Here is a 135,813-nt window from a genome sequence, read left to right on the forward strand (position 1 = left end):
AACTACTCAAGAGGCAGAGGCAGGTAGATTGCCAAGTTCAAGGCCAGCCTGGACAATTTATGGAGAGCCTAACGCAAAACAAAAAGTTTTTTTTTTTCTCTCTCTCTCTCTTTCAGGCCTGGGGCTGTAGCTCAATGGTAGAACACTTGTCAAGCATTCACGGGCCCTAGGTTCGGTCCTTAGCACAGCAAAAGAAAGGAAAGAGACCTTGAGCTAATTGTAGGGGTGCATGCTTGTAACCCCAATAACTGGGAGACTAAGACAGGAAGAAAGCATCCTGGGTGACATAGGAAGTTGCAGACTGGCTTGGACGCTATCTCAAAACAAACGAACTACCAAGATTCAGGCTTTGGAGAGGTTCCCATCACAGCTTCAGCTTCCTGTCTGTTGAGGTGTGGGTTCAGCCTTTCTGGGGATACCCACCAGACATGGGGATGCTGTACCACTCCCACCTATCCCACAGCAGGACCAAGTCCCACATACCTGGAGAGCCTCCTGCCCCAAGGTGAGGCTGCTGAGCCCAAAGGCAGAGAGAATCTCCCCCAGGACAAGGCTCCAAGATGCCCCTGGATTCTGAGAGTCTTCATGGGCCTCAGAACAGCACTAGAGATCTAGAGAAGAAGGCTGGAGCTGCTGCGGACCATGCCAGACAGGTCCACAGAGGGAGAGAACGGCATGTCTCCAAACCCTTGGCTAGAGCTGACACTGGGAGTTGAGAAAAATCACCAGACAGACAAACCCAATGGTGAGCTCGATTTTGTGAGCAGTGACGGTCATCTTAACTTCGGTCAACAGATGCCCAGAGAGCAGGGGACATGCTTCCTCTGCCATTCCTGTGTCCTTCTCAGACCAGCAAGCCATGAGCTGCCCACAAGGCCAAGGATTTTCTTGCTTTTTCTTCTGTTCCCCCAGATCCCCCCTGAGGACCAGAGCCCAAGTCAGGTAGGGAGCCTGGTGCCCTTCCACACCCAAAGAACTGCTCCATTTTCAGGTGAATCTGAAGAGACTAGAGTTGCTTGAGAAATAAGATTCAAGGGCCTGAACAAGCAAGGCCCAGCTTTGGGTCTAGCTGTCTGATTCTACCAGAATGAGACCAGGAACTTGGAATTCTGGACTAGGGTTTGCAGTCAATGGCAGAGATCTAGTCAGTATAGGCCAGGCTGTAGCCTCCTGTACACCCACCCCAGCCCCAACACTGCCCCGGATACAGGTCATGGGGTGAGGGCTGAGAAATCACCAGGGCTCCCGAGGCTTCACCAAGTCAATACAGCAGGCAGGCAGTACTTGGGCTTAGAGCCTCTGAAACAACAGCCTCCCTGCAGGCCTCCATCCTGCATGCCACAGGAGGGTGCTACTTGGTCCTGGTAGGGTGCTGTATGGGGCAGGTTTTCAGTTTCTGCCAGGGCACTCAGAAGCGGGCTCAGCCAGACTCCATGACAGCTCCCTGGGGTTATGTGCAAGCAGGGCCTGGATCCTCACCACCACAGCTATCCATTTCATGAGCTCAGAAGCAACCCCTGGCTGACATCCTGTCATGGAAAGATGTCCCCAGCTCCTTGGAACCCCCTCAGCATTGGGACCTTCTTCATACCTGTATCCACCGAAGTGTTCGCTATCACAAGCCTCTTGCCCTCCCAACCCCTGCATACGTGTCCAGTCCTCTCTGTTCTCTAACCTGAGCACAGGCGGCTGCCCAGGGTGGACATCCAGACACACTGCTTCAAATGCTGCTGGCTGCTTGGGTGAACGTGCCTGGTGGCCTCTGTTGGGATAATAGGGGACATCCTTCCAGCTGGGGGCAATGTGTTAGGATTAGGCATCTTGAATTGCCATCTCCATCACCTGGGAGGTGTGTCTAGGCCCTGAGACTCCGGAGAGGAGTCAGAAAGGACAGGAAAAGCAATTGTACAAGGAGGCGGCCACTACTCATCTAAACGGGCAAGCTCCCTGGGACCTGCTGGCGCCTGCGGTGCTGATTTCTCTATATCCTGGAGTTCTGGTGCCTGTCCCCACCCAACTTTATGAACCCAACATGGTATGACAGGTGGCTTGAGAGGCCTGGCCTAGCTGCCCAGCTGTCTAGATCATCTCTACTGAGACCCAGGAGCAGGAAAAGGACATGCTAGGCTCCTATCTGAAACATGATAGGGACTCCACACAGACACTTTTTTTTTTTTTTAAACAGGACACCAGACACTAAAAGAGCTGTTCTTCTGGACTTTGCTCAGAGGCCTCAGCCTGAGAGCCCTTACGGGATAGTGATACCTCTGAAGACACTCCCCATGCATGACTGAAGGGCTCCATAGAAGGTTTATTCCCTACCTTTAGATGAACATGGCGGCGGCGGCGGCGGCGGCGGCGGCGGCGGTGGCAGCGGGGTGGGGGCGGGGAACTTATGAGTTTCCCTGTCTGTGTTCCTCATCTCCCATTCTTAGTTCAGCTTCAATCCTACAGGTCAAAAGAAGGTTCCTGAGGATTACTTGTCATGTCTACACACCAGACAGGAAGAAAAAGAAACTTCCCTCCAGCTGTATGGGGTAAGGGAACCCCCCCCCCCTCAGCGTATAACCTGGCAGGGCTGATAAAAATTCAGTGAGTTCAGAGGTCAGTATTCAGATGGAACTGGTCCTGGGGATCCCCAGACCACTACATTGCTAGCAAAGGTCCTGCATGGCTTATCAGGGCAGCCTGACTGGTGAAGGAGACCGGAAACAACTCACACAGACACCAGCGGGACTCATTAGGAGCCATGCTTCTCCAGGCAGTGGTTGGCACACACCTGTATTCCCAGAGTTTGGGAAGCAGAAGCAGGTGGATCTCTGAGTTCGAGGCCAGCCTGGTCTATAGAGTGAGTTCCAGGACAGCCAGGGCTACGCAGAGAAACCCTGTCTCAAAAAAAAAAAAGGAGGAGGAGGAGGAGAGGAGGAGAAAAAGAAGAGGAGGAAGATGAAGAAGGAGGAGAAAAAGAAGAGGAGGAGGAAGAAGAGGAGGAGGAGGAGGAGGAGGAGGAGGAGGAGGAAGAGCAGCAGCCATGGTTCATCCACATAGCCAAACTTTAGGCAGCTGCCGGAGGGAGAAAGGGATCTTAAAAACAGCTTAAGAAGGGTGGCCAGGTTCTGGAACCTTAAAGAAAAAGAACACAGAATTGTCATGGTGTGCTACATTTATGGGGAAGGAAATGTACTGTGGATGCTAAAAAGCCATAACCTTGGTGCCTAAAATAACAGAAATACATTCCTTCATGGCTCTGGAAACCAGCAGCTCAAAATCAAGGCGTCCTTGGTTATATTCCCTTCAAATCTCTGAGTGGGGGGACACTTCTTTGCCTTTTTCTGGTTCCTAGTGGATCCAAAAGTTCCTCGGCTATGAGATCCCTCCAGTCCCTGCTCCACATCCTCAGGACAATTCTCTCCACCAGTGTCCTCGAGTAAGCCATGGTTTTCCACACGGTATCTAATTATTGCTACAACCTGCACCACTTAAGCATTGCCCTGATTGGGCAGGGAGAATGAAAGAGGGCAGACAGACACACATACAGAAAAGCTGGGATCCAGTGGGCTGTGAGGCTCTGATCGAGATGTGCCAGCAAACTCAGCGAATTGATTATAGACAGCATGAACAAGGAGGAGCTGGGTTAGCTCATCGCAGCAGGGGGGCTGTGTAGGGGTGCAGTCTCAGGATGCTGTTCTCTAGGAGGAGGAAGCTGCAGTTGATAGTTCCTATGTACCTGTCAACATTCACAGTCAGGCCAGCGCAAGGCCTTGTTCCCATGGGGCTAAGGTGCTGGGGTCCTTAATATGGTCCCAGTCATGTCAATAACACACATTCACTCAGGACTTCATCTGCTCCCTGGAGTCAACATTCAGACCACTGCAAGGAGGAAATACAAACAAGTGTTCATTTAAAAAGTTCCAGAAGGTATATAGTTGTCATTTTCATTTGGATTCAACACTCAGATTTGCAGAAGACAAGGTAACTGAACGTTGATTGTTCAGTGAAGTCGCTGGACTCATCTGAAGTACCCTGGCCCAGCTGCAGTGCCCTGGCCAAACTCCAGTGTGCTGGCTCACAGTGCCCTGGTTGACCTACAGTGTCCTGGTTGACCTACAGTGCCCTGGTTGACCTACAGTGTCCTGGTTGACCTACAATGTCCTGGTTGACCTACAGTGCCCTGGCTCAGTTGCAGTGGCCTGGCTCAGCTGCAGTTCCCTGGCCCAGCTGCAGTGCCCTTGCTCAACTGAAGTACCCTGGCCCACCTACAGTGCCCTAGTTAACCTACAGTGCCCTGGCCCAGCTGCAGTTCCCTGGCCCAGCTGCAGTGCCCTGGTCCAGCTCCAGTGTCTGGGATCACCTCCAGTGCCCTGGCCAGGTGCAGTGCCTAGGCTCATCCTCAGTGCCTGAATTTCACCTGCAGGGCCCTGGCTCACCTGTAGTGCTCCTGGTTAGACCTCCGACAGTCTCTGATCACTCTCCACACTGAGTTGGTAAAGACAGTTGTCACAGCTTACCCAGCCCACACATCTCAGGTCAATAGTATGGCATGGACATTACACCCATGGTTAAACCAGAGTCATAGCCCAGTTTGGCTCATAACCCGCCCCCTCCCGGGCCACAAAAGGGGGGGATCTGGACTAAACTCCATTTGTCACCTGTTGGTGATAAATGGGTTAGATTTAGAAACCACTCCCCCCAAAGATATGCAGTCCCTAACCTTCAGGTCAGAGTGTGACCTTATTTGGAAACAGGGTCATTGTAACTAGCTGAAATGAGGTCGCGGTCATGAAGAACATGTCACTAATCCAACATGACCGGTGTCCTTATAAAAATACTGCTGTGTGCAGGTGGTGACCCAGAGGTGAAGGCATCATGTGACGGCATCCCAAGCCAAGGGCTGCCCAGGATCACAGCGCCACCGGAAGCTGGAGAGGCTGGGGACAGATTCCCCTCTCAGCCTCACCATGGCCAGCCACGTCTGACCTCCATCTCGATGTGGTTCAGGTGTGTGAGATCATGTTTCCGCTGTGTGAAGCCTCCTAGCTTTGGGTGGTGGAGGCCTCTCCAGGCTCTACTGCACCACCAGCTCCAGGCCCGACAGGTGACTATGCCATGGGTTCAGCCGTGGAGTATGGGTGGGACTCTCCAGAGTGCCCCGGGAAGACGAACAGAAGAAACGTTGGAGGACGTGTGTGGCACCTCCTCCTCTTAACACAGAGCTGGGACTGTGTCTGATGAAGCCTGAGTATGTGACCCATCTCTAGCAAGTCCTCAGCTCTTGGAGAAATTCACTCAGGCCCCCAGGTATGCTCATTTGTTTTGGCTGTTGGGCCCACAACTGATGAGTCCCGTGGGTTCCGATGCCCCTGATAGCCCCTCTTCTCCTGGTGGTCACTGCTGTCATACAAGTAAGTCTGTAACATCCAGGCTGCTGTCAGCCTGGTGGGCGGAGCCTCCCACCGAGATCCCTCAGCCAAGATGGCTGTGCACCTGACCCTGCAGAGTTTCTGCTGCCTGGTGTTGGGCTCTCCACTCCCTCCACTTTGTCCCCAGGCCATCCACTCTGCAAAGCCCGAGAAAGCCGTCAGTGTTTCCAGATGTGGCACCAAGTCCCCCCCGGAGCACTTATCCTGAGCACCTCATCCTCCATCACACACCTGAGCCCACATGACCACCCACCAATGCACCCACCAAGCAACTCTAGCAGCCAGAGGGGCCTGTGGATCCAGGGACCTCCTAATGGGACCCAGGGAAGTAGTTTCGGGGAGGGAAGTGGTTAAGGAGATGAGCATCTCGAAAAGCCTTCGCCTCCGTGCTCACCGTCCCCTTGCCTGGCCTGAGGACTGTCCTTGAGGTATGTTGCTGCCACAGTCTGCGGTGACTTGGAAGAAGATCATGACCATAGAAACACTCAGGTGAGTGCCCAACTGTGACAACAGGTGTGGGCTGACTGTCCACCCCGGCCCCTACCCGCTAAGTTCCAGGGCACCCCTTTATTTCTGCCTGAGTATGCCCACAAGGGATCTAGGAGCCCTGATAATCTGTGCTCACCTCTTTGACCCAGGCACCCTCAGGCCATGCCTGACCAGCAGTGTTCCCTGCCCCGCCAGACACAGGGCAGAGAGGTACCACAGAGAGAAAGGGACTTACTACCGTGAGCGACACAGACCTAAAGCCAAGACACTGGCACAGACAGCCAGCTTCCAAGAACGGAACACCGGAGAAAGAATTGATGCATGAGATGTGGAGAGGCCAGGCACAAGGGACCTAGTGAGCCTGGAGATCAGACCAGACAGAAGAGACAAAGCAGAGAAAAGCCAGGGCCATCGAGACGGCTCAGCAGGTAAAAGCATTTGTCCTGCAAGCCTGACAATGCAAATTCCATTCCTGGAGCCAACTTGTGCTATAGGACACGTGTGTGTGCGAGCACACACACACACACACACACACACACACACACACACACACACACACACCAGCAACAACAATAACACAAAATTAAAAAAAAAAGATAAATATAAGTTTTTAAAAAGAAGAGCAGAGTAAGAAGCCCATGCCCAGTGAGAGGAATCTCAGAGGTGAGGATACATCGCCCCAGGGAGTAGCGGAGGATGGAATCCTGCTTCCCAGCCCTGGAGGAAGGAGAGATCACAGGACAAGGTTTGGGGGGGGGGTGCGGGTCAGGGAAGATGGAGCTGCACCCTGAGCCCATGGTGAAGCTGAAAAGCATCGGAGACAAGAGGGAAATTGTATGGGCACTGACGGCGAGGGAAGAAAGCCGGGGCGGGCTCCATGGAGGTTTCACAGCAGCGGTACGGAGCGTGGGAGACAATAGAGCGCTGTTCTGAGGCACACAGGAAAGAACTCCAGCCTTGGCCGGCTACACACAGCCATTCAGACATCATTCAATGCAAGGTCAGGATAATGACAATACCCCAGACTCCAAGCCCTCCCAGGGTGCGAGCATTGTGGGGGTGACAGGAGGAGGAGAAAAAGGCAGACATGGGGGACTCTGGGGGTGGGTCCCCGTGAGACTGGAGGGAAAAGAGACAGGAGGACTGAACTTCAGAGAAGAGTGTTCACACAGACCAGCCTCGGAAGAGCCTTGGGTTTGGTGGCCATCTTTCTCTCTAGGGGAACATGAGATGTTAACACGGGTGAAAAGGGAAGGTGGAGAAACAGACAGGAACACGCGTGAGCCTTAGGGGCAGCCAAGCTACCCACAGAAGGCCAGCCATTACTAAGTTAGCAAGAGAAAATACGATAAATCCACAGGGGAGGAAACGGCGTGGAAGTAAGATCGCACAGTGAGGTTGCAGAGTCGAGTCACAGAGGAGACACGCATCGAATTAGACTAAAGTCTCCCAAGGGAAATGACTTATCATATCCACCAACATGTCGCCTACCTCTATTTATTTGTTTATTTTGAGACAATGTCACTTGTAGCCCAGGCTAGCGTCAAGGGTGACCTTAATTTTTTTTGTTGTTGTTTGTTGCGCCTTTTCCTGGAACTCACTTGGTAGCCCAGGCTGGTCTCGAACTCACAGAGATCCGCCTGCCTCTGCCTCCCGAGTGCTGGGATTAAAGGCGTGTGCCACCACTGCCCGGCAATGACCTTAATTTTTATTCTCCGGCCTCTGCTTCCCAAGTGCTTGTTTATTATGTGTGTGTGTGTGTGTGTGTGTGTGTGTGTGTGTGTAGGTTTTGTCTTCACCTCCTACCTTACCTGACACAGGGTCCTTTGCTGTTTTGGTACTGCGCACACCTAGCCAGCTGGCACCAAACCTCCCCCTGGCACTGCTTCCCATCTTGCTGGAGGACCACTGGGGCTCTAGAGACCCTCCAGCAGCCTGGAGGTTGGTGTTGGTTCCGGGGATGTGAACTCAGGTGTGTGTGGCAAGAGCTTTACGCTTGTATCGCCTTCCTAACCGCACGCCTGCAAGATGTGGTGCTGGGAATCCAACTCAGGCCTGTGCGTAGTAAGCAAGGACTCTTCCAGCTGGGCTGCATCTCCAGCCCCAAGAACACTTTCAAATGAAAAAAAGGCATATGAACAGAAAGAAAATGGCCTTACTTCTTTTTTAATGTATTTTTGAAGATTTATTTATTTATTTATTTATTTATTGAGTTTTCAATATAAGGTTTCACTGTATAACAGCCTTGGCTGTCCTGGATCTTGCTCTGTAGACCAGGCTGGCCTCAAACTCACAGAGATCCGCCTGCCTCTGCCTCCTGAGTGCTGGGATTAAAGGCATGTGCCACCGCCACCCGACGATTTATTTATTTTGTATGTATGAGTGTTTTGCTCACATGTGTACCATGTGCATGCCTAGTACTCAAGGAGGTCAGAAGAGGGCCTCATACCCCTTGAGCTGGAGTTACAAATAATTGTGAACCACCATGTGGGTGCTGGGAACTGAACCCAGGTCCTCTGGAAGAGCAACAAGTGCTCCTAACTGCTGAGCCATCTCTCCAGCCCCCTTAGTTAATTTTGATGAATTAGATTAGAGAGTTGTTGGAATCAAACTTAAAAAATGGTCATGGTGGTTCACACATTTAACCACAGCACTCAAGAGGCAGAAGCAGAGGGATCTCTGTAAGTTCTGGGCCAGCCTAGACTATATAATGAGTTCTAGTGAGACCCAGACCCGAAATAAATACAAAGGTAAACAAAGAAAAATCACAGAGTTGGAGAGATGACTCACTCAACAAACTCCTTGCACAGTAAGCAAGGGTTTTGATCCTCAGCTCCCACAGAGAAAGCCAGGGGTGGGAGGTATGCAGCAGTGATAAGTCCAGCTCTGGGAGGCAGGGACAGGGGATCCCAGGAGGGGAGAAGGGCTTGCTGGGCAGAGAGAGTGAGACAGAGACAGAGAGACAGACAGAGAGAGACAGAGACAGACAGAGACAGAGACAGACAGAGAGAACAGCTATCCAAAGTTGACCTCTGGCCTTCAAGGGTACATATACAGTCCTGTTCACCCACACACATGCATGTACCTACACATGCGTAAGAGAGAGGTGGGGGGATCCACAAGACCGAGAGAGGAGGCTCACACTTTTGGCTGCTGACAAGAAAGACAGTCACAGACTCTGAGTCCTGAGGCGTCTGTGCTCTGCTGAGAGCTACTACACAAATGGAAAACATGAGAAATTCCAGCCAGGCGGCTCCCTGGAGACAGCTCCCAGCAACAGGCTGTCAGTGATGAGTGGCCCCGGGGTCCTGCAACGGACTAAGGAGCTTTGTTTCCAAGCTGTGACTTTAAACGCATCTCCTTGCCCCAGCCTCCTCCTACGCTCTGCGATCCGTCACGGGGCTCATCCTGGATGTGCAGGTACTGCCCTCCAACTACCCTCATTTTCTCCAGAGACTGTTACGCAGTGGATGCAGGGGTCTTAAAGGAAAGGAGAGCTGTCAGGCTGCTGAAAAAGTACAGTCCTTCCAGCCCTGCCCTCTCCTTCCCGGGCTCCGAGGAAAAACAAACAGCACACAACTCAGGATGTAAAAGCAGAGCTACGTTGAGCCCCTGAGCTTTGGGGAAGCCATGTGATTTCCCAGATGCTGATGGACCAACGAGACATGCCACAGGCAAGACACACATGCTGCTGCCTCTGCACATTTATCAGGCCACAAGGACATTTCAGTCACATAGGTCAATATCAACTCGGGGGAGGGGGCGGGGGAACGATACATCTCATCCTAGCACTTAGACAGATCTCTGTGAGTTTGAGGCCAGCCTGCTTTACACAGTGAGTTCCAGGCCAGCCAGAACTGCATGCTGAGGCCCTGGCGCGCGCGCACACACACACACACACACACACACACACACACACACACACACACACCACTGACTGACCTCCAACAAAAAGGCAATTAATATTAGTATTAATAACCTCTCACAAGGAAACCTGTAGAGCAATGGCTGTAACTTGCATCCACACCTCCCTCATCCCCCATTAGCAGGAATGCCAGCCTGAGTGTGTGGGCACACACTTCCCATGGCAAGCTGGAGAAATACAACTAGGTGTGAGTCAGAGTGGTTTGCCGCCCACTACCTCAGACTCCTTCTCACCAGCCCTTCAGTTAAGACACTAGCCCAGCAGTGGCCGGCGCTTTGACTGTGGCAGGAGGAAAGCAACTCGGTGAGGGAGGGGCGACAGAACAGAGGCCCGGTTTTGAGGCACTCCAGGGGCAGCCCCACTTCCCTGTACACCTCTTCTGGAGGCGCCGTGATAGAGGAGTAGACGTTCTTCTTTTTAAGCTCCTACACTCAGGGGTCTCTTTGTAGCGTCAGCCCAGCCCAGTCCCCACTTCACAGATCACACACTAGACACCATCAGGGTAGTGGTGGTACACACCTTTAATCCCACCAGTCAGGAGGCAGAGGCAGGCAGATGAATCTCTGTGAGTTCAAGGACAGCCTGGTCTATACATCAAGTTCCAGGACAGTCAGGGCTACACAGCGAGACCCTGTCTAAAAAATTAAAAATTAAAAAAAATTCTTGCATAAGAATCATAGGAATTATAAAGCAAATTTTTAAATACTGAGGACCGAATAATGAAAGTACCACATGTATTTTGTGAAGTGCAGGTAAAGTCTTTTGAACGAATGTGGTGATTAAGAAACGTGTTATCAGGACAAGAGAAATTAAAAGCAAAACAGTTAAGAAGTGATGACTGACCTCAGCGGCACGGAGCAAACCAAAGAAACATGAAACAAGGATAAGAGAGGAAACCAGAGAAACATGACCTCAAAGACAACGTGAATAACTAAACCAAAAGCTAAGTCTTTAGAGGTTAATCGGTAAATGGTTGGTAAGAAGGATTATACAAATTAGAAGGGCTACAGAGGTGGTCCAGCAGTTGAGGGCACCGGCTGCTCTTCCAGGGGCCCCGGTTCAATTCCCAGCACCCACACGGCAGCTGACAATGTCTGTAGCTCCAGTTCCAGGGGATCCGACACCCTCACACAGACATACATGCAGGCCAAACACCAATGCACATAAAATAAAAAATAAATAAATAAATTATAAAAATGAGAGAAAAAAGTGTAAAGCAAATCTAAGAACGGTAAAATTGGGAAGTAGGTATGAGTATAAACAAGACTTTTTTTTAGGTAAGACACTCAAACATCATTCTAGATGCAATGGACACATTTAGAGATATGCAAAAAACAAATTATGAAAAAGAGCTAGAGGGCTTAAAATAATAAAGCATTTCCCTCTGTGAAGACTCCAGGCTCAGCTCATATAAGGTTTTTGTGGTAAGATGCCTCTCTCTGCTAAGTTACCCCCAACCCTGCAACTAGAAGTTTAATATAGTCAAGATTCCTGCAAGGTCATGTGTCTAATAAGCTTTACAATAAATAGGATGTAGAACCCAGAGATGATGGACTAGAGGGATGGGTCAGAGGTTAAAAGCACATACAGCCCTTGCGGGGGCGGGGGGGGGGGACGACCTGAGTTTTTCTTTTTCTTTTCTTTTCTCTCTCTTTTTTTTTTTTTTTTTTTTTTTTTTTGACCTGAGTTTTTGTACACGGGGCAACTCACAACCACTTGTAGCTCTAGATCCAGGGGAACTGATACCTCCGGCCTCTGCAGGTACTTGCCATCATGTGCACGTACCCGTAAGCAGATACACAGATATATGTAATTAAAAATAAAATAAATCTTAGAACATGAAGGTGCCTGGAGGGATGAATCAGAGGTTAAAAGCATTGTCTGCTCTTGCAAAGGACCTGGGTTCGATTCCCAACACCCACATGGTGGCTATTAACTGTATGGAACTCCAGTCCCAGAGGACCGAACACCCCCTTCTGGCCTCTAAGGGCACCAGGCACACAAGTGGTACCCAGACACACATGCAGACAGAATACCCACACACATAAACTTAGCACACAGAGGAGAATCCCTGTATGGTTTTTGCTGAGAAAAGGACAAACGCATCTAGGACCCAGGTGGCATGTGAGACTATACCCTCCTGACTGCATGGGAAAGAGAGGAAGGGTCGTGTGCTCAGGGCTTTATAAAGACGGCTCTCGGCTCAACCAGCAAACCTGCCCTTGTAGGCTGGTGCCCGGCTTTGCAAGCCTAGAAGACAGACGGCCTCAATTTCACTTCTTTGGGTCTTTAGTGCTTTTACAAAGTGAGAACTGTTTATTATTGGGGATAACTCATGACCTAGACAAGACAGGGCTGAGATTTCAACCTGTTATTCAGAATACTGTACAATTTAAAACCTATGAGATTTTCATTTCTGGAATTTCCCACTAAATATTTTCAGTCTGCAGTAAAATATAAGCGACAGAAACCCCCAATCATGAAGCTGCTGGCCAGGGAGAATTCTGTATTAATTTCTTAAATTCTCACTTAATTATTTCTATTCTGACTTATTTATTTCTTTTTATTTGTATGAATGTTTTGCCTGCATATATGTGCACCACATGCATGCAGTGCCCAGGAGACCAGAAGAACGTGTCGGATCCCCTGGAACTGTAGTTACAGATGGTTGGGAGCGAGTCCTGGGAACTGAACTCCAGTTCTCTGGGGGAGCAGCCAGTGCTCTTAACTGCTGAGCCATCTCTCCAACCCCTATAGTCTTTGCTTCTGCCTGTGTTTCAGTTTTCCCCTAGAAAACCTTCAAAGAAATAACAAAATACTTGGCTTCTTATCCATCTGTTCCAATGGAGCTCAGCGTGCCAAGAGCCATGTCTCAGCTCTTTTTCAGAGAGAACTTACAGATTTGGTCTTAGCACAGTCACGGCTCTTTTTCTTGACTTAATCCTAAGTACTTCAGTCACTCGGGGACCTTCGGTCTCCTTTGCTTGAGCCATTTTGGTTCTTGGAAGGATTAACCAGGTGCCTCCCTAATCCACCAGAGAAGGCCTGCGGAGACTTAGGCATGGGTGTGCTGCCCGCTCTGGCTTGATCTTGATTTAGGGCTAGGATACAACAGGCTGCCGTCACTCAACACATCCGTGCCTGGGAAGGAGACGCGGTTGTCTCTTCCAAGTTTATGCCACTGACGTTAAGTACTGGCTCCCTTCCTGTGTCAGCGTCCAACCAGCCCATTCTCGCCTGAGGGCCCTCGGGCTTTCTCTTTTTCCCTCCCCCGCTCTCCATACATCGTGCAATTCACCCTTTTAAAGTGCACCGCTTCCGTGGTTTTCTGTACAATCACACGGTTGTGCAACCACCACCACCACCACTATCTAATTTCAAAACATTTCCATTGCCCCAAAAAGAAACCCTATACCTTTGTTTTTTGAAATGGGTCTTGCTAAGCTGCCCAGGCTGGCCTCAACTGAGCCTCCCACCTCAGCCACCAGAGACTGTCAGTGGGGCCGCTGTGCCCAGCCCCTCCAGACCTTTTAACAATAATCCTCTACCCCCTGAAAAGCAGAGATCTATGTCCGGTTCCCACAGCTCTGCCTTCTCTGAGCATTCCATATTAATGGCATCATATAACACAGGCCATTTATGTTTGGTTTCTTGTTTGTTTGTTTGTTTGTTTGGGTGGATGATTGGTTGGTTGGGCAGGTGGTTAGTTTTTTGAGACAAGGTCTCATGTAGCCCAGGCTGACCTCAAACTCATTATACATCCAAGAATAACCCTGGACTCTTGATCTTCTTGCCTCTACCTCCAAGGTTTGGATTACAGGTATGTGCCACCAAGCATAGTGTGTGCATGTGCATGCCTGCCTGTGTGTGTGTATGTGTGTGTGTGTGTGTGTGTGTGTGTGTGTGTGTGGTCTGGAGGATGGATCCCAGGGCCTTGCATGGTCTAGGCAAGAGCTCTAACATCAAGCTACAGCCCAGGCCTCCTTTTTTAATAGTTATTTTCTTATTAGTTGCCATGGGATTTACAATTAGCATCTTAACTGATAAAGTTTACTTCAGATTATTATTTGAACCAACTGTACTTAAGTAATAAACAAAAATGTCACTCATATGCAGCTCCATTTCTACCTCTTCTATGTTAGTATTGTCACAAATCCTACGCACACTGTATTACCAGCAACATAGTTTTATAATTACTGTTTATGCAACTGTCATTTAAATCAAATAGGCAGTAGACGCCTTGACCTCAGCTAGGTAAACATCATGATCATGCAAAGATATGATACTGTAGATAAAGAGTCAAAGCATGGAGGCTCATTCCTGTAATCCCAGCACTCAGAGGGTAGGGACAAGACACACAGAAATTCAAGATCATCTTGGGCTACAATACCAGTTTGTGTCCAGCCTAGGATACACAGGAGTTCATTTTAGAATAACAAGAGGGTTGAGGAGATGGTTCAGCAGGTAAAGGCATTTACCACAAAAGTCTGAGGACCTGAATTCAATCCCCAGAACTCAAACAAAGCCATCCTCTGACCCCCACACACATGGAACGGCTCATGTGTACCTCCCCACAATAATAATTAGCGTTTTTGGTTTTTGTTTGTTTGTTTGAGATAGTGTTTCTGTGGTGATTTTTGTGTACCCTAATAAACTTGCCTTAGGATCAGAGGACAGAGCCAGCCACTAGATTAGACACAGAGGTCAGGCAGTGGTGACATACACCTTTAATCCCAGCATTTGAAATCTCATGCCTTTGTTTGGGAAGCACACACGCCTTTAATCCCAGGAAGTAATATGGCAGGGCAGAGAAAGGTATATAAGGCATGAGGAATTCACTCTCTTTATGCTGAGGATGTCGTAGAGATAAGAACTAGTGGCTGGCTGCTCTGCTTCTCTGATCTTTCAGTTTTCACCCTGATATCTGGCTCTGGGTTTTTTATTAAAAGACCATCTAAGACTTGAACAACAGGTTTCTCTGTGTAGCTTTGGCAATCCTAGAACTTGCTCTGTCGGTCAGGCTGTCCTTAAATTCGGAGATCTGCTTGTCTCTGCTTCCTGAGTGCTGGGATTAAAGGCGTGCCACATGACCACCACCCAGCTATAATTAACATTTTTAAATAGCAAAAGCAAACAAAAAAGGATGAGCTGTTTTATTTTATTTCTGTTTGCTTGTTTGCTTTACTTTGTGTATAAGACAGGGTCTCACTATGTTACTCAGGCTGACCTGACCTGGATGGAACTCACTATGTAGAGCAGGCTGGCCTGGAACTCACAAATGAGCTCTGCTTACCTCTGCCTCCCCAGTACCAGGACTAAAGATGTGTGCCACATGTCTAACCTATTTTTTAAAATCAAGTAGGGAAAGGGGAGGTTATAAGAAAAAAGAAAAAAAACCTCACACTTTTTTAGTGTCTTTAAGATTTATTTTTATTTGTGTGTGTGTGTGTGTGTGTGTGTGTGTATACACCCATGCACGTCTGTGAATGCCACACGTGTGTGGATGCCTACGGAAGCCAGAAGAGTGCACAGCAGATGTTGGATTCCTTGGAGCTGGAGTTACAGATGGTTGTAAGACATCAGACATGGATGCTGGGAACCAAACTCAGGTCCTCTGGTAGATCAGCAAGTACTCTTAGCTATCAGTCATCTCTAGTCCCATTGCCTGATATTCACTTATACACTTTACTGGGAAGTACGTAAGTCAACATAAAAGACAACTCTCTATTTCTTCATGTGCATTTGAATTGTTTTCTAATATTCAGCCTGAAAGATTCCTTTTAGCATTTCTTAGAGGTCAGAAGCAAACCCTAACGTGCTGTCCTAGCCAGGGTTATTACTACTCTGGTGAAACACCACAACCAAAACCAAGCCGGGGAGGAAAGGCATTTGGCTTACACTTCCAGATCACAGTCCGTCATCAAAGGAAGTCAAGCAGGGCAGAAACCTGGAGGCAGGAGCTCATACAGAGGCCATGGAGGGGAGCTGCTTCTGGCTTGTCCCGCATGGCTTGCTCAGTCTGCTTTCTTATAGAAACCAGGACCACCAGCTCAGGGATGGCACCACCACACTGGGCTGGGCCCTCTCCCATCAATCACTTAATCTGTGACTCAAGACCCCCTTGAGGGTCAAACAACCCTTTCACAGGGGTCGCTAAAGACCATCACAAAACACAGATATTCACATTACAATTCATAACAGCGACAAAATTACAGTTATGAAGTAGCAACGGAAATAATTTTATGGTTGGGGGTCATCACAATGTAAGGAACTCTATTAAAGTGTCACAGCATTAGGAAGAACCACTGATAGATACAGAGGCATTTTTTCTCAACTGATGCTCCCTCCTCTCAGATGACTCTAACTTGTGTCAAGTTGACACAAAACTAGCCAGCATACATATTTTTATCAAGAAACTCTTCATTTTCACTATCTAAGAATAACTGAAAGTTTTCTTTGTTTTTTTGGAAGATTATTTTTGCTGCGTACAGAATCCTTGGCTGCCTGTTTCCCCCCACCCTCTTTCCATATTTTAAGAATGTTACCTCATGCTACCTCTGGCCAATTTGGTGTCTGATGGGAAACCAGTTGCTAACCTCATTGATGACTCCTTGCATTGGAGTAGCTTCTAGCTGGCTGCCTTTAAGACAGAGGATCTACGTGATTAAGATGTATTTACTGATGATTACCTTCGTCGCAACGGTCTTTGAATTTATCCTATTTGGAGTTGAGCTTCTTGGATGTGTGGATTAACGTACTATATCAAATCTGAGATTTTTCTGTCTATTACCTCGTCCAGTACCTTTCCCACTCTTGTCTTTCTTCTTCTATGACACTCACTATGAACACGTCGTACTTACAGGTGCATCACAGGTTTTGGAGGCTCCGTTCACTTAATTTTTTTCTTTTCCTCATATTGAATATTTCAGTATTTTTCTTGCCAATGGTATGAGATTTTCCCAAAAGGTGCAAGAGGTGATCCCCAAATCAAGCTAAAATGGGGCCAAGTGGGATTCGAAGCGTTGAGTCCAGGCATATACTGAAGATGCTCAACAGTTTAGCAGCTTACCCTTGTAATGACGACCCAAGGGCAAAGATCTCCTACCAGGTACATCCCCAGCAAGGGATGGGGCAGGGATGGCATTTATATAAAGGCTTAAGAACCTGACTCGGGACAGAGCTGGTTCTTTCAGTGCCCTGGGCAATGGCTTAGATAATTTTGTTAGTGCCTAGAAATGTTCAAGGCCCGGGCTCGGCCCCAAACCTGCTAAGAAAAGCCTGCAGCTGTCCATTCACAGAAGGCTCAAGGCACTATGATTTTCAGTCAGGTCACAGAGAGCTGGAGGGTGGGGAACAGGGACAAGGGAAAGGGCTTATTTCGCTTACAGTTGCACAGCACAGTCCATCATCAAAAGAAATTAGGGCAGGAATTTAAGCATTCCGAGAATCTGGAGGCAGGAGCTGATGCAGAGGCCATGGAGGAGTGCTGCTTACTGGCTTGCTCCTCATGATTTGCTCAGTCTGCTTCCTGTAACACCCAGGACCATCAGCCAATTGGTGGCACCACCCACAGAGAGCTGGACCCTTCTATTCAATCATCAATCAAGAAAATGCCCTACAGGCTTACCTACAAGCCAATTCTATGGAGGCATTTTTCTCAGTTAAGTTTCTTTCTACCTCTATGATCCTAGCTTAAGTCAAGTTGACATAAAAACTGAGCAGCATGCTAGGTAATCACATAGTAAGACCCTGTTCCAAAAAACAATAAAGGAAACCTAGGTATTTTTTATGTGTATGTTTGTGGTATGCATGTATGTGTGTATGTGTGTATATATGTGTGTATGCCTGTATGTGTATATATGTGTGTATGTGTGCTTCCATGTATGTGGGTACATGTGCACGTGTGGAGGCCAGACATTGATGGCGGGTATCTTCCTGACGCTCTACCTAATATATCTTATACACTTACATCTCTCACCAGAACTCACAGATATGGCTAGTCAATCCAGCCAGCTTGTTCTGGGGATCCCCACGTCTACCTCCTAAGCAACTGGGATTGCAGGTGAGCTGAGACACCATCCTGGTGTTTACACAGGTGCCAGGGTCTGAACGCAAGTCATAATGCAAGTACTCTGACCAGTGAGCCATCTCCCTAGCCCCAAATCTAGATGTTTAAGGTAATAGGCCGGGCGGTGGTAGCTCACGCCTTTAATCCCAGTACTCGGGAGGCAGAGGCAGGCGGATCTCTGTGAGTTCGAGGCCAGCCTGGGCTACCAAGTGAGTTCCAGGAAAGATGCAAAGCTACACAGAGAAACCCTGTCTCGAAAAACCAAATAATAATAATAATAATAGTAATAATAATAATATAACACAGCGACTTTAACAATGACACTGCGCTGTCCCGAGGCATGTCCCTGCTGGCACGTCTGCAGCTGAGCACAGCTCTCCCTGGAAGTGCCCAGCAAATAAACACAGACTCTTTTTGTGCCCTCCTTCCTGGATCACAAGGTCACGAGATATTCAGTCTGCTTCCTTGCTATCTTGCCAAGTGTTTTGCATAACACGGATCCCTTCCTTCTATCCTCTGGAGACAGGTGCCTGGCTGGGAGTCCTGATGCCAAAGTCATGTGGGGCTGCTTGTTGTGATGCCACACGTCTGGCACCGGTCTCCATCACACTGGGACAGGCTTGACTGCACCATACTTGCCAACAACCCCAGTATTGTGGTTTCATCTCTGTTGCCATTATAAAAAAAAAAAAAACCTTAGGGGAGAGCAGGTTAACATTTAGCTCCTGGTTCCAGGTCACAAAATCCATGACTGCGGGGGGAAATCAAGATGGCGGGCGCTCGGAGCAGGTAGTCCCATTACATTCATAGTCGAAAGCAGAGAGAAACGAACACACGCATGCTTGTTAGCGCTCAGGTCACTGCACTTTGTATAGTTCAGCATCCCCTGCCTAAGGAATAGTGCTGCTCGCAGTGGGCTGGGTCCTCCCACACCAATTACGAATCCAGGCGATTTTCCACAGGCATGCAACCAGGCCAACCGGATAGAGACAGTCCCCTCAATGAGGCTTTCTTTCCAGGTGATTCTACAGTGTGTCAAGCTGACAGGAGATTGAAGAGTTGCACCTTCTCACTCCTGTTGCCCTCAAGGGTTGGTTGAAGCTCAGCTCTGTCTCCAGGACCTAGCCAACCACCTAGGACATCGTGGTTCTTCCTGGCTGAGCGTGGGGTGGGGGAGCTTAGCCTGGCAATGACATTCTGGCACTAAATGTCACTTCCTTTGTACCTCACTGGCTAATACTGGTCACACAGCCTAGTGGATCACGGGAGGACAAGGCGATGTTTCCCTCTGCCATGGTCTTGGGGGTGCAGGGGCATTGGTGAGTAGCCCCAGTGACCGCCCCTCACCTCATGCCAGGTCAAGGGTCAAGTATCGGTCTTGTGAGGTGCGCTCGAAGTAGGAAGAATAAGATGTGGTGTGGACAGGAGTTCTGCTTATGTGACATGGTAGCATGTTGTTGAATTGTACTATATTTCTGCCAAGTAAAAAGTACCCCCCCACGCCATGACTTTGGTTGTGTGGGTAGTTCTGAGTCCCGGATATCCACCCTCTGAAAGCTGATGCAGGCACCAGCCACAGAGCACCTTCAGGAGAGTTTTCCTGAACTGAAACTTCAGGACATGTGTGCATCTCTCAGTACATGTCTCAGCAGAATTTCTATAGGGACATTTTATTTCTATATTCCCACAGATCAATAAAATAATTTTAATAAGACCACGCGGGACCTTCTGTTTCCTTCAAAAAACAATGAATACACCATCCTAACAGCACAAGGCAGCTTTGCACAGCCAGAGGACAAGGAAGAAGGGCTGGGTGAGCAGGACAGGACTGAGGCCGGAGCTCAGAGGCAGCACACGTTCAGTTTTACAGTTCACAGTCAAGCATTCTTCCTGGGCTTAGTCCCATGAATTCCCTCATCTGAAATATTCTCAACAGATGATGGCGTACGGCAGCGGTTCTCCACCTGTGGATCCAGACCTCTTTGGGCACTGAACGACCCTTTCACAGGGGTCACCTAAGACCATCAGAAAACACAGATGTTTACATTACAATTCATAACAGTAACAAAATTACAGTTATGAAGTGGCAACAAAATAATTTTTTTTTTGTTTTTTCGAGACAGGGTTTCTCTGCGTAGTTTTGGTGCCTGTCCTGGATCTCCCTCTGTAGACCAGGCTGGCCTCGAACTCACAGAGATCCGCCTGGCTCTGCCTCCCGAGTGCTGGGCAACAAAATAATTTTATGGTTGAGGGTCACCACAACATGAGGAACTGTATTAAAGGGCCGCAAGATTAGGAAGGTTGGGAACCACTGGCCTAGGGAAACATCTGATTCTTAAGAGGCAGATCCTGGCACTAAGGGGTCAGGCGTGAGAAGGATGCAGAGCAGGGAGGTACCAACCCAGCTTCGAGTGTGGTCTACACTGCAGGCTGCCATCTCTCCCTGATGTTTTTCCACTTCCTGTTCAGTCTTGCTGTGACATGCAAATCTGGCCTGCAGGTTCTTTGGCTGAGACTTGGGCCACCCATTGATGCTGCCGGGGGGGGGGGGGGATATTTTCACTCATCTTCTCTCACCATTTGGTTCCCCACCCCCACCCCACTCCCGTGTCCAAAGAGACTGGAACAAAAACAAAATCCATAATCCTTTCTTCTATATATTACATAAAGTAACCTGGATCTTACGATTTGAAAAATCCTCAGTGTGGGAGAGATGGCTCAGTGGTTAAGAGCACCAACTGCTCTTCCAGAGGACCCAGGCTTGATTTCTAGCACCCACATGGAGGCTTACACCATCTGAAACTCCAGTTCCAGACCCAACAACCCTCCTCTGGCCTCCACAGACACCGGGTTCACACTGATGCACATGCATGCTGGCAAAACACTCACACACAGAAAGTAAAAATAAATCTAAAAAAGTATTTTAAAAGCCAGTGTCTGCGGCAGTGGGGTGTGGTGGCGCATGCCTTTGATCCCAGCACTCAAGAGGCAGAGTGAATTGGAGGCCCGTCTGGTCTCCATAGTGAGATCCTGTTTTAAAAAAAGGAAAATCTTCAACTAGAAGAACTCATATTCAATGAGTTTCCTAAAGCGTTCTCTCTGTGGCCCCAGTTTTGGAGATTAGGAATCTGTATTTGAGGGGTGTAAGTTCCAGGATCCACTGTCTGTTTGTTGTCCACAGACAGTGCTATCTCTTCAGAGGCCCTGGTCAGCTGTGTGCTCAAGTGTCCAGGGCACGGGTTGTTTCAGATGATGTCAGGCTGCCCAGGCCTTTGATCCCGCAGGGGGTGAGGTGGCTCCTCTCAGATCCAACACAATACCCCCTTTCTTCCTTCACAACAGGAACGAGCGCCGATTCGTGTCGGAACGAGACCCTCTGCTGCCACCTGCTGGAAGTATCTCCTAACAGCTCCGTCTAAGAGAGAAGGCGAAGGGAGAAGTCGACCTCACAGCAGCGCCTCTTAGAAGTGGCCCTGCCTAGACAGTCGATTGGCTTGATCTGTTTGGGAGGCATCTAGGCAGTGGTACCAGGTCCTGGGCTCGTTGCATGAGTTAGCTGTTTGAAACCTGGGACTTATGCAGGGACGCTTGGCTCAGTCTGGGAGGAAGGGACTGGATCTGCCTGGACTGAGTCTATCAGGTCGATCCCAGTCCTCGGGGGAGACCTTGATCTGAAGGAGGTGAGAATGGGGGGTCAGTTAGGGGGAAGGGGAGGGGGGCAGGAAGGGAGAGAACAAGGGAATCTGTGGCTGTTATGTAGAACTGAATAGTATTGTAAAATAAAATAATAAAAAATAAAAAATAGAAAGAAGAAGAAGAAGAAGAAGAAGAAGAAGAAGAAGAAGAAGAAGAAGAAGAAGAAGAAGAAGAAGCAGAAGAAGCAGCAGCGGCCCTGCAGCCCAGCGCTCCTTGCGGGAGGGGCTGGCCTCCGAGGCAGAAGGAAATTGGATCGGGGTAAAATCTGAAGAGCTTCTAGCATAGCTCCCGGCCTGCCCCGTGCATCCCTGTCCTCAGGAAGGGCCAGGGGTGCCTCAGCTGGGGAGAGGGAGGGTGAAGCCGCAGGGGCACAGACAGCAGCCCTGGCCATCTACTGACTCCCACTGCCCCATGGCCCAGCATCCTCTGATTAAGTCTGAAAGAGGAGCCCAGAGAAGGGAAGAAGGGCCGAGGGTCCTTAATGGCTCCCATCCATGATTCTCTGACCGTGTCTGGCTCAAGTCCTTTAAACTGTGGTCCCATCACCATCCCTACAGCAAATGTCCTCTCTTGATGCTGTTCCACCGTCTTGGACATTCTATTGACTCTTGTCATGGTGGGCGGGGTTCAGACCCCCCCCCTGCCCCCGACAGCCTTTGGAATGTGTGAGAATCAGGGTTGGTGAATTCAGCAGGCAGGGATCCCATGGGGGCAGGGATCATCCGCTGTATCTGTAGTATATGCTTGACATTCCCAATCTGTTACCTTCTCACGGGCAGAAATGTCCTTGTCAGAGCATGTGGGTACCTGGAGGCCCAGTTAGTGAAGGGAAAATGGAGTACGAACCAGGCGTGGTGACAAATGCCTGTAATCCCTGGAAATCACCTGGAAAGCTGACGTAGGAGGATCAAGTTCAAAGCCAGCCTGGGCTACACAGTGAGTTCGAGGCCGGCTCATATGTACTAAAACCTTCTCAGAAAGAAAGAAGAAAAGAAAAGAAGGATAAACGATTCACTCCTTTCCTGTCTACCAGCTTGCAGATTCAGGTTGGCTCCTGAAGATGAGCAGTCGTCTCTGTAACTCATTGATGTAAGGAGTTGGGTTGAGGGACGTTCAAGTCCCATCCTGCAGGAGCATTTCCACACCATAAAGCTTCCATTCTAAAGGAATACGGGAGCAAGGAACCCCATCCTCCTGAGGAGATGTCCATGGAAACTATCCCCCGACTGGACATGATGCATGCCTTTAATTCCAGCACTCCAGATGCAGAGGCGGGCAGATCTCTATGAGTTTGAAGTCAGCCTGGTCTACATAGTGAGTTCCAGGACAGCCAGGGCTGTATAGTGAGAGAGACCGGGTCTCAAAAAGGAAAAAAAAAAAAGTAGAAATTAGCTATTGATTGACACTCCAATGAGGCTCTAGACATACCTTGAATTGGGGAGCTCCCTGAGTCACACTGCAGGAGCTGGGGGACCTTCAGGACTCCCTGTGTGTCAGACCCTGAGACGTGTCGAGGCCGAGAGGCTCCGTTACCTCAGAACTTTCTCTAGTGGATGGCCTGACATCTCCCAGTCCTACCCTGGCAGGCCAGCTCTTCTCTACTCCATCCCTCTGTCTGGGGCCTACAACTGCAGCTGACTCTGGAGAAGCATGGTTCCAGTAAGGCTTCCAGAGCTGTGGGATGGGCAGCCAGGGTCCAACAAGGCACCAGGAGATCAAGGTCACGCCATCCATGTGGAGCCCGAGGAGGGACTGTGAGCTTGCTTGCCTTCGTGTGAACCAGCAGCGCTGTAGTGTCGTGTGCTAAGCCAGGCCTCCAAGGGCTGGCCTGGTGCTCAGCAGACAAGGAAGCTGTCTCCTACCCACAGTAGACACGGAGCGGAACAGGCCTCAGACCAGGACAGGAGGGCTCAGTTGCCCACCAGCGGACTGTCCCTGAACATGGACACTTACCTACCCCGGAGCACGGTGCGTCGATCTGCAACACTGAGCATCACCTTCCTCCACAGCCCAGACAGTGCAAAATCCCTGGAGCTATGGCATGAGGAAGACAGCCAAGGGCCTCCAGAACTTCAGGCACCACACGTCCCCAGGTTGGGGCTCGTCGTTTGGGCGATCAGGTTTAAAATATTAAGTCGTCACCTGAGGCCTTTATAGAAGCAGAAAAATAAACAGCAGATAAAACACCCTTGGAAACCGAGAAAAGCGAGAGGTGCCCCACCCTGGCAGGGATGGGCATTTCCCACTCCATCAGCCTGATGTAGCAGTTACAAGTGCTGGCAGGTCTGTCCGCCACCCTGCCCAGAGCTTGCCTTCCCTGCCCACGGCTTTATAATGCCGCCTTTGTTTGAGCCCAGCTAGCTGCCTCCTGGCTTGACGGGCCTAATGTCCCTTCATTCTTTTAAAGGTTACTTTCATATTTTCCGCATGAACATTTCACAAAGTCCAGAGTCCACCAGAAACTCTCTGTCCCTGAAAAAAAAAAAAAAATACACAAGCATTCAGGCCAGACCCGATCTTCCGCTCAGAGGTTTCCCTCCTTCTGTCTTGCCTCAGAACTTCGGCCTAGTCCTGCAGGAACAGCTCGCCTGCTGGAAACCACCGGGCTGCATGGGTTCTAGCAGTCCGTTCCAGCTTTACTCCACGTCCCAGGAATGTGGCAAGTGCAGGCACATCTCGCGTGTCTCTGTAAGGCTTCTCTGAAGGAGCCACAGCTGTGCCAAAGCCAGCTCACAGGGCTGTGTTTAAATACGGGCTTGTTGGGGATTTTCTTCAGTAAGTTTTGTCTGTTCACAAAATGTCACTTCAAACAAATGAAGCTCAGATGGTATAAGGCGTACTTAGCAAAGGTCAGCTACACAGTTTCTTGGTATTTCCACAGGAACAAGGACATTTTCAGAAGCATTTCCATCCTACCCACCTCCCACCTTAAAAAAAAAAAAATCGGGTTGGGGATTTAGCTCAGTGGTAGAACACTTGCCTAGCAAGCGCCAGGCCCTGGGTTCGATCCTCAGCTCCAAAAAAAAAAAAAAATCAACCTTTTATACTCTACAGTTTTTAGCACTAGATTCTCAAAATACATATGTAATAAAATCTAATGTAATCCAAGCAATTCAGGGTCTGTGACATCTAAATCAATATGTATAAATATGTATACAATTCTCTATCCCATTAAAATAAGATATATTTAAGATATAAATTAATATACAATGATCATGCCATGTGTTTTTCCTCTCTCTCTTTTTAAACTTTTATTTATTTATTTTTATTTTCATTGGTTGCTGTCCATTGTTATTGTTTTCAAACCAAGTTTCATGTGACCTAGGCTGCTCTCAAAGTCCCTGTGAAGCCGGGGATGACCTTGAACATACTTGTTTATTTCTGATCCCACCTTCCAAGTGGTAGGACTACAGGAGTCTTTCACCATGCATGGCTTGTACCTTGCTAGGGTCAAACCTGGGGCTTCCTGGATGTTAGGCAAGTCCCCTACCGACTGAGCTACATCTCCAGACCCATGAGTTTTCTTTTTCTTTTTTTCTGGGCATAGGGATGGGTGTGTTTCAAGACAGGGTCTCACTATGTACCCCTGGCTGTCCTGGAACTCACTATGTAGACCAAGCTGGCCTCAAACTCAAAGAGACCTGCCAGCCTCGGTCTCCCAGGGGCTAGGATTAAAGGCGTGTGCTACCCCACCTGGCCTCCAAGAACTTTTTAAAAAGACAACAAAGCTCTAATATCTTGACAATGTTACAAAGGAGAAAGATCCATGTCAAGCTACCAGTGGCCAAATTCAGTTAATTTACACCTACTTGTTTCACAACAGCAATGTCTGAGCAATAAGGACAATTCAAGTATATTTGTTTTACTAAAATTAACCTCCAGGGTGAAGCCTAAAGAGCTTTGCAAATACTTTCTTTCCTGTGCTCGAGACTGAACCAGGGCTTTGTACACGTGAGGTAATCTCTCAACCACTGAACTGCAATCCCTGATATTTCTTTTTTTTTTTTTTTTTTTGAGACAGGATCTTGCTAGGTTGCCCAGGTTGGCCTTGAACTTGAGATCTTCTTGCCTCGGCCTCTCAATTAGCTGGGATTATAGGCCTGAACCACCATGACTGGCTCAATTAAATATTCTTTTCCTTAATATTTATTTATGAGTGTACATATGGATGAGCACACACAGGCCACACCTGCAAATAGATACATATCTATCACCTCAAGTCCAAGTGGATCAAAGGCCTCAACGTAAAACCAGTTACACTGAACCTGATAAAGGAGGAGGTGGGGAACAACCTTGAACTCATTGGCACAGGAGACCACTTCCTGAGTAGAACACCACCACAAGCACAGACACTGAGATTGACAATTAGTAAATGGGACCTCATGAAACTGAGAAGCTTCTGTAAGGCAAAGAGCATGCTCAATAAGACAAAACGGCAGCCTACGGAATGAGAAAAGATCTTCATCAATCCCACATCTGATAGAAGGCCAAACTACAAAATATATAAAGAAACTAGATATCAAAAAATTCAATTAAAAAATGGGAAGCAAGCTGGGCAGTGGTGGTGCACGCCTTTAATCTCAGCACTTGGGAGGCAGAGGCAGGCGGATCTCTGTGAGTTCGAGGCCAGCCTGGTGTACAGAGTGAGTTCTAGGACAGTCAGGGCTAGACAGAGAAACCCTGTCTCAAAAAAAATTGGGGTATAGATCTAAACAGAGAATTCTCCACAGAAGAATCTCAAATGGCCAAGATAAACTTAGAGAAATGTTCAACATCCTTAGCCATCAGGGAAATGCAAATAAAAATGATCCTGAGATTCCATCTTACATCAATCAGAATGGCTAAGATTAAAAAACACAAATGACAGCTTATGTTGGAGAGGATGTGGAGTAAGGGGAACACTCCTCCACTGCTGGAGGGAGTGCAAACTTGTACAGCCATTTTGGAAATCAATATGGTAGTTTCTCAAGAAATTGGAATCAATCTACCTCAAGACCCAGCTATATCACTTTTGGGCATATACCCAAAGGAAGCTCAATCATTCTACAAGGACACTCATTCATAGCAGCATTATTCATAATAGCCAGAACCTAGAAACAACCTCGATGCCCCTCAACCAAAGAATGGGTAAAGAAAATGTGACACATTTACACAATGAAGTATTACTTAGCTGTTAAGAATGACATCATTTGAAGGCAAATGGATGGAACTAGGAAAAAATCATCCTAAGTGAGGTTACCCAGACCCAGAAAGATACACATGGTATGTACTCATTCATAAGTGCATATTAGCTGTAAAGCAAAGGATAATATGCAAGTACCAGGGAGGCAGAGGTAGGTGGATCTCTGTGAATTTGAGACCAACCTGGTCTACAGAGTGAGTTTCTGGATAGCCCAGGCTACACAGAGAAACCCTGCCTCAAAAAACCAAAAACTGAGAACGGATCCGAAAACTCTGCCTGAAGACAGCCCAGGGCCCAGCTGCCGATCCTGCAAAACCCAACAACTTGGAGGTGATGGTGAGATTGCCCTACTGAACAACCTGCTCCGCTGAGATCCATTCAAGAGAGGATTCAGAATCCTACAGTCTGCAGTCTGAGGAAACAAGATCAGCTGAGGAACTGATGAATGAACAAAATGTGACCTGAGAACACAAAAGAAGGTGCCGCCCAGCCACTGAACCAGATCAGCAGAATCATGAGCTGGGAACAGGTAAGCCCCCATCTTCGGACCTGCAGATCAGATCTCTAGCCCCTAGGCCCTACCCATTAGAATCCCAGGGACCAGACAGCTACCTTTCCCTGCTCCCCCACCAAAAAACAACAACAACAAAAAAAAGCAACCCCTAAGAACCTAACAACCACTGGAGCCATTAGCACACCCTGCACCAACTGGGAACAACTGCTCCCTGAGACAGAACCCACTAACACTGATTGGACTAAGCTGCTCCTGGAGAACCCCTAGTGGACCAAGACTATCAATTAGAACAAGAGAGGCACCTTCAGACACAAACACCACCTACATCGAGTAGAGGAAGAGATGAGCAGACGCTAGTGCAAAAATACAGGCAACAACATAAAGACCTATATGACAACATCAGAACCTAGTGATTCTACACCTGCAAGACCTGAACATACCAAAACAGAAGAAACAGAAGAAATCAATCCTAAAAATGACTTTAAGAAGATGATAGAGACCCTTAAAGAGGAAATAAAAAACTCCATTAAAGAGGAAATGAAAAACTCCCTTAAAGAGGAAATAAAAAATGCCCTTAAAGAAATGGAAGGAAAAAACAAACAAAAAATTGGAAGAAATCAAAGAAAGCCAAGAAAAAGTATTTAAACAGATGAAGGAAACAGTTTAAGATTTGAAAATGGAAATTGAGACAATAAAGAAAACACAAACTGAGGGAATGCTGGAAATAGAAATCCTGACTAGATGAACAGGAACTACAGAAGCAAGCATAACCAACCGATTGCAAGAGATGGAACAGAGAATCTCTGACATTGAAGACATAATAGAGAAAATAGATTCGTCAGTCAAAGAAAACACTAAAGAAAAAAAAGTCGTAACACAAAACATCCAAGAAATTTGGGACACCATGAAAAGACCAAACCTAAGAATAATAGGAATAGAAGAAAGAGATTACCAACTCAAAGGCACAGAAAATATATTAACACAAACATAGAAGAAAACTTTCCTAACCTAAAAAAATAAGTCCCCTGGCCACATAATAATCAAAACACTAAACATACAGAACAAAGAAAAAATATTAAGAGCCGCAAAGGAAAAAGACCAAGTAACATATAAAGGCAGACCCATCAGAATAACCAGACTTCTCAATAGAGACTATGAAAGCTAGAAGATCATGGACAAATCTTATGCAGACACTAAGAGACCACGGATGCCAACCCAGACTATTATACCCAGCAAAACTCTCAATCACCATAGGCGAAGTAAACAAAATATTCCATGATAAAACCAGATTTAAACAATACCTATCCATAAATCCAGCCCTACAGAAAGCACTAGAAGGAAAAATCCAACCTAAAGAAGCTAAACACACCCATGAAAACTCAGGTAATAGATAATCCCACACCAATAAATATCAAAGAATGGAAACACAACACTACCACAAAAAAAAAAAAAAACTAGGAATTAACAATCACTGGTCATTAATATCCATCAATATCAATGGTCTCAACTCACCTATAAAAAGACACAGACTAGGGGCTAGAGAGATGGCTCAGAGGTTAAGAGCACTGACTGCTCTCCCAGAGGTCCTGAGTTCAATTCCCAGCAACCACATGGTGGCTCACAGCCATCTGTAATGAGATCTGGTGCCCTCTTCTGGCCTGCAGTCATTCATTCTGTACACATAATAATAAATAAATAAATCCAAAAAAAAAAAAAAAGACACAGACTAACAGAATGGATAAGAAAGTAGGGTCCATCCTTCTGCTGCATACAAGAAACACACCTTAACTTCAAAGACAGACACTACCTCAGAGTAAAGGACTGGGAAAAGGCTTTCCAAGCAAATGGACCTAAGAAGCAAGCTGGTGTAGCTATCCTAATATCTAATAAAATAGACTTCAAACTAAAATCAATCGAAAGTGATCAGGATGGACATTACATATTTATCACAGGAAAAAATCCACCAAGATGAAGTCTTGATTCTGAACATTTATGCCCCAAATACAAAGGCACCCACATTTATAAAAGAAACATTACTAAAGCTTAAATCGCACATTAAACCCCACACATTAGTAGTGGGAGATTTCAACACACCACTCTCACTAAAAGACAGATCCACCAGACTGAAACTTAACAAAGAAATAAAGTACCTAACAGATGTTATGACTCAAATGAACTTAATAGATATCTACAGAACATTCCATCCTAACACAAAAGAATATACCTTCTTCTCAGCACCCCATGAAACCTTCTCAAAAATTGACCACATGCTTGGTCACAAAGGAAATCTCAACAGATACAAAAACATTGGAATAACCTCCTGTATCTTAAAGTTAGATTTCAACAGTAACAAAAATTATAGAAAGCCTGCAATCTCATGGAAACTGAATAATGTCCACCTGAAACACCAATGGGTCAAGGAAGAAATAAAGAAAGAAATCAAAGATTTCCTAGAATTCAATGAAAATGAAAGTACAACATACCCAAACTTATGGGACACTATGAAAGCAGTGCTAAGAGGAAAACTCATAGCTCTAAATGCACACATAAAGAAGATGGAGCAATCCCATACCAATGAATTAATAGTACAACTGAAAGCTCTAGAACAAAAAGAAACAAACTCACCCAGGAGAAATAGGCGCCAGGAAATAATCAAATTGAGGGCTGAAATCAATGAAATAGAAACCAAGAGAACAATACAAAGAATCAATGAAACAAAGAGTTGGTTCTTTGAAAAAATCAACAGAATAGACAAAACCCTAGTCAAATTAACCAAAAGACAAAGAGAGAGCACCCAAATTAACAAAATCAGAAATGAAAAGGGAAACATAACAATAGACAATGAGGAAATCCAGAGAATCATCAGATCATACTTCAAAAACCACAAAATTGGAAAATCTGGAAGAAATGGACAATTTTCTGGATAGACACCACATACCAAAGTTAAATCAAGACCAGATAAACTATTTAAATAGACCAATAACCCATAAAGAAATAGAAACAGTCATCAAAAGTCTCCCAACCAAAAAAAAAAAAAAAAAAAAAAAAAAAAACCCAGGACCAGATGGTTTCAGTGCAGAATTCTACCAGATTTTCAAAGAAGAACTAATTCCAACACTCTTCAAATTGTTCCACACACTAGAAACAGAAGGAACATTACCAAACTCTTTTTATGAGGCTACAATTTCCTTGATATCCAAACCACAAAGGTGCAACAAAGAAAGAGAACTACAGACCAATCTCCCTCATGAACATTGATGCAAAAATACTCAACAAAATATTGGCAAACCAAATCCAAGAACACATCAAAAAATTATGACCAAAATTATGACACCATGACCAAGTAGGTTTCATCCCAAGGATGCAAGGTTGGTTCAACATATGAAAATATGTCAATGTAACCCACCATATAAACAAACTGAAAGAAAAAAAAAACACATGATCATCTCATTAGATGCTGAAAAAGCCTTTGACAAAATCCAACACCCCTTCATGATAAAGGTCTTAGAGAGATCAGGAATACAAAGAGCATTCCTAAACATAATAAAGGCAATTTACAGCAAGCCAACAGCCACCATCAAATTAAATGGAGAGAAACTCAAAGCAATTCCACTAAAATCAGGAACAAGACAAGGCTGTCCGCTCTCCCCATATCTATTCAATATAGTACTGGAAGTCCTAGCTAGAACAATAAGACAACAAATTGGAAAGGATACAAATTGAAAAGGAAGAAGTCAAACCTTCACTATTTGCAGATGATATGATAGTATACACAAGTGACTCCAAAAATTTTACCTTGGAACTCCTACAACTGATAAATTCCTTCAGTAAAGTGGCAGGATACAAGATCAACTCAAAAAAATCAGTAGCCCTCCTATACACAAATGATAAAAGGGCTGAGAAAGAAGTCAGAGAAACATCACCCTTTTTTTTTTGTTTTGTTTTGTGATATATATTTTTTATTTTACAATATCATTCAGTTCTACATATCAGCCATGGGTTCCCCTATTCTCCCCCCTCCCACACCCTCCCCTTACCCCCAGCCCACCCTCCATTCCCACCTCCTCCAGGACAAGTCCTCCCCCGAGGACTGTGATCAACTTGGTAGACTCAGTCCAGGGAGGTCCAGTCCCTTCCTCCCAGACTAAGCCAAGTGTCCCTGCATAAGAAACATCACCCTTTACAATAGCCACAAATAATATAAAATACCTTGGGATAACACTTACTAAACAAGTGAAGGACCTGTTTGATAAGAACTTTAAATCTCTAAAGAAAGAAATTGAAGAAGATATCAGAAAATGGAAGGATCTCCCATGCTCATGGATAGGTAGGATTAACATAGTAAAAATGGCAATCTTACCAAAAGCAATCTATAGATTCAATGCAATCCCCATCAAATTCTTCACAGACTTGGAAAGAAAAATATTCAACTTCATATAGAAAAACAAAAGACCCAGGATAGCTAAAAGAATCCTGTATAATAAAGCAACCTCCAGAGGCATCACTATCCCTGACCTCAAGCTCTACTATAGAGCTATAGTAATAAAAACAGCTTGGTAATGGTATAAAAACCAACATACAGACCAATGGAATCAAATTGAAGACCCTGACATTAATCCAGCATCTCTGGGGAACTGTGCTCCTAATTGCAAAAGGACTTGAGGTCTCCAATGGAATCAAATTGAAGACCCTGACATTAATCCACACACATATGAACACCTGATTTTTTACAAAGAAGCCAAAACTATACAATAGAAAAAAGAAAGTATCTTCAACAAATGGTGCTGGCATAACTGGATGTCAATATGTAAAAGATTACAAATAGATCCATATCTGTCACCATGCACAAAACTCAAGTCCAAGTGGATCAAAGACCTCAACATAAATCCAGTTACACTGAACTTAATAGAAGAGAAAGTAGGAAGTACTCTTGAATGCATTGGCACAGGAGATCACTTCCTACCTATAACACCAGCAGCACAGACACTGAGCACAACAATTAATAAATGGGACCTCTTGAAACTGAGAAGCTTTTGTAGGGCAAAAGACATGTTCGATAAAACAAAAAGACAGCCTATAGAATAGAAAAAGACCTTCACCAACCCCACATCTGACAGAGGACTGATCTCCAAAGTATATAAAGAACTCAAGAAACTAGACATCAAAATACTGAATAATGCAATTAAAAAATGGGCTAAAGAACTAAACAGAGAATTCTCAAAAGAATCATAAATGGCTAAAAGACAGTTAAAGAAATGCTTGCCGGGCGGTGGTGGCGCACGCCTTTAATCCCTGCACTCGGGAGGCAGAGCCAGGCGGATCTCTGTGAGTTCAAGGCCAGCCTGGGCTACCAAGTGAGTTCCAGGAAAAGGCGCAAAGCTACACAGAGAAACCCTGTCTCGGGGGAAAAAAAAAAGAAATGCTGAACATCCTTAATCATCAGAGAAATGCAAATCAAAACGACTCTGAGATACCACCTTACACCTGTTAGAATGGCTACGATCAAAAACACTAATGACAGTCTATGTTGGAGATCATGTGGAACAAAGGGAACACTCCTTCACTATTAGTGGGAATCCAAACTTGTACAACCACTGTGGAAATCAGTATGGCAGTTTCTCAGAAAATTGGGAATCAAGCTACCTCAAGACCCAGCCATACCACTCTTGAGCATATACCCAAGGAATGCTCAATCATACCACAAAGATACATGGTCAACCATGTTCATAGCAGCACTCTTTGTAATAGCCAGAACCTGGAAACAACCTAGATGCCCATCAACTTAAGAATGGATCAAGAAAATGTGGTACATATACACAATGGAGTACTACTCAGCAGAGAAAAACAATGAAAGCATGAAATTTGCAGGCAAATGGATGGAACTAGAAAATATCATCCTGAGTGAGGTAACCCAGACTCATAAGGACAAACATGGTATGTACTCACTCATAAGTGGATACTAGATGTAAAGCAAAGGACAATCAGACCGCAACCCACAGAACCAGGGAGGCTACATAGCAGGGGGGACCCTAGGATGACTGTGGCTTATAATAAATTTTGGTTTTACCAAATTACTGGGGAAGCCTCAATGAAACATTTCACTATTAGGATAAGAATTTATACTGTATCAAGTTGATAATAGAAAAATAAATAAATAAATAAAAATGGGGGGAGGAAGGAAAAAAAGAACTTGAGGTCTTTAAAACACAAGGTGGCTTTTTGTTTGGTTTCATTTTTGTTGTTGTTGTTGTTTGTTTCAGATCTAAAAGTTTCCCTCAATTTCAAAGCCAATTTAAAATTAAGGGATAAATATATTATTAAAATTCTGTGAAGGAGCCAGGAGGTGGTGGCACATGCCTTTAATCTCAGCACTTAGGAGGCAGAGGCAGGCTGATCTCTGTGAGTTCGAGGCCAGCCTGGTCTACAGAGCGAGATCCAGGACATGCAAAACTACACAGAGAAACCCTGTCTCAAAAAAACAAAACAAAAATTCTGTGAGCAAAGATGGTTAAACTACAGAGCAGTTTCCTAAATGAGAGGTCATCAGGAAGTCTCCAATGAGAAGCCAGTAATCCAATAGTGTGTGTCTCCAGGAGTAAGGTCACACAATGAAAGGTATCGTCCCTGGGTACAAGTCCCAACTCTGGAGGTCTCACTTTGTGATCATTTAGAAATCCAGATGAACGTGGAGTGTGGATTGAAGCTGAGTGGACCCCCTTCCCAGTGGTGGCTTTTGCTGTTGTTTTTAAAATAGTTTTTGAGAAGGGGGTGGTCTCCCTCTGTAGCCCAGGCTGGCCTCACACCAGCAGAGATCCTTCTACCTTCCCTTCCCAAGGGGTTACACATGTGAGCCACCATTCCCACCCCTCTTTATTTCTAAGTCTGCAGAAAGCCTACCCATCAAGAAGAGCATTCTCATAGCAGAAATGCCACCTGCAAGCAGCCGGGGCACCCGCCAGGTCCCACAGCCACGCAGTGTATCACACACCACCCTGCAGATGTTCCCTGAGCACATGAGCACCTCATGAGTCTTCCTTCTTCAGAGGATACCCTGTTGTTCCTTTAGGTTCCTCGAAGCATGATGGTGACACGTGCTGGATTAACGATTTTGCTCTCAAGATGCAAATTCTTCCAACAGGTCCTTCTTGGTCTCATCGCAGGGCCTTGAGTCATCCAATCTGATAGCGACACCATCGGTTCTTGAGAAGGCTCGAAGGTGTGGCTTGTTTCACCCTCACACTTGAAGCTTTGTAAATTCGTCCTCCGAGAGAGCTTTGAAAACCTTAATCCGCCGCTGTCCGGCTTTCGGCTTCTCTGTATCCCCTGTGAAGTGAAAGATCCCTGGATGTCATTCCCTGAGCGTCTGTGCGGCCTCCCCTGGGAAGGATCACTATGCTCAGGCTACCTGGCGCGTTCCTGATAGTGTTGCACTCAGTCCCAAAGCTACAGTGAAATGTTATCTCCAAACGTGTGGCAGGGAGCCGGGACCTGCAGCTCACTGGCTAACCAGATCTGTTGGTTTCTTTGTGGGCCTTGGCCACTGCCCACTCCCGAGTCAGAAGGAAGCATCTTTGTGACTGGAGAGGTGGTGGTAGCCACAGGGGCCTCCCTAGGGTCCTTAAATATGCTGGCACACACAGAGACCTTAAAGCTATGCTCAATTAATTAATTAACTAATCCTTTAATGTGTCCCTCTATGTGTCCCATCTTCAATAACTACTGACTGGCCCCCAGGACCCAAAGACTTGTTCACATTCTTCCAAACTCTCAATATAAATGGAACCAGGCAGAAATGATGTTGTTTGTCTGTCTGTGTACATGTGCGTGGGTGCATGCTTGGGTCTGTGTGTTTTAGGTTTTGCTTTTTGGCTTTAGATTGGGGTCTCTCACTGTCCTGGAGCTTGCTGATTGGTCTAGACGGACTGGCCAGTGAGCCTCGGGGATGTCTGTCTCCATCTCCCCATGCTGGGATTAGAAGAGTACCCTACCATGCCCTTCTTTTTCCATGGGTTCTGGGACTCCGACGCCGGCCCTCATGCTTTCTCAGCAGGCACTTTTCCAATGAAGCCGTCCCTCATCCATTTTGTTATCTGGCTAGTAGACGGGTAACAGGATGCAGTCTGGGTGGTCCAGCAGCGGCTGTCTCACGCTGGAGAGTCCCGGAACCTAACCCAGGCTAAACGTGATGTTTCACTGAATTGTGATTTCTGTAGGCTTCAGCTCCACGTTTCATATCCACTGAAGGACTTAAAAGTGTGTTCCCCAGTCTGTGGTTTGTCTTTTTGTTTTCTTTGCATACTTTTTAAAGAGCATTAAGTCTCTAATTTCGATGAAGTGTGATTTAGCCAGATTTTCCCTGTGGACTACACTTTTCAATGTTAATCTCAAGAACTGTGGGCTAGCTCAAAAGCAGAGCACTTCTGTCTTCCTTCATATGCTTTGGATTTAGATTCTGATGGTGATTCAGTCTGAGATCCTCTGTGCACTGCACAAGACTCGTTTTTTCACATATTCATAGCCAGCCACCAAAGCATCGTCTGTTGAAATGACCACCGTTACTCCTCTGTAGCTTTAACCGGAACCAAAGAAAGTGATGCACAGTCTGTCCCTGTCTGCCTTATGTTAGAGCCGGCACCTCTCTGTCCCGTTGCTATAGATTTATACTGACTCTTCAGCTCAGGCATAAGGCCTCTAAATTTATTTTCTTCTTCAAGGTTGTTTTGGTGGTTTTTTTTTGTTTTGTTTTGTTTTTGTTTTGTGTGTGTGTGTGTATGTGTGTGTGTTTGGTTTTTTATTTATTTATTTATTGTTTGTTTTGTTTTGTTTTTTTAAGACAGGGTTTCTCTGTGTAGTTTTGGTGCCTGTCCTGGATCTCACTCTGTAGCCCACACTGGCCTCAAACTCACAGAGATCCGCCTGCCTCTGCCTCCCAAGTGCTGGGATTAAAGGCGTGTGCCACTGCCGCCCCGGCTCTGTTTTGGTGTTCTTAATCCATTTCCATGTTAGTTTTTAAAAATCAGCTTTAAAATTTTAAATTTAAAATCTATCCACTCCCCTTCCTTTAAAAAAAAATCAAACAAAATTTCAAGGATTGCATGGAACTGAAATCTCAATTTGAACAATATACCTTTTTTAAAGATATAAAGATATAGCCGGGCGGTGGTGGTGGCGCACGTCTTTAATCCCAGCACTCGGGAGGCAGAGGCAGGCGGATCTCTGTGAGTTGGAGGCCAGTCTGGTCTACAGAGTGAGTTCCAGGAAAGGAACAAAGCTACACAGAGAAACCCTGTCTCAAAAAACAAAAACAAACAAAAAAAAGATATAAAGATGTAATTGTGTGTGCAAGTGGTGTGCATGTGCCATGGTGTGCATGTGGCAGTCTGCCAATAACCATTAGGGCTGGTCCTCTCCTTCCACCTCCTTTTTGAGACCGTGGCCACTTGTTCCAGCTCTTGCTTCATTAATTTTATCATATGCTGCAAAGTTACTCTCTAAGCACTGCCCCAGCCACATCTCCCAACTTTGATTTGATTATATTTTAATTTGGTGTGAAACACTCTTCAGTTTCTCTTTTGATTTCTTCTTTGGCCCAGGACCACACAGAAACATGGTATTTAGTTTCTAAATAACTTGAAGATTTCCCAGATATTTTCTATTCATCTCTAAATTTGTTTTGTTACTTACTTATTGGTTTGTTGTTTTTTTGTTTGGCTTTTTGGAGATAGGGTCTCACTATGTAGCTCTGGCTGTCCTGGAACTCACTACGTAGACTAAGGTGGCCTCAGAACTCAGAGAGATCTGCCTGCCTCTGCCCAAGTGCTGGGATTAAAGTCGTGCACCATTAACACCTAGCCACTCATTTCTAATTTAATTCCAATGTGTCGGATACCATGTTTTCTTTTTACATTCATTTCTTTTTCCATGAGTGTGTGTGTGGGGGGGGGTTGGATATTATATATGCATGTGTGTAGACACATCTGTGTAAGGTGCACATGCACATGTGTGGAGGCTTCACGTTGACATCTGGAACCACCCTCCACTGCTCTCCCACCTTATACATTGAGATAGCATTTCTCAGTCAAAGCTGGAGCTCACCAATATGGCTAGTCTTGCTAGCCAGTTTGCTTGGAGGATCTTCTGTCTCCAGCTTCCAAGGTTAGAATTACAATGGGCCACTACAACAATCTGGTATTTACATTTGTTCTGAGGACCTGAACTCAGGCTCTCAGGCCTGCACTGCAAGCCCTTTAATAATTACTCAGCAATCCAGCTCCCTGGCACCAGCATGAAATATTTTTGTGGCTTGAATCTTTTCAAGTTGTCGGTCTGCTTTGGAAGTGTTCTTTGAGCTTTCAAGTTGTATATTCTGCAGTCACTATAAACACAAGAATCCACAGCTTGCTGGGTGGTGGAGGTGGCACACACCTGTAATCCCAGCACTTGGGAGGCAGAGGCAGGAGGGTTTCTGTGCATTCCAGGCCAGCCAGAGCTGTTATTACACAGAAAAATCCTGTCTCAGGGATAAGAAAAAAAAAAAAATCCACAGCAAACATTAAAGACTTTGACATCCCTCCTGTGTTTTGTTTTTGTTTTAAGATAGGGCTGCCCTATCAGGAACTCTATGTAGACCAGGCTGGCTTCCAACTCAGAGGTTCACCGCCTCTGACTCCTGAGTGCTGGGATTAAAGAGGTGCATGTCGTCTATCGGTTTATCAGTGATTGAAGGGTGTGGACACCTTCCACTGGGTTGTCGTCTATTTCCTCTTGCACTTATATTGCTTTTGGCTCGTCTCTGGCTTCCTGAAGCATTGTTTTAAATGAAGAAAAAAAAAAAAAAAAAGAACATTTAGTTTATTGGCTGGTCACCGAGCTCCAAGGATCCACCTGTCTCCACTTCTCAATGACAGGGCGGCACACTTAGCCACACCTATGTGGGCACTAGAGGTTTGAACCTGGGTTCTCTTGTTTTCCTAGGAAGTGCTCTTACCCCTGAGCCGTCTTCCCATCTCACCCCTAGCACTTTATAAATGGTGGTTGTTTTTTTTTTTTTGTTTGTTTGCTTTGTTTTGTTTTTGTTTTTTGAGACAGGTTTTCTGCAGTCACTATAAACAGAGAACAAGAATCCTGTAGCTCAGGCTGACCTGAGTCTCACTCTGTGGTGGTTCGGTTCTGAGCTGATCTTCCTGCCTCTGCTTCCCAGGTACCGTGATTACAGACATGTGCTATAGTAGCCAGTGTGCTTACACTTACTGGAACATCTCCGTTGTCTGTGTAACGCTAATCCTACCGCACCAGGAACCAGCTGACTCATGGCACGGATGCCGGGGGCAGCAGTAGGCATGGGTGGGGGGAGAGGGGAAGGATATTAGGGTTGGTATCTTGGACACTCCACAACATGGAAAGGGCACCTATCTGGAGAGGAAGCTCGATTCTCCTGAAGCAGTGGACCCAGGGTCCAGGCTGATGGGTGGCTAGGCAGGATTTTATACACACACATATATATCGTGTGTGTGTGTGTGTGTGTGTGTGTGTGTGTGTGTGAATATATCTTATTGTATATGTATATATCTTATTGTGTGTATTAGGATGAAAATCAGAGGACAACTTCTGGAGTCAGTTCACTCTGCCCACCTTGTCTCAAGGCAGGGTCTCTCTTATGTCTGCAGTTATGATGTGCATTACCAACTGGCTGGTCCACCAGCTTCTGGCTGATTCATGTCTCCGCCTCTGATCTCACTGTAGGAGTGCTGTGGTCACAGATGCACACGGGGGCATTAGGATTCTTATGGGTGATGGGAGAGCAGATTCAGGGCATGGAGCTCACACAAGCACTTTTACCTGTGAAGGCATCTCCCCAGGCCCTACTGTGCATTTACTGAATAATCCTGACATCTTAAACCTTCGGGTTCTGGTTCTGCTTTTCCAAATAGTTCTCAAGGTGTGCTTTCCTGGGTGTGGTAATCTTGGGTTGTGGGATTGTTCTAGAAAGCCTGGGTTTTATCTGAGGAGCCTGTGGAGCCTTGGCTGGGAGCGAGACCTCCAGATCACATGACGTAGACTTACGATGAGTACGGCACCAGAGCCAGTTCAGGACCGTGTGGATTTAACCTCTCTGAACGGGGTGTTCCAGGCTGTCCCTGAAGTGGGTCAAGTGACATCTCATCACCCAGATGAGACGGGCTGCCACAGGCGCGCCTCAGCGTAGCCTGCTTCCTTCTCCACTCTGCCTTCTGTGCGTGGCAGCCTCGATACCACGTGGGGTTTCCTGGTTGTGATGCCCAGCCCCAGCCTCATGTCTTTACTGTGCCGGGACACATATGCTGGGCCCCGGAGTCTGGAACCACAGCCTCTACCCTCCCACTCATAGGCCGAAGGACGAGGCGAGACCCGAAGGAAGGTTGGAATTGCTTTTATTGAGGGGCGGACACCGCAGGGCCCCGCCCATGGTCAGGTTAGTGTTCTGCCTGGCATCTCCACCTGCCACCAGCTCGAGGTTAGTGGAACATGCAAAGCTCACTCAGAGGGTGGAGGCAGGGGCAGCAGCCACCAAGGCCAGGGGCTGGCTGGGCAGGAAGGGAGGGTGGCACTGGCCAGGTGCTTATGTGAGCACAGATGGGCCAGCCAGTGTCTCTGGGCCATGGAGAGGCCAGGGCTCCCCGGGAAAGAGATGGGCAGCAGCACCCAGAGAGGGTTTCCACAGGCTGGAGGAGTCACCGGGCCTCTGGGGTAGGAGAAGTCTCAGATCTGGAGAACCCTCCAGCCCTGCCCAGCCAGAAAGTCCATCTCCTACCCTGTGTCTGGGTCTTGAGGGCCTGGGTACAAGAAGAACACAGAAGGCACTTACAAGGGGAGCTGAGGCTGGAAGGCTGAAGCAGAGGCTCGGGTCTTGGGGGGGAGGAAGTCTGGGGTGGTGTGCTACAAAGCACAGCTCCAATGGCAGCTGAAGGAGCCAGGCGGGGGAGGCTGGGGCCGGGACCAGGCCTTATCTTCCCATGGGGAAGGGGCTTCTCTGGGCAGGCTGGAAGAGATGTTCGGCCTGGCACCTTTCCTTTGCCAGCAGGACCCACTGAATAGGCAGGTGATTCTGAGACACGCTGAGGAGACGCAGCTGGCTCAGGCCAGAGGCCGCCAGAGGCCCGAGAGCTGTCTGCTCATAGGGATCGCCCCCGGCTCCCCCTCAGCAGGTAGGACCAGCAGGCAGACATCCAGTAGGGTTGGCTTAGAGGTCTGGGGACCTTTCCCAGTTAGAAACCTCCCAGGAGAGACAGGAGTGGTAGGCTGAGTGCCCAGCTCTGGGTTCTCCAAGGCACCTAGCTGTGATGAGTGAGTGGCAGGTAGAAAGGATTAGGGAGACCCGAAGAGAGTGAAGTGGTCACTGGGCCTGGGCCAGCCCCGTTTCCCAAGACACAGGCTGTCTGGACTTCAGATACATATAGAGAGAGATATATATTAATGTGTTAGTCTGGTCTTTTTGGTTAAATTTTAGGCACCGCTTGGGAGGAAGACACCTTTACATGTTAAAGACCCCAGCGCCTCCACAGGGAGCCTGGCCACATGCAGAGCGGGAGGGCAGGGTGCAGGCAGGGGGGGTCAGGCCACCGCGGACTCAGGACCCCCTAGAGAGGCTGAAGGCCCCGAGGCGTAGCGGCGGCCATAACCCGAGGAAGAGTAAGAGGAAGAAGAGAAGGTCATGGAGAAGCCGGAGCCAGTGGCGTCAAAGCTGCCCCGGCGGGAGCCGGCCCTGGAGCCGGTGCGTGAACCAGTGCGTGAGCCCGTCGTGGAGCCCGAGCCACTGACGCTGTAGGGGCTGTAGTAGCCCTTGCTGGACTGCGCCGCGGCCTCCAGCAGCCTCAGCCCGGTGCCCTCCTCCACCATGCTGCGGTCCAGAGCGTCCTTGTAGGAGATCTTGAGCTTGGTCTTGGGGCACGTGAGGTACTTGGAGTAGGCACTGACATCGCGCAGCTTCTGGGCTGTGCGGGCATCCACGGTGCCACGTTGCAGGGCCTCGTCGAGGGGCACGCGGCCGGGGGTGTCGGGCTCAATCAGACCTCCCGTCAGGTACTGCACCTCCAGGAAGCGCTGGCCAGCCTCGTAGTAGAGCCAGCCCTTCTTCAGGGCCTGGGCAGCCGACATCTTGGTCTTGGTGCGTGGGTCCTCAAACCCACAGAAGGCCTTCTGGGCCAGATTGATACGGTCGACCATGATCTTGTCCACCAGGCCCTTGTTGACGGCCTCGGTGACGGGGAAGCGCTCCCCGGTGCTGGGGTCAATGATACCCCCGGTGCAGGCCTGTGCCTCCAGCAGCCGCTGACCAGTGATGTTGTCTACCAGGTTGCGGTGCATGGCCTCCGTGATGGACACCTTCTCCAGCGTCTCCGTGTCCAGGATGCCGGCCACGGGGCCGGTCTCCTCAGTAGGATCAGACCAGGAGGCTAACTGAGTCCGAGAGACGGCGGGGCTGATGGGGTAGGAGGAAGAGGAGCCCACCGAGGAGGAGCGGGAGCGGAAGCCGCCTGCGTTGCCCGAGAGCATGTCAGCAAACTCGGTGATGGAGAGTGTGCCGGCACGGTACTGGTCCAGTGCCGAGCGGTCAATGAGGTTCTTGGTGATGGCGTCGTCGATGTCGTACTGTCGGCCAGAGCGTCGGTCGATGATCATGGACTTGACCACGCCGTCTGAGGAGGAGATGGTGATTTCTTCCCACTCACATTCCTGCTCTGACAGCTCCAGGTAGGTCTGGTGGTCAATGAGGCCCTTGCGGTAGGCCTCATAGACTGACATCTCCTTGCCTGTCTCAGGGTCCACGATCACCACTCGGCGCTTGCGCACCGAGGACTTGGAGGACGTCTTCCGCTCCCGCTTCTTCTCCTTCAGCGGCAGGAGACACAGGCCAGTCTGGGGGTCAGTGATGCAGCGCTCCATCAGCTGCAGGTAAGTGAGGTTCTCCTCTGTGTTGGGGTCAAAGAAACCCTTGGTGTCGTCTGAGGGGTCCGTCAGGATCTCATTCATCTCCTCGTCAAAGAGGCCGCGCTTATAGGCCACTTCCACAGGCAGGCGGTGGCTCTCCTCGGGGTCGATGATGCCGCCCGTGGCGATCTGGGCCTCCAGCAGGCGGATGCCATGGTCCTTCAGGATCAGGCCCTTCTTCATGGCCTGGAAGAGGGAGATGAGTTTCCCCGAGTAGGGATCCTTGTAGCCAGTGACGGCACGCTCAGCGGACAGCAGCTTGTCTTTGAACTCGGGGCCCACGATACCCATACGCACAGCCTCTTCCACAGTCAGCTTGAGCCCCTTGATAGGGTCGATGACATAGCCCGTGGCCGCCTGTGCTTCCAGGAGCTCAAAGGCTGTGCCGGGGCGGATAATGCCCTTCTTCATGGCCTGGTACACCGAGAGCCGCTCCTTGGTGGCATCAACGAAGACCCCGGCAATGCAGCTGGTACCCTCAAGGAACTTCTGCAGGTTCTTAGTGACCTCCTCGATGGAGGTCAGGCCTTCCTGCAGCTGGAGCGCGGTGGCCTCGTCCATGACCTGAGAGCGCACCAGCTCCTCCACGGTGATCTGTTTGCGCAGGCCACGGAAGGTCAGCTTGCGGGCATCGGAGGAGAGCGGCAGGAGCATCTGGCCGCTGCTGTCGTCACGGCGGCACCGCTTGAGCAGCTGCGTGTAGCTGAGGCGCTCATCCGTGGAGGGATCCACGTAGCTGCGCACCTCGCTGGGCTCCGACAGCTGGTCGTGCGTGTCCTTATTGAGGTAGCCGCGTTGGTAAGCCACCTCCAGAGGGAGGTGGAAACCCAGGCGAGGGTCCACAATGCCTCCTGTGGCTAGCTGGGCATCCAGCAGCCTCAGTGCCTCCTCGGCAGGGATGAGCTCCTTCTTCATGGCCTGGAAGAGTGAGATGGTCTGCTCTGTATAGGGGTCCCGGTAGCCGGTAACGGCCCGCTCGGCGGAGAGCAGCCGATCATGCAGCTCGGGGCCTACCAGACCCTTCCGCACAGCCTCATCCACAGTCAGCCGCTCGCCCTTCACTGGGTCCAGCAGGAAGCCTGTGGCTGCCTGCGCTTCCAACAATAAGCGGGCCACCTCGGCACTCAGCAACCCCTTCTTAAGGGCCTGGTAGATGGTTAGCGTCTGCCTGGAGCCAGGCAGGTAGACACCGGCCACTGACCCGGTGCCATAGAGGTAGCGCCAGGCAGACTCCATCTCGAGAATCTCACGGAGGTTCTTGGTGCCTTCCCGGAAGAGGTTGTAGGTCTCGAGGGAGATGATCCGGGCCTCGTACAGGTCTTCGGCAGTGAGGCGGCGGCGCACGTAGTCGTAGGAGGCCAGGTTCTGCTGGCGGATGATTTCGGTCTTCTCGATGATTTCAATGATGATGATGATCATACGCTCCTTGGTCACTCGGCCAGCCTGAAAGTCAGCCATGAGCCGGGCTCGCTGATCCTCGGGGATCATGTCTGACTGCATCACCTCCCACAGGGACATGGAGGAGCCGCCGCGGCTGCCACCACCTGGGATGTCAATCTGCGTCTCCTCGAACGCCCTCCTGGTCTCCTCCTCAGTGTACACCTGTGTAGTTTCCACCACCTCTGTCTTCTCTGCCCCTCTGAGCGGCAGGAGGCGCAGGCCCGTCTCGGGGTCCTCCACACAGCGCTCCAGCAGCTGCAGGTAGGTGAGGTTCTCGTGCGTGTTGGGGTCGAAGAAGCCCTTGGTGTCGTCACTCGGGTCAGCCAAGATGCGGTTCATCTCCTCGTCGAAGTAGCCACGCTGGTAGGCCACGTCCACGGGCAGGCGGTGGCTGTGCACAGGGTCGATGATACCACCCGTGGCGATCTGGGCCTCCAGCAGGCGGATGGCATGCTCCCTGAGGACCAAGCCCTTCTTCATGGCCTGGAACAGTGAGATGGTGGTGCCTGAGTAAGGATCCTTATAGCCAGTGACGGCCTTCTCGGCTGACAGGAGCTTCTCATGGAGCTCGGGGCCCACTACCCCTGCCTTGACAGCCTCGTGGACGTACAGCCGTTGGTTCCGCACAGGGTCCAGTAGAAAGCCAGTGGCTGCCTGGGCCTCCAGCAGGAGTGTGGCTGTGCTGGGTCTGAGGAGGCCCCGGCGCATGGCCTCATAGATGGTTACTTTCTCCTTGGAGTCCTCCAGGTAGATACCAGCTAGGCAGCCACTGCCTTGCAGCAGCGTCCGCACGGAGTCCACCTCTGACAGATCTTTGACTGACGTCTTGCCTTCCTTGAGCTGGTCAAACTGAGCTCGGCTGAGGATCTTGGCAGCCAGGAGCTCGCTGGCTGGCACAGGGGCACGGAGGCCGCTAAAGGACAGCCGCTCCTGCCGCTGGGTCTCCACCTCCTCCACGATGGTGATGAGGATCTTGATGACCTTCTCTACGGTGACCTTGCCCGTGCGGAACTGCCGGAGGAGCTCCCGCCGCTGCTCCTCGGTGAAGTACTCAGAGCTGATGAGCTCCCACACCGTCACTGTCCTGCCCTTAAAGCTGCCCACGGGCACCTCCACCGTGGCCTTCTCCAGGGTCTCACGGGCCTGGAGCTCGGAGTAGACCTCCTCCTGCCGGGCCCGGACGGCCTTCTCGGAGAGGGGCAGCAGGCTCAACCCGGTCAGCTGGTCAGACCGGCACCGCTGCTGGAGCTGGCTGTAGGTGACCGGCTCGCGGGTGCCGGGGTCAAGGTAGACTCTGGCATCATCCCTGGGTGACAACAGGGCCCTGTTGGTCTCTTTGTCCAGGTAGCCCCGGGCATAGGCCACATCCAGTGGCACGCGGTGGCTCTTGCTGGGGTCTACAATGCCACCAGTGGATAGCTGGGCATCCAGCAGGCGCAGGCCCTGTTCCCGGGGGATGAGCCCTTTCTTCAGGGCCTGGAACAGTGAGACGCTCTGTCCTGAGTAGGGATCCCGATAGCCTGTCACAGCCTTCTCGGCCGACAGGAGCTTCTCGTGCAGCTCGGGACCCACGAGGCCAGCGCGCACGGCCTCATCCACAGTCAGCCGGGCGCTGGTGGCAGGGTCGATGATGTGCCCGGTGCCAGCCTGGGCCTCCAGCAAGGCCACGGCCACGTCTGGCTGCAGCAAGTCTTTCTTCAAGGCCTCATAGATGCTCAGCTTCTGGCCCGCTTCTTCCAGCCACACCCCGGCGATGACGTGGGCGCCCCGCAGGGCCCGTCTCACGCTGTCTGCCTCCGCCACCTCGCGCACGGAACGCTCGCCCCGTTGCAGCTGCTGGAAGAGCTCCTGGCTGATGACCCCGCTCTCCAGGAGCTCCGCAGCGGGCACGAGGGCACGGAGCCCCTCGAAGCAGAGCTGGCCCTTCCGCTCATGCTCCTCCACCACCGTGATGACAATCTTGATGATCTTCTCCACAGTGATGCGGCCGGTGCGGAACTGCCGCAGCAGATCCCGCCGCTGCTCCGCGGTGAAGTACTCCGAGTTGATGATCTCCCAGATGGTCACAGTCTTGCCCTGGAACTTGCCAAACGGTGCCGACACGGTGGCCTTCTCAAAGACGTCACGGGCCTCGGTGTCGGTGTACACCAGCTCACCACCCTTGGCGGCCTTGTCTGTGAGCGGCAGGAGGCGCAGGCCCGTCTCGGGGTCCTCCACACAGCGCTCCAGCAGCTGCAGGTAGGTGAGGTTCTCGTGCGTGTTGGGGTCGAAGAAACCCTTGGTGTCGTCACTCGGGTCAGCCAGGATGCGGTTCATCTCCTCATCGAAGTAGCCACGCTGGTAGGCCACCTCCACGGGCACACGGTGGCTGTGCACGGGGTCGATGATGCCACCCGTGGCGATCTGGGCCTCCAGCAGGCGGATGCCGTGGTCCCTGACGATGAGGTCCTTCTTCATGGCCTGGAAGAGGGAGATCTGCTCCCCAGTGTAGGGGTCCTTGTAGCCGGTGACAGCGCGCTCGGCTGACAGCAACTTGTGGTGCAGCTCGGGACCCACGACACCCTCCTTCACAGCCTCGTTGACAGTCAGCCGCCGGTTCCGCACAGGGTCCAGCAGGAAGCCTGAGGCCGCCTGGGCCTCAAGGAGGATAAGAGCTGTGCCAGGGCTAAGCAGCTGCCTCTGGAGGGCCGCGTAGACACTCAGTTTCTCGTTGGTGGGCTTCAGCAGCAGTCCTGCAATGCTGCTGCGTCCCTTCAGGTACCGACGCACGCCTTCCCGCTGCATGAGCTCAGCCACCGTGGTGTGGCCCTGTTCCAGCCGCTGCAGTTCCTCCGCGCTCAGGATGCCCGCTTCCCGGAGCTGCTGAGCGGGCACCTTCTGACGCAACCCCTCGAAGGTGTGCTCGGGTCCCACCTCCACGGATGGGCCATCGAGCGCGTCGCGGCCGTTGGGCAGGGCCTTGGCGGCAGCGGCCTGAGTGGTGGCGGCGATCTCCTCCGAGTGTGCCAGCGCAGCCCGGTGCTCCTCCTCCAGGCGCTGCAGCCGCTCGCGCAGCCGCTGGTTCTCCTCAGCCAGCAGCTTCTCCTGCTGCTGCCGCTGCTGCTCCAGATGCTGCAGCTCCTCCTGCTTCCGCCGCACACCCTCCTCGGCCTCGCGCTGCCGCCTCCTGGCCTCCTCCATGCTGGCCACCAACTCCTGCTTCTCCTGCTCCATCTGCCGCTGCTGCCGCTGCTGCTCCTCCCGCAGCTGCTGCGCTTTGGCCACCTCGTCCTGGAAAAGCTGCTCCAGCTTGGCCTTCTCCTGCTCGATGAAGCGTTCCCGCTGCAGCAGGCTGTCCTTCTCAGAGAGGAAGCTCTTCTGCAGGGCCTGTGTCTCCTGCAGTATCTGCTCCTGCTGCACAGTCTGCATCTGTTGGGGGATGGGGAAAGGGGGGGGGGTCAGCTCTCAGAGAGGAGGGAGACCCAAGAAGCACTCACCACCACCAAAGGCAGACCCTCCCGGCCACCCGGCCCGCCCGGCCGCCTGTGAGGAGGGCCTGTGAGGAGGGAGGGTGGTACCTCCTCAGACTTGAGCTGCAGCAGCTTGGCCTCTTGTTTGAGCTTCTCCTTCTCACGCTCCAGCTCCGCAATGGCCTCCCGCAGACGCTCGGCATCATGGTCACTCTGCTGCCGCTGGATCTCCAGCGTCTGCACCAGCGTCACCTTCTCCTGCGTAGCAAGCTCAGTGCGGTGCAGCTTCTCGCCAATCTCTTCAGCCTGCTTCCGGAAGCGCTGGGCATCCTCCTCGGCCCGGGCCTGAGCCCGGCTCATCTCAGCCATGCGCAGCTTGAGGCGCTCGGCCTCGGCACTCATCTCCAGCTGCCGCTGCCGCTCGGCCTCCAGAGTCCGCTGGAAACCCTGCGTCTCCTCGACCAGCTGCTGCGCCATCTGCTCCTTGTCCTCTTGCAGCCGCCGGGCCTGCTCCTGGGCAAGCTCCTTCTGCTGCTGCAGCAGCTCGGCCTCAGCCTTCAGCCTCGTGGCTTCCTGTACTGCCTGCATCTTTTCCTTGAGCATCTTCTCTGCCAGGGCCCGCTGCTGGGCCAGGTCCTCCTCGGCGAGCTGCCGCAGCCGTGCGGCCTCCTGGGCCGCCACGCTCAACCGCGCGGCCTCTTCGGCCACCTGCTTCATCTTCTCAGCCTCCTCCTCCAGGAAGCGCTGGGTGTTGTCCTTGTCCCGCAGGATGAGCGCCCGGTTTTCGGCTTCGATGCGGGCCTTGAGCTTGCCCAGCTCCTCCATCTGCACGCGGACGGAGAAGAGCTCCTCCTCCACCTGGCTGCGCTGCCGGGCTGCCTCGGTGACCTCGGCCTTCAGCCGCTGCAGCTCCTCATCCAGGATGCTCTTCTGGTGGTCGGTCTCCTCCAGCTGCAGCCGGAGCGTTGTCAGCTCCTGCTCTACCTGGGCCTTCTGCCGCAGCGTCTGCTCGGCAAACTTCTTGTGCTTCTCCATCTCGGCGTCGGCGGCCTGCTTCTGTTTCAACGCGGCCTGCTCGGCCTGGGCCCGACGCGCGGCCTCTTGCTCGGCTTCCTTGCGCAGCTTCTCTGCAGCTGCCTGTGCCTGAGCCCGGGCCTGTGCCTGCTCCTCCGCCGACTGTTTCAGCCGCTCGGCCTCTTCCACTTGTTTCCGGGACTGGGCGGCCTCCCGTTCGGCCTGCTCCCGGGCCTCCTCCGCCTCCTCCGCCGCGCGCCGGGCTGCCTCTGCCTCGCTCCGCAGCCGTTCCAGCATGCTCTGCTCTTGCTGAAGTGTCTGCTGCAGCTCCTCCTCTCGCTGCTGCACCACAAAGGCATGCGCCTTCTCCTCCGCCTGCAGGCGCTTCTGGGCCGCCTCCTGGGCCAGCTGCAGCTGCCTGGCGGACTCCTGCTCCGCGCGTTCGCGCAGGCGCCGGGCTTCCTCCACCTTGGCCTTGAGCCGCTCCACTTCCTCCAGCGCAACCTTGCGCTGCCGGGCAGCTTCCTCCTCGGCTGCCAGGCTCTTCTGCACGCGCTCCTCGGCTTCCCGGCGCCTCTGCTCCTCCTCGGCGGCCAGCTGCCGCTGCCGAGCCGCCTCCAGTTCGGCCTGCTCCTTGCTGCGCATGGTGTCCTCGGCGTTGCTGCGGATGCGCCCGAGCTCCAGCTCGAGCTCTGCCTTGCCGGCGGCGGCTTTCTCAAAGCTCGCCTTCAGCGCCATGATCTCCTCCTCTACCTGCCGCCGCTGCCGCAGCGTGTCCTCCACCAACCCCTTCTGCCGCTCCAGCTCACTCTCGGACGCCTTGCGCAGCTGGGCCAGGCGCTCCTCTATGTCAGCCTTGTGCAGCGCCGCCTGCTCCTCCAGCCGCCGCCGCTGGAAGGCCTCATCCTCAGCCAGGCGCCGCAGGCGCTCGTTCTCGGCCTCCTTCTCCTTGAGCGCAATCTCCGCCTCTGTCTTGAGCCTGGTGGCCTCACTGATGGCAGCCAGCTTCTCAGTAAGCACTCGCTCGGCCTCGGCCCGCTGGCGCGCCGCATCCTCCTCGGCCAGCTGCCGCTGCCGCTTGGCCTCCTCGGCCAGGGCCCGCAGCCGGGCAGCCTCCTCAGCCAGCTCCCGAAACCGGTCGGCCTCGGCCTCTAGCCTCTGCTTCGACTTCTCGCTGGTAGAACGAGACTCTTCCTCGGCTCGTGCCTTGCTGGCCAGCAGCACCTCCATCTCTGCCCGCACCTTGGCCAGCTCGGCCTCCAGCTCCTGGCGCTTCTGCGTGGCTGCAGTCGCTTCCCGCTGCAGCCGGGCCAGCTCCTCCTCCAGCAGCTGCCGCTGCTGTTCACCCTGCTCTGTCTCAGCCCGCAGGCGGATCAGCTCCTGCTCGGCAGCCAGGCGCTGCTGGGCAGTGCCCTCCGCCAGCTGCCGCTGCTTCTCCAGCTCCTGTTCGGCCAGCTCTCGCTGCCGCACGGCCTGTTCCTCGGCCTTGCCACGCCGCCGTGCCTCGCGCTCGGCCTCTTCCTTCTGCTTCTCGGCATCGGCCTGGGCCAGACTCTTCTGCTGGGCCACCTCTTCTGCTTGCAGCCGCAGCCGCAGCGCCTCGTTGGCCTTCAGCTGCCAGCGCTCCAGCTCGCGCTCGGCCTCCTCGCGGGCTCGTTCGGCCTCGGCTTGCTGCTGTGCCCGCCGCTCGGCCTCCTCCCGCAGCTGGGTCACCGTCACGTGCTCCTCCTGCAGCGTGCGCTCCAGCTGTGCTGTCTTCTCGGCAAAGGAGGCGCGCTTGCTCTGCAGCTCCACCTCCGCGCTGCGCTGCGCTGTCTCCAGAGCGACCTGCACTTGGCGTGCCCTCTCGGCCTCCGCCTGGCGCAGCCGCCGTTCGGCCTCCTCCGCCTGCAGTCGCAGTTCCTCCAGGGCCTGCAGGGCCCGCTGCTTCTCCCGAGCTGCCTCGGCTTCAGCCTTCACACGCAGGGCCAGCTCTGCCTCTGCCTGCCGTTTGCGCTGGCTCTCATCTTGCACCTGCCTGCGCAAGCGTTCAGCCTCCTCCTGAGCCTGCCGCTTCTGCGCTTCGGCCTCCTCGGCCCGGGCGCGCAGAGCCTGCAGCTCGCCCTCCGCCCCTCCACGCTGACGCTCCGTGGTCTCCAGCTGCAGGCGCACGACCCGGATCTCTTCCTCAATGCGCATCCGGCTGCGTTCCGCGGCCTCCACCTGTTGGGCCTTGGCCTGGATCTCTGCCTCTGAGCTCTGCCGAAGATGCTGCAGCTCCTCCTGGATGCTGCGCTTCTGCTGCTGTGCATCCACCGCTGCCTCCTCGCGCCGCGCCACCTCCTCCTTCATGCGCCGCTGCAGCTCCTGTGCTTCCAGCTCCGCCTGCGCCTTAGCCTGGGCGTGCGCCTCGGCGAGCTGCCGCTGCTTCTCCAGCGCGGCCTCCACCTCGGCCAGTCGCTCCCGCTCCTCGGCCCGCTGTTGCTCAGCCAGCCTCTGCGCGGGCAGGCGCGCGGCCGCAGAGAGAGGAAGAGAACCAGAGACAGCATGAGCGTAGGCAGGGTGCCGGGCGCTCACGTGACGTGGACGGTACCACCACAGTTCACTCGGACAGCGCGATTCGGGGGATCAGGGAGGACAGAGGTCCCAACCCAGTCGAGGAGACAGCGTGCACCCGCCCGGGGTACTTGGGCAGCGAGCATAGCGGCCCCACCATGCTCACCAGCCTGGGGAAGGAGGCCCAGGCGTCCTCCCCTCTTCCCGCAGACAGGCGACGGAGACAGACGGATACGGGGAGGGAGAGAGAGAGAGAGAGAGAGCAAAAAGCAGGAGGCTCGCAGGGCCTGCAAGCCATACCCACCATACCACAGCCCTGCCCGAATTCTACCAGACCCCCTCGGGCCTGGTTCCCACCACAAAGACCCTCTCTCCACACAGGGAGAGGGGGGGCTGTCCCCAAAGCCCATTGGGGTGAGGGCATGGTGAGGCAGCCCAAGTACAGACAGCCGTGCAGACCAGAGCCAGCACAGAAGGCCTCTCAAGCCGGCAAACAGGAGCAAAGAGGAGGCAGGGATGAAGGCAGGCCAACCAGGCCACCTAGGATGTAAGGAGTTAGACAGGTGGCACCATGCCCGGCCAAATTCCTCGGAGACACCACTCTCCAAACCCTACAGCCACATACACCAACTCTTCCTAAGGCAAGAGACCCAGTAACACCAACACAGACTCTCTGGGAAGAGCACACAGGAGAACCAGAAGGATGCAACCGAGGAACACCAGCCAATGAGAAAGGGCGCACTAGCCGCCAGGCAGAGAGCAGAGCCGAGCCAGATCAAGGTGGGGGGGGCCACAAGGAAGGGCGACCTGGGGAGCCGTGCTGGGGTGGGGTGCTATGGGCTATGGGCTGCATGTGAAATGAGGAGAAGGGGCTTCCCCCGCCCGGTCCACATGGCCCCTGGCATACCTCTTCCTCCTCCATGCGGCGTAGTGTCTCACTGATGAACTTGATGTACTGACTTGTGAGTGTGGTCAGCTCACTGTAGCGTGTCCTCAGATCCACATACTGGGAGGAAGGAGAAGGCCAATCAGTGACCAGGAGACCCCTGAGGTCCATCTAGCCCCCTGCCCAGCTGAGGCTTGGCCCGCCTCCATCCTACCTCTTGGATGACGCTCTCCGATCCAGACTGAACCTTGGCCTTCTTGGCTGGGGAGGCCACGGGCTCAAGCTGCGCCTTGTAGGTGACCAGCTGGAGCTCATAGTCCTACAGACAGACAACGCAGTCAGCTGCCAGCTCTCCACTCTGGTTGCCTGGGCCTGATCCCCAGGCGGCTGCCTCACGGGCCTGTTGCTCGGGCACAGTCCAGGCTTGGGAGGGCCACTCGAGAGTCCGGTGCCCGCTCAACTGGCAAGCGTGCCCCCGTTTTGAGTTTTAGAGCTGGCAAGCTGGGAGGCCTCACCTTGATTGCGTTGATGTACTGCTTGGCGAACCTCTGACACTCCTCGACCTTCTCGCCGTGACGCTCGATCTCTTCCAGCAGGGCCTGAGGGAGGCAGGGGTTAGCCTCGAGCTACAGGCTGCGCCCTACCACGTGCCAAGCCTGTCCGGGGGCCCCACCTTCTCCTGGCGCAGCTGTTCCCGTGCATCCTGGCTGTTGGCTATCGGCACGGCCTGGATCTGCTCTTGCCGCCTCTTGGCATCCTGCAGCCAGGCGCTCAGGGGGTCCGCGCTCTCCCGGTAGTAGCGGAGTTGGCGACCCAGCTGTTCGAGCTCGCGCTGTCGCACGTCGGTCTGGGCCAGCACAGCCTGCCAGCGCTCCAGCAACTGGGTGACGCGCTCTCGCCACCGTTCCACTTCCACGTCCCGTTCGCCATGCCGCTGCTGTAGCCGTTCGCCGACTTCCTGTGCCCCCCGCAACTCATCTCTCAGGGTGTCGAATACGGGCTGCTGCGCCTCCGCCTGGGCCCGCAGTTTCTGTTGGGCGAGGCAGGGTTGGCACCAGTTCAACACGGACTCCTACTGACCCTGTCCCCCGGTGAAGCACGGGTTCCCGGATGGTACCTTTAGTGAGGCCTTGGTAGCTTCGAGCTCTTGGAGGGTGGCAGGCACAGCCTGGGCCTCCTTAAGCTGCTCCTCGTGGGCTTTAAGCACCTCCTCAGCCCCCTGGGTACTGCGAATCACCAAGCTGATGGTCTTGAGTCTAGGTAGGAGATGGCAAGACTCAGAGCCAGGAGATAACATGGGCTCAAGCCACACACCCTAGATGAAGGAACTGTGGCCCCTAGGCGCCTCCTGCTATGCCCAGACCCTACCCGGCCACAGCAGTGGTCACTTAAGCTGGAAGACCCGGAGGGAGGATGCTCCAGCTAGGAGCAGCAGATTCTGAAGTCCTGGGGCAGGTGATAGTACCTGTAGTGTAGTCCTCAAGACTACACTCAAGACCGGCTGAGCAAACAGGAAGTAGGAAGGGGACCATGTGTCCGACCGACGGTCCTCTCTAACACTGTATTTGTTAACAAAGGGTGGATGCAGGGGCTGGAGAGATGGCTCAGTGGTTAAGAGCACTGACTGCTCTTCCAGAGGACCCGGGTTCAATTCCCAGCACCCACATGGCAGCTGACATGTCTGTAACTTCAGTTCCAGGAGATCTGACACCCTCACACAGACATGCATGCAGGTAAAACACCAGTGCACAATAAATAAAAGTAAATTATTTAAAAATAAAAAATAATAAAGTGTGAATGCACTGTGTAATCCAGGAACCAATACATGAATACATGCTGGAAGTAAATGCTGAGGGCACAAGGCTTCCGAAAGACAGGACCTATGAATGTACCTGCTGTGCCTCTGAATCAAAATATGCTGAGATAAACAGAAAGAAAGATGTAGAAACTCTGCAGCTAGGCACAGGAGGATAGGCAGAAGGGGCTGGGCTCTGCAAGGAGGACCCTGAGAGGATGAGGTTAAGAGGTCTGGGGAGCATCTTGCTCTCCTGTGCCTCTAATGTCTCAAGCGTTGCTACAGCCTTACTCGCTCCTCTCAGGTCTCCGTTTTTCTCCACCAAGAAGCTCATCTGTCTCTCAAACTCACTGATGCCCTCCACGTGGAAAAATCAGTCCTTCCTCCTGAACCCACCAGTCTGGCCACATCTCATGGCATCTCTCCCTCCCTCCCTCCCTCTTTCCCTCCCATCTGTGCTCCCTTCTACTCACAACTGGAAGCAACCTTGCTCCAACCCACCCTGTCCCCTCACTCTTCACTGGGCTGCTTCCTGGTTGGCCCCAAGTCTACGGCTTCTCAGTGAGCAGCACCAACGTCCCTTTACCCCACACCTCACATCCCGTTATCTAGAAGATCCGTGGACATGATCTTCAAAATGCACCGGACTCCGAGCATTTCTTACCACCTCACACTGTGCGCAGGTCCAAACCCACGCCCTCCATCCCACAGCCAGACTGCTCAACGGGCCCCACTGCCACTTCACACCCCCACCCCCCATCTTTCCTCTGCTCAGAACACGTCTGCAATCACTGCCCTCACCGGAGGAGCCCCACTGGACCCCGGAACCTGCACAGGAACACTCACTTCTCCAGGTAGATGGCAGATAAGCTTCGGACCTGCTCCAGCTTGCCCAGGGTCAGTTCCAACTCTGAGCGCAGAGTCGGAGCGGCAGGAGACGGCTCTGGCAAGGCTAGAACCTTCTCAGCCTCGGCAGAGAGGCGGGCAACTCCCTTGCCAAGCCCCTCCACCTCAGCCTGCGCTTTCTGTGGAGAGAGACCAGGGAGAGGCACGCTGACCATCAGAGCCTAACAACCGGCTTCCCTGGAAGGGAAGGGGAGGGAAGTTGGGGTGGGTAGGGGGAGTGAGACAGGAACGGGGGGGGGGGGGGGGGCTGCGCCTGCCTGTTGCTCGGCGATGCGCTGGGCGCACTCCCGCGCAGGTTCTTTGTCCAGGGGTAGCCGCAGACGGTGCACGGTCCGCGTCTCACAGGCCTCCAGCTGCAGCCGGATGTCCTTGAGCTCCGAGATGCATCGCTGGCAGCGAGACTCCTCTTGCTCGCCTGGGGAAAACAACGGGGGGGGGACGGGGGGGGGGGACGGGGACTCAGCCACGGCCTGCACACAGCCTGCCCGCCGGCCACCCCACAGGGCCTCGCCCCCCACGCCATACCCTGCTCCAGGCTTTGCAGCAGCTGCTGGTAGTGGCGGCTGCAAGCCCCATACTCGCGCTCGGCCACCAGCCGGTCCTCGGGCCCGAAGCCACCAGCGTCCTGGCTGTCCCGGAGGAAGGCCTGGTAGTGCAGCTCCAGGTTGCGCAGGGCTTGGCGCTGCTCCTCCGGCTTCAGCGTGCGGAACTGGAGGCGGCACGCGGCGTTGAGAATGGGGTCGGGCCGGCCGGCGCCCGCCCCCCCCCGAGACGCCATCCTCCCGTCCCTCCCAGGACCCACGGCCCGTGCGCCGCCGTCCTACCGTGACGAGGGACCAGGACCGGATGAGCTGTATGTCACGGCTGAGGCTCTGCCAGGCCAGGAGGCTCTTCATGTCCACGTGCAGCTGGTGCCACAGCGTCACCAGGGCCTGATGCTGGGCCTCCAGTCTAGTAGGCAAGGACCGTGTCCGTGTTCAGGGGTGTCCGGGACCCTCCTCACTGTCCACAAGCCCCCTCCTGCAGCTGGGAACCCTCGGGGAACCCACCTGGTGACCGCTTCCTGGGCCTCCTGGTTGGGCGGTGGCACAAGAAAGCACACCGAAGGCACAGCAGCCTCACTGCTGGGACCGCTGAGTACCTTCCAGTGGGATGGCTGGGCAGGACCCAGTAGCTGGCACTGGTCACCCTTGTGCACAGTCACCTGGGACAGTCAGAGTAGCAGACGGTGGAGCTATGCCTATGCCCTGGCCGGCCCGTCGTTGTCCCCTCGGGCCTGGGCACAGCCTAGCTCAGCCCTTACCTCCACCTGCTTGTAGTCACACACAGCCAGCAGGGGCACGTGGCCCCGCACAGGGTAGGCAGGGTTGCGTGGCTTCAACTGCACAATGGCCTTGGCCCGCTTGGCCAGGCCCGAAAGGTGCCCCTTGTACTCGTTCAGTTGTTCCTTCTCGTCCTGTGGGGAGGGGAGGTTCAGGGTCGACCCATCTAGCTCCGGGTGCAGAGATACCTGACCCAGAAGCCTGTCTGGGGAGGTTTTTGATGCTAGGAATGAGGGCCTTTAAAGGCAGGTACAGCTGCGAGAGGGTATAGGCCTCCGCCAGTTGATTCCACTGGGCTCCTTCCTTCCAACCGAGACTAGGTACCCACCCCTACCCTGGACCGCTCCTACATAAAGAAGGGGTAGGGCCTACTTACAAACCTACCCCTGCAATGACCTCGCCCCTGCTCCCTCCCCTTCTGGCTGTAGAAGAGGGGCACCCTCCTCCCCTGTCCAGCCCCAGCTGGAGGGGAGCGAGAACAAACCTCGCCAAGAGCAGTTCAAGGACAGAGTCCATGCTGGAGCCGCTGACCCCTCTCCCACCTTCTCAGGTAAGCACTGAAGCCGGTCCAGTCTTTTCAGACTACAGAACCAGCTTCCTCCTCTCCCCTCTGCCTCTAGGACTCCCTATCCAGAGCACTGAGACTCTTGTGGGTACCCCCCAGCCACGCCCCAGTGTACATGGGCACCACATCCAGCTGCCCAGCTGCCATTCACGGCCCTGCAGCTAGGCCCTGCTCCAGCTGTCAGGCCACGACGTCGATTATTCACCGTAGGGCTGAGGACGCTCCACTCAGGTAGGCTCTAAGGTTGGGGCTCACGCCAGCCCACCTGCTGGTCACCCGTGTTTTTTTTTTTTTTTTTCTGTTTGCCGCACACCTGCACCCTGCCTTGTCTCCTCAGCCCTGTTGGCCCACGCTCCATCCAGCCTGGCCCCTCTGGTCCTTGCTCGTGTCTGCCTCACCTGGGCATCCTGCAGCAGGTCCTCAAGCCTGGTGACGGTGATGGAGCGGTCACAGCTGTACTTCCTGCGCAACGTCTCCTGCAGTTTCTGCAGCTGTTCCTCGGCCTCCCGAACGTCTGAGAAGAACTACCAGAGCGGGAGGGGTCACACGGGGGGGCTGACCCGGGACAAACAGCCAGACCTGAGGGAAGAGGTGCCGGGACCGACCCCCCCCACACTCCCCCAGGGGGACTGGCAGTCAGGGCTACACATATGTCAGGTCCGATGGGGGCCCTTCCAGGGCAGGGCAGCCGGGCCACAGGAGCAAGAGGGGCTCTGGTCCTCACCTGGAAGTAGGCTGTGTTCTCCTTCAAGTGCGCTTCGATGCAGCAACAGAGCTGCAGCATCCAGCTCCACTGCGTCTGCAAGGCAGCCTGGAAGGACTGTAGACAGCAGGGTCCTCAGGCCCCGCCCCCACGCCATCGGTCCCACGGCCCCGCCCCCACGCCGTCGGTCCCACGGCCCCACCCCCACGGAGGCTCCCAAGGCTCCCTGCGGCCCTGGCCCACCCCCCCCCCACCTCCACCGTGGGCCGGGCAGGGTGGTCCTCCCGCAGCAGCCGGTCCCCGGTGTTCTGGATCTCCTTGATTTTCTTTTCCTTCATTTCCAGTTCCCGCATCAGGGCCTGGCAGAGAGGGAGAGGGTCTCAGGGACAATTTCAGGAAGGCTGTGAAGGCGACGGCGACGACGCAAGTCCCACGCCCATCTTCACAGAGCCTGGAAGCCGAACTCAAGGGGCTCCCAACAGTGGGCGACAGTGTGGATGCGAGTGGGAAGGGAGGGGGTGGGTGGGGGGTGTGCATGGGGGGCGGGGGCGTGCTGTGAAGAAAAAGCCGCCTCACCGAGTAGCTCTCCTTCTTGGCGGCCATGTTGGTGTTGCGGTCACTCCAATCAAAGCCCACTTCCTCCTCTTCCTTCTCATTCAGCCACATCAGCTCCTTGGTAGCTGCCGCCACAAACCCGTGCAAGCTCTCCAGGCACCGGAGGCGGGCCTTGGAGGAGTTCTTTAAGTAGGAAAGAATGAGTCAGCTGACTGACTGACTGACTGGGGCTGCCTACCCCTCCCAGGGACTGCCCCGCAACTCACCAGCAGCTTTGCATACTGCAGGTCCAGGCGGCCCAGGCATTCTCGGTAGGCACCCCGGGTGGCGGGGGAGAGCTGGTTCTGCAAAAGACAGGTGGGAGCGGGTAAGGTCTGCAGTGGCCGGGGCATGGCCCACAACCGTGGCCCACCCCAAGGGTACCGCCTACCTCGTCATTCCGTGCCCGCTCGATCTTGGCCCGAAACTCCTCGATAGACTGATGCATGCCCCGGTGGCTGCCCAGCTGCGCCTCCACGCTGGGCAAGTCCACGCCCCACTCGGCCCCGTCCATCCGACGCTGGTTCTCCTCTACCCACGCCAGCAGGTCCTGCAGGTAGCGGAGCGTAGAGTCCTCTAGCTCCGGGCGCCTCTGTGTACTCTGCAGGGTCACCTGGGTCACCTGGGTCTGTACCGGGGCAGCCACGCCGGCCTTCAGCCGGAGGTTGTACTCGGTGCGGATGGCCACCAGGCGCTCGTGCAGACGATAGACCCTGAGAGGGCGCAGGAGTCGGGAAGAGGGTCAGGCGGGTCCCAGGCCCCCGGACCCGCCCTGCCTAGGCATGGCACATACCTCCGGTACATCTGTTCACCCTGTGGGTGCCGCCCATCTTTCAGGGTCTGCACGTCATTGAACAACAGCCGGATCATGCCATCGGCCTTGTCCAGGTCTCGCTCCACTTCCCCGGCCCGCTGAGCCACCTTGCCTGAGGCCAGCAGCCGAATATCCTGCAAGATGGTCCTGTGTGACTTGGTCTGGCTGACTCTCCTGCTCACTGCCCACGGTTTGTCAACCAAGGCCGCCCCTCCACCCACTTCCGCAGCCTAAGATCAAGGTCCTGTCTTTCCTTTCTCTCCTGGCAATCCCACATATCTTCCTAGCACGCTTCTAGGCAAATCTGTATCAGTTCTCTGGGGAATCAGGATCCGTCCGAAAGATTCCCACTGGGTCCAAGGACAGAGACCTGAAAGGCTTTGTCCACAGAGTCTCTCCGCCTCACCCTCCATCATCTACCACACAGTTTCTCCCACCCAGGCCCACAGCCCTGTGCCTTCTGGGCCCCATGGCACTTAGCCAGCAGAGGCTGGGGTCTCCCCGCCACCCAATTCCTGGAGAGGGAGGGGATGCAGGAGAGGGGGACACTCTGGAATGAGGCAGGGAGGCAGAGAGTCCTGCCTGGTGGCCAGAGGCCAGTTCTGCTCTCCAAAGGAGGTCAGAGTTGGCGGAAAACCAGGAGGGCCTGGTTTGCCCCGCCCTAGCACCACACCCTGTGCCTGTAGCCCAGCAGGCCACAGCCCTGGCTGCAGAGTAGGCAGCTCGGGGCTCCTCCCTCGGGCCTGGACGGGTGCCCGCTCCACCACCCTCACCCTGCCACCCCGCCCCTCGGCCCCGCCTCTCCTCTCCCCCTCACCGACTGCAGCAGGGAGTCGGCCTGGTTCAACTGCTCCTCACACAGCCCGGCTTCCATCTGCAGCTTGCTCACGATGCGCTGAAGGCACTCCAGCCTAGGAACCAGATCACCCCAGAACCCCCGAGTGAGTGAGTGAGTCACCGGGCCCACCACACTCCGGGGCCAGGGAGCGGCTCCCCTCCGCTCTGGCCTCACTGCCTGCCCGGGGCGTACTGTCCTGCTGGCCCTAGAGCGCTGGAGCTCGGTCGGGCTCCCCAGCCTGGTGTGGCGGGGGTTTCCTCCTCGGGCAATGACTCACCCTGGGGTGGCTCTCCTGCCACCGCAGGGCCCCACCCGCCTGCCGCCTCCCACACCGCCTGCCGCCCTCCACGCGGCCCACCTCTCGAACTCGCTCCGGAGCTGCTTCTCCCGCTCCAGGATGGCCACGTGCAGCTTGCCCCATTCTTTTTCCACGTCCAGCGGGTGGTAGCCAGGCGGGATCTTGAGCTGGCCCGCTTGTACTGCCCCCTGTGAACAGGGGCACACTCAGGCCCGAACCGGACACGGGGACTCCTGGACGCTTGTCCCCTCCACAACCTGGTACGACTTTAGTCCCGAAGCACCAGGCGAGGTCAAGCCATGCTTGAGAGGCACTGAGTTCTGGGCCTCACGTTATCTACCCAGGGGAATACACCGACTCTCACACCCCTGGGTAGCCCCCCAAAAACAGGAGACACCCCACTCACTTCCCTTAGGGGCGTCTCCCTTTACCTCCAAAGACTGATAGATGCCTTTGGACCGGTTCTTGTCTGCCTCCTTGGCAGGAAGATCCGTCTCCTTGAACTTCAAAAACTGGCACCACAAGATCTAGGGAGACCAAGGGGTGTCAGCAGCTACACCAAGACAAACCCCAGGACACCAGCCCAGGTCGGCGGCGGGGCCCACCTCAATCTCTTCGAAGCTGGAAGGGAACTTGCGCTCCTCAAAGGCCGCGGTGTGGTGCCGGATCCACTGCAGAAGCAGCAACACCAGCTCCCGGTATTCCTGCCAGCGGAGCTGCAGCTCCTGTGAGAGCACAGGAGAGTGAGCAAGCGAGCGGCCCTCAGGGTCCCGGGTCCCGGGCTGAGGTGCCCACCTTCCACCCATCGTGGGCTACCCACTCACATTGGCCCTCACCCCGTCCTGTGCGCCGGGCACACGGGGCATGGCGTCGTACAGGGATGAGACGTAGGTGATGATGGACTTCTCGTCAGGCTGAGGCACATCCACGTCTGCAGGGGGGAGGCTGGTTCAGTGGGGCCCACACACCAGGGGGAAGATGGGGAGAGCCAGTGGGTGGTTCCTACCTTCTGGGTCCAGGAGCCTTGTGACCCCCAGGTCCCGCTCTGCCACCGAGAAGGCCTGGTCTAGGTTCTCCAGGTTGGTCTGACGATACACTTTATTCATGTCAATGAGCATGGGCCTGTGGACGAGGGGAGAAGGGATGGGACAGAGACACCCACTGAGCAGGGCTACACAGACACAGACAGTCCTTCAAGCATCCTAGCAAACAGAGTCCGGCCCCATACCCTCTTAAAACATACTAGCTACTTCACTAACATCTCCAACCCTGCCACGGGGACGTTGATTTTTGTTTGGGGTTGGAGGGTTGTTGTTGTTGTGAGGCAGGATCTCACTGTGTAACCCTGCCTGACTGGCCTCTAACTCCTATGTAGACCAGATTCACAGAACCACCTGCCTCTGTGTCTGCCTCCAGAGGGCTGGGATTAAAGGCGTGCACCACCACACCCAGCAATGGGGCCCAAGGAGCCTATGGTGGTCACCAGCACAGTGCACTGGCTAGACATCATCAGCTGGGTTCCTACAGCCTCCCTGCCCATCAGGTTCCTTCTGAGGGTCCATGTGGACCTGAGCAGCCCAGAAGAACAGAGGTGCTTCGCGAGGGCCCTGGAGGAGACAGCAGGGCCCTGCCCCAGGCACCTCCCAGAGGAAGCAGCAGGAATTCAATACACCCTGCAGGCACCAGGTTCCAACAGCGGAAGATAACACATGCCTCCTGCCGCCTCTCTGCCCTGACTTGTTTTGAAGTCACAGGGTTGAAGCGCTCCCAACCTCCAGCCTCCTTCTGTCCCAGGGAAACCACGTACTTGTGCCGGTGGATGATAGCATTGAAGAGCCGGCCGTCACGCCAGCTGGTGGTAAAGTTGTCACAGCGCAGGCCTTGGTAACCCTCCACCATACGCTGGGACCACAGCAGCAGCTTTTCCTTAGCAGTCATGTCCTCTGACTGCCCGCTCACCTGAATGTCTGAGATCTGCCACACACACAGCAGACAGGGGCAGGAGCTCAGTCCTGGCCAGCTGGCCTGCCTGACCCACCACCCACACCACCACATGCCCTGACCACCTGCACGAAAGCAGAGCAGCTCAGCATGCAACTGTAATGCCCAGGGCTCCCAGGCCACACTGGGGTTCTTGGGGCGAAAGCCCACCACGTTTATCTCAAGACCAGGCTACTCCAGGCCGCAGCTCCACAGAAGACTACGGAGGCCCTAACTTCTACTGCCAAATGATGGGTGCTCTGGGCTCCCCTTAGCTGGGGGAGGCTGGAGTATACCCCCGACCCCCCCAGAGGCTGGCACGCAACACAGATGATGGGCAATGGGCACAGATGGGCAACCCTCAAAGTAGGTCCAGCTGTTGGGGGTGAGGGGCAGATCAAGGCCCCTCTCTAGCTGCAGGCTCAGGGGGAGGGAGTAGTCGCTGGGAACTGGACATGATGTGTGGGGCTGGCATCCTGACCCTAAACCCAATGGCCGGCCTGGGTCTACCAGCCTGCCTGCTGTCCACAGGCGTGGCAGCCTGTCCCCTAGCGATCTATCTGTTGGCCAGCCCATGTGACTCAGCTACCATGCCAGTCTGGCTTTTAGGCCCAAGATCTTAGATTTGTGGCTTCCTGTGAGGCTAACACAGGCAATGGATGAGTCACCCAGGGCATCCCTGCAGCTCCAGAAACTTCTCTAGGCAGCCAGCAGAAAATGCATTCCTCTACAAGGAGGTTCCACCAGCCCTATCTAGCCAGGGCCCGAGGGCACAGGATAGGCAGGTCTTGGTCTTGGAGAGAGGATTACGCCCTGGAGCCACGGAGCTAGCTAGCATATGTCGAGACTGGCAAGAAGGCCCGAAGGCACCACCTCCCGGGGCCACACCCTAGCCAGGAATAGGGCCAGCCAACTAGCCATGGAACCCATTGAAACCCTAGGGGAAGGTGGATGGCAGGCGGGTGGCCACCGACCTGGAAGTGCAGGATGATGGTCCAGATGAGGCCAAGGGTCAGCTTGGGGTTCCCGTCGGCAATGTCATCGTTTCTGATGTTCACTAACTTCACCTGAGAACAAATGGCTTGGTCAGGACCCAGAGAGCGGAGGGAGGGCGGCCAGGTTTGGGGTTTATGACCTAGAGCCTGGGGCCAGGTAGACAACAGCCTTACTTACCTGGCGATGTCGGAGATAGTCCAGGGCAATCTGCACGTTCTGCAGTTTGTGGAAACGCATCCTGCCCTTCTCTCGGGGCTGAGAGGAGGCAAGACCCGGCTTAGAGTCCACTGGGCGGCAGCCTCTTCAGGACCCCCACCCCTCCGTCACCCCCAAAGCAGCAGCAGCAGCAGCAGCAGCAGCAACTAAACCAAGGGTCTCCCCCAGCGCACCGACAGCCCCTCCAGGAGCCCAGGTTCACCCTCCTCAGCTGGGTGACCGACCACCAGCCCACCAGGGGCAGGCTTGGAAAGCCGGCAACCCCAGCTGTGGGAAGGAAGGAAGGGAGTGGGGAGGAGACAATGGCCAGGAAGCTACGGGCGGAGGGCAGTGGCATTGAAGGGGGGGGGGTCCTCAGTGGTGCCCACTGCAGCTTCTGGTGAGTCTCTGGCCCAGCCCCAGGCAGGCAGCAGGCAGCTTGTCACACAGCCATCAGCCCGCCCGGGAGCCAGATGTGGGCCAGGCTGGATCGGCTGCCATCCATCCCCAGGTGAGGTGGGTGGGCTCCACAGTCTTGGGAAGCCCAGGTGCCGCCAGGCCAGCAGGCACAACCACTCACCAGGCGCACACTCCTGATTACGTCCCGCTCCCTCGGCTGCCCAGCCAGAGCAGGGCAGAGGGTAAAGGGCAGAGGTCAAGATTCAGAGTCCAAGCAGCAGAGAAACCAAAGCAGAGCAGAGCATGAGGTTACTGTGTTAGGGCTCAAATGCAGAGAACAGCGGGGGGCCGCGGCCATTCGTAGGCCTGGCCTTGGGGCTATAATGCCCACATCCTGGCCAGGGGGGAGCAGTCGGGGTTGGAGGAGGCTGGAGAAGGTGAGAGACCAAGCTGGACACTGAGTGGGTAGTGGGAAAGGCCCCGAGGGAGAAGGCAGGCAGGCAGGCAGGGGCACACATACCAGGCTGTCCCCTGAGAGGACTTCCAGCAGGGAGATGAGGTTGTGGCCATCCCGGAGGTCTTCATACAGGTCACTGATGTGCCTCTGAGCCTGTGGGAACAGCGGGGGGCCAAGAGGGCCACAGATGAGAATCCCCACAGTCACTCAGGCATGGGGCACTCACTGCCCAGGGTGTGAAGAAGCAAGGGCCTGGAGCACACCCCTGCCCCATGCAGGCACCTACCTCTGCCCTCCAGTGCTACAGCAGAGACCAGGAGAGACCAGAAGGGAGAGGAAGAAAGAGACAGAGTAAGTGTGGGAGGAAAAACAGAAAATAACAGGTTTCAGAGATGAAAGGGGAGCGGAGGAAGTGTGAGAACCCCCGGGGTGTGGGTGTGGGCTGGGGAACCCTCCCGGCTCACAAAGCGGGCTCCACTCACCTTGATGAGATGCTTGTTGACCCACTTGGTGAAAGTTTTCTTCTGTACACGGTCCCGTTCATCTAGAGGGGACAAGACCGGTTTACCTGGAGCCTGGGAGAAGCCCAGAAAGGCCCCCAGAGGTGAGCACCACGCAGACACACAGCGGCCGGCTGGGCCACACCTTGCCTGACAAGGTTCCACCAGGGCCACCCCAGGCCTTGCCTTGCCCAGATCAGAAAGCCCCAGGTCTCCCCAGAAACCTCCCCACACCGACACCAGAGACCAAGGAACCCAGGTCTAGCTTGCCCTAGTCCTGCGACAGGACCAGTCCCGGCAGGGTGTTGCTGTTCAAAACTTCCTTTGTTTCTACAAGAGAGGAGGTCTGGAGCCACTGTACCCGGGGCCCACAGCACACAAGTCCCAGCCTGCCCCACCCCACATGCTGCCTCCCAGGCTGAGCAAGAACATGGCAGCCCTGGGACCGGCAGGGCTTTTGGAGGGAAAGTCAAGTCTCCCTGACAGGGCAGCAGGCCTTCCCAGAGACACAGAGAGCCCGAGACACCCTGGCCCCTGGCTTAAAGGTCAAGGGCCAATCAATGGTGGGCATGGATCACTGGCCCCCATCTTGGAGCCCGTCCCCGAAATCCATACCCTTGTAACAGGGCCCCACCCCCCACTCTGTGCCAAGGCTTCCTGACACAGGAAGGACCCCTTCCTGTCACCAGGCCCCCCGCTCAGAAGGAATGCCAGCTACCTTTCTTGCCCTCCGAGGCCCTGAGCACAGCCAGGTAGAGGTTGTCCTCTGAGCTGGTTCTCTTGCCACCCAGGCCCTCAGGCTCGGGCACACGGAGCCGGTGCTGAGACATGGTGCTGCCCCCGCCCCTTCGTCACCCTGTCCCTGGGCTCTCAGGTGCCGGGCTCCCTCTAGGCAGCCTCCTGTGTGGTACGCCTGCTGAAGGCTGAAGCCGCCGCCGCCACCGGCTGCTCTGGGCACTAACTCGACCGAGACTCAGCTCAGACTGGAGTCCTTGTGACCACTCCCTTGCCTGCCCGTACTCCTAGCAAGGCCGTCCCGCCCCAGGAGCCTTACCCCGCCTGGCCCGCCCCCCAGAGGGGAGTGTCCCTGCGGGGAAAGGAGGAAGGCGGCCCCTCCCCCATGGCCACACCCTCAGCCCACCAGAAACAGGAAACCCCGGGTTTCCTCACCCACCCTACCCACAGCAGTGGGACCTGGGTAGAGAGATGGGGGAGGGAGGGCTGGCCCCAAGATCACAAGGGAACACCTATCGTCCCCGTGGCCATCAGGAAGGATCCTGTAGCATAGGCAGTGAGCATTAGTACCCTACCACACGGGGGTATTAATTAATGTGTGGATATAAGCAGCCTATTTCCCTGCACAGTGACTGGAGGTGGAGACCAGCTGCCTGTCTACTCCTTGAAGTTCCCCTAAACCACAGCTCCTGGATCCTGCACTGAGCAGGGACCATGCCCTATCCAGCAGCCCCCGCAGCGGCCAGGTTTCCAGGCCCTCCTGCAGGACTTCCTGGCTTCGGCAGAGTCTCCCACAGGATCCCCTACAGTCCAGCCCCAGCCAGCCCAGCCAGGCAAAGCACACCTCAGGCAAGAAGGGCTCATAGCTCAGCGGTGACTCATCCCAGCAGAGCAGACCAGCCCAAGCTGCAGGGACACCTCCCCGGCTGGGGTGGGAGAAAGGGCTGCTGGGGCAGCGGGCAGCGCACCAAGGGGGCACAGCCGGTGAGTCAGACCTGGGGAGGGGGCCGGGGTGCCGCCGTGACTCACCAGAAAGGAAGCTGTACCTTGGGACAGGAGGGGAGCTGTTTGCAGCGGGGCCGGGCAGGGAGATAGCAGCTGTTACCGGTTGTAAAGGTACAAGACCTGGGCAAAGGGCACAAGGGCCCCTGTGACTAGACCTGGCTTCTTGTAACCTCTGGCTCCCTTGGGTCAGAAGATGGAGCCACCTATGGCCGGCATCTGGAACTGCCCAACCTACCCGACCCACTCTAGGAAAAAAAATGTACCACCCAGACCACAAGAATTTTCCAGCCCAGGCATCAGCCTTGATGTGATCCAGCTGTGGACGGCTGAGGAACAGCCCCCTCCCAGTGTCTAAGGCCTCTCCGTTCTGTTCCGGGAAAAGTTTGCCCTCTGCTGCCCTTACTGCTGCCCTTATGGCCACAAGGGGGCACCAAAACTCTGTAGGGCGGAGTGGGTGCGAGTGCCCGCGTGATTCACCACGCTCTGCTGAGTGGCATACACTGCCCCTCACTTGAGGGTTCTCCTCGGACTCCAACCCAAGACCATCTACCTCTTTCCCCTCTCGCCCAACGACCACCACAACCCACCAGAGATGACTCCTCCCACTCCAAAGGCCTTCCGAACCTCAAATCTGACTCTACGCTGGTCAGGGCTCCGAGAGCTTCTCAGAGACCAGGCCAGCAATCTCCCAGTCAGAAAGCAAACCCTTCAGAGAAGTGGAGGTGTGCCGGGGCTGGAGAGATGGCTCAGCAGTTAAGGGCACTGGCTGCTCTTCCAGAGGTCCTGAGTTCAATTCCCAGCAACCACATGGTGGCTCACAGCCATCTACAACGGGATCAGATGCCCTCCTCCTCTCTCTGAGGCTCTCTTCTCCCATGCAGGCACTACACCTCAGTAGAGCACTCATATACGTGAAGAAATAAACCTTTTTTAAAATTAGTGGCGGTGTGTAACATTGCTGAAGTGAGTTGCCACTCTGCCGAGGACACAGACAGGCTCCTGGAAATGGGCCAGCAATTGAGCACAGGAACCCAAGAAGCCACTAGATTGTGGGGGAGACAGGATCTGGCATCCAGATAGACACGGACCCTAACCCAGACCGTTCTAAGGATGCTGTCTGGGAAGTGGGTACAGCTCCAGGTAGGGGTTTCCACCTCGCCAGGGGACCTCTGAGCACCCGTTTCCCTGAACACCAGTCTGTCTCTAGGGGCCTCCTTCCTTAAAAGTCTTTCAGGGCCTCAGAGCTTATGCTTGCTCTCACCTCTCCCAACTCCGCCTCGCCACTCACCCCTCGCCCCTCGCCCCTGGCTGGAGATGTCCCCTCTCCTGCTCATCCTACTCAGACTCTCAAGCCCACAGGTTCCCAAGCTGCCCAGCCCCCCACCTGGCCAGGGCCCAAGCCATGCCCTCAAACGCTGCTGTACATCTATCTCATGGGGCTCTCCCACCTGTCCAGTCAGCCCCAGGGACACCCCCGCGTCAATACTGTGTTGCACATCCGGGGAACGTGGCTGACTCTCAGCACCAAGTCAGTCTCCCTAGGAAGGGAGGTCATTATGTTCCCACAAGGAAATGTCTTTTTCTGCTCCCAGCGAAGTGGTAACAAGCTAGCCAAAGCAAAGAATCCCTCCCCACCTCAGACACAGACACAGAGACACAGACAGACACACACACACACACATGCACACGCACACGCACACTGGAAGAGAACTTGAAGGCCAATGATAGCTTAAGGGGGAGGACCCAGAGCTCCACTCTAACGTCGGCTCCGCTCCGGGATCATCCCCCGCCACCCCCGCCCCAGCTAGAGCACCAAGCCCGGAAAACCCCCTGGCCCGCCCACTTACCATCCCCCTCCTCCAGAGGCAAACCTATCCCTGAGCGAGCCTAGGCTGCCTTCCTCCCCAGGTGTTTCCGGAGCTTGGAGGCGGGGCTGTACCTGGGCCAAGTACCACCCCCATCACAAATTCGAGACCTGCCCACCGACCTGAGCGGCCGCACCCACCTACGCAACACAGTTGCCCGTAGAGGTAGCCGCGGCGGACCCGCTCACAGCCCCCATCCAGCCAGCAGGGCCGCTCCAGCAGGACCTCCCTCTGCGAAGCGAAGGCGCCCTCCATCGCCCACGTCCCTGCCATGGCCGGGAACCCCGGGCGCCCCGGGTTGCTCTCGGAAGGCACGGGAGCTGTTCAAGGCTGATGGCCCTGGCTTGGCTTTCCACGTTCGCCCCCGCCCACCGGACGCAGTGCCCGGACCCGGAGAACCTGCCCCTGCTGCCAGCGCCCCGCCCCGCCCAGTGTGGGCCAGGAAGCCGCGCCCCAACCCATAGGGAGCAGCAGACCAGCTCGCGGGAAGTCGAGGGGGACAGGGGTGCAGGTGCCCTCTAGTCAAAAGGGTCTGGGAACTCTCCAGTGATCGGAGTTTTCCGGGGTTCCTCCCACGCCCACGGTAACTCTCAAGACGCCTGGCGACTGCGGGAGGGCCACTCCCAGCAGGATGTCCAAGTGTCACCCGCTCCAAGAGGCCGGATCAGCTGAGGCGATGGGCAGAGTACAGAACTGCGGGCGGCCACGCCCACACCTTGCACACTGCAAGGCGTCTAAGTGAACCAAGAGGGGACACAGGGAGCCCCTCGTGAGGTGACCAAAAACAAAACTGCACTCAGGGAGGAGGGGCCAGCGTCTGGTCCCAAAGTGTGTGTGCGTGGGGGGGGGGGGAATCTCCGAGGGGAAGGAGCCCTCGGGCCTGTGCATCCTGTTGGATGCCACTGTTTACAGCTGACTCACCGGCTTCTGGGAACCCTAGAGGCACGCCTGGAAAACCCGTTCTGAGACCCACGTCCTGGCGCTCTTCCACTGGACGCTAAGACCCAGCAGGCCCGCTAGGGGGCACAAGGCCACACACACACACTCCCATCGGTCCCATGCCTAAGAGGGCAGTCCCTCTGGCCAGAAGCCCTGGTGCAGAACTGCCAATCCCCAGGGACTGTCCCGGGCCCCATTCACTTCAGCCCCACCCCATTCTGCGGTGAGCATGGCCACCTCGGACTATAGCCCAAGAGCTGGTGACTTTGAGGAGAGGGCGGAACTTAAGACGAACGCCTTGCCCCCACGACTGGTTCTGGGTCCTATGCCATGCTGGAGGACACTCAGACAAACTGCCTTTGTGCACCTCGGCCTACACTCTTGTGGGCAGGAAGGCCACTAGGCAGGCTCTGTGCCCTGCCCAGCTCAGCCTGTGAACCTGCCACTCTGGTTTCTCACTGCTGTGGCAAGGGAGAGGGTCCTTTCTTTAGAAGGCAGGCATGCCCACAGGCCTGTGCCTTCCATCCAGAGTTCACCCCAGCCTCTCTCCATTCACCTCCCCAGGCCCTGCTGCAGGCTAGACAGCCGCAAAGCTCTACCCCCAGCACACCCAAGGAAGCGGAAGGGTCCTCGAGGCAGAGGAGGCCCGCGATGGACGCTTTCACAAACTCCAGTGTTTCCACTGGGGAACAGGAAGAGGAGGGCTCGGGAGAAGACAGGGGGCGGGAGGAGGGCGGACCCTCCACCCCCTGCCCCGCCCCAGTCTCCTGGCCGGGGTGGTGGCCCATGACAGTGGCAGAGGCGAGGGCGCTTACCTTGCTCATCCTGTGCCCGCCGGTGCCCTCTGCGCCAGTGCCACACGGCAGCCAGGGTGACAACATGACCCACGACTACCAGGGAGGGGAACAGGCTGCCCGACGGCTCCATGGCTGCCACTCGGAATGGGCAGAGCCGTCCTCACCCGGGACCCAGCCGCTGCCAAGTCAGACGGCCCCCTCCGTGCGTGGAGGGTGAGCCAGCCAAGGGGTCCGTCCGTCCCCCCCCTCCCGGGAGCCAGAGCCCACCCTGCCCGCTGCCGTCCCGCCCTCAGAGGCAGCCCTGCTGTGCCATCTGCACTCAGCCCCGGGGGGACGGTGTACGGTCCCCTCGGCACCGGCACCAGCCGCGCTCTGACCCAGCCTCCTCCCAGCCTCCTCCCTCCCCGTGGCTCTTGGCCGCTCCCCACCCGCGCTCCCCACAGGGCCCGGCTCAGCTGTCTCTGCGCAGAGCCATCGACGCTCAAGGTTAACTGGAGCCTTAACCCTTGCCTACCCGCAGCCACACCCGCCGGGAGGAGGGGCCTGCAGCTCTTCTCCGCAGGCCTCGGCCCCCCAAGCCTAGCCTGGGCAGACTCAACACGGATCCTCCCTCCCGAGCCAAGCCTAACCAGCGCTCCTTGTCCCCATCAGGAGGAGAACCCAAACAAACCCTCAGTCTACTTCCAAGGGTGCCCTCTGGGAAGGGCCACCAAGCCCAGGGGGTGAACGGATGTCAGTGTCCAGTCCCTCACTGCCCTTCCCCAGGCCTACAACGGACCCCACCGCGCTGAAAGATGGGGGTGGGGTCCTCATAAGCCCCAAGCTCCCACGCGGAGGCCTTGGACAGACAGGGTCTGAGGGAGAGGCCAGTGAGGTCAGGCAGCCGGGTGTATACAGGGGAAGCCAGGGGCCACGGCCTCCAGCCTAGCTGGGTTCCCAAAAGACTCTGAAGGGTTGCCCCACCTACCGGGCACGATCTTCATTGGGGACAGCGACGGGAGCCCACGGGGCGGACGGGGAGCGGGCAAGGGGCGTGGGGAGGGTCACGGGCCCCTCTGAGGCAGCAAAGCCTGCAGCGGCAGTGATGAGGCCGGAGGAGGGCACAGCTTTCCAGCCCTGTCAGCAGGAGCTGGGGGAGGGGAGGGGAGCGGTGGGCAGGGGGCCCAGGGGGATATAAATATCCAAGGAGGGCAAGCAAGGGCCGTCACTTGTCCAGACTTAGTACATGACGTATGGAGCCCAGGGCTCACTGCAGTCCCATCTGGCTGGGCGGCCCCACGACTCTCAGCCCCCCCCCCCAGTGCAGCGCCCTCCCCTCCCCAGCTCCCATGCTTGATGCTATAATAAGGAGGTGCCTGGCATCGGGACCTACCATGGATGGAGGCAGAAGTGGACTTAGGCTCATGTTCCCTTGGGAGAGGGTGCTGCCCATGCCCTGCCCAACTTCTAGGGCGCTCTTGGGAAATGCCACATGGGCCAAGGAGGCGCCAGTCCCTTCTCCCCACTCAACATAACACCTGGCCCCAGGGCAGACAGGACTGCTTCTCCAAGGTCACACTACCAGCCAGAGACCCGGGCAGCCCAGAGCTGGGGCCTAAGGCAGATGAACCTTCACTCACCTGCCCCCATCAGGCTACACCGCCCAGCCCAGGCCTCTCTCCCTGGTATCCCAGGAATTACAGAATAGGGAACCTTCCCCCCAGACTCCCCAGCATTCCTCATCTGTGGAGGCACAGTGTCCCCACGGGTCAGCAAGCAGGCCCAGAATACATCCGCCATATGCAATACTGACCTGGACCCCAGTGCTTCCTGAGAAACAAGCTGTGTGTGTGCATGCATCTGGGTGGAGGGGAGACACCACCCCATCTCTCTCCTCCCAGGAGCCCTGAGCATACTGGGCCAGGTCCTCGGGTCCTGACTGACAAATGGCTGAGGATCTAGAGTCTGCCCTCCATCCTGCAACACTTTCTGTGTCGAGCACCGCTCTACTATAATCTTGAGGGCACCCTATGAAGTCTTGGGCTGTGGGCACGTTCTTCAGATGAGAAAACGGAGCCACGGTAACAGGGACGAGCCTGGGGGTCCACAAGGTCAAGGGCCTCAACTGACTGTCAACACAGCAGAGCCAACCAGCCTTGGACCCTGACTGCTGAGGTGGGGCCCCCTGCTCACACTGGGCGGATAAGTGCTTGAGAAGGCCGGGCCTATCACATTTTAGAAACGTATTTCCCAAGAAAACTACCCTGTGGCGGTCAGCTCTGGGCAGCCAGGGATTGGACTGACTGGTGGAGGGGGAGGACCACAGAAGTCCCAAGGGCAGGCCAAAGAGACCCCTGCTGGCCAGCAGTGGGCAGGGACAGAGACAGGCAGGCAGGCAGCGTTCTGCAGCCCCCCCCCCCCGGAAGCCTCAGCAGAACCTGTGTTTCCATGGCCTCAGTGATGGCCCCCAACGCGGAGTGCCCTGGCTCTGGGCAGCCCCTCTACCACTTATCTTGCCCTGGGCCCCCATCCCACATTCCACACCCTCTGCGCCAGCTGTGAGGAGTCATGCCGCCCATAAATCCTGGTACCTGAGGTCATGAGAACTACCAGGAGGGGACACCCAGTCCATCCCCTCTCCCCCCCCACACACACACCTCCCTGCCCCCTGCCATCGAGGGCCCAACCTCGGCTGCAGCTTTGGCCCCTCCTTGCTTTCTGTCCTCCACCTAAAGCCACCACTACCTCTGTGCCCTACCTTGGCCCAGCTGGATCAGCTCCTCCATGCTGTACCTATCCATAGCTGCTGGCCAGGATAGGCCGCTCCCAGGGCCAGCAGAGAGGAAGGGAAGGCAGGAAGGAGGGGAGGGGTGGGAAGCAAAGGGAGGGCTTGCTCATGCCCCGGCCTCCACACCCAGCAGTAGCTCCTCCTCGTGACTGACTAAAGGGTCCCCATAGTCAGCCAGACCAACAGAGCCCAGGCCTGCGGACCGCTATCAGTGGGTGGCCTAGGCAGACCAACCCTGGGGTCCAGAAGAAAGACCTGCCTTAGTCCCTAAACGTTGGGGTCCCAGTCCACTGGTCTCCCTGTCGACTTTGCCAGACACAACTCAATTCATCCCACAGCCTCTCATCTCCTCCATACCCCCTCCCTCCCACAGCTGAGCCCTGCCACCCCACCCACTCACATTTCACACATGCGTACACTGGGGCACATTCCATGGAGACATCATGGATACAGAGCCCTGCACACTCGTGCACACACACACTCCATTTTGATGGTATTAGCGGTCAAACTCAGTCCTTGACCACTCTGGACAAACAGTTTTTCTCCACTCAACTTTTTTTTTCTTCTAGTTACATTTATATATATATTTACTTACTTACTTAGTGTGCGTGTGAGCATGCGTGCATGCGTGTGTGTGTGTGTGTGCGCGCGCGCGTGCGCAAGCGCGCGCGCGCCAGCCACAGCATGAATGTAGCGATCAGAAGACAACTATGAGAAGTGAGTCCCTCCCTTCCACCTTGTAGGTCCGGGGATCAAATTCAGACCATTATCGGACTTATCAGCAAGCATCTTTATTTGCTGAGCCATCTTGCTGGCCCCCCTCTACTCCTCCTTGACATTCACATTCCCTCAGATCCCAAATTTGGCCCCTCCCTTGCCCAAGTCCTCCACCACTAGCTCAGTCCTCTAGTCTGAGCAAATAGGACATCTCCAAGCGATCCACATTTCCTTCTACCCAGCTGCAGATAACCTGGGAAATGCAAACCTGATTTGTCTACAACCTGGGTAAAAAAAAATTAAAAAAAAAAGCCTCCCAGAGTTCTTCAGATTCCTTCCTGCATCCTGGTACCAACTAGCACCTGCCAAGAGTCACGGCCCACATGAACAGGGGCTGGGTAGCCGTGAGGAGGGCAGGGCAGCATCCTCTATGCATGCCTCACACTGTGGAGGCTCACGGGGAATGGCAGGGTGCATTAGCCACGTGTGGGCACGAAAAGAGGGGAGGTGATTCACATGTGGATTGTGACGTGGCATCTCTTTGAGAGCCTCAAAGTGCTCAGACTGCTTTTCTCCAAACACTTCTGGATCGATTCTGAATTCTGAGCCAGGCAAAACACTATCTTTTGGAGTCAAAATGAATACGTATACACAAAGCAATCCAGCAGCTTTATACCACAAGGAAATCTCTGGCTGCCTCCCTCCTCACAGCAACTCTCCTCGCTGACCAGCCCCTCCTCACCTGTCAGGGTTAGCTCTCTGATTGCTCCTCAAGTCACCTCCTACCACATTCTCCTCACCTAGTATGGGGGTGTGGGGGGGAGGCATGGGCTTCATCTAAAACTGCAAGATAGTGAGTGATACCCTCCACATAAATGTGCTGATTAGAGATGGGGGGCACTCCCAATTCACCCTGCCATGCCTCTGGCTCCCTGGCCAGGGTTATATGGACAGAGGTGGCCCATCTAACTGAGGCCATGCTGGTGACCAGCACTGCTGCCCACAGACTTCATATATAACCCACTGGAGGGGCCGTGCTATGGAAAGTGACAGGCTTTGTGGCCCGCTGCTTGCTCATTTTTAACCCTAAGAAGCCAACAGTTGTAGGTGGAGCATCAGAGCTGCCCCAGCCTGTATGTGGAGCTATAATGCCTCTGCCACCAGCCACACCCGGCACCTAAGGCCCCAAGCTCAGTCCTGAGGGTGTGGGGGAGAATCCGCCTGGGGCCCTGACTCAGTCTGAAGCTGGAGCTGATTTCCTGTTGGAAACTCTGAATTGCCACAAGCGGTTGTGGCTGGGAAGACTGAGTCACCTCCATCAGAGACAGGGGAGGGAGGGTTGCCCCCCTCTTTGCCCACTGCAGCCACACCCAAACCCCCTTCCTAGTCTGCTGCCAACTGCTGGCCCCGTCCACACAAGGACGAGGAAGCAAGGCATGAAAGGCAGGCGGAGGCTCCCCTCCCACTCACCACACCCAAAAGGAAAAGGACTGAGACATAGTCATGGTTACAGGGAAGCTGGAGAGGCTACCAACTTGCCTAAGGCCATGGAGAGCGCTCAGGGGCCATTCTCCACTTTCCACTTCCCTGACCCTTCCAGGTACGCTCCTTCCCAACAAAGCCACAGGAGTCCAACCCAGAAAGGCCTGAACTGAGGCTTCTGCCCAGGCAGCGGTGCCCACTGGAAGTTCCACCCTTCGCTCCAGATTCCCTTCCCGACTCCTGGAGAACAAGCTCCTCCCCGCACACGAAGCCACAAAGAGGGGGGTGGATACCAGGCCCTTCTGGTGCCTGCCTACATCATTACATGGATAATGCTGGGGGGGTCCTGGGGTACCCTCCGCGGGCACAAAGGACAGTGTGTCTCAGGAGAGCCTGCACCAGCCTCATGCACGGGACACATAGGTCTATCCATGTCCTGATGGCATAAGGGCACAGCAGGAGTGGTTTCTGGTAGGCCCTGGGCTAATGGGGTCTTGTCCCATCCTCTAAGATCTGGTTCCCAACTGGAGGGGAAAAAAAAAAAAACTCACCTAGACCACAGACCGAGCCATGCCCTGGCCTCTGCCCTCCTAGGCAAATGCTCCTGTCTGGCCTCTGCCCTTCTTCCCATCTTACCTAGACCCGCCCAGACCTCCAGATCATGGCCAACTCCTAGCAGGCCACGCACCCAGTCACGGGGGTCCTCTGTTTTACTCCTATAATACGAATCTGAGCCGCTTGGCCACAGAAGACAGACTCAAGCCTCAATGGACCAGCGGTTTGCCTGGGCCAGCTCCATGCCAGCGGCTCTTCTACACACGCCCACCTCTGAAAAGAGGGACCTCCAACGGCCACTGCGGCGGGGAGAGGAAGAGGTGGGGGTGAGGGCAAGGACAGTGCCGGAGAGGGGTACAAACAGGACTATGCCAACAGCTGGTCCTGCCAATCTTGGGGCCTGCAGGCCCCGCCCCCACCAGGATTTGCCTGGAGGAGTACAAGCCACGTGGGTCCATTGGCTACAACACCCAGCACCCTCGGGGGCGGAAAGGGCGCCACCTGCTGATACAGGAACAGAACCCATACACACACCTTTAGCTGCCCACCAGAAGCCCACCAGACTTAAGCCCGGGCACCAGAAACACCCACAGTCCCTTCCCACCCGTCCCGGCCTGGAGCCGGAATGCAGCTGACCTGTGGCTGGGGCAGGCTCCGGGCCTGGCCTGGCCAGGGTCCCCACGGTGGTGGCGGACACCATAGGGGTTTCAGGCGCCCCCTCCTCAGGCTCCTTCCTGCGATAGACCTTCCGCTCCTCACGGACAGGGTCCTCAGCTGGCGGAGGACCCCGCTTTGGCGGGCAGCTCAGGGGACCTTGCATGGTCTGCACATGGGGGGAGCGACGTCGTGCCGGCATCACCATGGCGACGGGGCGGCGCACCCGCTGCAGAGAGGCAGGCACGATCTCTGGCGGCAGGTGTAGGTACTGGCGCAGGTGGTCAATGCCCTCGTTGGTCAGGTACCAGTAGAAGTGGCGCCAGGCAAAGGTCTCCCGCACCAGGCCCCGGGCTCGCAGGGAGGCCATGGCACGCATGACCTGTAGGTTAGTGACGCCGGGCACATGGGGATGCAGGCTGCGGGGCCGCCGGTCCTTCTTGGCCACCATAACCCCCTCACGAAAGAGCACCTCATAGATGGCCCGCAGTTGGTCCAACGGCATGAGCATGCCTGCCACCATGGCTGCTGGAAGCCTGCCGGTCAGCACAGTGGGAAGGCAGCAGGTGGGGCACAGCCAGGAGGCCGATGAGGCTCTCTTTGGCACAGGACGTGGCAGGGGCCACTGGCAAGCAGGCAAGCAGGCTCCGGTTCTAAGCACAAGGGCGCAGGCTCAGGGGCAGTGTGGCTCCAGTGCCCGGCTCTGTGAATTCCTGCCGGCAAGGCTGCCTGTCTGAGCCTCCCGCCTGCCCGCCCTCCAGGACGCCTAGGCCGGCCCCCTCTGACTCAGCAGCAGGGCCGGCCCCTCCCACCCACAACTGGCAGGGCCCCCTCCAAGAGTGAGGGGCACCAATAAGCTGCCCCTCCCCTCACGGGTCACATATAGCTCCAATGTCAGGGATGACATCAGTTTCTAAAGCACTTCTTCAAGCTTCCCAAGACTGGGAAGGGCAGGGTGGGGTCTCACATGGACCAAGAATCATCCCCCAAAGATGACAGAATGGACAGAAAAAGGGGAGCAGAGAGAGCAGGGGGGTCCCTCATGGCAAGGACACCCCCCCCAAGACTGTGATCTCTGGGGATCATCGGTTCACAGCTATCTGAAAGGAGGGGTTGCCTGAACTGGAAAACCGGAAGAGTCCAAGGGGAGAGGAACCTGGGGGGTGTGGGGGGGGGGCGGGGTGGGGGGGGGTCAGAGACCTAAAGAAGAGCAGGGGCAGGAGCCAGAACACACAGACAGCTGGCTGCGGGCACCCCCCCTGCTGTCATCAGAAAAAAGAAGGGACAGTGCTCCGATCTCCAAATGACCACAGAATTTAACACTCCCATGCCAGGACGGAAACAAAGCCACTTTCCAGGCCAGGACCTCTGAAGAGAGAGCTCAGGGTGGAGCGCCCTGGGTGAGGCCTCCATCCACCCACACCTCCAGCACAGCTGTTAAAGGCCAGGGACTCCCAGCTGCCATAGGAAATCAAAGTCACCAAGTCCCTGACACCCCAGGCTCGGTGGCCTTGTCATCCTAAAAGCTCCCTACCCCCCGGGCAGCCTGAGCGTCCACTTGTGGCCAGGGGGGCAGGTGCTGGGGAGAGGACGCGAGGACACCACCAGGGACGAAGTGAAAGGGAGAGGAACTCTCTCGCATGTCTTAAGGGCTGCCAACTGAGGGTCCAGCATGGATAGGGTCTGTGCCGGGTGCCGCCCAGTACCCCGGCTCTCCAGGTTGTGCCCCACCAAACCCCGGATCCATTAAGGCTCTGCCTCAGCGGACACACCCATTCCCACCAAGCCCTGCAAACTCAGGAACTGATTATAAATAGGGCGGGGGTGGGGGATCCTGCGGTGGGAGGTGCTGGCCAGCGGCAGGCAGGCAGCCAACAAAGCCGTGTGTGGGGCGGGCGGCGGACGGGCGGGTTTATGGGCTGTCACCATGGCGCCCCGGCAGACTCCAAACACACAGACGCAGGGCCGGTGGCGGGTGGAAACTCTGAAGGCTCGGCCAACAGTTCCCCAAGCCCTCCCCGAGGGCCAACGCAGCCAGCACGCTGCCGCAGGGCTTCTCCCGGTGCCACGCCCCTAGCCAGGCCAAGGCAGGAAGGGGGCCAGGCCCTCGGAGCCCAGCCCTGGGAGGGCGGGGCAGCACTAAATCATGTCCGCAGGACTGAGAATGTGTAGCCGACACACACCGCCATCCCCGCAGCACCTAGGGACTCTCTACACCAGCGTTTTAGTTTCCGGACCAGTGCCAACCCGGCTCTATGTCCAAACAAGTTCCTAGCCGCTTGGCTTGTCCCTCAGACACCTCTCCCCAGAACCCTATACTTACCCCCATCCCCACTCAACACTGCCCCCCCCATCTTCCTGACATGATTCCCTAATCCCATCAAATCCCCAATCCCAATATATAGCCCACCACCGTCCCCAAATGCTCTCCAGCCAGGTCTAAAGTCCGCAGGGCCCTCGGACCTGAAGTCTCTTCTGTCCGGGCCCACGTGGGTGGCCCTTACAGTACCTAACTCAGCCCAGCCACCATCCCCATCCCACCCCTAGGCAGGAGAGGGCAGCAGCTCCCAGCACCGGGGCGAGGGGTGAGGGAATGTCTCCTCCCTCCCGCCCGCCCAGCCAGAGCACCTGCAGGCGTGAGACCGCAGGGAGGAGCCTAGAACAACATGTCCTCCCACGTCTGCTCCCACGTGCACAGGCGTACACACAACCCCGGCCTGGGTCTGCTTGTCTTCAGGGTCCCTGGGCTGAGCGGGACTCCCTGTGCCCGACCCTATCTTGCAGAAACGCTGTGAGAAGTTGCTGATTCAGCACTGAAAGAGACCAGCCACGCTCCCTGGCTGGCCCCTTTGGGTTTCCAGAGCAACCAGACAGCGCCCTTGGGCAGTCCCTAGCCCCCCAACCCCGGACAAAGAGCCACAGTGTGGCCTTTCCCAGGGCCGGCCCGTCTGGCGCCTAATGCCTTGGGCATGAAGGTCCCCACAGGCCTCCAACTGCCCGCTCAAACCCCAATCTGTGAGGCATCTGGCCAAGGCGGGGAAGCGCAGGCTGACTGCTGACTCGCTCCCGATGGTACTGCCGCTGCAGTCAGCACTGCAGGGCTGCTGCAGGGCTGCAGGGCTGCTGCAGGAGCTCCTCTCACCCAGCCCTGGGAGGAAACCCGGACGGGCACGAGCCTAGGGTCCTCCATCTCCAGCGCCGCACCTTTCGATGTGTTACCAGCTGACCCTGACCCGGGGGATGGTGCACCCCGGCAGAGGTCACTGAGTGTCTGGGAGCCAGGCTCCTCCAGACTGTACCTTTGAGGGAGCTGATCTCATGCTGGATGGCTCTCGAGGGGTCCATGTCCTCACTGAGGGGCTGAGGACGGTGTGCTGCAGCCACTGTGTCCGGGACCGCACCGCACCGCACTGCTCAAGGCCGGCACTGCAGCCTGAAGGAGGAGCTGGGAGGTGCGGGGCCGGGCTTGCTGGCCAGAGGCGGGGCTTCTGATAATCAATGTTCAGGACACTACTACTGCCCAAAGCGCATGCTCCAGGCCATGCACCGCACTGCCCCTGCCCCCTCCCCTTCTACACAGCCAGCATGAGCTTCCTTCCTAACCAAGAAAGTCCAGCCCGACTACCCAGACAACAGACAACAGCCAAGTATGGATGCACGGCCAGCTCCATAGTCCGGGGCCTCTGCTACCTGAGAATCCTATGACTGGCCTGAAGGTTGCACCTGCACAGGGCCTGTCCCTCACACTGGGGCCTCGGCCACCTATCTGCTTCCTGCGGGGGACACACGGTCTAGACCTCCAGCTTTGCCCCACAGATGGAACTGGAGGGCAACCAGCAGTGCGCCCCTTCCCTAGGTCCTGTCCCATCCAATCTCTTCAAGTGTGGTACTTTGGTCACTCCACCATCCGAGGCTCAAGATGCTTTCTATGTCGCAGCCTTGGACTGTTTTGTCATGCCCTGTCTGCCCAGCTCTATGGTATCCCACCCCCCACCAGCCCTGTGGCTCAGGGGTCACTATCCCTCATAGCCAGCTCCACCAAGTCTTCGGACTCTGCCCTTCAGTGTGCCCACTTGCCGCCACGTCTGCTGCCACCCAGCACGACATGCAACGCCTAGCAGGGTCCAGTCCTCTGCTCCTGCACCGCTGCCATCGCCAAGAAGCAGGCAACAGCTGATCTGGTCCAACCACCACAGAGGTCAGCAATGCACTGGTGCTAACGGCCTGCATCCTGGACCGGATGCCGTGCCAGCAGGGAATCAGTTCTACCTCCTTCCATGTCCCGCAGGAAGTACCAAGAGAACAGGTGGAGCCTAGGTCTTCTGTGCTGTGTAAACAATGAGGGTCAGAGGTGACCTCCACAGGATGTTTCCAGCCTCCCTCAGTCTCCTGTCCTACTCAAGTCTACCCTCTTCCTTGGTCCTCTCCCAAGACCCTCTGCTGGCCTCTCAGGTTCAGAGTACCCATCTTTCTGAAGACAGGACTACTGCTCTGGGTCAAGTCGGAGCCAGGGAGGCCATGAAAACGGCACAGGAGAAATGGTGGCCACAGACACAGGTGCCGGTCCCCTTGGGCTCTCGAGCCCCTCAGCCCCCATTCCTGCCATCTTTGGGACTCAGCCAGTCTACTAATTTCTAAACGTGGGGAAAACAGTAAGGAATTAAAACACGATTTTCACCATGCATGGTAGTGCACGCCTTTAATCCCAGCACTCAGGAGGCAGAGGCGGGTGGATCTCTGAGTTTGAGGCCAGCCTGGTGTACAAAGAGAGTTCCGGGACAGCCAGAGCTACACAGAGAAACCCTGTCTGAAAGAAAAAAAAAATTGCCAGGCGGTGGTGGGGCACGCCTTTAATCCCAGCACTCGGGAAAAGGCAGAGCCAGGCTACCAAGTGAGTTCCAGGAAAGGCGCAAAGCTACACAGAGAAACCCTGTCTCGAAAACCAAAAAAAAAAAAAAAAAAAAAAAAAAAGAAAAAAAAAAGAAAAGAAGAAAAAATTCTAAATACTCCCACCTAAATTTCTACTTTTTTTAAGTTGTACTTGGACAAGCAGAGATTCAGCTTACATGTAAACAGTTCTCGTGTGTGTGTGTGTGTGTGTGTGTGTGTGTGTGTGTGTGTGTGTGTCTGTGTCTGTGTGTCTGTGTCTGTGTGTCTGTGTGTCTGTGTCTTGTGTCTGTGTGTGTGGAGTGTATGCAGACTACAGGCAAACTCAGGTGTTTTTCAGAAGCTGTCCACCTTGTTTTGAAGCCGGGTCTTCTGCTCTTAACTGCTGAGCCATCCCTCCAGCCCCGAGAACCCGCAGAGCTCCAGGCTGGGGATGGAGACGGGCCTGGGAACAGGAGAGATGTCCTTGGGGCGGAAGCCTGGTGGCAGCACAAAAGCAGGATGCCTGTTTCTCCATCTTTGTCTGATGAGGAGCATCTTCTGGGCCCTTGCCACAGTGCTCAGCTTTTTCCCCGCCTCGCTGCCCAGATTCCCGGGCAATCAACCGTGGATTACAGACAGGTTTTTACTGACAAAGCAACAGGGTTTGTAAAGCAACAGGACACTGACTGCAGCTGGGCTCTCCAGCATGGGGCACTGTAGGAAACCCACAACCTCCAGCTTGTTCTGGCTATCTTCAGAGGAGAGGCAGTCTGACCACATGCTGCTCCCATGGTGACTAAGGGCCCCATCCATCATGTCATCTGGCCTAGGGACACACAAAGCCAAGTCCTCTTGAGGCTTTCTGAGAATACTGAGAAAGGAATGAACACCCTGAGGACCCAGGATCCAGCTCAAGCCAGATCCTCTCCTCCGCACATAGAGTAACCCTTCCTCGCAAATGCCCTGTGACCCTAGCAAGCTTTGCTATGTGCCCAATCCGACGGGGAATCCCTGGTCCAATCCTGCCTCCACCCATCCTACACAGCAGAGGCTCACCCCTTGAGACTGGGGCCTTCCTGTTGGGGCTCACGAGTTGTGGATTATGTTAGAGGGGAGTAGCCCAGTGGATCCTTGTGCAGGGTGATGGATGACAGCTGTCAATCATGTCAGTGGATACCTTCCACCCCAGGAGACCAGACTCAGTAAAACGCCATCTCCAGGCCTCTGCAGAAAGGCCTTCCTGTGTGTTTCATGGCACCTGACCCCTCCTCCGTCCACCCCCTTAAAGCTGTCACCAAGCTCACATGGGCCTAATGAAGAAGTGGATGTGTAGAGACCAGGGAAGATAGATTTCCGAGGAACTCCACCACTACTGCTTATTTTACCACTGAACTGAGGAAAATAATCTGGGGCAGGCCTTGGCTCAGTGGGCAAGAGCATTTACTGCTCTTACAAAGACCTGGATTTGCTTCCCAGCACCCACAGGGCAGCTCGCAGCCATCTGTAACTCCAGTTCCAAGAGATCCGTTGCCTTTTCTGGCTTCCATAGGTACTGCATGCACATGGTGTACATACATACACGTAAAATAAAATAAAATATTTTTTAAACAAAAGAATGGGGCTGGAGAGATAGCTCATCAATTAAGAGCATTGGTTGCTCTTCCAGAGGAACAAAGTTGGATTCCCAGCACCACAAAGCTGCTCCTAACCATCTGTAAACTCCATTTCCAGAAGATCTGACACCTTTTCTGGCCTCTTCAGGCATCAGGCACACAAATAGTGCACAGACATACATGCAGGCAAAACACTCATACACACAAAATAAACCAATTTTGTTTTGCTTTGTTTTTGTTTTTGTTTTTTGAGACAGGGTTTCTCTGTGTAGCTCTGGCTGTCCTAGAACTCGCTCTGTAGACCAGGCTGGCCTCAAACTCAGAGATTCCCCTGCCTCTGTCTCCTGAGTGCTGGAATTAAAAGCATGTGCCACCACTGCCCGGCTAAAATAAAATAAATGTTTAAAAAAATTAAACACCCACAGACGGTCTCTAAAGCACAGTCAGCCCCTTTGTTTCTTGGCTTGCTTTTCTTGAGTTTGATGTGCTGGAGACAGACACCAGGGCCTCATACACGCTGGCCAAGGGCTCTACCACTAACCACTAACCACCCCTCTAACAACTCATTTGAGTAAAAAATTATCTTTTTTTTTTTTTAGGCCAGGTGGTGGTAGCGCATGCCTTTAATCCCAGCACTATGGAGGCAGAGGCAGGTGGATCTCCGAGTTCAAGGCCAGCCTGGTCTACAGAGTGAGTTCCAGGACATCGAGGACTACACAGAGAAGCCCAATCTTGAAAAAAAAAAAAAACAAACAAACAAAAACAACAACAAAAACTATCATTTTTTAAAGGGCCGGAGATGGGGGTCAGTGGGCAAATGCAGGAATGAGGACCTCAGTTCAGATCCTTAGGCCCCGGATGAGCCAGGCACTACAGTCCATCTATAACCCAACACTGGGTGGGTGGAGAACGGGATATACCATGGGCTCACTGGCCAGCCAGACTAGTCTAAAAGGCAAGCTCCTGATTAGTAAGAGACCCTGTCTCAAGAATAAGGTAGCGTGAAATCAACAGAGGAAGACACTGCAAATTGAACTCTGGCCAACACACACACACACACACACACACACACACACACACACTCACTCACTCACTCACTCACTCACATACAAGTACACACCACCACCACCACCACCACCAACACCACCACCACCACCACCACCACCACCACACATGGTCCAGTATACTAGGCATGATAACCCAAATCTGTAATCCCAGCACCCAAAGGTTGAGGCAAGAGGATTGTGAGTTTGAGCCCAGCCTGGCTGCCATCTTGAGACTTAAAATAGGGGGCAGTAGCATGGGACCAGTAAACTAGGAAAGACGTATGTTATTAATATAAGGGTAATGTCCCTTTGAAATCACAAAGGCAGTCCCAGATGTTTCCCCGCTGGCAATAACTATGGGAGGTTATGGGAGGTTGTGGGAAAGAGGGTGTGGGAGGGCAAAGGGAGAGAGGCAAGTATGGCTGTTACCCCAGCATCAGGAACCAGCAAAGCCCTCTGTACCCTCGTTAGCACACAAACAAACTCAACCCATCCCTGCCCAAAACAAGTCAGAGTTCACTGGACTGTGGGCTGCAAATACATTTTCAGAAGCCCCAAGAGTCTGGTGCAGTGACTCATGCCTATATTATCCTGATAATCAGGAGGTCAGAATTTAAGGTCATGCGCAGCTACATAAACAAGTTTGAGGCAGCCTCGGTTATGTGAGATTCTGCCACAAAAAAAGAAAAAAAAAAAAAAAAAAAAAAAGACCCAAGACATGCCAGTGTCTCACTGTGTATCTTTGGCTGGCCAGGAACTCACAGAGATCCACCTGCCTCTGCCTCTAGAGGGCTGGTATTAAAAAAAGGCATGTACTACCACACCCAGCTAAGTGTGAGTCAACAGACCTCATTCAGAATGCAGCTGTCCAACTTCCCAGATACTCTGCTCAGTAAGCTGCCTAGGAACAAACACTATCTGTGGTTCTGGTCGACCCACTTGCTGGTTCAGGGAGACTCTGTTAATATTTACCCCACCTGTTCACTTATGTAATGGTAAGGATATATATTTCTTTGAAACTGTTAGCACTGGATGTGGGAGAGGTAGAAATCCACTCTCTCGTACTCCTAGGGAGAATCAATTGCAATACCAGCAAACATCTTAGAAATTATTTTAAAATTTGCTTATTTTTTAAATATGGAACACTTCCTGAATTTGAGTATCATACTTGTGCAGGGGTCATGTTAATATCCTCCGTATCATTCCAAATTCAGCATATGTGCTGCCGGAGCAAGTGGTCGAAACTTGTTTGGACAGAGGGTTGGGAATGCAGCTCAGTGGCGGAGCATCTAGCCAGCACACACAGACCCCAGCCAGATTCGATCCTCACCAATAGGGGTTGGTGGGGAAGGAGGGTTTTTAAAAAAAACCATGTTGATCAGGGTCATCCCCAGGTACATGGAGAGTTTGAGACCAGCCCGGGCTAGAGTCACTGTCTCAGGGGGAAAAAAAAAAAAGGAAGGGGGAGGGGGTCACATAAATATTAAAAGTAGAGAATCAAAGTCTTCCTCCCGTCCAGCCCCTTCATGATCCCAAGCACAGTGTAAATACAATCACTTCCTGATCATTCCTACAGTTTCCTTATGGAAAATAATCAAGTAAATCCTAACATGATCTTCATTTTCCACCTTCCAACGTAAAAGGGTGACATCTGATGTACATGCTTCAATCTGGCTCTTCCATCAAGCCCACACCTTGGTGGTCCCTCACATCCATAGGTGAAAGACATCCCCCTGCTCCCTCAGTGGGCACACAGGAGGGGGGCTCGTCTTTCCTGCTCCTATACACATTGTTTCTGACTGATACTCCGCTCAGCCATTTGCTGGCTCCTCATCAATAACTCTCACAAGTCCAGACTTTTGGACTTTTGCCAACACGATCATTGCAGTTCTGTGTGAATAAAGCCTACATTTTGAAAATTAGAAATTTAAACTATTTGTCTGTCTGTCTGTCTGTCTGTTGTGTGCGTGTGGTAGCGCAGTGGAGGTCAGAGGACAACTTGTAGAAGTCAGTTCTCTCCTTCCACCACGTGGGTCCTGGGGACAAATTCGGGTCATCAGACTTGGGAATAAGTACCTTTACCATGTGAACCATCCAACCTACAGCAGTTTATAATTTAGAAGAAAACTAATCATAACTTCAATGTTCTGGGAGAAGGAAACGGTTTAACCAGATGTGTTCACCGCTATGGTTTGGATGTGGTTTGTCCCCACCAAAACTCACGCTGAGGCTTAACTCCTCAAGGTAAAGGGATTGGAGCAGCAAACCCTAAGAGAAATAATTAGCTGTTTGAGAAGGATTAATGTTGTCTCACAGGGGTGCTGTCTCTCAAGGGACAAGATTAGTGCTTGCCAGAGCAGATTGTTCTCAATGAGCCTGGACCTTCCCAGGATCTCTCTCCCATAGTCATTGGCTCTCCCACAGGACAACACTTACTCTAGTACTAAATTAAAGTCCCTTCCCTCCTCACAAGAGGCCAACTGGAGGGCATCATCTGATGGTAGACTTTCAATCTCCAACGCCTCAAGCTAAATAAGCTTCTTTATTAAAGTACCCAGTCTCGCCAGGTGTCGGGAGGCAAAAGCAGGTAGATCCCCGAGTTCAAGGCCATCCTGGTCTACAGAGCAAGTTCCAGGACAGTCAGGGCTACACAGAGAACCCTGTCTTGAAAAAGCCAAAAATAAGTTAATAATAAGCCACTCTCAATTACTTCTAAGATCATGTGTAAAATACTCATTCACATGCATTTTGTTAGCAATGTAGAATGAACGTAGGATGTTACCATATTTTATTATTAATAATTAATAAACATAGGAGTATGACAATGTAATTAATGTCACAGAAAGCTATTCATATTCTATCATTAAAAAGTTACAAAGTTCAGCCAGGTGTACATCAGCTATGTGTAGTAGTCCACGCCTTTAATCCCAGCACTCAGAAGGCAGAGTCAGGCAGATCTCTGTGAGTTCGAGGCCAGCCTGGTCTACACAGTGAGTTCCAAGACAGGGCTGTTATGCAGAGAAACCCTGTCTCAAAAAGTTACAAAGGTCAGTGCTGGAGAGATGTCTCAGCAGTTGAGAATACTTGTTGCTCTTGCATTGGACCCAAGTTCAGTTCCCAGAACCCTCGTGGTTACTCACAACCATCTGTAACTCCAATTCCAGGGGGTACCCATACATATAAACACTCATTCACATAAAATAATCTGGGGGGATCTATTTTTAAAAAAAGAAAAGCCAGGAGGCAGAGGCAGGCAGACCTCTGAGTTTGAGGCTACATTGGTCTTCAGAGTTCCAGGACAACCAGGGATACATGGAGAAATCCTGTCTCAAAACATAATAAATGAGCCGAGCAGTGGTGGCGCACACCTTTAATCCCAGCACTCAGGAGGCAGAGGCAGGTGGATCTCTGTGAGTCGAGGCCAGCCTGGTGTCCAAAGAGAGTTCCAGAAAAGGCGCAAAGCTACACAGAGAAATCCTGTCTCGAAAAACCGAAAAAAAAAAAAAAACATAATGAATGAATGAATGAATGAATGAGCTGCTATGGCTCACTGGGTACCTTCTTTAGATAAAGCCTTAGCTGGCTGGGTTACAGAGAAGGCCAGACATGGTGGTGCACATCTTTAATCCCAGCATTTAGGCAGCAGAGGCAGCAGATCTCTGAGTTTGAGGCCAGCCTGGTCCACATAGCCAGTTCCAGGTCAGCAAGGGCTACATAGAGAGACCCTGTCTCAACAAAACAACAAAATGTAGAAATGGCTTTAAAATTAGGTAACAGACAGAAACTGGAGAATTTTGAGGCATATGAGTGAAAAATCCTAGGACTGCCTTACCTAGTCACTGTTAGGAACATGGAGGATGAAAGAGGGTGTCGTGTCACATGGTAGGGCCCCACCCCAGCTACTTTGAAGGCCAAGACAGGGTGATTGCTTGAGCCAAGGAGTTTCAAGCTATCCCGGGCAGTACAGTGAGACCAACATTTAAGAGAAGGAGGAAAAGGAGGAATAGCAAGAAGCATAGAGATGCTGCTGGTGGAATCATGTGAGTGAGTTGGAAGGGTGCTTGCCTAGCATGCACGAAACCTAGGGTTTGATCCCCAACATCCCATAAACTAGGCACAGTGGCAGTGGTGACACATGGCTGCAATCCAGCACCGGGGAATTGGAGGCAGGAGTATCAAAAGTACAAAGTCATCTCTGGCTACATGGTGAGCTGAAGTTAAATCTGGGATACATGAGACCCCTCTTCAAAAAAAAAAGAAAAGAAAAGAAAAAAGAAAAGTGTGGAGGGTTGAATGAGAATGGCCCCTATAGGCTCACATGCTTGGATATTTGCTCTCCAGTTAGTGGAACTGTTTGGGAAGGATTAGGGGGTGTGGCCTTACTGGAGGAGATATGTCACTGGGGGTGGGCTTTGAGGTTTCTGAAGGCCACAACAAGCCCAATCTCTTTCTCTCTTCCTTCAGATCACGATGTAAGCTCTTAGCTACTGATCCAGTGACATGCCTGCCTGTCGCCATGCTCCCTGACATGATGGTCATGGACTCTAACCCTCTGAAACTGTAAGCAAGTCCTAAGTTGCCTTGGTTGTGGTGTCTATTCACACCAATGGAACAGTAACTAAGGGAGGGAGGGAGGGAGGGAGGAGGGGGAGGTCTTTAATCCCAACACTCCAAAGGCAGAGGCAGATCAATTTCTAATTTCTATGAGTTCAAGGCCATGGTGATCTATACAGTGAGTTCCAGGCCTGCCAGGAATACATAGTAAGATCCTGTCAAGAAGGAGAAAGAGGCAGGTAGATCTTTGGGTTCAAGGCTAGCCTGTTCTAGGGCCAGTTCCAGGGCTACACAGAGAAACCCTGTCCTGAGAGAGACAGAGAGACAGAGAGATACAGAGAGACAGAGAGAGACAGATAGTGAGACAGAGAGAGACAGAGACAGAGAAAGAGGCAGAGAGAGACAGAGAAAGACAGACAGGAAGAAATAAATGAGGAAAACATATTCTCAGATACTAGAAGCGAGGTTATCCTTGTCTTGAAGTGGCCAAAGTTGACTGGATTGTGTTCCACTGTTGAGTGCAGAATTTGTAAGCAACAAACATGGATTTTTAGTTGAAACAGTTTCTGAGCAGTTACAGCTCAGCTTCTTCTTGTGGCTCATCTTAAAAGTCAGGAAGAAAAAGAAATTGAGGAAAGATCAGTTAAGCAAAAAGGAACCAGCATTGGTGATTTGGGAAATTGACAGGCTACTCAGTTTGCAAAAAGATGCCGACATTGGAAATGTCACTGTCTGGACAGGATGCTCTGGAAAGAAAGCCACATGTGTGACTAGATAGCCTTTTGCCTGCGTGTGACTCATGAGTCCATTCAACTACCTCTGCAGAGTCAGGAGGAAAGAGATTATCTAGAAAAGCCCTGTGGCAGGCACTCTTGGTTAGCGGCCTGGCTCTCTGTGGCACAGAAGGAAGACACGGATTTATGAAAATGCTGTGCCATAGCAACCCTGCCAGCCTGGACTAAAGGGACAAAGACGGAAGGAAACAGAAGGGCTAGACTTCCAAGATGCTACCAGCAGGAACAGGGTGGTAAACCCAGTCAGAGCAAGCATGCCTCCCCTCAGAGAAAGGCAACAGCCGGGCAGTGGTGGCACACGCCTTTAATTCCAGCTCTCGGGAGGCAGAGGCAGGTGGATCTCCAAGTTTGAGGCCAACCTGGGCTACGGAGTGAGTTCCAGGCAGCCAGAGCTACACAGAGAACCCCTGTCTTGGGGGAAGAAAAGAAAAAGAAGGAAGGGAGGGAGGGAGGGAGGGAGGAGGGGGAGGGAGGGAAGGGGAGGGAGGGAGGGAGGGGGAGGGAAGGAAGGGGAGGGAGGGAGGGAGGAAGGAAGGACAGACAATAGCTAACTCCAATTTAGAGGACGCTTCCATAGCTAAACCAGGGCCCAAGCCCCACAGAGAGGTCAGGAATGAAGAACCGTAAAGGCCTGTATCCCAAGCCACACGGGGAACACTGTCACCTCCCACCAGCTTCCACTCCCACACAGCCTCCCACACACCCCTTAGTGCCTGGAATCTGACTGTACCCCTAGAGAATCTGGCGGAGGTCCCTGTGGTTCCTCATCCATTGCTCCCAGGCACTCTTTCTGATTCTGCTTCCTCTTAGGACTTAGTGCTCAAACTGGATGGGGTGGCGCTGGCTTTTAATTCAAGCACTAGGCAGGCAAGCCTAGTCTACATAAAAGATTTCCAGGCTACACAGAGACCCTGTATCAAAAAGAACGAAACACACACACACACACACACACACACACACACACACACACAAACATACACACACACACAAACCCCTCATGCCCAGATAGCCCTCTCCTCCTTGCCTAGTGTTCTGGATATACCCAGTCCCTTGACTTGGAGGGGCTTAGGAAACAGGTCTGTCCCCAGTCAAGCCCAATACAGTATTTCTCAGCATCTTGGCTCGCTATACACATCCTTATCTCAGGGTCAGCTGTACACACCCAATGCAAACCTACCATTCTACTTTCCCTAACGCGGACGGACGTGCTACCTCCACCCAGCTGCTCTCTATCTCCACTGCCACCTCAGCAGCTTCTCAGAAGAACTAAGGAGTCACTCCAGAAGGTGGGGTGCTGTGGGGTCCAGCTCAGAGTCCACCTGCCACGCCCAGCAACCAGGGTGGGGCTTGGCTCAGGGATGCAGAGATGCAGCAAGCCGTGGACCCTGCTCTCAGGAAGCTGAGTTTGATGGGGAAAAAGAGGTTTAAAATAATCCTTGTTGCCTGTGAACACACACCCAGACCCTGAAGCCTCTTACATATTTCAGCGTCCCCCAAAATTCCAAACAAGTTAAAGGTAGAAAGTAAACAGATGTATGTGGTTTTATTTTTGCTTCTATTTTATTCCTGTGTGTGTGTGTGTGTGTGTGTGTGTGTGTGTGTGTGTGTGTGTGTGTGTCACTGTGTGTGTCACTGTGTGTATGCATACGTGTGTGCAGGTGCCAGAAGAGGATGCTGGGGTTTGCTGGAGCTGGAGCTACAGGCCATGATTGTGAGCCTCAAGATGTGGGTGCTGCAAACCAAACTTGGCTCCTCTAGAAAAGCAGCAAGGGCTCTCAACCAGTGAGCCATGTCTCCAGCCCACGGTTTTGTTTTTGAATAAAAGAAAGCCATTCAAAGCACAGCATAAAATCCAAAGGTCACAGAATGAAGACTGGCAAATTTGCAAGACGATTCTGGGCAGGAACTGTGGGACACACAGATTCAGCTGAGGCGGATCATTTGAGCACAGGAGTTTGAGACCAGAATGGGAAACATAGTAAGACCCCATCTCAAGTAATAATAATAATAACAACTATTTTTTGAGACAAAGTTTTTGTTTGTTTGTTTTTGTTTTTTGTTTTGTTTTGTTTTAGTTTTTCAAGACAGGGTTCCTCTGTGTAGCTTTGCGCCTTTCCTGGAACTCGCTTTGTAGACCAGGCTGGCCTCAAACTCACAGAGATCCGCCTGCCTCTGCCTCCTGAGTGCTGCGATTAAAGCATGCACCACCAAAGACAAGGTTTCTTGTGTAGCCCCGGGATGTCCTGGAACTGGCTGGCCTTGAACTAAGAGATCCACCTGCCTCTGCCTCCCAAGTGCTGGGATTAAAGGCATGTACCACCACTCCAGACTCCAATAATAATTATTTTTATTATTAAATTAATCAGTTAAAACTAATTTGCCCAAAGTTGCTATCAACAGACTCAAAGACAGACTTACAGCTGGGAGGCAGAGGCAGGTGGATCTCTGAGTTCGAGACCAGCCTGGTCTACAGAGTGAGTTCCAGGACAGCCAGGGTTACACAGAAAAAGAAACCCTGTTTTCAAAAAACCAAAAAATAAAAAAGACAGATTGATGATGTTAGATTCAGCAACTGGAATACAAAGGATCCAAAATGTTGTTTTATGGTCTGGGTGGTGATCACAAGGCAACCTTGAAATTGAAGCTATCTGTATGTGTAGAATTTGTGCATTTTTCTATAGAAAGGCTATACTAAAATAAACCTTCACTTGCTTTCAAAATAACCAGAAAATATGAAAATTACATAACGTATAAAGATATAAATATTTAAAGAACGCTCACAGATGAAAAAGAAGTTTTCTTTTTTTAAAAAATGGAGTGCCGGGCGGTGGTGGCGCACGCCTTTAATCCCAGCACTTGGGAGGCAGAGGCAGGTGGATCTCTGTGAGTTCGAGGCCAGCCTGGTCTACAGAGCGAGATCCAGGAAAGGCACCAAAACTACACAGAGAAACCCTGTCTCAAAAAGCCAAAAAAAAAAAAAAAAAAGTAGCACTAGCTCAGTCAGGAAAATAGTTGCCACACAGGCATGAGGAACTGAGTTAGAATCCTAGCAACCATGCTAAAAGTCAGGGGTGGGGCTGGAGAGATGGCTCAGCCACCAACAACACCTGCTATTCTTCCAGAGGTCCTGGGTTCAATTCCCAACACCGTCATGAGGCTTACAATTGTTTGTAAATCTAATTCCTGGGGATTTCTTTTCTTGCCTCTGCAGGCACACACGTGGTACACAGACGTGTGCAGGCACACACTCTTACATATGGGGGGCGGGGAGGGAGAAAGCCAGGTGTGGAAGCACATGTTTATAATCCAGAGCTAGGGAAGCAGAGATAGGCGGATGGATCCATGGGGCTCCCGGGCCCGCCAGCCTCTCCTACTTGTTCCAGGCCGGTGAGAGACCCTGTCTCCAAACAGCAACAATAAAGAGCAGCAACCAGGAATAACAACGGAGAGGTTGTTCTCCGACATCCGCATGCATACGCACATAGGTGCACTCACACACACCTTCACACACACACACCTTCACACACACACACACACTAACACACACACACACCTTCACACACACACACACACACCTTAACACACACACACACATGCACACACACACACACACACACACACACACACACCTTAACACACACACACACACACACCTTAACACACACACACACACACAGAGGAAAAATTCATGTCAAAATTAACAACTTTTAAACAGGCAACTAAAAAGAGAGAGAGAGAGAAAAGAAAGAACGAGCTAAGGAGAGTGAGTCGGCTCAGCAGGTAAAGACACCAATCCTGACAACCTAAGTTCAATCCCCAGGGCCCACGTGGTGGAAGCAGAAAAACAACACCGGAAAGCAATCCCCTGACCTCCACATACACACTGTAACACATCTATGATATCTAACTCTCTCTCCCCTTCCCCCCTTACAACACATATACGCACAAAATATGTTTAAAAAAAATTAGAAATGTGGCTGGGCGGTGGTGGCACACGCCTTTAATCCCAGCACTTGGATCTCTGTGAGTTTGAGGCCAGCCTGGTCTACAGAGTGAGTTCCAGGTCAGGCTCCAAAGCCAGAAAAACCCTGTCTCGAAAAACCAAAAAAAAAAAATTAGAAATGTGAATGGTTACTAACTCCGTGAAATGATGCTGGCCTTCATTAATAATAAAATAATACACAGTAAATCAAATTAGAGATTTCTTTTTTTGCAGGGGGTGATAATTCAAGATAGGGTTTCTCTATGTAGTCCTGGCTGTCCCGGGACTCACTTTGTAGACCAGGCTGGCCTCGAACTCATAGATCCGCCTGCCTCTGCCTCCTGAGTATTGGGATTAAAGGCATGGGCCGCCACTGTCCAGCTCAAATTGGAATTTTCTCAGCAAGAAACTTAGAGTTCTGTGTCACATCTGAAGGATTCATCTACACTGGAGAACATTCCAGAAATACAATATTTTTAATTTTTATTAGTGTGTGTGTATGCTTACACACATGTGAGTGTGCATATGTGTGCCAGGGGTGCTTGTTGAAGCCAGAGAACAACTTTCAGAATTTGTTCTCCCTTTCCTCCGGGGGGCTCTGGGGATGGAACACGGTTGTTAGACCCACACGGCAAGTGCTTTTTGTACACTGAGCCAGCTCACTGGCCCTAGAAATACCATCTTCTTATTTGTTTCTTTTATTTTTTAAGATTTTACTGCCGGGCGTGGTGGCGCACACCTTTAATCCCAGCACTCAGGAGGCAGAGGGATCTCTGTGAGTTTGAGGCCAGCCTGGTCTACAGAGCGAGTTCCAGGACAGCCAGGGTCACATAGAGAAACCCTGTCTTGAAAAACAAAACAAAACAAAACAAAAAAGACGTTATGTTTATGACTTTTTTATTTATATGTATGGCTGTGTGTGTGTGTGTGTGTGTGTGTGTGTGTGTGTGTGTGTGTGTGTGTGTGTATGTGTGTGTGTGCCACATGAGTGCATGTTCCTGGGGAAGCCAGATGATGTTGGACCCCTGGAGCTGAAATAATAGAAATAAGGCAACCAGAGTGGGTTCTGGGAATAGAACTCAGGTCTTTTGGAGGAGGAATAAAGTGCCCTTAACTGCCAAGTCGCCTCTCCAGTAACCTTTTAAAATAAGTTCAATGTCCACCTGAAAGGATTAAGTAAATACACAGTGATGCTTCCAAGTAACAGAGCATTTTGTAATCATTTAAAAACACGAGACTGGTGATAGCATTCAGTGGGGAAAGAATCTTTGCAATAAGCCATGCTGGGTCAACTAGATATTCACATGCTAACGTGGATATCGACTTCATGTCATGCACAAAATGAACTCAAAACAGACCAAAGACCTCGACAGAAGAGCTAGGTATAGGGACTGGAGATATAGCTCAGCTGTGAAGAATACTGGCCCCTCCTTCAGATGATGCAGGTTTGGTTCCTAGCATCTAGGAGGCAGCTCACAATCACCTGTAACTCTAGGCCAGGTGTGTGTGTGTGTGTGTGTGTGTAGATCTGATGCCCTCTTCTGGCCTCTACAGGCACTGCACACACACGGTGTACATACAAGCAGGCATTACACCCAGAAACTCAAAGTAAAATTAAAACAAAAAAAAAAAAATGAGCTAAATATATAGGACTGGAAGTGTAGCTCAGTGGTGATCACTCACCTTTCATGTATGAAGCACCACGGGGGAAAAAAAAAGAAGAAGCAAAAACATAAGCACAAATCTTTGTAGCTTTGGTTTAAGCAATGGTTTTCTTAGATATGGCATAAAAACAAAAAACAAAAAACAAATAAATAATTAAGATATATAATAATGAAATTTTAATATGCTTTGTGAGCTGGGAAGACGGCTCAGCAGGTAAAGGTACTTACCACCAAGGCCGGGAACCCGAGCTCAATCCCTGACACCCAGCTGGAAGGAAAGACGTGAATGCCACACACTGTCCTTTAACTTCCATGTGCTCACCACGGCTCATGCTTCCCCCACCCAATAAATACATTAGTGTAGATTTTCTTAATTAAAAGTATTTTTCCAAAACGTAAGCATTTCAAAAGATACTTCAAAAAATTAGGAAGGCAGCTAGCCCGCTGAAGGCCCTGGGGTCCATCCTCCACTCCACAAAGGAAAAAAAAAAATAAAGAAGAAAATTTACAGCAGGAGAAGGGAGAGAAGAGGGAATAAAAGGAGTGAAGAAACTGGAAACTTCACACGGAGATACTGGGAAAGTAGACTACTTCAGCCACTGTGGAAAACCATCTGGCAGTTCCTCAAATGGTTAAATATAGAATTACCACATGACCCAGCCATTCCACCCCTAGTCATCTACCCAAGAGAAAGACACACGTCCACACACAAATGTGGATGCAAATGTTAACGGCACCATTAGTCATAACAACTCAAACATTCATCAACTAATAAACATACAAACAACGTGGCTATATCCATAAAAATGAAATTTTCTACCATGGTGGGATGTGTCTGTACACTCAACACTCAGGGCATGAAGGCAAGAGAATTGCGACCAGTCTGGGCTACACTGTATGATCCTGTCATTTAAAAAAAAAAAAAAAAAAAAAAAAAAAAAAGAGGGTGGGAATAAAGGGGAGGTGGATAAAATACCGGTATATGTAAAATAAGGCGGACTCAGGTCGTTGGAGTTCATTTAGATGAACTATCCAATCCAGAATCCATAAGGGCTGAAAGCAGATCAGTGACAGCGGGGACTAAGGGACAAAATCACAGTTCTGGAACTGACTGTGATGGATGTACAACTCCATCGACACGCTTAAAATAAATAAATAAATAAATTGTACTTTTTTGTTTGTTTGTTTGTTTTTTGTTTTTCAAAACAAGGATTCTCTGTGTCGCCCTGGAACTCGATCTGTAGACCAGGCTGGCCTTGAACTCGGAGATCCGCCTGCCTCTGCCTCCCGAGGGCTGGGATTAAAGGTGTGCGCCACCGCCACCGCCTGGCAAATTATACACTTTAAACAAGTGAATTGCATTATGGTACGTGAAGTACATCCAAACAATAATAAGCATGAGGTCAATGGAATAAGGGCTGACAAGAAAAGCCAGTGGCTCCAGAGGTCATCAACTCCAGAGGTCATCATAGTCTGAGAGTCAGTGAGTACAAGGAAGCTCTCTCTCCCCTCCCCCTCTCCTTCCCCCGCTACCCCACCCCACCCCCCACGCACACACAGAGGCCACTTTTTACTACTTTTCTTTAAGGTAGTTCCATTGTGCTAGATTTTTTTTTTAAAGCATGTTTTACTTTCCACAGTAAAGAGACCATAAGTCTTCTCCAAAGACCCCACACACAACTGCCCAGTCTTCACCCCGGCCAGCTGAGCCCTACTCCAGAGGATCCCTGGACGGTCACCACTCATCCATGCAAACACCCTGCAAATGCTAGCTAGGGGTGTGGGGTGGGGGACTGTGTGTGTGTGTGCGCTGGTGCCAGGGACAGAAAACAGATAACAGAGCTCAGAGTCCAGTGTGGAAAAGGACAGGAATGCAGGAGAGGGTATGACCCACCATGGTCCTGCTGTGGACGTACTGGCGTGTGTGTATATAACTCCCAGCCCTTTTCCAGGCCATGTGTGAGTCTCCCAGGCAGATGCTCACGCAGATTCCCAAGCCCCAGTCCTTACCCACCCACCAAGAGTACTCACTCCTGCCCTGCTTCTTATCCCTTTCGCCCAGAGGACTGAGCAGTCCGGTCAGCACTCCCAAGCCCCACCCCGCCATCCATGCTACCGACCAATCACTATATGGTTCCCGTGAAGGCTCTGTTCTTGTCCGGCACCATAAACTGTGGCCCTGACTCATGCTCGCGGGGAGTCGGGCTTTTTTCTTCTTTACCAAACATCCCCATCTCCGTATACCTAAATCATCTCGCCCCTCTTAAAACCTCCCCTGCCCTCCCCGCGGCCACAAGCCCCCGTGGCACAGCAGCAGCGCGGCACAGCTCTACGAGGGGACTAGGGGGTCGGGATGCCTCTCACGGGTGGACCAGTTGGCATAAGTTCACTAGCCCAGAGCACCACAGCAAGGGTGGTTCCCTCCCTCTGGTTAGGCACCCAGGGCTCTCCAGCCACCAAGCCCCAGCAGATTCAACCCTGCAGGAATCTCCATGGATAGAAGGCAGGATAGATCAGAAAGACAGAAGAGGCTCAAGTAGACCGGAAGTTTAGAAAGTTTTGGGGGGAAAAGCATTGCCCTGTGGGGAAGGTTGGGGATTTCCAAGGAAGAGCAGCCAGAAATGGTTCCAGGGAAGAGGCCTGGGAGGGAAGACACCTGGGAGGTTGTAAATAGGAGTGAAGGTCACTGGGATGAGTCAAAACCAGAAGGTAGCATCTCTTTAAAGGCTAGTGCCCTTCCCCAGTTCAGACTTGTGAGGTGGAACTTCCGTAGTGAGCTTCCCTGCATTCCACAGAAAAGGCCAATGGTGAGCCGGGCCTAGAAGGGAGGCATCATCACCTTCAAGGCCCTCGCTGGCTAGTGTTAGGTACCAGGTCCTCTCGCCTTCCTTGCTGGGGACATGTCCTTGCAATCCAGGCCCCTCGGCAGCCCCATGGGAGCACCGGGGTCAGGTCTCAACGAGATCACTAGGGTCAGGCCTCAAAAGGAAGCGGGATAAAGCGGGTACCTCTGGCCTCTTGCTTGGCCTGACAGCCCCAGCCCTCGGCTATCTCCTGTGTGGAGTCAGAGTCAAGGAGACTGTGGTGCCTTGGCAGGCCTCACAGGCATTCTTGCTCCTCAGTCCCCGCTCCCAGAGCCCCCCAGCACCGGCTGTCCTGCTTAGCAACGCGGCTACTTTGAGGCCGGTGAGACACACGTGCATTGGCAGCTGCACTGTCACATGATGATTCCACTTCAGGCCGTGCTCCTGTGCCCACCGCCCTCACCAGCCCCCAGTGCCAAGCCAGAAGACAGACGAGGGCCAAGACGGCCCAGTGGGCCCAACGTGAACCTCTGCGGCCAGTGGAACCAGGCTAGGGAAGGACACGGAGCTGGGTCCCAGGAACCTCTGGGGACCTGTCAGTACACTCCCGGATGAGCAGGAAACCCCCACCTCAGGAAGAAGAGGCCAGGGTGGCTTTAGCCTGATGCTTTACAAAGGGCTCTGGCACTGGACCCTATATCCCAGCAACCCAACCAGAGGTTTGAAAAGGTGCCTCGCTACATAGTACTGCCCTGGGGGCTGCCAGGAGGATTCTGAGCAGAGAGATGGCTATGTCCTTGTCGTGCATCCGTCTAGGTAGACCCTCTAGGGCTGAACATCAGGCTAGCCCTCCCAATAGTTCTCTAGGGGTGCAGTGGTCAGGCTCAAGGGCCTCCTCTCCCAGGAGCATTACCACCTGATTCACGTGAGCAAGACTGGCCGGCCACAGAACTAGCAGATTCCCACACAGCACACCCACTGTGCCCACAGCGCTGTGAAACCTACCCTGCCTGGGTGAGGGGTGGGGTGGGGTGGCACCACAGTCTCCAGGCAGAGCAGCGGCAGGACTTCTCTCCCTGAGCTGCCCTTGGGGGCAGAGCCAGCAAAACCAGCCATGTGGAGCTGGAACCTGCTGGGCTGGGCTCTGCCTGGGGGCCTCCATCTGAACCTTTCCAGCGGCACAGACCCAGACCTCGAAGTCTTTGAGAGCTGGGAGGTACAGATGGACCCAGAACTTACAGACCCCCAACCCAGAGCCAAACATGCGGGCCTTGAGTGGCTTGACAGCCTCGGGGCAGGTCCGAGGCTCCAGGAGGGCACGGAGCAGATAAGAAGGATTGCCAAAGCCACAGGCTGAGCTGGTAGGACACGGTGAGGTTCCTCTAGACAAGAAGAAGGGGCTATTTCCAGAGGACAAAGTCAGGGTGCAGTGGAGTTCCCCCCGCCAAGGGAGGGTGTGGCCCAGTCCTGGCCAGTTTGGGGAGGTGAGGAGAGGCCACAGCTATGCCATTCACTGCCAGGCCACAGCAGCCACCCCCACCCCACATAGGCAGTTGCCTCAGAGGAGAGGCAGGGGGGATGGCTTAGCCTAGACCCACGTGTCTGCTGGGCAAAGACACCGGACACTGGTTTAGACTGCCGGACCCTGACAAGCCCTGCTTCATACACACACCCGCCCCCACCAGGGCCCACCCCACCCACCCGTGCCTCGAGATGTCCTATTAAGGTCATAGACGCGGGGGCTCAGTGGAGCGCATCCATCCCTTCCCTGGGCCCCAAAAGCCACAGGGAGCGAACGAAGCTGGTGAAACTTGCGGCGACTGACTGGACTCTGTTGGGACAACGGTCGGTCGGGGACAGCAGCTGGCGACACGACCGGCTGTCAGGCTGGCTAACCTGGAGGGCCCCCCCCCCCCCGTCGCGCGCTCGGAGGGCGGATCAGGGGCCAGAGACTCGGTACCTTTGTACTTCTCCCGCACCTCCTCGTAGGCCTGGATGAAGTCCTGTTCGTCGGGTGGCGGGCCAGATGTCAGCAGACCGGCCATGCCGGCGGGAGCAGAACGCAACGGGCCGCGCTGCGCAAGGCCAGCCCTGGCGGCCGCTCTGCCCCCGCCGCCTCCGCGCGCACGGCTTAAAGCGGCCTCCCCCGCCCCGCCCCGCACCCAGGATGCCCCACGGGCGGGGCGGGGCCCGGCCGGCCAGCCGGGGACCTGCCCGGTAGCAGTCCCCGCTGCCTGGCGCCCCTTCGCGGGAATCCGAGCGAGCGAGCGAGCCTTGATCTCACCCAGATCCAGTTGCAAACACTTCCCTGCTCACTCGGGGAACCAGATGCGGCGGCGGACTGACAGGCTAGCCCTCCTCACCCAGAACTCGGCCCTAGGTGGCCATTTCCTTAGGCCAACCGCGACGTCTGGAGTCTCCAACTCCTTAGCCCCTAGCAACTTCACCTGGTCACCTGGGTGAGGCCCTTCCTGCCTGGCTCCGTCCTTCCTTTGGCTGTTACTTACAACTCTCCTCCGTCGTAACGGTGGAGATAATACGTGGCACCTCCGAAATGTAAGACGCCCTTAGGACACAGAAAAAGTCTCCCATAAGAGAAACGGAGTACACAATTTACAAAAGAAAATACCTTAGTAATCAAAAAAAAAAAAAAAAAAAAAAGTTCCCTTCTCTCCATCCGTCTGACACAGACCTGTCTCCCAGCACTGACACATCCTCCTTTTCCTACCAACACTGCACTGTTCCTGGAAACCTTAAACACTGCACACACCAGGAGCAGAAGAAGCTCTGCTTCAGAAATCAGTCCTTAGAAAATGGCCAGAGAACAGAAAGATGACAGCAGGCTACCACATGAAGGGCCGTGAACACAGAAACCACCCAGCCAGCAAAAGGGGGCTACTGAGGTACCCCATCTCTACCCACACCCCTGTCTCTAAAGGTCTGAAGTGGTGAAGGGTATTCATGAATCCAGGTGGGAAAATAACCCCCTTTTAAGAAATCTTTATGGCATGGCATGGTGTGTGTGTGTGTGTGTGTGTGTGTGTGTGTGTGTGCAGATCATGAATAGTCCTCGAGGCAGTGTGGGGAGCACATCCGTTATCTGTTCCTGTCTCCACAAGCTGCTGCTGTGATCCTACCAACAAAGTTCCTGGGTGTTGTACCACCTCCGTACTCAGCACCTAGCCTTTCCACCTACACTTCCCACCTCCTGCAAGGCCCCATCCTGCATTTCAAACGCCTCATCATCCCCTAGGAGGGGCCCTGCCGGTGAAATGGATTCAGCGCTCCCTTTCCCAGGACATCCCACCCGATGGCCTCCAGCCTTCGGTGACCCATTTCCCAAAGGAGCAGGCTGACTTCCAGCTAGCTGCCCTCCAACTGCCTGCTGCCTCCCACGGTGCCTGCCTTTCACCTAGGTCTCTCCCATCCTCAGACTGGCAGCTCTGGGAAGGCACAGCTGGAATGTGTGGCTCATGAAGGTTCGAGGGCTCTCACGGATCTCTGCTTTTCGATGGCAATGTGTTCCCAGCCCTCAGACGGCAGCCAAGACTAGGAGAAGCCGTTTGACCTCAAGAGCCCAAGAAATTATTCCCCCTGGAGATAGGCATCTGGACCCTTTTCCATGAGAGCGCTGATGAGCAGCGGCAGCAGGAAGCCAGACCTCAAGACCTCCAACCTTCTGCAGCTACCAAGGTAGAGCCAGCAGGTGGAGCTCTGCTGCCTGTCCGCACCGGGACAGGATAAGCCTTCCTTCCCTCATAGCCGAGGTCCCTGGCCTCTCACCCAGTCCAGCATCTGCACGCAGCACATACAAGGTGCTCAAGACCTGTGCTAACTAGGTGAGCGGACAGGACCCTTCCCCATTACCTGCAATGCGGATGACGGCCCGCTCGGCGGGATCCAAGACGCTCCCATTGCCCACAGGACCACCTCCACTTCGCCGGCTCCGCTGTGTTTTCCCAAGGTTCCAGGGCAGTGTGTCCCCGGGGCTGGGTGAGCCACTGCTTCCATTGGAACTACCTTCAGCCACTGCCACCGGCCGTACCTCGGCGTCCTCCCCTGACATGGCCTCCTGGAGGGAGAGCAAGAGGGATTCACAGTCTCAACCGTGGGGGAAGTTGATACAATACATTGACCCACCACCTCCTTCGCTTAAAACGTTGATACCAAACTCCTCCTAGGTCCTGTCTTGCCCACACACTGACCGTCTGGTGCTCAGCCCAGACTTAACCACCTCCCCCCAGTTCCCATCTATCCTCACCTCCTCCAGCGCACACACACTGACCATCGTTCCTGTCTCCTAGTTACCCAAACGCTGACTATATCACCACCACCACCGTTCCCAGCACAGGAAACTGACTCCACCCTCCACCTGTGAAACCGGAGGGGAGAGGGCACTGGACCTCCGAGTACACATGTCACCGGGACAGCCAGAGCTTCCACCCCTGCATTTCAATCTTGGATTCCCTCTCCTCTGATCCTTCAATACTCTGGCAACGAGGCCATCAACAAACACTGCCTGTGCCCCTATTGTTGTCCCCTCTTCAGAAAAGGACCCCCCAACCCCAGTCTGTGGTCACTGCATTCTACCTCCGACCTCGGTCTTTAGGATTCCCCATCACTCTACCCCACCTCCAGCCCACACAGTCCCACCTCTATCTCTGTGATCTCTGCAGCAAAGGCCTATAAATAGCTGGAGCCGCAGCGGCGTGGGTTGCGGGAACTCGGATGCGGCAAGGCCCGGGGGAGCCCAGCAGCCAGCCGCTCTAGCAACCCACCAGCTTACTGCATGCAGGAGCAGCCAAAGCGCACGCATACCCACGCGTGCACACGCCCCAGCTCCTTGCCCCAAGAGCACTGGCGTGCCAAGAGGTGAATGGGGCTCTGTCTCAGCGGGGGTGGCGTAGCGTGGGGGCACAATGTGGGCTCTGTGCCTCCGCCCTCAGGCCAAGGGCTGGGAAAGAGTCAGCGGTCCTCGAGCTGGGGCCGCTCCCGACCCTGCTCCACCCCGGGGCCCCTCGGTGGGCTGTCCCTGCTCCAGCCCCTAGCCGAGCTTGCTTGCCTTCACCGCAGCCTTCTCTACCCACACTCAAGCACCTCCCGTCCAGTTCCGCAATTTCCTGATCCCTGGGAGGTGTTGTTCTCTGCATAGAGCAAGAGGGGCTGCGAAGCAGCACCTAGTTCCGGGTGGTCTGAGGCCATCCCACCTGCCCCCACCCACCCCCCAAACTCCCGGACATCTGGAGCCTCTCCATACCCTCCCAGTTCTACGATCCCGGTGGTTCCGCTTGCCTCCTCTCAGCCGCTGCAGCCAGACTCCTGCGGCCAGGAGAACCGCGGAGGCAGCGCAGGCGGGGCGAACCCAGAGCCCCGCCCCGGTCCCACCGAGAGCTGCGCTGCCTGGGCACCTCCAAGAGCTCGCAAAGGATTTACGCGTGACCCGGCTACGTGCCAGGAGTCCTGGTCCCGGGGGGTGGCAGAACCGGAGCCCACGATAATGACTACATCAGTCCGCACCCACCGGAGTGCGCACCCCTTGGCGGACTGTGCGTGAGGAGACCGAGATGCTGCTGGCGAGCGTGAGGTCGTAGGAGTGCACCGCGTCCAGACGCTTGGGTCCAGGGCCCACCGCCGCGCCCACCCCTCCGTGAACAGCGGACCCGGCCCCTAAGAACGTGGGTGGCCCCCACTCCCCAAACAGAAGTCCGATTCCGAGTTCCAGCCAGTCTTTTCAATCTAACTGGTTTCAAGTACAGGTTTATTCAAAGACAGAGCCGCGCTAGGGCGCGGTCCCACCAAGACGGGCGTGACTGGCTGTGCACCCTCCTGCCGTGTTCTGCTGACCCCTGGCGGTCGAGCCGGCCAAGGAACCGGTTAGGTCTGGCCCTCCCTCGTCCACTGTTACCCTGGCTTTCCAGCCAGAGGCAGGAGCGCCCCCAGGGGAAGCTCTGCCGCTTAGGCAGGGAACCAGAAGCTGACCTCTTAGGTCAAATGTCCAGGAAAGAGATTCAAGAGACCAAGGGAGTCTTCAGGGGGTACCCCGGAATATATTCTTGCAGGTGATTAGATGAGTGGGCAGAGCTTGGGTGTCGTGAAAGATGACGAAGATTCTGGGCTGGTGGAGGCAGTCCACGGCGCTGTCGTAGCGAAGGACCTGACCGGGGGCCCTCAAAGGAGGCGCCTTCAGACCGCGGGAGCCCTGTCCATAGTCACCGGTCAGCACCCGGGCCACAAACACTGCCTTGTGGCCTTCTGTGTTGGGAGGCGAGTATCGATCCAGTACCGACAGGGAGGCGCGCTTGGCGAAGTACACGCCCTGTCCGTAGAGTGTGCCTACAGGAGAGGATAGGTGAGCCACCAAAGGTGAGGGTCATCAGGTTCAACATGGCCCATGTCCCTACCCTTCCTTCACAGGCCTTACCGTTTCGGCCACAGAAGCTGCGGTTGAAGCCGTGTGCGCAGATGTCAGGCACTGCGGACTCTGAGGTGCCGTGGTAGAGGACCTGCTCCACGGGGCGCTGCTGGCAACTTTGCATCAGGCGCTCCCGATGCAGCTGGTACTGTTGCTGCAGCAGCGGGTGTGACACACGTTCCACCTGCCAAGTGCATGGGAGTTGGGGCGAGGTTAACTTGGAATCGATCCCTACACTGGCCAGAAAGGAGCTGAACTCAGCAATCACCAGCTCTCCGGTGGAAGGAAGAATTTAGGATTTGAATGAGGCTTGAAGCGCCCCCCCCCGCCCCCCATCTTACTCTTGTCCAGAGGAATACACTAACCACCTCTAGGGGACAAGTGGTGTTGGAGAGCTGGCTTCCAGGAAAGCCCCTCCAGGGATATCTGACTCCTCCAGGGAGCCCTGCAGGTGGATAGACCCCACCCACTCACCCAAACTTAGAACTAACAATCAGGTTCAGCAGTCTAAATCCCAGCCAGGAGCCTATAATGCCTCTCGGTGCTGTTAAGATTCAGACAGTAGAGGAGGCCTCAGCCAACCAACTCAACTTCAGTCCCAAAGGAACAAACATAAGAAACAGGACATTCAGGATGAGATGGCAAGGCTGGAGACGCAGAGTGCTTGCTTAGCAAGTGGGTTGGATCCCTGGGATCAAAAAAGAAAGGGAGGGGAAAGGAGGGAGGAATGGAAAAAAGGAAGAGAGGAAAAAGAAGGGAAGGAGGAGGAAAGGGCTGCAGCGCCAACTCTGTGAGTGGGCTAGATAATGAAATGGTTAAAGCTAAACATTCAACTACAGGGTACTCTACATGGATTCAAGGAACGGGTGCTGAGACCAGAGCTAGAAGAGAGGAGAAAGGAACCATCGGAGGACAGGCGAGGGCATGAAGCGGAAGGTCTAAGCTCTGCTGCAAAAGAACTCCGTAAGCCAAGCTGGCGCACCTGGGACCACAGTGCAAGATGTTTCCCTGAGCTGGAGGCCATGTCACCAGATAGAACCATGAAGTGCCAAGGACACCGGGAAAGACATGCCCCTAGCACCAAACAGAAAACCATAGCGTTTAAAGTGCAGAAAGCCTCTTGAACGCATTGGCACCGGAGACCATTTCCTAAATATAACACCAACAGCACAGACCCTGAGCACAACAATTAATAAATGGGACCTCTCAAAATTGAGAAGCTTTTGCAGGGCAAAAGACACAGTCAATAAGACAAAAAGACAGCCAACAGAATGGGAAAAGATCTTCACCAACCCCACATCTGACAGAGGATTGATCTCCACAGTATTTAAAGAACTCAAGAAACTAGACATCAAAATACTGAACAATCCAATTTAAAAATGGACTAAAGAGCTAAACAGAGAATTCACAAAACAAGAAACACAAATGGCTGAGAGACATTTAAAGAAATGCTCAACATCCTTAATCATCAGAGAAATGCAAATCAAAACAACTCTGAGATACCACCTTACACCTGTCAGAATGGTTACGATCAAAAACACCAATGACAGTCAATGTTGGAGAGGATGTGGAGCAAAGGGAACACTCCTCCACTGTTGGTGGGAATGTAAACTTGCACAACCACTGTGGAAATCAGTATGGCGGTTTCTCAGAAAATTAGGAATCGAACTACCTCAAGACCCAGCCATCCCACTCTTGGGCATATACCCAAGGAATGCTGAGTCATACCATAAAGATACATGTTCAACTATGTTCATAGCATCACTATTTGTAATAGCCAGAACCTGGAAACAACCTAGATGCCTGTCAACTGAAGAATGGATTAAGAAAATGTGGTACATATACACAATGGAGTACTACTCAAGAGAGAAAAACAATGAAAGCATGAAATTTGCAGGCAAATGGATGGAACTAGAAAAAAATCATCCTGAGTGAGGTAACCCAAACCCAGAAAGACAGTCATGGTATGTACTAACTCATAAGTGGATTCTAGATATAAAATAAAGAACAATCAGACTACAACCCACAGAACCATGGAGGCTATACATATAGCATGGAGGTACCTAGGACGACTGTGGCTTATAATAAATTTCGGTTTTACTCAATTACTGAGCAAGCCTCAGTAAAACATCTCACTATTAAGATAAGAATACATACTCTATCAAGATGATAATAGAAAAATTAATTAATTTTAAACAATAAAAATAAATAAAAATAGAAAAATTTGAAATATTAAACAAACAAACAAACATTTTACTAAAGTTAAAAAAAGGGAGACCTAGAGACTCATCATTCCTCTCCACATTCTATTCTTTCCCTTGTTTTATATATTTTAAATTTCTTTATCGGTGGATTCTGCTGCAGTTTATCGGTGGATTCTGCTGGAGGATACGATGCAGATAAGCACTGGAGGGCTCCTGTTGCAAATCACCCTCTGGAGCGGTGGAAGGATCTTTCTACTAGCACGTGGAGGAGACCCGATCTTGTGTTGGTGTGGCCCTGGAGTTTGGAGTATGTCTTTACTCAGGACAATGAGGTTCCTCTTTGGATTCCTGAGCACTGAACGCGCCCTGTGGCTGCTGCTGAAGCCCAACATGACAGAGACCTAATGGGTCATCATGAAAAAATCTACCCTTCTGATGCCAATGGAGATTGAGGGCCCAATATGGCCAGGTTTGGCAAGCATTAATGTAAGCCTAGGAACTGTAGCCATGAGATTGGATTCTCCAGAAGAGCTGCCAGCCAAAGTCATGCTGGGATCAAGAAAAACAGGCCTTGGCGGTTCGTGTTCCTGGAGTTGTATCCATGCCAGTGGATGTCCACACAATCCAGAAGAGAATTTGACATTGCTGCTGCCGCTGTTGCTGTTATAGCAATGGCGCACACCGCTGCTACTGTTTCTGGGATTACCATTTCATAATTGCTTACTTCAGCTAGCACAGTGGAGACCCTGGCAACAAAAGTAGCTACCACAATTAGTTAATCTTTCATTCTATTGGGCATGATAAATTTAATTCAGTAGTTATATACATCTCTATTGGCTTTGAAAATTATAAATTTATAAACTCAAGTTCCAGTTGCTTTTGGGATACCATCTTACAAGGACTCCAGTTTGCAGTAAGGCTCGTTAAGGAAGGGAATGGCTCAGTTGCCTTTAGCCTACTGGCTATGGGTGAGATAGGACCTCTGTTGGTCTTTTCTGTATCGAACACACAGATTGCAAGCCCAGTGCCACTTTGAGATCTTTGGCAGCAATTAACTATGCAGCTCACACACGACTGAGCCTATATGATAATGAGTATTCAGAGACGGGTAATGCCTGGGGGGGGGCACTCACCAACCTAAGACAGAGCACCTGTGTGGCCTGGGCAGGCGTCTCCGTGATGGGTAAGGTGACCTGCTGACATCCCACACAACCCAAGTCAGAAGCTCATTTTTAATAAAAGGGGGACCTGCAGGGCCCTGGCCCCTGTTTTGGGTAACTGTTGCCTTGCTTGCAGACCTTGACCTTGATATCCTCCCAATGCTAATTCCCTGCCAGGTTCCACCCTCCTGAATGCTTAAGGGAAGTTCCTTGTCTGTGTATCCTGCATAATGGGTGTTAACAGCTTAGATGCAAGATTGTAAAACATCAGTAGTGAACTTCTGCCCTCCGGGGTCCTCCCATTGTGCTGTAAGCCTGTATTTAAGACCTCCTACCCCCTTCAAGAAATGACATTCGACATTTAAAATTAAATACATATATACATATATATATATGTATATATTTGAATGAATACTGTGAATGTAATCTATGAATACCAGAAATGTGATTAATATCATGAGTGTAATTTAAAAAATTAATAAATAAATAAATATTTTTTTTTTAAAAAGTGCAGAAAGCTGTGCAAGTATATACATACACACCAAGATCAGTACACAAATGGGGTGAAAATCCCATTCTGGGTCTCTCAACACCAATAGTAATCAATAGTAAATCATCAAGCATGAGGCTGGAGAGACAGCTCAGCAGTTAGTAAGAGTGCATCCTGCTCTTACAGAGGACCCAAGTTTGATTCCCAGCACCCAGGTCAGATGGCTCACAACAGCCCAGCTCCAGAGAGATCAAAGGTCTCCACAGTTACCTGCATCCATGTACCCATAGCCCCCGACCCCCAACACACAACACAGTTTTTTTAAATCTTTCAAAAACAAAAAATAAGGTTGAGGATTAGCTCAGTAGTTAAGAGCATATGACTGCTCTTCCAGACATCTTGAGTTCAATTCCCAGGAACCACATGGTGACTCACAATCATCTATAATAGAATATGATGCCCTCTTCTGGCATGCAGGTATACATGCAGAGCACTAATACACAAAATATAAATAAATAAAAATAAAAATAAAGCGATCGTACTAACTTTCCCAGTGGGTGGGGGGCTGTAAGATGACCCAGCAGGTAAAAACCCTTGCTATACAAGCCTAGAACCTGAATGCAGGCCCCAGAACCTACCCACTAAAGATGGAAGGGGAGCAATGACTTCAAATATCTGAGAAAAAAAATATATCCTGAATCTAAACACTATATGCCAGCTAAGATAATGAGAGAAATAAGAACCTATTAGCAAATGGAAGACTATGCAAAGTTTACCTCTATATCAAATTAGAGCCAGGTGTGGTGGCTCATGCCTTTAATTCAAATACTTGGTTTTTTCAAGACATGATTTCTCTTTGTAGCCTTGGCTTTTGGCTGTCCTAAAGCTTGCTCTGTAGACCCAGCTGGCCTCAAACTCAGAGATCTGCCTGCCGCTACCTCCCGAGTGCTGGGATTAAAGGTGTGCACCACCACCACCCAGCTACCATTTTTTTTTTTAATTTTTGTATATGTGTGTGTGTACATTCACTCAAAGACCAAAAGGCATCAGTAGTCTCCTGGAGTTAGAGTGACAGGCAGTTGTGAGTACCTAACGTGGGTACTGGGACTCAGACTACAGTACTCTGAAAATGCAGCAAGTACTCTTAATCACTGAGTCATGCTCCAGCCTCCATGCTGATTTGTTTGATTTTTTTACTTTAAAAAAAATAGACTATTTTTAGGGGCTGGAGAGATGGCTCTGTAGTCAAAAGCACTGACTGGTCTTCTAAAGAACATTGGTTCACTCAGGAGGCAGAGGCAGGCTGATCTCTGTGAGTTCAAGGCCAGTCTGGGCTACAGAGTGAGTTCCAGGAAAGGCTCCAAAGCTACACAGAGAAACCCTGACTCAAAAAATAATAATAATAATAATAAGGGCTGGAGAGATGGCTCAGAGGTTAAGAACACTGGCTGTTCTTCCAGAGGTCCTGAGTTCAATTCCCAGCAACCACATGGGGGCTCACAACCATCTGTAATGAGATCTGGCTCCCTCTTCGCCTGCAAGGATACATGCAAACAGAACATTATATACATAATAAATAAATAAATCTTTAAAAAAAAAACAACAACAACAAAGGGCTGGAGAGATGGCTCAGAGGTTAAGAGCACTGGCTATTCTTCCAAAGGTCCTGAGTTCAATTCCCAGCAACCACATGGTGGCTCACAACCATCTATAATGAGAACTGGTGCCCTCTTCTGGCCTGCAGGCATATATGTAAGCAGAACACTGTATACATAATAAATAAATAAATCTTTAAAAAAAATGCATTTGTGGTCAGCCAGGAGTACATAGACTGAAAAAAATTAAAAAAAAAAAAAAACAAAAAACCCCGACATTGGTTCAATTCCCAGCACCTATGATGCTCTCTTTTGGCATCCTTGGGTACTAGGCACACACGTGGTGCAGACATACATGCAGGCAAAACACTCATATACATAAAATAAATAAAAATTGGAAAAAAATGTGCTAAAAATAGATTGTGTTAATAATGTGTGTGAGTGTTTTGCCTGCATGTATGCCTGGGCACCACGTACATGCCTGGTGCCAGCAGAGTTCAGAGGCGTCAGGTTCCCTGATGGTTGTGAGTCACCATGTGGTCGCTAAGAACTGAACCCAGGTCCTCTGCAAGAACAAGTACTCAGCCTCTGAGCCATCTCTTTAGCTCCTGTAGACTTGATTGTTTGCTTTTTTTTTTTTTGAGACAGGGTTTCTCTGTGTAGCCCTGGCTGTCCCGGAACTCACTCTGTAGACCAGGCTGGCCTCGAACTCACAGAGATCCGTCTGCCTCTGCCTCCCGAGTGGATTAAAGGTGTGCACCACCGCCGCCCAGCTAGCTCCCACAGTTTTAACACATCTGGTTACATTTACCTGGTTGTGATGCAAGGGTAGGTTTTGTTTTTTTTTTTTTTCATTATCAACATAGGGCCAAAGCGTGCAGACTACAATATGAAGTTTGCTTATGCACCTTAACGATAGAGCACAAACACTGTAAATGACCAGATTATGAGATGGGGCGAAGAAGAGGTAGCAGAAAAAGAAAGAAAACCCATTCTATTCTTCTTTGTATAGCTAGACAAGCAAAAAAAAAAAAAGTCTCTAATAACAGGGAAAAAAAATCCCAAAGTGTGCCATCTTAAGTTACAAATACTTGAGAATCAAGTACATGAATATTACTAACAAAAGCAGCAGGCTGTGAACAAAGCACTTTTGGATGGCAGTCGCTGTGATGGTGATGGTGGTGGTAGTGATAGCCATTGTTGGGGCCCGGTGGTGACCTTGGTAACCTCTGGGGAAGACCAGAAATTCTGCATTTCCAGCCATCTTTGTGTGAAGATTGAGGCTGCTGGCCCCACCCACAACTTTTAGCATCAAGAATGGAGAGTACCTTGCCCAGTCTGACCACACAGTGACCACTCTCCTGTCCTCTCTACCGGTTTATGACCATCGCACTTTGGCCTCATCTATGAGTACGTTCAGTCTTCCGGGCGAGAAAGCTGTTGTTCATCGTACAGTCTTCCAGCTTACTCTCCACCTCCTTAGCATATTTCCAGGGTGGTCTCTCCTGTTACTCCCTTCATACCCTTTGCTTCCTCATCACATGTCGCAGACTAGCCTGACAGTCCCTCCCTCTCAGTCCTTCATGTATTTATTTATTTTTGTTTTTGAGACAGAGTCTCTCTCTATAACTCTGACCGGACTGGAACTTGCTTCGTAGACCAGGATAGCCTCAAACTCGCAGAGATCCCCCTGCCTCTGCTCTTCTTTTTTTCACCTGCTTGGACAGTACCTGGTCCTGAGGCTTCCTTCATTCTGGCTCCCTACTACTTGGGAGTAGCTTGTTTCTTGTCCATGCTTGTAGTTGCCAAAGTTAGCAAGACGACAGGAGGAGCCGCCACTCTTTATAAATGTATGCGACGCATAGATGTATGCATATTTTTCTCCCACTAACCTATATCCCCAGCTCCACAAAAAAAAAAAAAATGTATATTCTTTTATTTACACATAGAGAAGGTGGGACTAGCTCTTTGTCAGAACAGGCCTCTGTCAGGGACAGAAGAACACCCCCCCCCCAACAGGAAGAGTGATCCTCACATTGGCCACCAGATGGTATCATCCCTCCATGCTCCAGACAAAGAAACTGACAATCATATAGTTAGTTCCCCATCTCGTTCCTGGTAGAGAGCCTCACTCAAGCAGGCCTGTCAGATCCCTAATCCCTGTGCCCTCTGTCTGTCTTCCTCAGATTCTCAATGTTTTCTGGGCAAAGAAGGGGTACTTATCTATTGTATGGAGCAGAGAACCCCTGAGTGAATTAAGTCCCGAGTGAATGCATTATTAGTGACATGAGCCAGCCATGTCAAGGACCTCAGAACCTTGGCAAAGCCTTCTTCTGGTCCAAATGTGAATGTTGATGGTGTGTGCAGAAAATGTCCGTCATAGCTTTCTTCCCTGGGATATTTACTGCCTGAAGACTGCTCCCGACAGAGACTGACCCTGGCCCAGCTGTATGTAGTAACTTAATTCCACCTTCCTGCCAACTCCGTAAAATAAAGACGTTCGGCTTCTGCGGTGCTGAAGTTTCTCCATCTAAGAGCCCAGACCCCATCCCAGCTTTCTATGTATCTGTGTGTCTGTCTTTTCTTCATTCCCTCAATGCCCCCAGTCAGGTCCAAGTGCGGCAATCCATTCTATCAGCTTCCAGCACATCCACTTTGAGCCAATTTGGGTCAATTGACCCTAATACACAGAGAAGCGCACACAGGCCACAGGGCCAGCAACACAGGACATGAACTCACCCGAACGATGCAGATCCTGGTGTGGGCAGCATCCAAGGTGTCATAAAAGGCCTGCACCACGTCCTGGAACTCCTTGGAACTCTCTTCCAGGGCCTCCAGCCTGCCCAAAGGTTCTTTCAGTCCCTGCTCTGACACTGACACACAGAAAGAATGGGCATCAGGGCCGTATTTCAAGCACCAGCCCCAAAAGCTAACTCATTCTCTACCGGTTTATGACCATCCCTCTTTGGCCTCAAGTCCAAAGGTACAGACTCACAGTTGTTGTTTGAAGCTTCCAAAGGAAAGGTCGAACTCTGGTCCCAGGGGCCAGCAAGCAGAGCAGCTAAGTGGCGAGCCGCACGGGCAGGCTGGACTCCAAAGCCACGGAGGATGATGTGGTCACCGTGCAGGGTAACACTCACATCATGGCACCTCTCCAGGCGAGCCCCAAGCTCTAAGGGCAGCTTACGGCCTTGGAGACTCACTGTCTCCTCCCGAAGATGTCCCTCCATGGCAGCCGATAATGCCCGGTCCAATTCATCCACATCCTGCTCAAAGGATGTGTGCACCACCAGCTGTGTCCTGCCCCCAGGGTCCTCCCCCAGGGGCTCTTTTGCTTCTAACAGGGAGAGGGCCAGGGCTTGCCTTAGGGCAGTAGCCTCCTGCTGCTCTGCCACTTGGCCTTGAGACTCCAAGGATCGGTGGATAGCCAGCTGCAGGGTGGCCTCTTCTTCTAACCGTCCGGGTTTCCCCGTGCCGAGGGCCACAGTCTCCTCCCTAGCCTCAAGTGTGGGGGTTTCCTCCTCCTGCTCCAGGGTGGGTTCCTCTGGCTGCTCTTCGGGGCTCTCCATCCCCGTCTCCAGAGGTGGCCGGTCCTCCCCATGCGGGCCCCCCAGGGTAGCCAGAAGCTCTTGGACTTCCTCTAAGGGCAGAAAGAGGCCACTGGGTCAGGGGCCAGGTCCAGCCAGGGGGCTGATGATAAACAACAGGATGAGTTGGCATGCCTAAAAGATGGGGGTTGTATCTGCAGGTACAGAATAGACCACTAAAGGGTCACTGAACAAGTGATGGGACAGAGCATGAAGAAGATGGTCAAGAAAAGACCACAGGACATACTAGGGCCCCTGGGAAGCCCTACCCAGTCTCATGTTCTCCTGATCGCTGCCTGCACTGTGGCCACGGAGGGCTTGGAGGGCCTCCGTGGGATCCGCCTGTGGGAAGAGGATGTCAGAGTCACAGCAGAGGAGATAATTAGGTCTAGGGCATGAAAAAAAAAAAAAAAAAAGGACAAAGGCAGAACTCCATCTTACCCATTCAGGATCTTTGTCCAGGGTGATGCTGGCCAGATGTTCTGTCCCAAAGACACACTGGAACTGAGCCTCCAGTCCGTGAAGAAGGTGCTGCCCCTCCGCACTCAGCAGGAACCTGGCACTGCCTGGATGCTTCATGTTTAGCATGTGGCAGGTAACGCTGCCCAGCAGACTCTGCAGCAACTCCTGGGCTGCCTGGCACGGGGCCCTAGGTCCACAAAGCTGTGAGACCAGACGGGGGTGGGGTGAGGGGGGGGACAGTTTACAGGTTCTGAGTACAGGAAAGGTACCTGGACCCCAGTAAAAGAAGAGGCAAAGTGAGGAGATTCTCAGGGTCACTCACCCGAAAGCCAGTAACGTCTACTTCTTCCAGTGGGAAAAGGGCAACCTCTTCCAGGCTGGCAAGAAGGTCCTCGTGATAAAGCTGCAGGAAGCGCACGGCCCCTGGATCCATTGACATTACTGTCTCCACCGGGTCCTCTTGCCTCTGCGGCTCCCCATACCCAGGGCTCTCTAGCTCTGTCTCTGGAGAGTCTGTGGCCATCCCCACTAGACCCACAAGCCCCTCCTGCCCTGGTGAGCCTGTGGCAACTTCCCCCAGGCCCTCCTGCCCCTCAGCTCCCACAGAGTATGAGGCCATAGATCCTACTTGCCCTGAGGGCCCTGTAAAGCTTTCTACCGGACCCTCTGGGCTCACAGACCCCGTAATCTCCTCCCTCGTGACACCAGCCTGCTCTGGAGATTCCGTAGTTCCCGGGTTTACAGGCTCCTCTTTCTCCGGAGATCTCAGAGGCCCTGAATCAATTGGCATGGCTTGTCCTGGAGCCCCTACAGGACCTGTCCTTAGACAGGCTCCTAACTGTCCTGGTGCCTCCCCAGAGCCCACAGTCAAGGCCCCTGCCAGCCCTCCGGTATCTAGGAGAGCATGCTCAGTGACTCCAGATTCCTGCACGGTGGGGCGATCCTCTCCACTGGTGCCCTCAGCAAGTTCCTCTGGCTCCAACACATCATAGTGGGGGACAAGACTCAACTCAGAGCCCTGTAGCCAGTGTTTCCGCTTCAGCACCCGTTCAGCCACTGGCGGGAGAGAAAAGACAGGAAGCCCGTTAGGTCTGCAGCGTCGAGAAAGTGTCCTGTTGGCTTGGTCGCATCATCCCACTCACCCTGCCACTCCTGAAAGTTGATAACAGTGCCCAGTTGCCTGGGCAGGCTGCGCAGGCCCCCCAAGGGCCCCCCACCACTTCGGCGTTCGTTCTCCAGGTAGAGTTCCAGCAGCAGCGGGTCCACCGGGGCAGCGCTGTCCACCACCCGTACGGCTCGGGTCTGGGGCACCCAGGCCAAGGGCACTGTGACCCCGTTCAGAGGCAGATTCCGGGCCTGCTCCTCCAGGGTACGGACCTCTGTGGGCAGGACGGAAGTCAGCTCAGGCACCTTCCTTAACTAGACGCTATCTATGCCCCCACCCTGCCTCTCACCTGCCTCAGAAAGGGGCATGGATAACTGGACCAGGGCACAGTCCTGCCGAGGACTGGCCAAGGCATGGCAAGCCTGCACTGGGTGTCCCACGGCGCACAGCAGGGTCTGAACATGTTGCTCCAGGCTCAGGGGTGAAGTGTCCGGCGGCAGTCCTTGGAGAAGCACACGTTCTGGAGCTCGTGGTGGAGCTAGGCTCAGGCTCAGGCGCGCACCAGATAGTTGGTGTTCTGCCCGGGTTAAGACCCTCTTTGCATCTGTGAGCAGAGGCAAGGTGTCAGAGACGTCCGAGTTCAGAGCACCTAGGCGGCCCCGGGAGTCAGCCTCCTCACCTGCAGGATCTTGAAAGGTGAGGACACCCCCACGGCCGAGTCTCTGCCAGCTCAACAGAGGCCCTCCCCCAGAGCGACGGTGGTTCTCAAAGTAGAGGGTGAGCAGCTCATCAGGCACTTCAGGGGGCAGCCCCCGGAGTTCCACAGCTGCCCCTGCCTCTGCCTCTGCCATCAGAATCCTGGGATGCCACACACGGGAAGGGGGAAAGCCCATGCCACCAGCTCAGTCCTCTCTCCCATGCCCCTAGCTGTTCCCCAACACCCCATATTTACACTCACCCTGCCGGCCCAGCCAGTCACGCAGGCCTGATGAGCTTCCAGGAAGAAGGCCTGAGGTAGGAAACCAAAAGTGAAACTGACCTGAGAAAAGAAAGGGGGTGGAGCTAAGCCTGTGGCTGTAGCCCAGATGCTTCCTCTTCTGGTGAAGCCTTAACCCTCAGGCCACACATAACTTTTTTTTTTTTTTTTTGGTTTTTCGAGACAGGGTTTCTCTGTGTAGCTTTGCGCCTTTCCTGGGACTCACTTGGTGGTCCAGGCTGGCCTCGAACTCACAGAGATCCGCCTGCCTCTGCCTCCCGAGTGCTGGGATTAAAGGCATGCGCCACCACCGCCCGGCTGAGAGGGCTGATTTTTGCAAGTTGTCTGACTTCCACATGTGTGCCACATCATGGCACACACACGTGCAAAAATAAATAGATAGACAAATAAATAAATAAATAATATTTTTTAAAACATAAAGCTCTCATCACAACTCAGCTCCTTTCCTGTGCCCTTCAGCCCACATCTGCCCAGTCCCTCCATCTCTATCCTCTTGGCCATCACCATTGCTCCAGATGTAGGTGCTATTCCAACATGTCTTTCAGCCACGAATCCTTACCGCAGAAGGAGAACTGGATGGAGGTGCAGACGGGATCCAGAGGGCCAGGCCCCCCACCTAAGATATGCCTTTATTATTTATTTTTGAAACAGGTTGTCTCTTTGTAGCCCAGACTGCCTGAAACTCACTAGGCAGGGCAGGTTGGCCTTGAACTAGAAGTGATTCTCCTTGTCTCATTCTCCTGAGAGCTGGAGCTGTAGGTATGTGCAACCATGCCCGGATCTGGGGGCTGCGCCTTTACACTTCACTCTCCTACCCACCACCAAGCCTGCCCACCACCGTCGCCTGCTTGCTTCTGTCGTCTCCAAGGCTGTAACCACTGTTGCTCTCTACCCCACCTTCCAGTCACACCGGCTGCCAGCTCTACCTCCGCTGTTCTCCCAGAGGATCGTGGTGTTTGCCCGGTCTATACCTCTAACCCTGTGGTCTGCACTCCCTTCCGCTCCCCACAACTAAGAGCCTCCAGAATGTCTCAAAGGGCCATGCTGCCCTCTCTTCTTCTCTACTACTTCTAGCCACTTCCACTGTGGACCCTCCCTGGAGCTGGCAGGGTACCACTGTCTGCTACAAACCCCACCCAGGGCCAGTGACAGTAAAGACTGAAGTCTGATTGGCCCCAGGTCCCATCCCTCTAGTCCCTTTCCACACCTGGACCCCCGATGCTTAGTCGGTTCCAACCTCCCCGTCTTCAGCTCTTACCTAAACCAGTACCCCTGGACCAGCTTTACTCTCCATGACCCAGCCTTCCCCCAAAGAGCCACGTGGCCATCCCTTCACCATGATTTCCCTTACCCAGCCCTTCGTGGCAGATATAACACGGAGCTAAAAACTTAAAGGGCCTCTGAGTTGTCCAGGCTCCTTCTGAGTCCCCAGAGTCAACTTTGTGTTCGTCATTTTATTATCCTCAAAGGTCCCGAGAGTCATAAGAGATTCTGTTTCTATAAAAGCCTGCTTTCTTCTTAGGGCACTTAACCACCATTTAGCACACTGTGTTTTCCTTAGAAAATGCCTGCTACAGAGGGCCTGTCGCACTAAAACAGCTCACATTACTGTAAATCTTCAGGAATTTCTGTGAACGGGATGTTAAACCGATAATGCTGGTTAGTTTTAACTGTCCACTTGACCCAACCTAGAATGATCTAGAAAGAAAGTCTTAGAGTAGAATGATCCAGAACGGGTTGGCCTGTGGGCATGTCGGTGAGGGATCTTCTTGTTAACTGGGTGTGGAACAACCACCATTTCTCTGAACTGTATAAGAAAGCTAACCGAGAGCAGCCGAGCAAGTGGCATGGCTCTCTGCTCTTGGCTGTGCACTTGAAGTGACTATCAGCTTGAGGTCCTGCTTTGACGTGGCCGAAAGGATGCACTGTGACCTGGAATCGTGAGCCTAATGAGCCATTCCAACCCCTGGGCTGCCTTTTGTCAAGGTGTTGATCACAGCAACAGAATGCAACGAGAATTTGTTTGGGTTTTTTATTTTGCAAGACAGGGTTTCTCTGCGTAATCCTGGCTGTCCTGGAACTCACTCTGTAGACCAGGCTGGCCTCGAACTCTCAGAGATCCGCCTGCCTCTGCCTCCTGAGTGCTGAGATTAAAGGCGTGCGCCACCACTACTCGGTGCAACTAGAATTTGTAATTCACAATGGTGAGCATGTTTCAAGAACCGGAGAAGCATAGAATGTCCTAAGCCGCAGAGGACCAGGAGACCACCCAGTGGAATGTTTCTTCAGGAAATCCCCCACCAGAGTTGAGTCAGGGAGTTGGCGCCACCTCGGCCTCCGGACAAGTTTATTATTTTTGGTTTTTCAAGACAGGGTTTTTCTGTGTAGCCCTGGCTGTCCTGCAACTCGCTCTGTAGACCAGGCTGGCCTCAAACTCACAGAGATCCGCCTGCCTCTGCCTCTGTCTCCAGAGTGCTGGGTCTAAAGGCGTGCGCCACCACCGCCAGGCCTGACAAGTTTATTTCGAGGATATGAGACAAGAGGCTGAGTATGGAAAGAATGGAAAAATTAAATGATTAGGTTTCTTGCTCTTGCCAGGCGGTGGTGACACACGCCTTTAATCCCAGCACTCTGGAGGCAGAGGCAGGCGGATCTCTTGTGAATTCGAGGCCAGCCTGGTCTACAGAGTGAGATCCAGGACAGGCTCCAAAAACTACATAGAGAAACCCTGTCTTGAAAAACGAAACAACAACAACAACAAAACCTTCTTGTTTTAAAGCAAATGATGGTCTGGGTACAGTGGATCATGCCCTGTAATCTCAGTAGTTGGAAGACTGAGACAGGAGGATTGCCACAAGTTTGAGGCCAGCCTGGGTTACACAGTGAGTTCCAAGCCAGCTGTGATCTCAGAGACCTTGTCTCAAGACAGCAGAGCCAAGAAGGGATGGAGTTCTTGGAGGCTTCAGTAAATCCTGGGTTTAGGAATAAGCTCCCTGAATGTAGAGAGCCACATAAGCCAAAACAGAACCATGCCTCCAGAAGTCGTTTGCCCCCACGCCAGACTCCAACCCTGGTCAGAAAGCCCAGGGTGCAGGACTGTGACCTAGAACGCCTACAGATGACAATAAACTGCCTAGCCCGGCTGGGCCGAGCAGGTCAGCCAAAAGCACCCTGACCGGTCACCACGTCCGCCCTATCACCAGGCCCCGCCCCGCCCCGCCCCGCCCCGCCCCGCCTCGTCACAAGGCCCCGCCCAGTCACAAGGCTCCTCTGCGTCTCCCCAGCAGCAGGCGCAGGCCCAAGCAATCCGGCCGCCCAGCGGGTGCAGGTGCGGACGCACCGGCCATCACCGCGCGCGACTGCGCAGCGGGCACCGTAAGCACTGGCTTCTGGCTCCCCGGCAGCGGTGAGTCCCCCAACCAAACCCAAGAGCGTGTCACCGCCGCAGCCCCCTGCTAGTTGGCCCTCCCCTCCCGGCGTTGTTACTGAGTTCGGCCGCCTCGGGTCAGTTGGTTCGGCCAGGGACTCCCTGCCCGCTCGCCCAGACTGGTGGCATCATTGGGGGTGGGGAGCCCCGGTGGCTCTGAGCAAGAGGGAGGGGGTGGTACGCTGCAGCGGCCCAGACTCGAGGCCCAGCGACCCCCCAACCCAGCGGGAGGTCCCATCGGGGGCCCTCCGGACGCGTTCTGTGGCCACCGCCCCCCCTCCCCCGTCGTCCCCATCCCCGCTTTGTTCCCTTGAACGCCCTCTGGTCGCTTCCATCCCCCACACACCCCCGCACCCCGCTGTTCCTGGCGTACCCTACTCGCAGACACCTTAGCAGCCAATACAGGCCTGCACTCAGCACCCGGAGCTAGGGACGTTGGGAGCTAGGCCTGTGCTTAGGAGGAGGGTCAGGGTTCCCGCTAGTCACAGATGGCCTGGGGATTTCCTGGGATAGAAATAGCCGCTAGCGCTGGCCCCTTCAAGCTGCTTAATAGGCAGGATGGGAGAGGGAGGGCCAGGGCACACCCCCACGCCTCTCTTAGCCACCGCGCCGCTCCCCCAGACCCTTCGTTGATGAGCTCTAACCCGAAAGACCCGCAGCGGTGAGAAGGCATCTCCCAAGCTCCAAGCCCAGGCTGACAGCCGTCACTCTGTCTCCCATCCCCCACCCCCGAGATCGGTCTAGAGCAGCCCCTTCCAAGGGTCCACAGCGGTCCCCCCCAAGCCCCACCCAACGCTGGCTGCCTCCTTGTTCTCAGGCTCCCTACAACCCCGTACAAAGGTCATGGTCCAGATTTTTTTTTCCCCTTCCTGGGCTGCTAGTAGGTGGGGCTGTCACTGGTTCCAATCTCTCCCCGGTAACTGTTCCCTTTTTCTCCTCTAGGGGCAGCCACAGAACCCGAGGCCATGTCCCATGAAAAGAGTTTCTTGGTATCTGGGGACACCTATCCTCCCCCAAACCCTGGATATCCTGTGGGGCCTCAAGCCCCTATGCCTCCCTATGTTCAGCCTCCCTACCCTGGAGCCCCATACCCACAGCCTCCTTTCCAGCCCTCCGCCTATGGTCAACCAGGGTATCCCCATGGGCCCGGCCCCTACCCGCAAGGTGGCTACCCTCAGGGACCCTACCCTCAAGGAGGCTACCCACAGGGGCCATACCCACAGAGCCCCTTTCCCCCCAACCCTTATGGACAGCCACCACCCTTCCAGGACCCTGGCTGTAAGTGTAGGGAGAGGTGGGGCAGGGGCAGGGGCAGGGATTCAGTGGCCCTCATGGGACACTGACCCAGCCTCTGTGCCACAGCACCACAGCATGGGAACTACCAGGAAGAGGGACCTCCGTCCTACTACGACAACCAGGACTTCCCCTCCGTCAACTGGGACAAGAATATCCGGCAGGCCTTCATCAGAAAGGTCGGTCACCACGGCAAGTGTGTGGGCTGGGAGGGGTCACGGGGAGGCCGCTGAGATGGGGCTCTGATTTGCTCCCTCCCCAGGTGTTTCTGGTGCTGACCCTGCAGCTGTCGGTGACCCTGTCCACGGTGGCCGTCTTCACTTTTGTTGGGGAGGTGAAGGGCTTTGTCCGGGAGAACGTCTGGACCTACTATGTCTCCTACGCCATCTTCTTCATCTCCCTCATTGTCCTCAGCTGTTGTGGGGACTTCCGGCGAAAGCATCCCTGGAACCTTGTTGCTCTGGTAACTCCCAAACCCTAAGTCCAGGACCCCTGGGCCCGTGGAACCGGGAAAGGGTGTTGGTTGCGCAGGGTTTGGACCAGGAGCGTCTCCACACACACACCCCGGCCCTCTGTGCTCCTCTTCCGCAGTCCATCCTGACCGTCAGCTTGTCCTACATGGTGGGCATGATAGCCAGCTTTTACAACACGGAGGCGGTCATCATGGCGGTGGGCATCACCACGGCTGTGTGCTTCACGGTGGTCATCTTCTCCCTGCAGGTAAGGGGGGGACCTGAGACAGGACCGTGGCCTCGGGGCCCTCCACACCCACAGTCTCTCACCTCCTTCCCTCCCTTCTAGACCCGCTATGACTTCACCTCATGCATGGGTGTGCTCCTGGTGAGTGTGGTGGTGCTCTTCATCTTCGCCATACTCTGCATCTTCATCCGGAACCGCATCCTGGAGATTGTGTATGCCTCGCTGGGCGCTCTGCTCTTCACCTGCGTGAGTAAAGGGGTGTTGGGCGACCTTTACGGGGAGACTGAGTAAGTGACGAAGCTGTCTAATACCAACCATGCCTTTACCCCCTAGTTCCTGGCAGTGGACACTCAGCTGCTCCTGGGGAACAAGCAGCTCTCCCTGAGCCCGGAGGAGTATGTGTTTGCGGCTCTGAACCTGTACACGGACATCATCAACATCTTCCTATATATTCTCACCATCATTGGCCGAGCCAAGGAGTAGTAGAAGCCCCAGCTCAGGTGGCATGGTTGGCTCGGACCCATGCCCCTGGCATGACAACGTCATCTGTGCTTCCCTTTCTCTGAGTCCCCAGGCATAGCCTGGAGCGGAGGGGGCCCCCCTCTCACCCTCGTGTATGTACACTGCAGATACTTAACGTTTGGACCCTCTGTGGCCACAGCATGGCCCTTGGTAGCCCTCTTGCCCTCGCCACGGGATGATGGAGCTGCAATTCTGTGCCACCTTCTGTCCACTCACTGTTGCATGAGCCCTGTCTGCCAGCCCACCCCAGGGTCTGGGATCAACACCAGGTCCCAGGGGAGAAGGATCACTCCAAGAGGGGGGAGGGTGCACGTCTTCCCTCCTGTCCCGGCTCCCCTGGCATAGAGTACCCCCCCATCCCCTCCCCTCCCCGCCTTCTGAGGGACATGCAGGGTGGGGTTTCATTCCTGTGCTGAGCCCTGAGAGCAGAAGGGATGGCATGTTTCAGGGGAGGAGCCCTTCTCTTCGGCTGCCATCATGAAAATTCCAATAAAGGGTACCTTCTCTCCGCTTCTCCTCGTCTCGCTCCTCGCTGCCACCTTCCTCCACGCTGTAGGAGGAGGGGCTTCCGCACCGCGCCCGCCCTGGCCGGTGATAGGTTTGGGACGGGCCGCTGACAACGGAGGTCCGCGACGGTAGCTAACCCTCTAGCTTCCTTGCCCTCTTGCCAGCAGCATTTGAAGGTGCGTTCTGGGCTCTGAGCTGAGGACCGGGGTTCCTGAGGCGTGCAGGCACAGTGCCAGGCCACACACTTGGGAGTACTCTGGCTGTGTGTTACCACCCTGCTCTCTGAGAACGGCACAGTGCAACAGAGGGTTCTGTGGGTACCTTAACGTCTCTCGGCCCAGGGCCCGGTTCCCCAGGCCTGCCTCTACTTCCTCCCTCCCTTGCTCTTTGCACTTCATCTCTGGAGCCCTCATCCCTGTATCCAAGTTCCTGGAATCTGGCTATGCACAAGCAGGGTGAGCCCTCCCCCTCCCCCTCCCCTCCCCCTCCCCCTCCCCCTCTCCCCCTCCCCGCAGAAGGCTCCTTGATACTAGCTCTCCACCCAGTTCAAGCTCCTAGCCTACTGAAACCCCAAGGTCAGGGCAGCCTTGATCCTCGTAGGTTTCTTCCCTAGGACTCTGCATCCTGGTTGGCATGAGAGCCTCCCCTGCCGGGTGTGGGTGTGTCTAATTAACTGGCATGAATTCCTCATGCGTGTGTAGGGACTCCACAAGCCACCCAGCGTCCCGTCCGCAGGTACCTCGGCTGTGGCCTGTGCCAAGCTACAAACGCCCTCCCCAAAAACATAAGGCTTCTGCATTATCTCCCCAGGCCAGAAGTGGCTGTCCTCTCCATTGTCTCCTTCTTCCCCCACCCAGCCTCCTCAGCTTCATTTAGACCTTATGTCTGCAAACCAGACTGCTAGATGGGAGCCATGGATTCCACAGCCCCCTTTCCTAAGAGCCCCCTTACCTGGTTCCCTCAGGGTGAAGCCAGTACCCCTCATCCTGGCATCCAGGCTCTGCCAACTGGCTGTTCCAGATGTCGTCCTACTCTTTTTTTTTTTAATTTATTATTTTTATTTTATGCACATTAGTGTATGTATGTCTCTGTGAGGGTGTCGGGTACCCTAGAACTGGAGTTACAGACAGTTATGAGCTGCCTTGCGGGTGCTGGGAATCGAACCCGGGTCCTCTGGAAGAGCAGCCAGTGCTTTTAACCGCTGAGCCATCTCTGCAGCCCGGCCTCCTACTCCTATCCCCAGCCCTGACCTCAGACAAACTGAACCAAGAGTTTCTCCTTGATGGGCAATTCTTGTAGCCCTTCTGTCGGGAGTGGAGTTGTTGCTGCTAAGAACCCCTGCTTGAAGTCTGACTTACTTTAACAGCTAACCATAGTCATTTGGTCAACACCAAAGTGACAAAACACTTCCCCACCTCCTCTTCTGTCATTCCTTTGAGCAGATCCAGTTCCTCATCTAGAGTACTGAGGCAAGTTCTGTAAACATGTCGATTAGGGGCAATCAACCGGAAGCTTTGGGGTTATCGCTCAATGCCTGAGAACTTGTCCAATAAGGACTTGCTTAGCACATGCAAGGGCCTGGATCTCCAGCACCCCAAAAACAAAGCCCCACTCCTGATACTAGCTCCCAGATCCGGAGAAAAGAGACCATTCATAGTGTTAAAACAGCTAGCAGGGTGGGAGGAGCAGCCCGGGGATCATCACAAAGCAAAGTGAGCAAGGGCAGTGTTTCCTCAGAAAATCCCAGGAAAACTTAGTTGGGGAAGGGGCTTTCTGGGAACAGCTAGGTCCTGGAGGTAAAGGCCAAACACAGGGGCTTGAAAATGTCCTAAAGATGAGAGATGCTCGGCTGGGCAGTGATGGCGAATGCCTTTAATCCCAGCACTTGTGAGGTGTGATTTTTGAGGCCAGCCTGGTCTACAAAGCGAGTTTCAGGACAGCCAGGGCTACACAGAGAAAGTCTGTCTAGAAACCACTGATGAGAGAGAGAGAGACAGAGACAGAGAGACAGAGACAGACAGAGAGGAGAGGGAGACAGAGACAGAGACTCAGCAAGAGGTACTAGGTTTGTAGAAGGCAAGGGGGCTGTTGAGATGTGTTGGACACTACAAACAAATAGTGCCTTGAACTCATGAGGCGAGTGTAAGGGCCAGGAGAGCGGAGGTTTCTACCCACTGAGAAATGAAAGTAAAACAGAATCCAAGCTCCTGATGCTAACCTATGCCCTGGAGCAGGGAGAAGTGTTCATATTGGTCTGTAAAGATGGCTCCGTGGAGAAAATGTTTGCTCTGCATCATCCATACCCCCCAGGACCCGAGCAAAGTTGGGCGTGGCAGCACGCATCTGTAATTCTAGTGCCCGTACGCTGAGATAGGGGACAGAGACGAGAGCATCTGCAGAAGCTTGTGGGCCAGTTAACCTGGAGTATGAAGCAGTTAGCAGCAAAGATACCCTATCTCAAAGTGGAAGGTGAGAGCTGACACCCGAGTTTGTCCCCTGACCTACATACACAACATGGCCTGTACATGCCTGCACATAAACACACATTGCACTCGGGGATATTTTTTAAAAGGCTCTCAAGTTGATGCCTGGAGTTAAATGGAATCGTAACTGTGAGGTCACCATGGGGATGTTCAAGCGAGAAAGAAGAGCCTTTTCCAACACCTGGGATCTGGCCTGTCCTATCTGTAAGGTTTCAGTGCAGCTAGAGCCGGTCTGGCACTCCCAGATAGACACTGGGGTTGCTAGGAGCTTGTCTGGCCCTCACAGATATAGGCCTTGATGATCTGTTTAAACAATTTCATGAAACATTGACAGCAGACCAGGCCACTCCTGTTACCATAATGGGTCAAGAAAAAAACCAAGACCCTTTTTTATCTGAACACAGAAAAAACATAGGCATTGTTCAAGCTATAGAGAAGGACTGAGCTGTACTCTGTGTCTATGCTTCAAGAATTGCCCTCCATAGGTCGTAATCCAACTTGGCCAACCCATAGATGTGCCCAAGTGGATTACATGGGAGAGCATTGACGGGGTGAACTGTACTAAGGCCACAGGAGGAGACTGACTTTCAATCAAAAATACTTAGTTTCATAAATAATAATTAAATCTTGTTTTCAAGATGAAACAACACCAGCATGTACGGGGGAGGGGGGATGTCCACCTCTTCATCCTATCCCCGACCCTCAGAGCAACCCTGTCGTTGGTGCCAGTTGCAAAACACAGTGTTGGGGGGGGGTTAGCTCTAGATTCCAGCTCCCTGAGGCCAGCTCAGACCCCCCACACACACTGCCCTGGCTCACCAGGGCTACTGTTCTGCATCTCTAGGTTGGGAGCACCTTCAGAGCAGGGGACTGTGATCTGAATTTTACACACAGCCCAGCACCTAGTACAGAGCCTGGCACACTACAATGTCAAACATGGACTGAATGAATAATGCAGCATGAGCCACACAAGCATCACCCGCCTCGGGACAAGTGACCCCGTGTGTCCTCTGGCTGACCATCAGCATCCGTGGGTAGTGTCCCAGGAGTGAGGAGAGTAAAACTAAAGCCCCTGGGGAGTTGCACAGAGTCACGTGCCTGGAAAGCACCTGGAGGAAAAGGGAGAGGATGCGTGGGAGAGGGATGGATTGAGCAAGGGAGTCAAAGCTGAGGGCAGCCTACCCTAGACCGGAAGCTCAAACCTCTGAAGTGTATTGTGCAGGCAGCAGAGGCTCTGAAATGCTTTGAGCAGAGGCAGGAGGACCGGTGAGGACCGGTGAGGACCGGATGGTGACGCAGGCACGGAGGACTCGCACTCGGAGACAGCAGGAGGTTAGAAGTAAAGAGACTCATGGAGACCTGGCCTCAGCCCTGCAGGCTCCCAAACGGGCCCCTTCTCCAGTGCGGTCCAGATGCTACTTCCCAGGCCCCAGGTGCCTGTTCAGGCACCCAATCACTCCACGGGTGCTCTGGGCTTTGCAGGACATTGGAGACCTTTCCGAATGGCCGAAATGCACACGACCCTTCCCCCAACTCCAACTTCTCAGCTCCCATCTCTTCAAAAACAGAATGGCGCTTCTCCTTGAAGGCATCCTACTGTCTGGATCCACTTCCATCAGCCACATCTCCGCCATCACTGCCACGTCCAACCTTAAGGCTCTTGTGCATCTGTTCTCTTTCATCCCGCTCTGGCTAGCTTTTCACTCTCATCCAGCAACTTCCTGGTCCCGGGATAACTCTAGGATCAGGCTCAAACCCGCTTATTGATCCCAGCTGTCATCAGGACTTCGGGGCAATTAAGTTCTATCTTCTGAATGTGTCTCTGAGCTAGGCCTTCTCTCATGTCATGTGACCGTCACCCCAGCGGCCTTCCGTCAATCCTGAACACAGCTGACAAATGTTTCTGAAGAATGGCCAGATGGTCATTACCCCTTTAGTGTCTTCACAAAGATGGAGAAATGGCCTGACTTGATGAGCCCAACCCCCAATCAAACGCTGAAAACCATGTAAACACGCACAACGGAGAGCAGGAATGCACAAAACACATGCAAAGAGAGAACCCCTCAACTGTGAAGGAAGAGTTGCAGCTGTGTGACTGACAGCTGTGTGCCCTGAGCTGACCAGAATTCACGCCTGGGACTCTCAGGGGAAGAAAGCCCTGGTAAGATCGTAGGCTCTGGAGGGTTCCAATTAGAAATAGGCGTGCGGCAGCCAAAACCACAAACCAGGCTCCACCCATCTCTGCTCCAATGGTTATTGGAAATCAGTCCTCTCCCTGTGCCTGGCAATGCATAAAGTGAATTCCTTCTAAAAGAAGATAGTATCCCCTAGAACACAATATCCATCATTTCATTAAAGTTACTAAGTATTTCAAAATATAGGATCGTCTGGCTAACAACCAAGAGAGAGTCCAATGACAAAAACAGACCTAGAGGCGATTCAAAAATGGAGAGAAAAAACAAGGTCTTTAGTACAAACATGATTATTAAGGAAGAATACAAGTGGAAGTGGTAGAGAGTAGAAGAAATATGAAAAATTCCACCAAGAATTAAATTCTACGACAACAGCAATCAGCTGGGCATGGTGGTGCACGTCTTTAATCCCAGCACTCCAGCGGCGGCAGAGGCAGACAGATCTCTGTGAGTTCAAGGCCAGCCTGAGCTACAAAGTTGAGTTCCAGGACAGTCAGGGCAACACAGGGGAACCCCTTGGGTGGGGGGACTCAAATTGAGGTTCAAAATTTTTCTTTTTAAGGTAAAGTCTCAGGGGGCTGGAACCACGGGCTCAGAGATTAAGAGTTATTTGTTGCAGAGGACTCGTATTCAGTCCCCAGCACCCACGTGACCGCTCACAAACATCAGTAACTCCAGTTCCAGGAGATCCAACGCCCTCTCCTGATATCCACAAGCATCGGGTATGCACGCGATACACATGGATACAGGCAGACAAAACACTCATACACATAAAATAACCTAAAATATTTTTTTAAAGAAACCATAAAGGGCTTGGAGTACAGGTCCATAGTAAAAGTCTTGCCTAGTGCGTTTCAGGCCCTGGGTTTGAAACCCAACTACACACACACAAAAATAAAAAATAAAAACAATAAGAAAACAGAAACTAACAGATGTGGAGAAACTGGAGTCCTGTGCACAGACTGCAGAACATAAAATGGTGCATACAGTGCTGGGGAAACCAGGATAGCAGCTCCTAGAATAACTAAAAATAGAAGGACCATGTGACCTAGTTACAGAATATAATAACAAAGGTTTCACGTGGTAAGAACCAAATAAAAACGGAAGTACTTTATATGTGTTAAATGGTAAAGAAGTACATAAATAGTACTAAATTTATAACATTTACCATGAAAAAAGACCTAAAGTTTGCTTGTGGGAGTGGGTTTTTGTAAACTGAGTTACCCGAAATCAGATGAAAAGATCTTACTAGGTGTGGAACCATCAGGAAACTGAGGCATCTGGTCCACACTCAAGGCGTGTCCGTTTTGTGTGTCCTTCTGGGGCTGTGGGTTGTTCACTAGGCACTTTTTGTTTTCACATCCTTTTTAAGATTTTTATTTTATGTGTGTGAGGGTTGTACCTGCGTGTGTGTGTGTGTGTGTGTGTGTGTGCACCACCTGTGTGTAGTGCCCATGGAGGCCAGAAGAGGGCGTCAGATCCTCTGGAACGGGAGCTATAGACAGCTGTAGGTCAACATGTGAGTGTACAAACTGAACCGGGGTTCGGCTGAAGCAGAGGGGCCTCTTAACTGCGGAGCCGTCCCTGTAGCCCTTCACATAATGTTTCTGGTGGGAAAAATTAAACACAAAATTTACCTCAAGCTCCAAGTGTTCCCAAACATATCAATAGTGCTGAAGCTGGTCTGCATTTCAAAACATAACAGCAAACTCGTTTACCGACTTATTCCTTTAATCAGCTCTTTCAAAACCACAACAGTCCCAACTGTACCAGACAAGGGTACTCATATTTGTCCTTGTTATAAAAATGTAGCAAAATTGGTCCAAGGACCCAAAAGACAGACAAAGATTTCTGGGATCAGAAAACCCTTATCTGAACAGTAAGGAGGGCAACTACCCTTAGGGGGAGGAGCCAAGAACGGACCAGAGCAGAGTTTGAGAGCTGATTGGCTAAAGCAGGGATCCATCATTACCTACCAAATAGCTTAGAGTGTTTGTCAGAGCTCCCAAGCTCCTCCCAGAATTCTAGGCAGTGGTTCTGGGAAGGCCTTTTTGACCTTGCTGAAACCCAGCCGGGATTCATTCCCAGGCATGGCAGGAAGGGCTGGCCCAAGAGTCCAGGAAGGTGCCAGGCTTCCTCAGGACAACATCTGCTACTGTGATCTGGCTGCACATCAGCTAGGGACCTATGACGTGGAAAGGCTGCCTCCAGCCGAAGATCATGGACGAAGAGGCCCGCATAGCTGCAGAGTAGTCTGGCAGTACCCTGCAGGGCGGACTTCAACCCTGGGCCTGTCCTCCTGTTTGAGAGTCCACTCACTGGCCTGGAACAGAATAAGCTAGTGTGGATTATGCATTTTCAGACCATCTCAGCAATCCTTCACCATCACCACCCCAGGGAGGCTGGTAAAGAGGCCGAGTCTCAGAAGTCCATATTCATTATCGGGGTTCATTTACACTCACCATTTCCAGCTGGCCCTTTAGATGGCCAAGTGTGGGTGCTATGAACCCCACTCACAGAGAGGGACCTCACACTTCCAGACCTATATGGCCAGGAAAACGCTGGGCTGTACTTCAGCACCGCTCCACAGACTGCCACTGTCTTAATCAGTGTTCTACCGCTGCGAAGAGACTCGAAGACCACGGCAACCCTTATAAAAGAAGACATTTAACTGGGGCTGGCTTACAGCTTCAGAGGTTTAGTCCATTATCTTCACGGTAGAGAACATGGCAGCGTGCAGGCAGACATGGCGCTGGAGAAGTAACAGAGAGTTCTACATTCAGATTCACAGGCAGCAGGAAGAGAAAGCCACTGGGCCTGGCTTGGGCTTTTGAAAACCTCAAAGCCCACCTCGACATGGCTCCTCCAACAAGGCCACACCTCCTAATCCTTTCCAAATAGTGCCACTCCCTGATGACTGAGCATTCAAATATTAACGCCTATGGGGGCCATTCTTATTCACACCACCATAGTCACCTGCCAATTCCCTGTGTTTACAGAGATTCCTGGTGAAAACTGCTTTTGAAGGATTTGTTACAATTGGGCTGAGCTGAGAGTTGTGGGGAGGGTCAGTTCACCCAGGAGCAGGCTAGCCTGACAGCACCCTCCATATCTGTCTAGGCGTCACGGGTTCAGAGGGAGGTACTGGCACCCAAAGGCGAAATTTCAAGAGGCCTGGAGCCAGGAGCAAAGTCAGTGGGTAGGACCAGGCAGTGTCCATCCGATACTCCATGGAATCACCAAGAGCCTTCAGAAGGGACAGTAATTCATTCAAGAGACCCAAACAAGTGACCCTCCTGCACCCGATGCCTCCGCTCACAGAGCAAGAGCGGTCCCTCCCTGTGCTCCGAATTCTCTGGCCCTTCCGCCAGTATGTAAAATACGAAGTTCTGATCTCAGCCCACAGACTCGTATTCAGCTTCCCTGACTTGCATCCATCCCTCTTCCTGTGGCTGGTCCCACCTCATCTTCATTCGCCTGAAGATCTCAACAACATGCCAAGCCCGGGGGTTTGCACTGTTACTCCCTTAGTTTGAAAAGTTTTGTCTTTTTTTTTTAATGTTATTGGTTTATATATATGCTGTGTTTACAGAGTTGTTATATGTAGACTGGGTCTCACTGTGCAACCCTGGCTAGGCTGGAACTCTCTATGTAGACCAGGCTGGCCTCAAACTCACAGCCTTCTTCTGCTTCTGTCTCCTGAATGCTGGCAGTGAAGGAGTGTGCCGCCACGCCCAGCCTTGTGAGTACCGGGGATCTAACTCACATAGCCAGGCTTGGTGGGAAGGAAGTGCTTTTACTGGCAGACATCTCAGTCTCACTAACGCGGTTTTACTTTTCCTAAATTCCCTACCTTCGGGTCCTGCCCTGCGTTACCTTGTTCGGGAAGCCTTTCCAAGTACTCTGTCCCAACAGCACTCTGCCTCTGCTCCCTTTTCCTGTACTCGTAATACATAATCCCGCCTGCCACCTATACACAGTCATCCCTTTATCTGACCAGCATCCTTCCTTCTGCTAGGAGGCTGGCTCTGTGCAGCAGCAGCAGCAGGGGCTCTGCTGTGCTCACTGTCCTGTAGAAGATGGCTCTGGATGCCTGCTGTGGAGAATTACCTAAGCACAGTCCTCTCTGCGGCCACAGAAGAACAGCACGGCCACCTGCTTTAGAGGAATAAACCATGGCATGGAAAAGCCCAGGCGGTTCAGTTACCCAGCCCTAACCAGCTTTCAGATCTCAGGCCATGGACTGGAGAGATGGCTCCACGGGTCGGAACGCTTGCTGTGCAAGCACAGGGACCCGACTTTAAATCCCGAGAACCCACATAGAAAGCAGGACATGATGACACAGAGCCCTGGAAGCCCAGCTCTGTTTGGGGAGAACCAGGAGGATCACTGGAGCTCAGGGTAAGTGAGTATCTTGCTAGGATTTCTTTCTTTTCTTTTTTTTCTTTTTTTTCCCCCTGCTAGGATTTCTCTTGTGATAAAACACTATGAACAAAAGCAACTTGGAGGGGAAAGGATTTACTTTAGCTCACACCTTGTAGTCCATCATCCAGCAAAGTCAGGGCAGGAACTCCATGCAGGAACCTGGAGGCAGGAATTGATGCAGAAGCCATGAAGGCGTACTACTTACTGGCTTGGTCTTCATGACTTGCTCATGTTTTGTTATACTCCCCTGGGACCACCGACCCTGGGGTGGAACCTCCCACATCAATCACTAATCAATAAAATGTACCCCAGGACTGCCCACTGCCAAATCTGGAAGGGATATTTTCTCAAGTGATGCTCTCTTCTCCCAAGTGATTCTAGCTGTGTTAGTTGGCATAAAAACTAGATAACAAGATGGGCACACACCTTTAATCCCATCACTTGGGAGGCAGAGGCGAGCCAATCTCTGTGAGTTCAAGGCCAGCCTGGTCTGCAGAGCCAGATCCAGGACAGGCACCAAAACTACACAGAGAAACCCTGTCTCAAAAAACAAAAACAAAAATAGATAACACAGTGAAACACCATGTCTCAAGTGATTAAAGTGGAAAGAGACAGAGAAAGACACCCAAAATCTTACTCTGGACTTCATCCTTTTCTTTGTATGCACGTGCATACACACACACACACACACACACACACACACACACACACACACACACACAGTTAAATAATAAAAGATACCAGGCCTGTCTAATGTCTGTGCCCTTCTGTCTCTCCCCCAGACAGGCTGTGTGAGTACTATAGACAGGGAATTGTGCTGGGGAGCTCCAGGCCCCCATTAGCTTCCAGCACGGCCACCCTAAGCAGTCCCTGCAACAAAACAGAATCAGAGGGAGGTTGAGGCTTCACATGCCCGGCTGCTCACTGATGTATCTTCCAGGACACATCCTGTGCCTGGCAGCTGCCAGGTTCCAGATCTACAGTTTAATGAGAAAATGTGTTCACAGCAGAGAGAGAGAGAGTGCTTCCTGCTTTCCCTCATTACCTTATCTAGTGCTCCCAAGGACAGCAAGAGGAAGAAAGACAGTGTTGTCCCTACACCGACAGGAAGAGATGGAGGCCTGGAGAAGGTGGGGAGCTAGCCCAGACCCACAGCACCTAAGCCAGGAATCACGCATGCAGCTCACTCCAACCACTGCTACCCGAAGGGAGAGCAAAGGGTCTGATGGGAATGGACCAATTTAGAGAACCGGAGGGGCAGCACACAAGCTGAGTTCTGAAGGAGTAATTACAGAAAGACGGAGAAGGATAGCGTGGGTCTGAGGCTGGCGCCCTGGAGTTTGCTATGGACTGACAGTTTGTGTACCCTCTAAATTCATATGTTGAAATCCAAGCCCCCGAAGTAATGGTATAGGGAGGTGATTAAGTTTGGAGACACAGACCTCATGTAAGGGAGTAGTGTCCTTATAAAAAGACACCAAAGCTGGGCATGATGGTACACACTTATCACGCCAGCACTTAGGAGGCTGAGGCAGGAGGATTGTGAGTTCAAGGCCAGCCTGGGGATATATATAGTAACCCTCTGTCTCAAAAATCAAAACATCAAAGAAAAAAAGACACCAGTAATTTTGCTCCCCATTTCTCTCTCTCTCCACTTCACTTTATGGGGACACAGGAGAATATGGCTATCTGCATGCTAGGAAGGAATCCTCAGCAGAAAACCAATTCTTCCAGGACTTTGCTCTTGGGCCACTACCCTGTAGAACTCTGAGAAACAAAGGTGTGTTGTTTAAACTGCCTCGTCTATGGTAATTTGTTAGGCTATGAAGACACAGTCTGAAGGTCTGGAACCCCAACCACATACTTCCAGCAGGTCTCTGTCAGCCTGCTGTCCTCTGGTAGGATTGACCACTATACCCTGCTGGCTTTCCAGGGCTGACCCTCCCTGCTTGTTGTTGTTGTTTTGTTTATAATTTATTAATTTTTATTTTATGTGCATTGCTGTTTCACTTGCATAAATGTCTGTGTAAAGGTGTCAGATCCCACGCCGGGCGGTGGTGGCGCACGCCTTTAATCCCAGCACTTGGGAGGCAGAGCCAGGTGGATCTCTGTGAGTTCGAGGTCAGCCTGGTCTCCAAAGCAAGTTCCAGGAAAGGCGCAAAGCTACACAGAGAAACCCTGTCTCGAAAAACCAAAAAAAAAAAAAAAAAAAAAAAAAAAAAAAAAAAAAAAAAAAAGGTGTCAGATTCCCCTGGAACTGTTACAGACAGTTGTGAGCTGCCATGTGGGTGCTGGGTATTGAACCCAGGTCCCCCGGAAGAACAGCCAGTATTCTTAACCACTGAGCTGTCTCTCCCCGCCCCCTCCCTGCTTTGTATATATATGTATATAAAAGCAGCTATTGAACCAGCAGCATGGGAACATTTTCAAGGCTCCTCCAAAGCCTCACAGAGCCTCCTGGTCTCTGCCTTAGGATTTGGCCCCAGCCCTTCCATGAGGGATAAACCTGGGGATGTGATCCAGGGCATGTATCTGGAACTCTGCTTCCGGCCAAGACCTCTGGAAAGTTTCACTAAGGCCTTTCTTCCTTTCTTCCTAGCCACAGATAATATAGATGCCCTGACTCTGCTGAATACAGTCTGTCTTCTCAAGATCCCTACAAGCCCAGGGTGGGAGCTCACGTGTATAATCCGCTCATCCAGGAGTCTAAGGCAGGAGGATTGCTTTGAGTTTTATGCCATTCTGGACTACATAGTGAGTTCCAAGCCAGCCAGGGCTACAGGATCAGACACCGTTGTCAAAAAAAATAATCAATTAAAAAAAGAACATTTAGTTAATGCCTTGCTTATTCTGCCAGTCAACACATGATCCTCCCCAGCAGCTGCTGCCATCCTCTCCTGCCAGTCCCACCTCTAGCTTGCCAACCTCCAGGCAAAGAGGGTAAGGAAGGAAGTCTCTAGAGCATGGCTCAGACAAAGCAGACCGCCTGCGTATCACCTGTTGTAAAGCACTCTGGTTGCAAAAGCCAAGAGTGCCGGGCAGTGGTGGCGCACACCTTTGGGAGGTAGAGGCAGACGGACGGACCTCTGTGAGTTTGAGGCCAGCCTGATGTTCAGAGCGAGTTCCAGCCAGGACTACACAGTGAAACCCTGTCTCAGAAAAATAAAATAAAAACAACAACAAACAAAGCCACTGACAAGAATATGCACTAAGGCCGGGCGGGTGGTGGCGCATGCCTTTAATCCCAGCACTTAGGGGCAGGTGGATCTCTGTGAGCTCGAGGCCAGCCTGGTCTACAGAGTGAGTTCCAGGACAGGCTCCAAAGCTAACAGAAAACCCCTGTCTCAAAAAACCAGAAAAAAAAAAGAGAATGTGTACCATAGAGGTGGAAAAACTGCTTCATTACAGACCGGGCGCAGTTCCACTCCGTGCGTACACTCTGTCAGAAGTCTACTGAACATCTGAGTTGCGAACTCCCCTGTCAACATCTGGTGTAGGAAGCTGGTCAGGGCTTCAAAATAGATCTGTGCTTCCAGATATTTTGTGTTTACTGATATTTTGCCGGCAGCAAGTAAGGCTTCTCTGGTTGGCCTTTTTTGAAGATAACCAACCTGTATGGTCTTCATGCCAAATGTAAAGCAGTTATGCCATAAGAGCTCCCCCCAGGCAGCACACCGCCCATGTAGAGAATGTGGTGTCGAGTCCAGTAAGGCAGGGCACTGTGGCACATGCCTGTAAGCCTAGAACGTGGGAGGTGGAGGAGGAAGATCAGAAGTTAAAAGTCACCCTTGCAAAGCCGGGCGTGGTGGCGCACGCCTTTAATCCCAGCACTCGGGAGGCAGAGGCAGGCGGATCTTTGTGAGTTCGAGGCCAGCCGGGGCTACCAAGTGAGTTCCAGGAAAGGCGCAAAGCTACACAGAGAAACCCTGTCTCGAAAAACCAAAAAACAAAAAAAAAAAAAAAAAAGTCACCCTTGGTTACACAGTAAAGTTGAGACTAGTCTGGGGGATACGTGAGACCCTCTCTCAAACAAACAGAACAAAACAAAGGCTGGGGAGAAAGTGCTCTCGGTCATGAAAGTGTGTTGTGGTTTATTACTTTAACTGGGCAAAGGTGGGTTACATTTGTTTATGCTGCATTTGTTTAATGAGGTAAGGATGTGTGTTTAATTATGTAAAGATGTGTTGCATTTGTTTCACCTTGGCACCTGATTGGTCTAATAAAGAGCTGAACAGCCAATGGTTAGGCAGAGAAAGGATAGGTGGGGCCTTTGGGCAGGGAGAATAAGTAGGAAGAGAAATCTAGGCTCAAAAAGAAGGAGGAGGGGCTGGAGAGGTGGCTCAGAGGTTAAGAGGTTAAGAGCACTGGCTGCTCTTCCAGAGGTCCTGGGTTCAATTCCCAGCACCCACATGGTGACTCAGAACCATCTGTAATGAGATCTAGTGCCCTCTTCTGGTGTGCAGGCATACGTGCAGACTGACGCAGTATACATAATAAATAGATAGATAGATATCTAGATAGATAGATAGATAAATCTTTTTTTTTTTTAAAAAAAAAAAAAAAAAAAAAAAAGGAGGAGAGGCCAGACAGTGGTGGCGCACACCTTTTTAATCCCAGCACTCAGGAGGCAGAGCCAGGCAGATCTCTGTGAGTTCGAGGCCAACCTGGTCTACAGAGTGAGATCCAGGACAAGCACCAAAACTACACAGAGAAACCCTGTCTCGAAAAGCCAAAAAGGAGGAGAAGAGAAAGAGGAGAAAGAGGGGGACAAGCCCGGGGCAAGAAGCCAGGCAGCTCCAGGAGACACAAGAAGCAGTGACAGTAAGTTATACAGGAAGTAAGAAAGGTAAAAATCCCCGAGGCAAAAGGTAGATGAAGAGAAACAGGTTAAGTTAAGTTAAAAGAGTGAGCCAGAAACGAGCCTAAGCTAGGCTGAGCATTCACAGCTAATGATAAGTCTCTGTGTCATGATTTGGGAGCTGGTTGGCGGCCCAAAAGAAAAAGCCTAGTACAAAAGTGCTTGCTTTGCAGGCCTAAGAACCTGAGTGGGAACCCCAGAACCCAGATTTAAAAAAAAAAAAAAAGCAGCCAGACATGGCGGCACAAGTTTATAATCCCAGCGCTGGAGATTGGGATAGGCAGATCCCTAGGGCTTGCTGGCCATTTGTGTGCTGCCTACTCAGCAAACTCCAGGCCAGTGTGAAGCTTTGCTGCCCTCCTGATGGAGACAATGCCGAGAGAATACCTCCCAGGTACCGTATCCCAGGGCTTAGATTTGGACATCTGACTAGAGCAAGGAGGAAATGCAGAAAGCCCAGACTTACAGACACACGCACAGAAAAACGGGGTTCAGATGGGCCGTGTGCGTTCTAAGGGAGTGGTACCAGCCACGCTGCAGCCTAGAACCTCAGGGAGTTTGTCTTCACGTACTCCACAGAGAGGAGGAGTTAAATAGTCCGGTAGG

General features: G+C 52.8%; 3 protein-coding genes, 1 long non-coding RNA gene and 1 other non-coding gene across 31 annotated transcripts; 1 reads left to right on the top strand and 4 right to left on the bottom strand.

Annotated features, from left to right (window-relative positions):
- Positions 1-19,593: 19,593 nt before the first annotated feature.
- On the bottom strand, positions 19,594-20,681 carry LOC119086322. The gene is made up of 2 exons (XR_005089570.1): positions 20,304-20,681; positions 19,594-19,917 (listed from the first exon to the last, which is right to left on the bottom strand). It is a non-coding gene; the product is annotated as an uncharacterized LOC119086322 (long non-coding RNA).
- A 19,006-nt stretch (positions 20,682-39,687) lies between these two features.
- On the bottom strand, positions 39,688-102,152 carry Plec (plectin). Of its 26 annotated transcripts, XM_028870901.2 has the most exons (35): positions 102,047-102,152; positions 100,657-100,861; positions 63,930-63,991; positions 63,734-63,748; positions 63,511-63,600; positions 63,172-63,207; positions 62,574-62,651; positions 62,375-62,467; positions 61,228-61,394; positions 60,427-60,542; positions 60,245-60,351; positions 60,026-60,145; positions 59,852-59,947; positions 59,481-59,608; positions 59,102-59,195; positions 58,264-58,418; positions 57,862-58,183; positions 57,698-57,775; positions 57,453-57,614; positions 57,131-57,235; positions 56,898-56,993; positions 56,572-56,697; positions 55,590-55,742; positions 55,336-55,490; positions 55,111-55,237; positions 54,812-54,995; positions 54,544-54,701; positions 54,227-54,405; positions 52,703-52,841; positions 52,259-52,615; positions 52,101-52,184; positions 51,800-51,904; positions 51,607-51,705; positions 47,259-50,639; positions 39,688-47,109 (listed from the first exon to the last, which is right to left on the bottom strand). In XM_028870901.2, exons 2-35 carry the CDS (start codon positions 100,853-100,855, stop codon positions 40,885-40,887), a joined length of 13,791 nt encoding a protein of 4,596 aa, XP_028726734.1. In that variant the 5' UTR covers positions 100,856-100,861; positions 102,047-102,152; the 3' UTR covers positions 39,688-40,884. The 26 variants fall into 26 exon arrangements, with proteins under 26 accessions (XP_028726734.1, XP_028726736.1, XP_028726745.1 ...); XM_028870903.2 differs by lacking the exon at positions 63,734-63,748; XM_028870912.2 differs by lacking the exons at positions 100,657-100,861; positions 102,047-102,152 and adding an exon at positions 98,750-98,906.
- LOC114694392 lies at positions 84,123-84,225 on the bottom strand. The gene has a single exon (XR_003734690.1). It is a non-coding gene; the product is annotated as a U6 spliceosomal RNA (small nuclear RNA).
- Positions 102,153-102,517: 365 nt separating the features above from the next.
- Parp10 (poly(ADP-ribose) polymerase family member 10) lies at positions 102,518-114,839 on the bottom strand. 2 transcript variants are annotated; one of them, XM_028870924.1, is made up of 11 exons: positions 114,763-114,839; positions 114,484-114,662; positions 114,154-114,408; positions 113,842-114,078; positions 113,022-113,755; positions 112,679-112,900; positions 112,507-112,579; positions 111,646-112,290; positions 111,390-111,523; positions 103,211-103,385; positions 102,818-103,122 (listed from the first exon to the last, which is right to left on the bottom strand). In XM_028870924.1, exons 2-11 carry the CDS (start codon positions 114,653-114,655, stop codon positions 102,818-102,820), a joined length of 2,952 nt encoding a protein of 983 aa, XP_028726757.1. In that variant the 5' UTR covers positions 114,656-114,662; positions 114,763-114,839. The 2 variants fall into 2 exon arrangements, with proteins under 2 accessions (XP_028726756.1, XP_028726757.1); XM_028870923.2 differs by having other exon boundaries at positions 102,518-103,122; positions 114,484-114,824.
- Positions 114,840-118,071: 3,232 nt separating this feature from the next.
- On the top strand, positions 118,072-121,256 carry Grina (glutamate ionotropic receptor NMDA type subunit associated protein 1). The gene is made up of 7 exons (XM_028870926.2): positions 118,072-118,207; positions 119,171-119,506; positions 119,591-119,700; positions 119,784-119,984; positions 120,113-120,241; positions 120,323-120,466; positions 120,554-121,256. Exons 2-7 carry the CDS (start codon positions 119,194-119,196, stop codon positions 120,701-120,703), a joined length of 1,047 nt encoding a protein of 348 aa, XP_028726759.1. The 5' UTR covers positions 118,072-118,207; positions 119,171-119,193; the 3' UTR covers positions 120,704-121,256.
- The last annotated feature ends 14,557 nt before the right edge of the window (positions 121,257-135,813 follow it).

This window comes from Peromyscus leucopus, chromosome 20, assembly GCF_004664715.2.
Source record: "Peromyscus leucopus breed LL Stock chromosome 20, UCI_PerLeu_2.1, whole genome shotgun sequence".
NCBI lineage: Eukaryota > Metazoa > Chordata > Mammalia > Rodentia > Cricetidae > Peromyscus > Peromyscus leucopus.

Coding starts and splice junctions, on each gene's coding strand:
- Plec (XM_028870896.2), bottom strand. CDS start 75,986: ATGGTGGCAGGCATGCTCATGCCGTTGGACCAACTGCGGGCCATCTAT. Junction 63,208..63,510: donor TCCTCTCAGGGGACAGCCTG/GTATGTGTGCCC, acceptor CTGGCTGGGCAG/CCGAGGGAGCGGGACGTAAT. Junction 62,652..63,171: donor TAATCAGGAGTGTGCGCCTG/GTGAGTGGTTGT, acceptor GCCTCCTCTCAG/CCCCGAGAGAAGGGCAGGAT.
- Parp10 (XM_028870923.2), bottom strand. CDS start 114,697: ATGGGCTTTCCCCCTTCCCGTGTGTGGCATCCCAGGATTCTGATGGCA. Junction 112,901..113,021: donor TAGACGTTACTGGCTTTCGG/GTGAGTGACCCT, acceptor CTGGTCTCACAG/CTTTGTGGACCTAGGGCCCC. Junction 112,291..112,506: donor TCAGGAGAACATGAGACTGG/GTAGGGCTTCCC, acceptor TTCTGCCCTTAG/AGGAAGTCCAAGAGCTTCTG.
- Grina (XM_028870926.2), top strand. CDS start 119,194: ATGTCCCATGAAAAGAGTTTCTTGGTATCTGGGGACACCTATCCTCCC. Junction 119,985..120,112: donor CCTGGAACCTTGTTGCTCTG/GTAACTCCCAAA, acceptor CCTCTTCCGCAG/TCCATCCTGACCGTCAGCTT. Junction 120,242..120,322: donor TGGTCATCTTCTCCCTGCAG/GTAAGGGGGGGA, acceptor CCTCCCTTCTAG/ACCCGCTATGACTTCACCTC.